At 38.0% G+C, this 144,179-nt stretch overlaps 1 protein-coding gene and 1 pseudogene across 1 annotated transcript in view; one reads left to right on the top strand and one right to left on the bottom strand.

Annotated features, from left to right (window-relative positions):
• Positions 1–4,854, bottom strand: part of LOC149251757 (uncharacterized) — a 5,528-nt gene extending 674 nt beyond the window's left edge. Inside the window, exons 1-4 of the mRNA XM_089453978.1 lie at positions 4,578–4,854; positions 4,159–4,400; positions 3,632–3,999; positions 1–3,311 (exon numbers count right to left, since the gene is read on the bottom strand). The exon at positions 1–3,311 is cut by the window's left edge and continues 674 nt beyond it. Of these exons, the coding sequence (XP_089310104.1) occupies positions 1–3,311; positions 3,632–3,999; positions 4,159–4,400; positions 4,578–4,854 (4,198 nt within the window). The remainder of the gene's footprint in view (positions 3,312–3,631; positions 4,000–4,158; positions 4,401–4,577) is intronic.
• Positions 4,855–38,160: 33,306 nt separating this feature from the next.
• Positions 38,161–142,241, top strand: LOC149251756 (uncharacterized; annotated as a pseudogene).
• Positions 142,242–144,179: the final 1,938 nt, after the last annotated feature.

The following is a 144,179-nucleotide window of genomic DNA, read 5'->3' as shown; positions in this document are numbered from 1 at the left end:
AAATTTTCCTGGTGCTGAATCCTTTCTCTTGGAAGACCTTGCCATTTCGCGCTATCCAAATGCGCCATAAAAGTGTGAACGGCATGGTGTTCCATACTCTTTGTGCCAGTTTGCTTCTCTTCTCTTTCCAAGGGCAGTTCTTCTTCCATTTATAAATCGTTTCTGCAATGGTGGTCTGAGGCTCCCAGAGTGATTCTCCTATTGAGGCCATGTTCTTCCAGCATTCACTGGCTACCGGACAATCTATAAATAAATGCTGCATTGTTTCTTCGGAGCTGCAACAGTTTGGACACCTGGATGGCCCCATTATGCCTCTCTTTCTTAGATTTTCTGCTGTTAAAGTTTTCCCCTTCAAAAGCAGCCAAATGAAGAACTTAACCTTGGGGGGTGCCTCTGCTCTCCAAACTAATTTCCAATGGTTCCAGATTTCCGGTTGAAAAATGTTGTCACAGAGATATTGATGTCCAGCTTTAACTGTGTATTGTGTTCCAGTTGGATCCCATCGATACCCATCCAGAGCACCTTCTTGAACCAGAGCTTTGCTGTGAAGGAGCTTTTTTAAGGCGTTGAGGCTGGTTTCTAACACATTGGGGGGATCTGGAAATTTCCAGCCTGTCCAGGCATGTATTTGAGTGTCCCATTTTGATATTTGGGACAAGTGTAGGAGACCTTTATCGTTGAGCCAGTTTATGACAGGGATTACCTCTGCTTTTGTTCCCATTGGTTGCTGCCCGAGGATTTTGTCCATTGAGAAATTAATACTGTCTCCCCCGCCTGGGATCTTAGAGATGTTTTGGTACATGAATGGTATTGCCTTCTTGCAAAGTTGCCAAATTTTTGTGCAATCTCTGTTAGGTATATTAGACTCCAAGAGCTGCTGCCTTGTACAGTTTAAGTATTTTGCCTCCAAAACCTTCTTCCACCACCCTGTTGGTCCTGTAATCAGTCTCCATACTATTTTTGCCCCAAGGGCCAGATTGAGAAGCTTTGGGGATCTGATGCCCAATCCTCCTTTTTCCTGAGCTTGGATTATGTTCTTCCAGCTTACTAGATTGAATTTATTTTTTACCGTTTTCCCGCCTTGCCAAAGAAAGTGTTTAAGAACTCTTTCCATTTTTTGATGGAAAGTTGCTGGAGCAAGATATAGAGAAAAACGATAAATGGGGAGAGATGCAATACCTGATTTTAGGAGAATAAGCCTTCCAGCTGGGTTCAACCACATTGTGCCCCATTGTTGCACTTTCCTCTCTATTTTGTCAAGTATCCCATTCCAAGTATCAGCTTTCAAGGGTCCCAAACTCACTGGCATTCCAAGATAGGAGAAGTGGTTCCAAATTAGACTGCAGGAAACTCCAAATATGGTTGCAATACTATGGATGGTGTGATTTGCTGTGTTCCATCCATAGATACAACTTTTTATCTGATTTATTTTCCCTCCTGAGTAGTCCATGAATTGGTCCAAGAGCTTTTTGAACCGCCTTGCAATTGTGGTAGATGCTCCTCCTATCAGCAGAGTATCATCTGCGAACTGTGAATGGTTGATGTTCTTTGTTCCATGTTCGATCTTGATGCCGGTGATTAACCCAACTCTCCTGTTATAATCCAAGACTTGACTGAATGATTCACCCATGAGGATAAACAGATAAGGGGAGAGGGCGCAACCCTGCCTGAGGCCACGCGATGATTGGAAGGCTGCACATGGTCTCCCATTTATCAGAGGGGAGATCCAAGGTCTAGTTATACATGCAGCGATCATGGTGATGAAGGTAGGATCGAAGCCAATTTTGTGAAGGACAACATACAGATAGGAGTGCCTTACTCTATCGAAAGCATTTGCAAGATCTAACTTTAGAACAAATCCTTTTTCCTTCCTGGTTAAACTCGAATGAATGGCCTCTTGCACGAGAAGGATAGAGTCAGTAATGTGCCTGTTGGGGAGAAATCCCCCTTGATTCTCAGAGATCAGGGAGGGGAGGAGAGGCTTAAGCCTGGCTGCTAATATTTTTGAGATAATTTTGTATGCTGAGTTGCATAATGAGATTGGCCGGAATCTCGAGAAGGAGGAAGGGTGATTTTCTTTCGGAATCAAAGCAAGATAGGTGGAATTGGTGTATCCCCCCATTTTACCTTTTTTCATCACCCAACGAATCATCTTTAATAGATCTTTTTTAATCATTGACCAGTATTCCCGATAGAAGCTTATGGGGAATCCGTCCGGTCTTGGTGCTTTGTCCGGATGCAGACTCCAAATAGCTGCTTTGATTTCTTCTTCTTCTACTTCTTTCGTTAGGTTGCTGTTCATTTCTTGTGTGACCCCTTTAGGCATATACTGGAGCATGTTTGAGTAATCTTCTTCACCTTTTTCTTCTGTCAGAAGCTTACTAAAATGCTTGGTGGCTGCTTCCTTTATAGACTCCTGGGTACTATATCGGTTTCCTTCATTGTCCATTATTGTACTCACTGTGTTTCTGAGTTTTCGCACAGTGGCTTGATTATGAAAGTAAGCTGTGTTTTTATCTCCTTCCTGCAACCAAAGTTGCCTTGATTTCAATCTCCACTTTATTTCTTCATCCCTGAGTATTTGGTTCAGCTGCGAGTATAATTTGCCTTCTTGTTCTTTATTCTGCTGAGATAGCCCTTGCGTTTCGATTCTCTGTTGCACATCCTCCAGATCTTGCTTGATTTTCTTTTTATTCAATTTGGGCTCTTGATAATTGCTCTTCGCCCAGTTCTTTAAGGCCTGCCTTACTCTTTTAAGCTTTGTCTCCCATATATAGCTTGGTGACCCCTCTACATGATGGATCCATGTCGATTGCACCACTTCTTTTGCCGCTGGTATCCGGTTCCATATTGAGTTATATTTGAACGGTATGGGCCCTAGAGGGTAGTGACTTTGAAGAGTTAGGGTTATCGGATAGTGATCAGAGGCCGACACATTGAGGATATTTGAATAACTTGTTGAGAAAGTGGAAAGATATGCTATGCTGATAAGGAACCTATCGAGCCGTTCCATGATGTTGCTGGCTCCGATTCTTTTGTTACTCCAGGTATATCTACGGTTTTTGGGCCTGACATCGACCAAATCATGGTCCTGAATTATGGTTTCCAGTCGATTTCTAGAAGGATCAGGAGTGAAGTTACCTCCTCTTTTTTCATTAGCATGCAGCACTAAATTAAAGTCTCCTGCCACAATAAGATTGGTATTCTGTTCCATTTCTATATTTGCTTTTAGAGTGTCCCAGCATATCTCTTTTTCTCTATATTGATTTGGAGCATACACATTGTATACCGTTACAGATTGGCCTCCTGTTCTGCTTTCAAGTGTAGTTCAGATCCAGTTTTGATGCACGATGGTAGAGCTGCACTTCCATTTGTTACTATCCCATAAAGTTGCTATACCGCCCGAGGCTCCTCTTGCCTCACTTATGCTTCCACAGAAGTGTTTCTGCTGATTAATTACTCTGTTCATTTCACATTGATCTTGCTTTGTTTCTTGTATAAGCATGATTTCAGGGTTCTCGCTATGAATTAAATCCTTGAGGGCAACCAGCTTGGAGGGGTGCCCTAATCCCCTACTGTTCCAGGATAATATTTTCATCATGAGATACTAGATATATGGAGAGGTGCTTGCCTCTCGTGTCCTTTATTACTGTTTTCTTTTTCCGGATGCCCAAGAATGAAGTTCTCTATTGGTGTTTGAGTGCCCAATGCTATGTCTTTTTGTGCACTTTCGTCCCTTTGGTGTTTAGCTGATTTTCTTCCAGGTCCTTGATTTTTTGGAGCGTCGCTAGGCACTCCATGTTCCTTTGAAGAGCTCCTGGTGATTCTCAAAGAGGGAGGATCAGGTGGGGGCTGCATGGAGGGGGGAGAAGATTGATGAGGCGGGGGTTCAATGGAGGGAATGTCAGGGCCCGTTTCCACCTCAGAGAGGATCGAAAAAGGGTTGGAGGAAGGAGGCAGAGGTGGATCGGGGGTCAGAGAGGGAGGAGAAGAAGGGCGCTGATGAGAGGTTCCAGGGATATCAGAATCCACCTGAGATTTGAGGTTGGGCATTGATTTTTTCTTTTTCACAGGTTCCCAATTGCCATCTTGCTCCTCATTTTCTACATTTACTATTTTTGTGCATCTATTTGCAAAGTGTCCATATTCGTGGCATACCTTGCATTTGAAGGGTATCTGCTCGTAGTCCAATTGCTGGATATGGCTCCAATCATCCACTTTCAACTTGATCGCCTCCGGTAGTCCTCGCCCTAGGTCAACTTCCACATAGATCCTTGCGCATGCCTGCATATTGTCTTTGGGTTCACTGCGATCTATGTATTTTCCCACCGCATTTCCTATAGCTTTAACTGAATCATCTCCCCAGCAGTGAAGTGGGAGATGGGGCAGCCGTACCCAAACTGGGACCGCATTCGGGATATCAAGTTCTGGATCAAAGTCTGGGGTCCATTTGTTGAGGTAGAGACCCCTGGAGTCCATAAAGTATGGTCCATTCCTGAATATTAGATCTTTGTCCTCCTTTGTCTCAAAATGAAATGTGAAATATCCTCTGCCACAAAATCTAATAGATATTTTACCCTGAATCTTGTCCGACCAGTTCCTTTCAATCCATTTGTGCACTGTTCTGGGCGAAGGCCAAAGTCCTGTAAACTGTCCGATTAATCCTTTCTCTGCTAGGGATAGGGCTGCCATGCGTGGGATAGCAGGCGGCAGTTGAACTTCCTGTAATACATCCAGTTTCTTTACAAACTTTGTTGCTGCTGGTCGGGGTCTCTGAGGAGGAAGAGACTTCACCAGGTTGGAGAAGGCTCGTTGCAGGTCCGGATCCCCGCGGGGTGGATCTGGAGGATCCATGCTGAGACGCTTTTGCAGTCAGTTGCAGGTTCTCGGCTGTTCGCGTGCGCTCCCGGTCGCCCTAGCCGATTAGGCCTAACTTTAATATTTTATTAATGCGAAAAGATTGAAATGCTTCAAGGGTTTAATTGGAATATTAAGTAATTGATTAAATTTAAAATTAATTATATTTACGATAATTTATATATATATATATATATATATATATATATATATATATATATTTCATATAAAAAAAAACATATATTGAAATTTCAATAATGTTGTATTCTTTTAATTGTTTACATAATGCTAAAATGCTTTATTATCAAATTTTATTGTTTTTATATATAATTAAATAGAGTATTAAGTTATTATATTAAGTTTTTTTGTATTTGCTTATTTTAAATTCCATGGATGTTATAATTGCTTATTTAGCTAGTATTCTTAGCTAGAATTGTCTTGTATTGTAATTATTATTTAGTGATGTATAGTTAGGAACATATTATTTTCATTAGTGGTTTTTGTGGATCATGATGCATTGTTTGGTATTCAATAAACATATGTTAATGGAAAAAAATAAAATAAAGATTGACTTAACAAAAAAATTATAGAGTCATGGATACAATTGCTAATATAAATGTTGGGTGTTTGTTATATTCTTTCCACGACTATCCCACATGCGGTGGGGCTATAGCCCCCCTACACAGGGTCTGGGGTAGCACCTCGGGATTTATTTCTGGACCCTATATTAAGTGGGTAGACCTACCTATGGTTTTGTGCATGGATTTTGCACATGGTTTTGGGCATGATGGTTTTTGTCCATGGTATTTTGTAGATCTGGTCAAGGGAACTACGGTTATGTTCTAATCCAAGGTCAATGGATGCTTCGACATGTATATATATGTATTGTAACATTGAAAGGAATATAATGAAAAATCACTTTGGTAGTCCCGATTTTGGGATTTAGGAGAAAATCTGTGTGTATATCTATTTCATGTTTTATACTCTCACCATTGTTTATTTTATGTTTTTTTGAATTCATATGTAGGTAATTTCGGTACGGGGTTAAAACCTACAATAAATTATTCTACCTAATTGTTTTATGCATATAGACCATGCATTTGTTTAATTCTTTCATAATGTTTGTAATGGACCTTTGAAATATATATTTTTAGGATTTGATAAAGTAATTGTCATATTAGATGAGAAATATTTGACTTTGCATGAACTTTTAATTTTATAGGTATGAGATTGTAATGATTAGGATGTTCTAGACATTTGTGCAGTTTTGAATTTTCTCTAAGTTTTAAAGTGCTAAATACTTTTATCTAGACATGGCAATATCTAAAACTTGACATATTTTTTAGAAATTTTAAATGAACTTTATTGTTGTGCATTAATTTGAGATTAAATTACACATTATTTATGGCTAGATTTCAAGTTAAACTTTTAAATAATTTTTGAGTTATGGAATAATATTAATGTTTTATGTAGCAACTATTCATTTTTTTCAAAACAATTGGAAAGCAATAAAAAGACAAATGGGAAGTAGAAGACATTAAATAATGTTACAACCTTTGTTATTTGCAATTGTGGTGTTTAATAGTATTTAATGTCTAAACACTTAAATACAATTATAAGGGTTTTCAAATACTTTTAGATACTTAGATTTTACTTTTTTTTGCCAATTGACATTTGGAATGATTTGAAGTATAATGTCTAATTTGCTTACAATTGAACATATTTGATTAATGGAATTAGTTTTTAAAACACTTATTCATAATATTGTTTATTATAGTTGATACTAACATGTGTTTAAAGCGTAGTATTATTTACATTGTAGAATCATTATTTGACTTGATGATATATTGGATTCAGGTGATGTCTGCTAGTTTGGGTGGAATCTATTATAGAACAATGCTATGCAATTGTGAATGGTGTTGAGTCATGGATTGTGTATATGTGGAATTTTCAAAGTTGTTGCAACAACTTATAAAAGAGGAGGAGACTTATAATCAAAAATTGCATTCTAAAAATAAATCAGATACGAGGAAAAACAATGAGAGATTTGAATGCAATATCACCGGTAGGTGGATTAGTTGCAGTTTTAATTGGTGCAAATGTTTGTGTTGTTGCATGCAATATCTTTTTTCAAATCCAAAGAGAAGTGGATGATTGTCAAAGGCCAGGATGCAACATTTTTTTGTGTTAATTAAATGTTAAATTTGTTGATTCATTATGTCTCAAGTGAGAAAGGATTTTTACAGATTCTAATGCTAAAATCAGGATATATTAAATGCACACTTAAATCTCGTAATCATTTTTTGTTGTTTCTATCTACTTAGAATCTGTATTCCAAGATGAGTGGCTATGGAAGCTTAAATTATTGCATTTTTAGACAATTTTGTTGCAATATGTTTTGCTCAAATTGCCACATCTACTAAAGTACATGAGCGATTTAATGTAGTTATAGAACTATTATTAATATTGAGTGATGGTTTTTATTTGCAATTGCTTTAGTGATATGTGGGTAGAATGTTATTTTTTATTTATTGCATAGTAGATAATGATTTTAATGTCTAGCAAACAATATGATACAAAGTTAGCCTGTTGAGCTTGGTTTGGAATTTAATGTAGTTGTAGTGCTATCATTACAATTGGGAAATGACATTTTATTTGTGATTTATTTAGTCACATGTCACTATAATGTTTTTTTTTATTTCTTATGACACAATAGGTAATTCTTTCAATAGCTAGTAAACAATATGATACAAATCACATTTTCCATTTTTTGTCATTGTTAGTTGTAGAAGAGATACACACACACACACACATATATATAGAGTAAACAATATGATACAAAATCACATTTTCCATTATTGGTCATTGTTAGTTGTATATATATATATATATATATATATATATATATATATATATATATATATATATATATATATATATATATATACTCTGGTAGCATTGAATGCATTGTTAATTTGTCTTTGTGCGTAGCTTGCATAAATTCATGGTTATGGTGCTTTTAATACTATTGTTCCTTGCATACATTGTTGGTGATTCTCGTGTAGTCTCATTCTAGATATGTCAATCTCTTAATGATCATTGTATGATCACAAATACATTTGAACAATGTATAGACTATGCATGAACACAAAGTATATAGAACTGATGTAATTAATTTTATTGTCTCATAAATCATAAAGAGACAATTAAGATAAAAGAATTCTAAAATCATATGTATAACAAAAATACTAGATTTTTTATTGCCAAAAAAAAAGTTGCATAGGTATTTGTCGAAAAAACAAGAATGTGTGGTGTGTTTTATTGATCAAAATGCTTACACTTTTTCTTTGGTGCTTCTTGCTACATAGAAATATCAATTATTAGTTTTTCTAGTTTTCAATTTTTCCATTAACTCCATGCATTGTTTTTTTGTCTACCAATTATGCCTGGGTTTTGTTCTTGCATATGTACACATTAGCTTTGGGACTTTGTCTAGTTGCTATGATGTGGATATGTAAAAAAAACTACAATGTTCATGTGTTGGAAATAGGTATGCTCAAACAATTGGAGCTATATCCATTTGCACCAAATCTTAAAAAACAAATATTGCATTATGCTAGGAAGCTAAATACTTTACATTTTATTTCATAGCATAATGTCTTTATAATGTAGTGATAGCTTATTAACTTAGATATGGTGAAATTCATAGATTTATAGTAATAAGCATTTGAATATGTTTATTATTTCAATAGGATTATGAATATGTAATTGTTTTAAGTAGTTTTATGCTTGTTATCTTAAATTAGAGTTGTTTATTATAGAAAGCTATATTGTAATTTGTTTTTGAAGCTAATAATTGGGTTCTCTTTGATTTATACATTTTGAAATGGATTTACAAGATTTGTCAAATATTTTTTTAATGGAATTTTGGAAATTAAATATTGTGTTTTGAAATTTGTTAAAATGATAATAATGCTTTGGCTGCAATTATTTTAAATTGCATAGATGTCCTTAGTTCTAAATTATGTTTCAATTGCAAAAAAATGCAATCTACAAGTTTCCTTATTGAAATATAATTCACTCTTTTGTCACAGTGCTAGGTACTCATTTTCGAAATATTGTACAACAAAAGAAACAGGAAGAGAAGATAGCCACAAAGACAATATAGACTAGATAATATATGAGGTATAAACATTTCCTAGTATCATATGTGCTAATTGGACATTCAATGCAATCCACACTCTTATTGATATAATTCATTGTCACATTTGGAAAATTTGTCAGTTTGTCTAAATAAACTTCATGGAAACGAAAAATAGTTTTGTGCTAAAAGGATCAAAATTGCAAGAAATTGATCATAAGTTATCTAGATTCAATCTACACAGATTAGAGCATTTATTCTATTATCCTGGTAACTATTTATTTGACTCATATTTTTTTCTTCTTCACTTTCACTATAGTTCAGTTGAAATACGACATGGGATTGTAAACCACTTTCAACATTGCCTGTCTCATGGACATGATGCTACTTTGCATTCATTGCATACAAAATTGACTCCTGAATACCTTTAGGATCTTCATCATGTTAATGATATTGAAATGTACTTGAAAGGATTGTCTACACCTTCTTTTATTTGTGCTCGAACTACAATTAGCTTATGGGGGGATGCATTTTTTATCAAATGGTTCTCCAATTGGTTTTCAGTTCCAGTCAATGTTTGGCTATTTACAAATGGCCAAGCATATCTATAGTTCAATTTGGACATTCATGGCTATCAATATAATATTTTTCTACATAATCAAAATCCTGCATGTGGACATTTTGAACCATTGTTGCTACATAGCACAATAGATAGTGTAGCTTCAATAAATAGAACAATTGGCCCATGCATTTTCCCATAATAATTCTCACATGGAGAATTTGACATATTGTAAATTGATCAAATCTTATTTGAACAAGGTTTCATGATCTGTCGAAAAAAATTCAATGACAATCATGACTCTTTGTTTGAGTTTGTTTGCACACTTTCACCATGGTTTGATATGTCTAATATCAGAAAAATAATTACACAAATTTTTTACAATTGTTTCATTTGAAATGATGATAGAACTATCAATTGCTTGCAACAACACCTAAGTGCTAAAAACATTGAACAAGAGAAATGTACCAATGATTGGAAAGATTATATTATAAATTTATTAATGCCATATTCATATGGACATATAGATGGAAAAGGTTTTGCAATACAATGGATATGTGAACTACTTGATGTTAACATATATATCTAGAATATAGAAACAAAATATATTTCCTTGAGATTCTATTCATCAAAAAATTGCTCCAAAGTCATGTACCTTATGCATGTACCAATATCTACAATGCATGCACATTTCCATGCAATTCTGGAAATTCAGAATGTTGAGAATATTAGTGACATTGACAATTCACCACAAATTCTCCAAGGAATCTCGGAAAGAGATAACTACAATCTGACTTCAAGTTTTCGTTGCAGATATCTTGTTAGCAAAGAATCTAAGTTTACTAGATGTTCTACTCAATTAAAGCATTTTTCAATTGACAACATAATATCAAAAGGAAGAAAAATTGTTGTAGTATCAGAGGATTCCACATCATCAAATGAGGAAAATAATCCTTTTTCAATGGAGATACAAAATAGAAAATTAGTTTCTGCTTCTTTTTCCAATGCCTATAGTAAGAGGTACACTCACTTACATCAATTGAAATCTATGATACGAGAAAAAGGTGCTATAATACAAGCAGCACAAAAGGAACATTTAAAGTCCAATAAATAAATTGAGGCATATTTTCAATAAATCTAAGACATGCCTACATAGGCATGTTGCATTTGTGATAGATTGTACTTTGTAAAGGACATGCAATATATTAATAAAGAAACATTATCTACTATTTGTTATCTGAATCCTGCTTCAGAGTTCAAACCCATTAAACTCAATTAACAAATATGAAACCTTGTAGCAATGCAATACTCAATGAAAAAGTCCCTTCATTTGCATCACCTCTTTATATTAGGCAAAATGAAAAATTGATATCCGTTACACAATTGACATATTTGGTAGAGAGGTTAGTGGAACCAAGGATGAATTTTGCACAAATAATACAAATTGGCTACAAAAGGTCACAAATTTTCTTAACAAGAACAATCATAAATGTTCCTTCTAGTCTAGATAGAATTCATAGAGCATTGCCTAGAGATATTGATGACAATATGACAATGGGAATTATGGTAAAAAGAAAATTGGAATACAAGAATGCCTATTTGTCTGGAAATATTTGACCCAAGAAAGTGATATGTGCATTACATGACTTATGCAACACATCTCTATACAAGAGAGAACAAATAGTAATCAACTATGAATGGAAAAAACATTTTGATCAAAGTAGGAAAGATCATCAGAAAGATAGTCCAAAAATGAAGGAACTAGACTCACCAAATGCAGATAATGATCTAGAGCAAGAAACTGAAACACTTGTACATGGTTATTCAGAGGCCCACCTTATCCATGATATTGATATAAGAATAATACAGATTTCACCTTCTGAATGGTTTCTTCCTCTAGGAATTTTTCAAGACAAATTCTCTGAAGAACTGAACTTTTTGACACTGTTCTTTGGATCAAGTCACCCTACTGATGTTATCAATCACTTTTCATATCAAAAAAATGCACAGTGGGAAATATTGCACAAGTCAGGTTACTTTTCAACACATATTACAAACATATCTTTTAAATAAATTCGTATTTTGATAAACCAGGTTTCTAATTCATCTTGGATTTCTATTCACAAAGGAGATCTAAAAGGAAAAAACTAGTTGATAAAGACGTTAAAAATAAAAGCAATCTTCAGAAATTATTAAACTCACCAATTCCATATCAATGTTTAAGAAGCATCCGCACATCGCCTGACTATTTTGAACATTTACGAAAATATATATTTGCATTGATATGAAAACTTGGTCCACCGACTTTCTTTGTGACATTCACTAGTGCTGAGCATCTTCGGGAACCATTGATAAATGCATTAAAAATACAAAGTATTGACTCCATAACAAATGAGGCAAAGAACTTTGATGATGAATGCATTGACACATTGATCAAACGTCAACCGATCATATGTAGTCGATATTATAGGCATAGAATCTCGTCACTACGTTCCTTGATAACAAAAAACAATGAATTATTTGGTAAAGTGCAAGATATGTGTTTATTACAGAATTCCAAAGTAGAGGAACAAAGCATGACCATGGATTGCTTTGGATTCAAAATGTGCCAATATATCAACAATCCCCTGATGTCGATGTCATAGGTTTCATTGATCAGTATTTGACTTGTGATTCAATGATTTTTTCAAATCAAATGATTCAATTTCAGACTCATCACCACACAAAAACTTGCAAAAAACTTAAAAATTCTAGTTGTAGATTTGGTTTCCCTATCTCACCAATTGATGAAACTTGTATCTTGCATCCTTTGTGGAATTAAAAAAATGATATGAAAGAAATGAAAAAGAAACTTTCATTTATTCTATAGGACAAATCATATTCAAAGAACATAACATTTCTCGTGTTTTTCTCTGATCTTGGAATTACAAAACAATAATACATTGCACTCTTATGATTTTGTATTACTCGACCAATTGTACTACCCAAAATAAATCCTTAGGATATGTGGATAAATGCATTTGCAAAAAAAATCCCTTCATTGTGGTAAGCAAACACAAATGCTAAATTTATTTTAGATGCCTATGTTGTGGTAGCATATTGCAGCTCTTATATGACAAAAATGGATCACTCCATGACAACTTCATTCAAACAAATTTGATAAAATTGCATATCCCATGGAGACAACAAAATCAAAACTATTTGTAAGCTTGGAAACATATTTCTAAATATGCAACAAATTTCAAGTCGACAAGCAATCCACATTGCCCTATCATTGCCTTTGTATTTAGCTCCTAGAAAAACAATTTTCATTAACACCGCTCTAGCTGAAAAAGAAACATATGTTCTAAAAGGACCTATTTTGTTAGAACAAGAACCCGATAATTCTGAAGAAATTGTTTGCATGACAACTGTTGATAGATATGTTGCATGTATAGTTTCCCTTGAGAAAGCTTGCTTGGCAGAATATGTTTCTTCTTATTTAATCATGAAAACAACGTAAAAAAGAAGAAAACGTCCATGTGTCATAAGATTCATTCTATACAATGAACACATGGACCTAGAAAACCATTATAGAGAAAAAATGATGATTAACATCCCATACAGGGAGTCTAAATAAAAATTAAAGAAAAATGAAGAAACATGGGCTCAAGCATAATTTTCTCATAAACACATTATCGATGTCACAGAAAAATAATTTTCTCGTTTAGTCGCACCATGGGGTGATATTGAAATTTCTTCCACTACAATTGCATCCCAAAGTGACGAGATATTTATGCTTCACTTGCCATTAGAAACTAAGAATAGGGCTTGTTCTAATGAAAAATATGACATTCAACAAGATTTGCAACAAAAAATGCAATTAAAAAACACTCAAACTAAGTATACAAAAAACATTGAATTGATTAAGAATCCCTTTGTTTTAGGCATTGGCATACCATGAAATTATGAGATAATTAAATCAAGAGCAACAATAAAAAGTCAATCAAATAGTTATATGAAAAAAGAATAATCCTAGTAAGTATTTCTATTTGTTTATCACTGGAGGTGCAGGTACAGGAAAAACATTCACTGCATAAGCACTTTACCATGCACTCGTACGACTTTATAACAAATATTTACAAAGTGAACCTTTGAAAAAAGGGTCTAATACTTGCATTTACTGGAAAAGTTGCATATATTTCACATGGTGTTACAGTCCATTCAACTTTGCATTTTCCACTTTCACCATGTCACATGGTGCCATTGGCTTCTAACACACTTGATGTATTGAGCAAAGAATACAAACAACTTAAATTTCTATTGATAGATGAGGCTTCATTAATTGGGTCTCGATTGCTTTATAGCATTGACAAGTGACTCCGCGAAATTATGCATACTCCAGCTTCCCTGTTTGGGAACCTTGACATAATATTTTATGGTGACCTATGTCAAGCACAACTTGTACGTGATTGTTGGATATTTGAACAACCACATCTTAAAGGAACTAGTGCTCCTTACAATTTTTGGAAAGAAAATGTGAAAACTTATGAACTAAAACAAGTAATGTGACAAGAAAATAAACAATTTGTATCCATATTAAACAAAATTAGGACATGTTCACATATTGATGATGATCTTGCATTCTTGAACAAACATTGTTATAGATCGACACCAAATGATCCAACTTTTCCATACTTGTTTTATTTAAACAAGAATGTACATGAACATAATGAAATAATTTTGTCTCTCATTGACAAAGAAGCAATTATATTAAATTCATATGATAGAACAATTGACTCAACAAATATATAAGTCACAATAAACAGATCAAATTGCAATTGCCATCTTCTATTGCATTGAAATAAAATATGATTGTTGAACTAATTGATGGAAATTACAATATTCAAGATGGCTTGGTGAATGGCGCTGAAGGAATTTTTATAGCATTAATAACATTTGAAAATGGTGCAATTTGGATTGAATTTGTTGATGCAACTGTTGGCACTATTCAATGGGAAAAATGGCACATTTGTACAAATATGTAATAGTGTATACGTGGACACCTATTACTAGAGTTTGTAGGAATAATGAATCTGTTATCACCCGGGTTGTTGGGGATTGGGTTGTGTCAACTTGTCAACCTCAGAGTAATTATTTCAAACCAGCTTTTGATTGGAAGGTATCCCTTCCAATTTGAGAGGGCTCTCTCAATATTTTTTAGAATGCAGATGGCTAACTCTATTTTTCTATTTTGATATTGCAGGTGCAAGAGTGTGAGGGTAGCCACCATTGGGCATCAAGTCAGTCAAAGAAAAAAAACAACAAACAACACACTGTTTATGGAAGCTGAGTTAATATTTGGTTTCCTAAGGTGGATAAAGGCATCACGGTAATCACAGTAAATTGAAGGAAGTTGGAGTTGTTTGGCAGATTTCCAAGTAATCATTAAACTATAACACTAATGGAAATTCACAGTAATCACAAAAAATTGAAAGAAGTTGGAGAAATACAACATTGAATTCCAAGTAATCAATAAGTTGTGAAAACTAATAACTAAGAAAGGAGCACGATAGGATGAGACTAAAAATCAAATGAATCTCAGGTCAAAACAGAGTTGTTGCATCTGTATTTATATTAATTAAAACCATGTACAACAGTGGTTCTCCCCACATCGATCCCCCTTGTGGAGAGTCAAAATTCTATATATTTATAGAGAAAGGTCTCTCATTGCATATCTGCCACTTGGGCTAGATAACTATCAAATATGTTCCTATTCGATTAATTAAATCATGAGATTTCTAAGGGATTTCTATTATAATAGAATCATATACAAATGGACGTCTGTATGAAATGAACCTATCTAAAAATAATAGTTACAATTATTAAGAAAATGGCTGTATTGTGGCTCTATATCTGTGGAAATCCATACATCTAGCCCCTTGAATCTGTTATGTTGTTCGCTGTTGAAACGTGCTGAGAGTTCCATTACTGTCCACTTTGATTTTCTGTCTCTGGGTGTTTTAATGCCTTTTGATTTCATGATCTTTTTTCTCGCACTCCTCTGTATCTTTGCCTCTTTTTTCTGCTCTGTTTGACAACCATGCCACTAAGAAAAGCTGAGAAATACTCTTGCTATCTTGTGGAATGGAAGCGGAATGGATTCTGATCTGGGCCATTGATCTGGGTAGTTGATTCAATCTGGGCTGTTAATCTGTGTTGTTTTAACATCACAATCACAACATAGTAGGAAGAACTTCAACACTTATTTTTAGTGATTTTCCAATAAGTCAGACATGACGGTTTATGGAGTGAAACACAAAAAATCGCATCTGGGGAGGGTCTTGCACATCGCAATTGATAGGTCAGAAGGACTTTGGCGTAGCAGGACTGAGACTGTATGATCACTGATTGCGATATCGCAATCGGCAGGTGAATGAGAGTCTTGTGATATCGCATTGGCGGTAGGCCTGCGATATGTGATACCGGCAGAGGTAGGGATATCGCAATCGGCATGAACAATTTTATCGCAATTGGCTATCATCTTTATCGCAATCGACATGGTAATGGGATTTGCGATAAGCAATCGATGGCGGGCTTGCGATATTGCGATCTAGAATATCACAATCGCAAATGGAGGAGGGACATGGGAAGAGATATATAGAGGAAAAGGGGAAGGGTCGATGCAATATATGAAATGTGGTCTTCGGGTCCCAACCTTTAAAAGGGTGGTGGGTTATATATATATATATATATAGATATGTATGTATGTATATATATATGTATGTATATATATATATATGTATATATATATATATATATATATATATATATATATATATATATATATAGATATATATATATATATATATATATATATATATATATATATATATATATATATATATATATATATATATATATATATATATATATATATATATATATATATATAATGGTTTTGATAGAGTTAATGGGTTGCGGTAGAGTTTTTACAAAGGGATTTGGAATATGGGTTACGGCTAGAGTTTAAATATAATACAAGAATGGAATGTGGCTAGAGTTGGGTTTTGTAACAAATGAAGGGAAATGTGGAATATTAATAATGGAGGGAAATGTGGAGAATTACTAGGGTTATGAATGGAAATGGATAGAGTTATAATGGGTGATTATGGTTAGAGTAGAAATGATAAAGGATGAAACGAGATAGGTTTTAGAGAATATAGGAATTTCTCTAAAACGATTAGAAAGGATCTGTCCTTCCTTCTTTAATTTTCAAATGTAAAGAACAACACCTCTTTCAGAAGAACAACAGATAGATGAAAAGATCAATGATGGAAAGCTTGAAATAATAAAACTAAAATTTATTTTTGTGAGTTATCATGGATAACATTGGCTCCAATGGGGATGTTGCACCCCTGTGGTGTAGAAAAGAACCATTAGACCAGTGCTAGACCATTGGGCTGATCCCATTCTGAAAACTACATTCAAACACAATGCACCAAATTGAAAAGAAAACTGCAACATGTAATCTAAAGTTGAAGGAAATACTTGCCCAACAAGCTTATCTATGTACATACTCTTATTATCTGAAATTCCACCTAATTAATTCAAGTAATATAAAATCTCTAGTATAACCAGTCAAACAACAGATTAGATGCTTGAGCTACTTGACCATGCTTGAAAAAAATCAGTAGTGGATCATATATGGGAAACTCTGAAATAAAACTGAATCCATCACCTGAGCTAATAAATGGAAGAGACTTCACCTTTGTTGATGACTAAAATAGAATTGCAGTAGAACTGATCTTGAAAATCTTCAAGCTACTAATCTGCAAGCAGTGGAGTCACCAAGAAACTTCGATATTTAGTATCCTTTAAGAGTGGAGTCATCAGAATAATATCACAACCTTCGGAACTTCTGATTTCATGTTACCCTCAGGAATCATAAAGAAGAGACTCAAAAGTAATCCCAGAAGAGGAGCTTTTCATCTCCCTGTAGACACACCAAAACATTATCACCCGGGTTGGTGGGGGTTGGGCTGTGTCACCTTGTCAACCTCAGAGTAACTATTTTAAACCAACTTTTGATTGGAAGTTAACCCTTCCAATCTGAGAGGGACCTGTCAATATTTTTTAGAATGCAGATGACCAACTCTGGTTTTCTATTTTGATATTTCAGGTGAAAGAGTGTGAGGGTAGCCACCATTGGGCATGGATTCATTCAAAGAAAAACAACAAAAAACGACACACTGTTTATGGAAGTTGAGGTAATCTTTGGTTTCCTAAGGTGGATAAAGGCATCACAGTAATCATAGTAAATTGAAGGAAGTTGGAGCCGTTTGAAAGATTCCCAAGTAAATAACACTAATGGACATTCACAATAATCACAACAAATTGAAAGAAGTTGGAGCAATACAACATTGAATTCCAAGTAATCAATAAGCTGTGAAAACTAATAACTAAGAAAGGAGCATGATAGGATGAGACTAAAACCAAATGAATCTCAGGTCAAAACAGAGTTGTTGTTGTTGTATTGCTATTAACTAAAAACATGTACAACAATGGTTCTCCCCACATCGATCCCCCCCTGTGGAGAGTCGAAAGTCTACATATTTATAGAGAAAGGTCTCTCATTACATATCTGCCACTTGGGCTAGATAACTATCAAATATGTTCCTATTCGATTAATTAAATCATGATCTTTCTAAGGGATTTCTATTACAATAGAGTCGTATACAAATGGAAGTCTGTATGAACTGAACCTATCTAACAGTAACAATTACAATTATTAAGAAAATTGTTGTAGTGTGGCACTGTATCTGTGGAAATCCATACATCTGGCCCCTTGAATCTGCTGTGTTATTCGCTGTTGAAACATGCTGAGAGTGCCATTACTTTCCTCTGTGCTTTGCTGTCTTTGGGTGTTTTACTGCCTTCTGATTTCATGGTCTATGTTCTCGTGCTCCTGTGTATCATTTCCTCTTTTCTCTGCTTTGTTTAATAACCATGCCGTTGAGAAAAGATAAGAAATACTCTTTCTATCTCGTGGAATGGAAGAGGAATGGATTCTGATCTGGGTGGTTTATTCAATCTAGGTCGTTAATCTGTTGTTTTAACATCACAATTGCAACACAGGAGGAAGAGCTTTAACACTGATTTTTAGTGATTTTCCAATAAGCCGAACATGGCGGTTTATAGAGTGAAAAACATAAAAAATCACATCTGGGGAGTGTCTCACACATCACAATCTGTAGATAGGAAGGAATTTGGTGGAGCAGGACTAAGAATGTGTGATTGTCGATTGCGATATCGCAATCGGCGGGAGGAGAGTCCTGCGATATCGCATTGGTGGCAGGTTTGTGATATGCGATATCGACGGAGGTAGGGATATCGCAATCGACGTGAATAGGTTTATCACAATTAACTATCAACTTTATCACAATCACATGCTAATGGGATTTGCGATAAGCGATCGACAATGGGCTTGCGATATTGTGATATGAAATATCGCAATCGCAAATGGAGGAGGGACATGGGCGGAGATATATAAAGGAAAAAGGGAAGGGATGATGTGATATATGAAACGTGGCCGACGGATCCCAGCCTTTAAAAGGGTGGTGGGTTATATCTATATCTATATATATATATATATATATATATATATATATATATATATATATATATATATATCTAATGGTTTTGATAGAGTTAATGGGTTATATTCGATAATATATATCAAATGGGTTGCAACTAGAGTTTTTACAAAGGGATTTGGAATATAGGTTATGGCTAGAGTTTAAATATAATACAAGAATGGAATGTGGATAGAGTTGGGTTTTGTAACAAATGAAGGGAAATGTGGAATATTATTAACGGAGGGAGATGTGGAGAATGACAAAGGTTATGAATGGAAATGGCCAAAGTTAGAATGGGTGAATGTGGTTAGAGTAGAAATGATAAAGGATGAAATGAGATGGGTTTTAGAGAATATGGGAATTTCTCCAAAACGATTAGAATGGACCCGTCCTTCCTTCTTTAATTTTCAAATGTAAAGCACAACACCTCTTTCAGAAAAACAACAGATAGATGAAAAGGTCAATGATGGAAACCTGAACTAAGAAAACTAAAAATTATTTTAGTGAGTTACCATGGATAACATAATCAAACAACAAAATTACTTTTACAAGAGAACAATTTGCCATTCAACTAGCATGTGCACGAATTATACATCGATCACAGGGATTAACAATAGAAAAATTTGATTTTGACTGAAAAGGGGTTAGGCAACATGGACTTGTTTATACTGCACTTTATCATGTCAAATATATTAAGTCCTTGTATTTATTAAACAAATTGGAACATAGTAACTTTTCTCTCAATGGCAAAGTTTCTGTTGAGCTAAATTGACTTAGACAAAATGCCTCATATGAGCTTGAATATAGCATATTTCAAATAATACAATTGATGATTTTACAATATGTACATTGAATACCTGTAGTTTGTCCTTGCATTTCAAAGATATTGTTGCCGACTATGATCTAATGAGTGTTGATACTCTTTGTTTCCAAGAAACAAAAGAAAAGTCACATCCATCGAATCCATTATTGTCTAGAAAATACGATACATACATTTATACCATTTACATGGAATTCTCACATACTATAGAAAAAATATTGTGGTTGAGAATCATTTTAGTTATACAAATGACAAAATTGAATCAATAGTTGCAACATTCCATGTTGAAAAAAAACCATTATAGTTTCAAATGTATATATTGCACCAAATGGAAACATTGAAGAAATAATTAATTTCATCAAATTCATTTTAAAGCACACTTGTAAAAAATACCCAACTGTGCTTGTTGGTGATTTCAATTTGGACATGTTGCAAACTAGCCATAAAAAAAAACTACTTTCATTTATCCAAAATAATGGCTTCAATTTCACACAAAAAACCAACAACTGACTATAGCTCAATGCTAGGTCACTTTTGGAAAAATCTTTCAACTAGTATCGTTTCTTTCCATGTCTTTGATGGTTATTGGGCATATCATCATACAATTTTTTTTGTCATATCTTTGTTGTCACCTTGAGTCATTTTTCCAATGCTCGTATTCTACAAGTTCATTGTTAGCTTGTCACAATATTTGTCACATTTGAAAATGTGCACCTTTGACATATGCCTTGATTTGCAAGTACTCAAAAACAAAATAAGAACAAGAAAACAATAGAAACATGCAAATATAAAATTCCGGTAAGTCTTTGAATCATGAACATAAATTTGTTGTGTTTGTATTGTGTAACTATAATTTTTTGTGTTATGCTTGGTATGCAATTTATGCATATTCGTTCTAACCTTTTGCATTTTTCTCCATATACTGAATAATATTATTTTCTTTTGCTTGTAGTTCATATTTCATTATTTCTTGTACACCTGCTTTTGATTAAAAAAAGGAAAAAAGAGGTGCCCATCATAATTCTTAATGGCACATTTCCAAAAGTGAACTATATGTATATTTGCCAATGAAATATATAAAACATTTTCTTTATTGTAACTTATGCATAACCACTACATAGCCACCAACAGTGGTTAATAATACCATAAAAACATAATTCGTGTATATATAATTTATCGTTATAAAGTACTGTTGATGGTGCTGGACCCACCAACATGTCAAGGGGATATCCCTAGTAAGAAGTCCCAATTAGACCTCAGACCGTTTGGTGTAGGAGTCCCAACAGTGGGTCGTAAGGTAATTCTTTGATCGCAATGTCACAAAGAGGAAAGTAAGATAACTCTGTTAGCAACAAGGCTGTGATTGATGCAGTGAGTCAAGGAATGAGTATGATAGGTTCCAACACTTCAAAGGGAGAGGAAGGTGAAGGTGAGTTCCAGGTTGAAAGGGATCAATCCCAACTTGGCTAGGAACACACAACATAAAGGATATGCACAGATTTCGACAGAGAAGTCAACACGGATGCGGAATTCACAACATACAAGGTAAGATAACATGAACAACACTCACGGATCAGTCCAAGACGAGTGTGACGGTTGATATAACAAGGTTCAGAGAAAGGCATGTCTGATGTCTGGCATAGAATTCGACACGGAAGGTGACAACATTAACAACATATGAAACACATTAACAACAAGATTCATATAATTGCATAAAAATCAGTTCATATACAAGTAAGTAAGTTAAAAAAAATATATCATTAAGGCAACCAGAGTAGTCTAACTACAATAACAACATATGCATGAAAATGTGTTGGCTTTTATTATATAAAGAAGTGTAAGTCACAATCATACAATACACCATGTAAACCTGTTAGCCCCATCAGTGGAACGTTACACCCACATCCGCATGATCCTCCAAAGATATGTACTAGCTCCGTGCAGTGGAGAAGCCAAGGCACGTTACAATACTGTCCAAGCCTTCTTCAAGATAGCCTTAGTAGAAGCTTGGTTGACCAAAAGCCTATACAATGAGTTATGAGGGACTATTTATAGAAAAGGGTGGGGTAACCCTTGACATTACCCTTTGTGACAGTTCAACTACCCTCATGAATCTTCACCTACTCTATGGCTGTTACATCTAATTGTTGACACTTGACTTACACTTGACATGACTCAACATTACAATGCACATGTGCTCATGTGAGACAACATGGCTTGAGTGAGCCTTGCAAGACATCACTGACACTCCGTCTGCTGTGGTGAGACCAACTCTTTGACATGCTTGTGATGGTGAAGCTGGTGAGCTGATGCCAAGCTTGGTAGTTTGTGATGGTGTGTATGTACCTCATGGTGACATCTTGCTAGAGCGAACTCTTTCCTCCGTTGCAACCAATGCATTGGTTCAGCCCCTTCATCCAACTCGTCTCCTAACATGCACATGGTCTTCTTGGGTGTGACTGAACTGGCAACACATTGATGCATAGTGTCCGTAATGATCTTTAAGTGTGTGATGGTGGTCATGCGCATCAACTTTGCTGAAGTACATGTTCAGCTCCAGTTGGACTTGCTTCTTGTCTTCGCCTTGGTGAGTGTGGTGAATGGTTTGGATTGGATGTGTATGTACAATGACATGCATGCTGCTGAATCCCTTGAATTCGATCACTAACGCTACTCACTATGTCTGCTCTGTGTTAGCTTCTGGGATGGATCATTAACTCATACTAGCGCAGTTTCATCTGTGAGTGAATGTTGTGCCCACTACTATTCTTGTTCCCGTTGCAACTCATTGGACTGTCTGTGTAGCTTTATGTTCTTCCTCAGTTGCCACTTCAGCACATGCAACTCCTTATTTGTTCCATCTTCTACCTTCACGCAAATTTCATATCGCGCCATCACTTCATAGCATGAGTCTCCAAAGTTACTTTCATTGTCAGTGGATCTGCTTGATCTTGCAACTTTGCTCCGCCTCTATGTTGTCAACAACATTCCTCTTGCTTTCGCTATTTTCACTTCGTTGATTTGGTATGTTGCCTTTAGCTTCTGTTCATGATGCTACTTACTGTGCTACTGCTACTTGATGTCCTTGTCCATGAAAAACTTGATGTCTTCTTGAGTAGGTAAGCCCATGGACACTTGATCGACTGAATAACCAAGCGTGCTCTGAACAATGTCTTCGTCTCCTCTCTCTTGGAAACCATTCTACCAGTACTACTGAGAGTTGATGAATACTTGTGATACTTGGAGACATGGAAACACTTATAGAAATCAATCCGTCAGTGGAAAACCAAAATGAACATGAGAACTGACTTGCAACATACCTGGGTAAATGATCATGATGGTTGTGCAATTTCGGCTGGGAGGTCGGGAGACTGACTTCCGAGACTACACAAGCCATAGTTCGGGCTGCTCAGAGACTGACTGACTACTGGAACTATGTAATGCATAGTCCAGTCTAGCTGCTGACTGTTGGGATTGCGCATTGCTCAATTCCAGCTGGGAAGGACTGTTGGCCCAGGGACAGGTTTGCGCAATTTCTTTAGCCAAGCAGCCAATGTCCTCCAGAAATGTGCAAAATAGTTCTGGAGGCCAATGTTGGGTAGGAATGCGAAAATCTAGAGAGGAAGGTGAGCCTTCCTTCGCCAGATTGTGCAATGCATCCTTGGTGAAGGTAGAGTCCAGGCCAAGGTTGGCCCGACTAGCCGACGGGCAACTGAAAGCAAGTCGTTGAAATGCACGACAACACTAAGGGTTAGAAGAAGTGATAAACAGTGCATGCAAAACATGAATGAAAGATTCGGCAAACAAATCATCATGCATGTGGGTGAGGCAGTTCATCGGTTGGGCAAACGTCCGTGCAAAATAGTTTCATGCATGTGACAGTAGTGAGATAGCAATGAAAACTAAAACAGAGCTAGAATAAGTTATTATACATGTAAACAACAACAAGTGTTCAAATAAATCAAGAAAACAATACCCATAAAAGTGAAAACCCAAAAAGCGACAGAAATGCAACAAAGGGCATGGGAAGTGGGCTTACCCCAAAACAATTGAGATGAATGTGCCGACTGCTCCTAGATGTTATGTGGGATGTCAGATATGCAAGGTTGATGTGAGGAATGATCTCTGCAGTGTTCGGTTAATGAGTTTTAATAACATCAAGGTTATGATGCGCATGCCACAAATCTAGGGGAATCGACACTTGGAGGGAGGTATTTGAACCGCTTCTTGCATGTAACCTCCAACTGCGAAACATAGATCCTTGAGACAAGTGATGCATTTTCATGCTACATTGGGAGAATCAGACTAAGCATGCAAGTTTGTTTTACTCGGTCTTGGAGGTAACTGGTCAACTCAGCTGCACATATAAGCGACTGCTCAATTGTTGGAGAAAATGCACATTTTTTACTGTAAGATGGGCTGATTTCCTAAGGGGATTACAAAATTTTTGGGCAGAGTAGCTGACTGCTGCCCAGATTTATGAAAAACCTGGGCTAAATAACTTGTTGATGGGAAAAATTGCACAAATCCTACTGGTATGATTGGCTAGCAGGATTACGTAATCCTGGAGCCTAGTAGGTTGTCAGAGGGAATTACGCAATTCCTAGAGAGAAGGCTGGTTTCCCTCCATAAACACAAAAATTTCATTGGGAATTTGCTCAGCCCGCAGCTGGACCAAGTTTGGGTAAGCAACTTGTGAGGGGAATGGATCGACTTTGATCGATAGGCTACTTTTGTGCGAGGAAAACACTGAAGCTTGAGTACTTGATGAAGCAAGATAAAGTGTTGTGTAAGGTTGGTAGGGAGGCTCGAAAACAAGCTAAGGAAAATTTTTGGAGGGTGGTTGTAGTCACTAGAACACTTGGCGACACACTTAGAGAACTCTAGCTCTCTGAATGGACCTTGTTCGTGGAAAACAAGTCTAACACCTTCGGAAGTATTGTTTAGTTCTTAGATCATCTTGGCTTCACACTAACTTGATTGAAGGATATAGTATTTGCCGAGCCCTTGGTCAATTAACAGACATTCCAAGCCAAGGAAACATAGTTGTTTCGATTGGGGTTGAGGGGTATATAGGTGCACAAGGAGTATGGTCGTTAGAGTCTTAGTTTCATCTCTGATGTTGCTCCACTGCTAGAGCCTGGTCAGTACCCCAGCAGAGTTACTTTCATCAACTCCCTGCATAGGAAGCCTTTCTCTTCTTTCACCTTATTCATTTTTCATTTTGAATTTTTTTACTTTTCGTTTTTTTTCATTTTTCATTTTCACTGTGCATAGCACTTATTCATTTGATAGGCGGAAGAGGGATCCAGACTTATTGAGAGAAGAGGAGGTTGTCCAAACGGAGAATTAATTTATTATATCTCTGACATGCATGTTAAGGTTTTTCCCCTCACCTTACTCTAGTTGACTGAGCTGACAAGGGTTAACCCAAAAGCATTTGTCTAGAGAAGGTGCCACTAGTTAGTGCGCAAGTGTTTTGTTTTCACCAAGGTTCACTTCGAACAATACATATTTTCCTTCGACGTATCTTGGAATAAAAGTAACAAGCTCATCATATAGAGGCAAGATGACAGATAACCAAGTAGTGATAGTTGTACAAGCCCTCTTGTACTTTACCCAGTTCATTTCATGAGTCACACATGGCTTCATGCAAACTAACTTATGAACGAAAGAAATAAACAACAAAGAAAGGCAAGAGCAGAAGTAGAAGTGAAAGAAAAACAAGTAAGCAATAAGCGAGAACACAAATAAGTAAGAAAAACATGTGAGAAAACAAGCATTGAAGCAAACAATTGAAAGAAAACACTACTCCTACTCCTATACTAAAAATGCATGGGCCTGATCACGTGAAGTGATACTTCCAATGCAGCCACCGGCACATTGGTAGACCCATGTGGGTGGAGGCTTGGTCCGCGAGTAACCCAATTGTGTGGACCAACATACAAGAAAGATATGATAGTGAAGACAACCACAATTCGTGTTTCAAAGTGCCCGCGAGACATAAGTGAGTGCATGTGCATGACGTACAGTCTATGGACTTATCATGGTTCTATGTGACACTACGTGCAACTTTGAAGCAAAAGCACACTCTTCACTAAGACATGCAAGCAAACTAAAGAAACAAGGATAACTTGTTTCATGAACATGTGCTTGCAATGTAAGACACCTCCAATGCATGAGAAATGGGATTGTGTAGTTCGAGTGGAGGAAGTGTGGTCTGTGCATGAGATGGATCTTCAATATATACAAATGAGTGATGAAGAGCCTTGGGTGATTTAATAGTTTTGTGATTGAAAGTGAGACTAACCCCAAGAGAGCGAGGTCCTGGCATAACCATCAGCTCGGGCTAAAGTGCCTCGACGGTCTTGGGTGTCTCAACTTCATCATTAGGTAGATCATCATAAACTAGTGGATTTGAAAGATCGATTGCAATAGATTCGTGATCGTGATCAAAATTGGAAGCAAATGGATCACAACCACCATGAGTAGAAAAATCAATGAATTCTTCAGCATCCTCATGATCAGATGAATCAAACAGAGGGGTAGATGAAAAGCGAACGAACTCATCCTCTGTATTTCCAGAAAAGAAAGATGAAGGATCAAGTGGATCTTCAATGAATAACTTATCCTCTTTGTTTTCAAATGATGGACTAGCATCCAGTGATACCTGCAAGTGATAAAAAATGGGTGCATCTATGGAAGAAGACACACATGCAAAATCATGGATGGTAGGTTCACCGAAGAAGCTAGGAAAGAACGGAGGGGGCTCAGATGGAAGGGAGTCATCCTTTGCCGAGTGTTGATGTTCAAGCTCCCACTCATACTCTTCATGAATGACATCGCATGTTGGTTGTGCAACACCAACTCCGTTAGTGGGTTGTTCCTCATTCACAACAAGTGAAGAGTCTAGAATGGATGAACATAAGACAACATCATCTAGAGGAACACCTGAGTGTGAAGATGGAGGTCGAATAAAAGAAAGCATATGGGAACTAGAAGGACTCACAACCAACTTTGTGAGAACATTGAGTGGAGTGATGTTTGGAGGGTGTGAAGGATGAATAGGTGTGCAAACATGATCCTTAACATCACTGGGCAATGGTGGAACAATTGAATGAGAGGGAGGTGGACAGTCCATTGAGACAGTGTTTCCTCCCACATGGGATTGCACAGTTCCATCAACGAAGAAGGTTGAGTGAGGCTTGACATCAAGCTTCCTATTGGGATGGGCGGTTTTCTTAAGACAATACTCGAACCAGTCCCAGATATAAGCGAACTTCATCTGCCTCCTCGCAGCTTGAAACTATAAGTCACAGAAGCGTTGCCAAAAATCAATAACAGATTCATGTGGAGCCCTTCGTTGTTGTAACAATTTCTATTCAATATGGTCTAGATCAAAATGATGGAAAGTGTTTTCAATAATATCACATAAGTGCTCACATCAGTGCACGGTGTCAACCGGTAGGCTGAGCACCCAACGAAATCGGGATTCGCGAAGTGTGAATGAAAGCAACAGACCAGCCTATTTGTCGGTAAACTCATCTTCCTCATAAATCATAGAAAGGAAGTTATGTAAGTGCTCAAGCCAGGCCACTTTTCCTTCACCATCATATGTGTGAGTGGACAAGAGATTGAAAAGCTTCCTCGAGATGGAGACATATTCACGATTCAAAAAACACCTCTGGGGAATAAGAGTGCAGGACTCCATGAAAGATATGCAAATGTTCAAAACTCGATGAGAGGACACTGCTTGTCATCGGGCCCTCCCTCTAGCACCAGAAATGTTGATGGTGTTGGACCTGCCAACATGTCAAGCGGATCTCTCCGGTAAGAAGTCCCAATTAGACCTCAGACAGTTTGGTGTAGGAGTCCTAGCAGTGGGTCGTAAGGTAATGCCTTGACAGCGATGTCGCACAAAGGCAAGTAAGATAACTTTGTCAGTAGTAAGGGTGTGATTGATGCAGTGAGTCAAGGAATGAGTATGAGAGGTTCCAAAACTTCAAAGGGAGAGGAAGGTGAAGGTGAGTTCGAGGTTGAAAGGGATCAGTCCCAACTCGGCTAGGAACACACAACACAAAGGTCATGGACAACTTCTGGTAGAGAAGTCGACACGGATGCGAAAATCACAACATACAAGGTAACATAACATGAACAACACTTGTGGATCAGTCCGAGATGAGTGTGATGGTTGATATAAAAAGGTTTAGGAAAGGTCTGTCTGATGTTCGACAGAGCAGTCGACACGGATGGTGACAACCTTAACAACATATGAAACACATTAAAAGAAAGATTCATATAATTTCATACAAATCAGTTCATATACAAGTACGTAAGTTAAACAACATATATTATTAAGGCAACCAGAGCATTCAAACTACAATAACAACATATGCATGAAAATGTGCTAGCTTTTATTATATAAAGAAGTGTAAGTCACAATCATACAATACACCATGTAAACCTGCTAGCCCCATCAGTGGAATGTTACAACCAAATCCGCCTGCTCCTCCAAAGAGATGTGCTAGCTCTGTGCAGTGGATAAGCCAAGGCGCGCTACAATACTGTCCAAGACTTCTTCAAGATAGTCTTAGTAGAAGCTTGGCTAACCAAAATCCTATACAATGAATTATGAGGAACTATTTATAGCAAAGGGTGGGGTAACCCTTGACATTCCCCTTTGTGACAGTTCAACTACCCTCATGACTCTTCACTTACTCTGTGACTGTTACATCCAACTGTTGACACTTGACTTATACTTGACATGACTCGGCATTACAATGCACATGTACTCATGTCAGACAACATGCCTTGAGTGAGCCTTACAAGACATCACTGAAACTCGGTCTGCTATGGTGAGACCAACTCTTTGACATGCTTGTGATGGTGAGATGATGCCAAGCTTGGTCATTAGTGATGGTGTTTATGCACCTCATGGTGACATCTTGCTGAAGCGAACTCTTGCCTCCATTGTAGTCGGTGCATTGGTTCAGCCCCTTCATCCAACTCATCTGCTAACATGCACATGGTATTCTTAGGTGTTGCTGAACAGGAAACACAATGATGAATAGTGTTAGTGCTAATCTTCAAGTGTGTGCTAGTGGTCATGCGCATCAACTTGCCAAAGTACATGTTCATCTCTAGGTGGACTTGATTCTTGTCTTCATCTTGGTGAGTGTGTTGAATGGGTTGGATTACATGCATGCATACAATGACATGCATGCTGCTGAATCCCTTGCATTTGATCACCAACACTGCTCACCATGTCTGCTCTATGTTAGCTGCTGGGATGGATCATTAACTCGCACTGGCGCAGTTTCATCTGCGAGTGCATGTTGTTCCCACTTCTGTTCTTGTTCCTGATGCAACTCATTGGACTGTTTGTGCAGCTTTATGTTCTTCCTGAGTTGCTGCTTCAGCACATGAAACTCCTTCTTTTTTCCATCTTCTACCTTCACATGATTTTCATGTCGCATTGTGACTTCATAGCCTGACTCTCCAAAGTTGCTTTCATTATTAGTGGATCTACTTGATCTTTCAAATTTTCTCCACCTCTATGTTGTCAACAACCTTTCTCTTGGATTCATTACGTTTGCTATGTTTCCTTCAACTATTTTTCATGATGTTGCTTGCTATGATGTTGCTGCTTGATGTCCTTGTCCATAAAAAACTTGATGTCTTCAAGAGTAGTTAAGTCCATGGACACTTGATCGACTGCATCCCCAAGCATGTTATGAAAAATGTCTTTATCTATGCTCTCTTGGAAACCATTGTACCTGTACTTCTATGAGGAAGATGAACAACTGGGACACCTAGAGACATGGAAACACTCATAGCAAGAAATCCATCAGTCGAAAACCAAAATGAACATGAGAACTGACTTGCAACATACCTGGGTAAATGATCATGAAGGTTTCAAAATTTCGACAAGGTGGTCGGGAGACCGACTACCAAAATTGCACAAGGCATAGTCCAAGCTACTAAGAGACTGACTGACTACTAGAACTACACAATACATAGTCTAGTCTAGCTATTGACTGCTGGTATTTCTCATTGCGCAGTTCTAGCTGGGAAGGATTGCTGGCCCAGGGATAGGTTTCCACAATTTCTTGAGGCAAGTAAGCACTGTCCTCCAGAAATGTGCAAAAAAGTCTTGGAGGCCAGTGTTGGGCAGGAATGAGCAAATTTGGAGAGGAAGGTGAGCCTTTCTTCCCCATATTGGGCAATGCAGCCTTGGTGAAGGTAGAGTCTGGGCCAAGGTTTCTCCGACTTGCCGATGGGGAACTGAAAGCAAGTAAGTCGATGAAATGCATGGCGACACTAAGTGATAGCAGAAGTGATAAAAAACGCATGCAAAACATGAATGAAAGATTCAGAAAAAAGATCAACATTCATGTGGGTGAGGCAGTTCATCAGTTGGGTGAACGTCATGAAAAATAGTTTCATGGATGCGGTAGTAGTGAGATAGCAACAAAAACTGAAACATAGCTAGAATAAGCAGGCTTACCTCAAAATAGTTGAGTTGAATGTGCCGACTTCTCCTAGATGTGATGTGGGATTTCAGAGCTGCAAGGTTGATGTGTGGAATGAGCTCTACAGCATTCGGTTGATGAGTTTTGATAACTTTGAGGTTGTGATGCGCATGCCATGAATCTAGGGGAAGCGAAACTTGGTGGGAGGTTTCTGTACAGCTTCTTGCATGTAACGTCCAACTGCTAAACATAGATTCCTGAGACAAGGGATGCCTTTGCATGCTGCCTTGGAAGAAGAAACCTATGCATGCAAGTTTGTTTTGCTTGATCCCAGAGGGAACTGGTCAACTCAGCTGCACATGCAAGTGACTGTTCGACTACTGGAGAAAAATGCGCATTTCTGATTGTAAGATGGGTTGACTGCCCAAGGGTGTTGGGTAGCGGAGGTCCCCCGTAACGATTTTGGGATAGAAAGCCAAGAAATTAGGATTAAATTATTGTAAAAGCTCTGAAGTATGCGGAGCGTGAAATGTAAAAGGTCGAGTCAAAGGGTTCTCCGCCTAAGAAATAATGTAAAATAATAGGAAGTAAGTCGGTCCGCGGACCATAGATAGGTATAAATAGAGCGCGGCTCTATGAGGGAAAGGCAGTTATCTTTTTTGGGTATGATTTTGGAATTTGATATGTAATGGGTGATTGAGGGAAGCAGTTTGAAAGCGTCTGTAATTCTGAGTCGAGGATTTGGGTAGAGGAAAGAGGCTCTGTAGCTGTGTGTGTAGAGGCCTGAAAGAGTCTGTAGCTATGTGTGCGGACCCCTGTAGCTGAGTGCGCAGGGTAGATCTGGATGTAGTGGTGGTAAATTGGAAATAAAGATAAGTTTCTTCTGATTTTATGTGGCAAATTTGAATTATCGTGAATTTGCTTTTGTATGGCTAATACAACTGTTTTGATTTATGCGCATTACCGAATACTTGTGAATCTGGGTTTGATCTTAACCTGTGAACTAGATAACTATGATAAATGTTTTCTTAAAGAACTCTCTAAGTAGGTCTGGGTTCTAATGCTTCATCAAATAAATTAGATTTGTAATCAGCGCGGTAAGAGAAAGCTAAGGTTATCTGGATCTGCACGAATCTAGTGCAGCGCGAGGCTGCAGGATGACGCGCGCACCTCTTAGACCACATCTAGACATCCCAAGGGTGTGGAAACCTAGTTCTAGCACCCTCCCCTGCTACCTTGGGTGAGACCTTAGTTTGCGCTTCACGGGCTGTTTCTGAAAGGGCCAGTAGTTGCGGGATTTGCTTGGTTAAATAATTCTTCCAAACCTGGGTCAGGCCCATATAAGCCAACAAATGGTTCTGTTGCTGGGACTGGGATCTGCCTAAGGGGTGTCTAGTGTCGAATGCGGAGAGAAAAACATTGAAGGATCAAAGGGATCAGGGACGGTACTAAATCAAGGGTAACTATGGAAAGCGCGATTCAACTGCCGGTATTCAAAGGAGCAGGAGGCGAAGACCCGGAGCAATTCTAGTTTGTGCTAACATCAGTATGGAATGCGCAGCAAATCACGGATGATAATATCAGGAAAGCTACCTTAGTTAGCGCACTGCAGGACCGAGCGCTGACATGGTACATGAAGTATTCAAGCAGTAACCCAATAGTGGGGGTAGTGGAAATCTAGACCGAATTAAAAAAGGAATTTAGCCAGCCGAAGTCAGGAAAACAGTCAGTCGTAGGGTTCAAAGAGATTGTAATGATGCTGGGTGAAACTCCGTGGGATTTGGATCAGAGGTTGAAAAGCGCTATCCGCGAGGCCAACATGACACTGACAGATGAGCAACACTGCGCTTGGTTCATCACATCATTAATGCCATATCTGAAGTCGGCTCTGTTACAACAAAATATCTCAACCCAAGCTGAAGCGCTGGAGGCAGCAATGTGGCTGCACGAAACCCCAATACCAGACCCAGGGTTGGGACTTTACAAAATTCAAGTGCAGGTCCAAAATTTATGCTTGGAAATGTAGAAGTCAAAACAAGAACAGACACCGCGCTTAGAAGTCTGCGAGGAAGTATGTTGTGTAAGGTGTAAGAGCTAGGGACACGATAAAGATCACTGTCCGGTCTTGATGAATTTTGTGGTAACAGGGGGACCAACACCATTGCGACCAGAGGCACAGGCAGGGCCGAGCACAACCACCCCACTCTGGTGCACAATCTGTCAGGTGGGAGGAAAGCACAACACTGATAATTTTCATCTATTACCAAAATACAACCAGACCTCCAACAACTCTTTTGCAACTTTTGTAGATTAGTGGGCCATGAAGAAAGGGATTGTCGTAGCTATCAAATGTTGATGGATCAATCATCTGCCTATAGAATGCAGACGGAGGTGTGAAGTCAGGATCCAGCCGCGACAATTACGTGTTGTGGGTTCCAAGGGTGCGGTCGAGGACAGGGTGGAATGGGACCAAGAAGGGGTCGTGGGCAGCTAATCTGTTACAACTAAGGAGACATATCTGGAAGCTTGGGAGAGCTTCGTGGAAGTCTCTACTCCAGGTAGTAAGGATCAACCTGAACGGGTCAGGGATCCCTCGATGATAACTACCCTTTTAGAGACATGTATAAAGTTTCTTCGCGTCAACAGGGCAATTAGCGGCTTACAAGAACTGATAAATAGATGTGTAGGATGGAGTGAGCCTTGCATAGTTTGAAAGCTGGGAAGACATGCATCACGAACCGGGAGGGAAATGTGACTAATTGCGGAGATTGGTGATTATGATATGGATTAGGTCATTCTGGATCTAGGCTCAGATTCCAACGCACTGCCTAAACAAACTTGGGAGCGCATGGGTAAGCCTACACTACAATGGTCCCCCATCCAACTATAGATGGCAAATCAGCAAAAGGTGCTACCTATGGGAAGGCTGCAAGGAGTTATGGTAGACCTTGATGGCACAAGTACTCAGACGGACTTTGAAGTTATTGAGCTCATGGATGAAAGTACGCCCTATCTGACATTGTTAGGAATAGACTGGGCCACCGACATGAACGGGGTTATTAACCTAAAGAAGCGGACAATGGTATTTGAAACAAAGTCACTCCGCGTAGTCATTCCGTTAGATCCGACTGAAGGACCGTGCTATTTGGAACCTGTGCGCAACAATGAAAGCAATGATGACGCAGATTGTAGCTACAGAATGACTGCACAAAGGTGAGCATGGGTCAATGCAATGGAGGACAGTAGAACCCCACAAGGCTATGAAGTATCCTGCACTTTTGATTTAGATGAGGAAGACGAGCAGTGGCGCACTAGGTTGAGCAGAGTAACCACACCGCATTGAAACATGATGATGGAATCTATGTATTGTGTAAGAGCCCAGGATCGAGAATTGTCGACATATGATGGGATGACAATGATAGATGAATTCTTGACCAAGTTTGAAATCACAGTACCAGAGCACCAACGGTTTGATACAATGAGGTGGGCGTTGCGTGCAACTCCTACACGATGGTTGGGAACACATGAAGGGACTTTCGAGGATTGGTGCGCCTATAGGCATATGATGAAGATCAGGTTTGGGAAGCCGAAAGTATGCATAATGTAGAAATACAATGGACGTGATGACCCGCACATGCACCTTACTAGATGGACCAAATCCTATGGAGAGGAACCTCAACCAAAATGGGTGCACTTATTCTATCACACCCTGGATGTCATTCCCAGAAATTGGTATACTGAAGTAGAGCTCCGGCATAACACAAGAGAGTGGGATATCTTGCGCGAAGGGTTCTTAGTGACATTCCTCTTTGAATATCAATGGATGGACCCTATAGATGAAGCACTCTAGTTGGTAAAGGCCGCCATTTTCAAGACTCCATTAGAACCAGAAGAACCTGTGCAGCCCGACTGGTCGCGCCGGCTGAGCTAGGCCCTTGCATGCTATAATGTACATGTAGAAGATGATGAGGATGATCCATGAAACGTCAATATTCCAGAATCAGAGGGAAGCCGAGAGGTGCACGGACCCAAAATCGAAGATCCTGATATTATGGCACTGTTAAAAACAAAACAAGTCAATATAGGAACCGAAGAAGAGCTGAAGTATGCAACGCTTGGGGACTATTGGGACGACACTACAGTAGAAAAGGTCGTTGAATTTCTTTGCAAATTGGAAAAATTGCTCAAGAAGGAAGCTACTTATTGCTGGAATGAGGAATGCAACAAAAGCCTGGAGATGCTTAAGGAGAAGATGGCTTTAGCCCCTATATTGGTCTTTCTGAAATAGGACATCGAGTTTCATGTGCATGTTGACGTGTCATGTATTGCGTTGGGGGCAGTACTTAATCAACTAGGAGCAGAGGGACTGGACCATCCGATTGCGTTCACAAGTCACGAATTGTCAAAAGCTAATATGAATTACTCCACCACTGAGCGTGAGGGATTAGCAATGGTATACACACTTCAAAAATTCCGCCACTATTTGCTCAGAGGCCACTTTAAGATGTATACCGATCACTCGACATTAAAATACCTAGTGAACAAGCCTGTGTTGGGGGGGAGCATTTGTCAATGGTTGTTGTTATTTCAAGAATATGACTTTGAGGTCATCGTAATGTCAAGACGCTTCAATGCAAGCCCAGATCACCTGTCCTGACTTGAGACTGGAGAGGAACCCACAAATCTAGAGGACGGACTCCCGGATGCACAAATATATGCGATACATATCGCAGATGGACATTTTGAGGATATAATCCATTTCTTAACTACAAGAACTGCGCCACAGGGATATTCTGTTCAACAAAAGAAAGAACTAGTAATACGCACCGCAGACTTCACCATGATTGCATGACATCTCTACAATATGGGCAATAATGAAATATTACATACGTATGTCCCAGAGTTCAAGCGAGGACAGATTCTGGTAGAAGCACATGTAGGGGTTGCTGGCAGACATTATGTGGGTTGCACCATAGCCCAGAATATTCTTCATAATTATGGTGGCCCACTTTGCATCAAGATTCGAAAGCTCATTGCTGGGCCTGCGACGTATGTCAACAGATGGGAAAACCATCACGGAGGGATGAAATGCTGCTCCAGCCATAGATGACACTACAGCCATTCGAGAAGTGGGCAATTGACTTCATGGGACCTATCGAACCACGAGGGAAGACGGGTGTGTGCTATATCATCACCGTGACCAAATATTTGACCCGATGGGCGGAGGCACAGCTGGTTAAGGATTGTACAGTTGTGATAGCTACAAAGTTTTTGTTTGAAAACATACTCACAAGGTTTGGATGTCCTAAAATTCTCATGAGCAATCGGGAAATGCATTTCCTGAATGAAACAATTAGCGCACTCATAGAGGAATTCCAGATCTATCACCAACAGAGTATGCCATACCACCCACAAGCAAATGGGACCATGGAAGCATTCAACAAAATCTTGGAGACCACATTGACCAAGGTTTATAATGCGTAGCGCAATGACTAGGACTTGCGCATCTCTGTTGTGCTATGGGCATACCGAATGACGTGCAAGAAGCTGACGGGCCAGACACCATTTCGGTTATTCTATGGGAAAGAGGCCGTTATGCTTATGGAATATATTGTGCCTAGTCTACGGATCGTGACAATCATAGGAATGGTAGACCGCGGGGCTTTGGAGGAAAGGCTCGTGCAGTTAGAGGAACTAGAAGAGGAACGGTTTTTGGATGGGTTCCATCAACAAGTACAAAAACAATGCGAGAAAGCATGGCATGATCGCCATATCAAAGTGCGCACTTTCAAGGAGAATGATTTAGTGCTGTTATACGATAGTAAATTTGAAAAATTCCCTGGCAAACTCCGAATGCATTGGTTGGGACCTTATGTGGTCAAGGAAGTTACTAATGGGGGTGCAGTTCAGCTGGCTAAACTTAATGGAGACCCCTTCCCGGGCCGAGTGAATGGCAGTTTCCTGAAGCTCTATGGGGGCGGGTTGACCACCTGACTAACTGTTCGGGGGATAGTCTCACTACTCCAGCCAGTTGAAAGAGCGCGGGATGGTAAAGTAGTCTGGAGGAAGATGGCGCGAGTACCAGGCTATGCGTCGAGCTCTATTATAGACATTTTTGGGCACTGCAACCCCAATCATAAATGTCCATAAACCAAGGGCTCCTAAGTCCCTAAAGGTGTTGTTCCAACCCCTAAAAGAACAAGGTCAACTGATTACAACATCTCCTAGAAGTTCTCCATGAAAAACTACTCAGAACTGGTCAAAACTGGACCATTTCACCTGCTCCATGGTCAAAGTGCGTTGCATCCCACCTGCCTACACACAGTAGGTGTGATGCATGTTGAAAAGCCCTTCTATGGGGTGCGATGGGCGAGAGTGGACAAATGGCAGGGTCGAGCTGCAAGGTGGAGGAGCATGGAATCTTTCAAAAACTTCTCCTGTGACACTTGCCTCTATGCATTTGCCCAGGGATGAGTAAGAGATCATTAGTCTCCAAGTGGAATCAAGAACTATCAGAGAGAGGACACTAATCAAATCTCAAAAGTTTACTCATCTCCCTTGCAAACATCTATATATGGATCCCTCATCCCAGAGATCCAGAGGCTGGAATTTTATATCTTGTAAGGAAGTGTTGTTGGTTTCTTGGTGCAACATCATAGTGTTGGGTGATCTAAGCTTTTCATGAGGCGAAGAAGGGCTTTCTTGCTGAGAGGATGATGTTGGGTCAGAACAATTGGTTGTAATCCTCTTTTGCTCTTTCTTGATTATCAATAAAGCTATTCAAGTTTTCCTCCACATTCTTGTATGATTGATGTTATATGCATTTGTGTGGTCAATATATATCTAGTCCTATATTGTTTATGATAATAGATCTATGTTCTTGGATAGTGTTATGCTGCTTTGATTCTACAGGTGCTCTTTGAAGTTGAGTAGACAAGGAAGCGAGTAGCAAGGATCTATCAGAAGGGAGAGGAATCGAGCAAGGAACCAAGCGCAAGACAGAGGTTGGTCTCCTTATTCCCCTCTTATCTATTTCTCATAAAGGAAAACGAAAGTAGTTTTTAGTTTGTTTGTTTCTAAGGTAGCTACCAGCCTTAGTGGGACTATCAGCTCTGCATAGACACTAGTTTTCTCGATAACAAGCTCGATCATCGATGAGTTCGCGGTTGCGTGATCAGAAGTGCGCTACTACGTGGCTATGAAGAAAGGTGACTATTTCTGTCACTATTCACGACATGATGTATACATTATGGAAAAAAGGAGAGGGTGGTGGGTAATTAAAAATGAAAGTACGAGTCAGATATGGCACGAGCTGCCACAAATTTTACACGAAGGCGCTAGAACAGGTGGGAATCAGTAAATTTGAAATTTGCATGACTTATAAATCATTGAGGGGCATCCACCGGGTGGCATACACTTCTGGAAAACATATACTGGGTATCGATATGGAGCTATTCATTCTCTTCGCACAAGGAGTAAGCTCGAGGGTGGTGATATGGCTGTTGAAGAAGCAGGACTCTCTAAGGAGTATGGTGTTGACAGCTGTGAGCATCCCACAGACTACAGCATCAACAGTAGGGGATGTACGAGAAAATGGGAGACACAAAGCAGAATTGGTCTGGATGCCATCGCCTTGCCCAGGGGCAGGCCGACGAACTACAACGGAAAAGCGAAAGGATTGACAGACGGAGACAATGAGCAGATATGCAGATAATAAGTTGACTCTGTTGTCTCTTCAAAATTGGGATCTTGTGGACAGCAGCAAGGGTCTTGTAAAATTGCAACACAAGTTGCAGCAGACAGTGCGAAGAGAAGATTCGAAGGTCGAAAGTGGCTGTGGTGGTACCAGGGGGTCCCGTCTATGGCTTCCCCGCTCATGGTAAAATCCTATGAGGGCGTGTTGTTGGGTCCCTATAATACTAGTGATTACCCCATTACTATTGTAGTTATACCCCTTATTTATATTGTTGTGCCCCTATTACCCCCATATTGTTATTTTTGTGCCCCATAGAATCCCTCTATTGTTATTTTTGTGGCTTTATATTATTATTGTTAGGTCGGCTGGATTATATTGTGACTCCTTAGACTCCTATATATAGAAAGGAGGTTTTGTCATTTGTATCATCGAATAATTGTTCATTTATGTGATGTAAAGGAGGTTTCCCCCTCGAAGAGGCTGAATTCTAAGGCGTTGATCTATCTTTTCTATCTTTTCTTGAGCTGGTTTCATAACATTTGGTATCAGAGCTTTGGATTCTAGGGTTTCGCTGCTCCAAACAGGTCATCGTGGCATTTTCGCTATAACTTTTTTTCTGTGATGTTTCAGAAGTCGCAAAAAAAACCCATTTGATAAGAAATCGCGCTGAAGCTTGGGTCCAAATTTCAGAGCTTTTCGCGTGATATTTGCGGAGATATGATCTGAGGAAGTTGGTCTTTTTGCAGACTCCTGAATTACATTCAAAACAGGTGACCTGGGAAAAATCGTCATAACTTTCTCTCTGGGGATCAGATTGAAATTTTGTAAGAAGGTATAGAAATAGGACGGACTTTAGTTTCTTGTGTGTGTGTTTTAGATTCAGAGGTTGAAATTGTGACTCGTGGCACGTCATACAAGTTTGCTCTACTGAACCAGTCTAAAAGCAAGTCAGTGTGAGAGATTTCACATAACTCTTCCTTGGAGAATCCAATTTGGCTCAGACTTGTGGCATTGGAAAGAGGACACATAAGGCTACTACAGGTAACAATTTCAAAACTGGATGATCTAAAATTATAGAGATACATCATATTCAATATCAGGCTTCTATAAAGTGAAAAAAGGTGTGTAGTTTTTTTTTAAATTTTTGTGTAAGCTTGATTTAACAGAATTCAAAGGGCATAGTAAAACATTATTATCAGTAACTGATGCCCTGAGGAAAGAAAATGCAAACACCTAGTAAGGAACCTGAAAGCTCTAGCATGACTCATGAAGAAGAGGAAGAAATGCTACATGATATATCAAAATTACAAGAACAAGTGCAACAAATGTCACGCTCACAAAAGCTAACAGAAGCTAAGATAAGTGGCATGGAATCTAAGATAAAGGGCATGGAAGCTAAGATGGATGATTCGAAGATAGATTTGAAGAGAGACATGGCAGATTTGAAGATAGATTTGAAGACAGACATGGAAGAATTGAAGAAGTTGCTACAAGAAAGGGTCACTAATGGTGAAAAGGTAGTAAAGGAAACTCATGATGAGAACAAAAGAAATGTTAATCATGATTCCATAGACGCTAATGTTGGATCGAAGAATCACCATATTCCAAAAATCGATATGAGGAAGTTTGATGGCAAGGATCCTGCCACATGGATATTACAGATGGAGCAATTCTTCGATCTCAATAATGTGCAAAACGCACAAAAGGTACGTATGGCAACTGTATATTTGGAACCAAATCAGTTTGTATGGTATCAATGGCTTTGCTCTCGTAAACAATTTATCACTTGGGCAATTTTTACGGAAGAATTGATAGCACATTATGAAGATACAAAAAGCAACACTTTTTTTAGCCAATTGATAAGTCTCAAACAAAAGGGTTCAGTAATGGAGCACATTGAGGAGTTCCAAAAATTGAACATAAGGGTAAAAGATATTCCAGAGGAGCATAGGATTGATGTGTTCATAGGGTCTTTAAAGGATAATATCCAACATGATGTTTGCCTTTGGGAACCTGATTCATTAGAGAAGGCATTCAGGTTAGCAAGAAAAATGGAAAGCAAAATTATGGCAACCAGGAAGCATACCACTCACAACTATAAAGACGGAAGTGTTGTTGCCCCTAGTCTTCCACAACCTATAAGGTTGACACCACAACAATTGGAAGAAAAAAGAGCAAAAGGGCTTTGTTACAGTTGTGATAGCGAATACACTAAAGGTCATAAGTGTGCTGAGAAGAAATTATTCTACATAGATTGTGAAGAGGAAGAAGAAAAGGAGCAAGAAAGGTCAAAAGAAGAAGATATACTCCAGGAACAAAGCCTAGATGAAGAAAATAAATCCACCCATATCTTGTAATGCATTGGCGGGAATTACCACTCCTCAAACCATCAAGATAGAAGGACAAATCAAGAAGAAAAAGGTAATAGTGTTGATTGATTCAGGAAGCACCCACAATTTTATTCATTGTAGGGTAGCAAAAGAATTGAATTGCTTCCTATATCCAGCACCAGAGTGTCAAGTGATGATTGCAAATGGAGGAACAATAAATTGCTCTGGAAAGTGCCATAATATCAAGCTATCCATGGGAGAATATGTATTGACTAGCCCAATGCTTTCCATTCCAATGGGAGGTGCGGATGTTGTACTAGGAGTCCAATGGCTACAATCCTTGGGTACAATAGCTTTTAATTTTCAAGAACTTTTCATCAAATTTTCTATGGAAGGAAAGGAAGTTGAATTAAGGGGTATTGCAGGGAAACCAAGAAAGATAATCAGCTCTCATGGTATGACAAAGCTTCTAAAAAAGGAGCAAAGAGGTGTAATTGCACAATTATGCTCGCTAGATGTTTCCACATTGGAATCATCTATTTCTCCAGATCTCCAAAAAGTCCTGGACAATCATTCCAAGGTATTTGAGACTCCCAAGGGTCTCCCACCTATGCGTGATCATGATCATGCTATTCATCTGATTCCAGGAAGTGTTCCTCCAAACATCAGGCCGTACAGATATCCCTATGTCCAAAAAAGTGAAATTGAACGTATGGTTGCAGAAATGCTAGAGGCTGGTATAATTCAACCGAGTCAAAGTTCTTTCTCAGCTCCAGTAGTATTGGTGCACAAGAAGGATGGATCATGGCGCATGTGTCCGGATTATAGGGAGCTCAACAAGCTCACTATTAAAGATAAGTTCCCCATTCCTGTTATTGATGAATTACTGGATGAATTGCATGGATCAATTTACTTCACCAAGTTGGATCTTCGTTCGGGATATCATCAAATCAGAATGAAGATTGAAGACATTCCGAAAACGGCATTTAGAACTCATGAGGGTCATTATGAATTTTTGGTCATGCCTTTTGGCCTTACCAATGCACCTTCAACATTTCAAGGTTTGATGAATTCAATTTTCAAACCATTCCTTAGAAAATTTGTGTTAGTATTTTTTGATGATATACTAATCTACAGCAAGTCTTGGAAGGATCATGTTGAACATGTTGACAGGGTGCTACAACTATTGGAGGAGAAACAATTATATGCAAAAAGATCCAAATGTTTCTTTGGAGTCCAGGAGGTGGAATATTTGGGTCATATTGTATCTCATGAAGGAGTTAAGGTAGACCCTAGCAAAATTAAAGCCATTAAGGAATGGAAAATCCCCACATCCATAAAGCATCTGCGAGGATTTCTTGGGTTGACAGGGTATTATCGCAAGTTTTTTAAGAATTATGGGAGAATAGCAGCACCTCTAACAACATTATTGAAGAAAGATTCATTTTCATGGACTCCGGAAGCAACAAAGGCCTTTGAACATCTTAAAGAGGCAATGTGCCAAGCACCAGTCTTAGCTACACCGGACTTCACAAAAACCTTTATTGTGGAATGTGATGCTTCAGGAAATGGAATTGGTGCTGTTCTAATGCAAGATGAAAGACCCATTGCTTTTGAAAGTCGTCCAATCAAGGGAAAGTTTTTAAGCAAAGCTATTTATGAGAAGGAAATGTTGGCAATACTCCATGCACTTAAGAAATGGCGACCCTACCTAATGGGAAGACACTTCAAGGTAAAAACGGATCATGATAGCCTTAAATACTTTTTAGAACAAAGATTATCCTCTGAAGAGCAACAAAAGTGGGTCACAAAGATGTTGGGTTATGACTTTGAAATCATCTACAAAAAAGGGAAGCAAAATGTGGTGGCAGATGCACTCTCAAGAAAGGATGAGGATGTGGAAGCATTGTTGTGTGCCATTTCTATTATCCAACCAGATTGGATAAACGAAGCAAGGGAGGAATGGAAGAATGACGAAGAAGTGTGGGCACTTATTCGAAAGCTACAACAAGATTCCAGTACTTCTGATACATTTAGCTGGCAAAATGATTCGTTATGGTACAAAGATCGCTTATACCTCTGTAAGAATTCCCAGCTAAAACAAAAGATTCTTATGGAATTGCACACTTCTCCCTTAGGAGGGCACTCAGGATTTTTAAAAACTTACCACAAGGTTAAGAAGGAATTTTTTTGGGATGGCCTTAAATCAGATATTCAAAAGTTTGTGGCGGAATGTTTGGTTTGCCAACAAAATAAAGTTGAAACAATTAAGACACCGGCTCTATTACAACCTTTATCCATTCCAAGCCAACGTTGGGAGGAGGTTTCAATGGATTTTATCACAGGTTTACCCAAGTCTGAGGGAAAGAGTGTCATCATGGTGGTAGTTGACAGACTTACCAAGTATGCACACTTTTGTGCATTATCACATCCATTTAAAGCCAGTACAATTTCTACTGCATTTATGGAAACAGTTCAAAAGCTACATGGAAACCCAAAGATTATTGTAAGTGACAGAGATCCCATTTTCACTGGAAATTTTTGGACAAAATTATTTTCTTGTCTTGGTACTCAGTTAGCTCATAGCTCATCTTATCATCCTCAATCTGATGGGCAAACTGAGATAGTAAACAAATGTTTGGAAGGATATCTTCGTTGCTTTGTATCTGATAAACAGACACAATGGGTCAAATGGTTGCCTCTGGCTGAATGGTGGTATAACACTTCCTTCCATACAGCAACAAAAATGACCCCATTTATGGCACTTTATGGGTATCAACCACCATCCATCACATCATATTTAAGAGAAAATTCTAAGGTTCAGGCAGTGGAACATCACATCGAACATCAACAACAAGTCCTCCAACTCTTAAAGGATAACCTCGTGTTGGCACAAAATAGAATGAAACAACAGGCAGATCAACATCGCAGTGAAAGAAGTTTTTATGTAGGTGATTGGGTATTCCTACGGCTACAACCATATAAGCAAATGTCCCTAAAGCAAGCTAAGAAGGATAATAAATTATCACCAAAGTATTATGGTCCGTACAAGGTGTTGCAAAAGATTGGTACTATGGCATACAAATTGGAGCTTCCTGCAGCTTCTCGATTGCACCCAGTTTTCCATGTTTCATGTTTAAAGAAGGTTATAGGTGACAAGCTCCCAATTCAAACAATATTTCCAGAACTTGACGAGGAAGGAAAAATTATATTGGAACCGGAAGCAGTCACAGAAACAAGAACTCGACAGCTACGAAATCAATCAATTTCAGAGTATCTTATCAAGTGGAAGAACTTATCCGCTGAAGATTCCACATGGGAGGATGAGAATTTTATGCAGAAGTATCCAGAACTACTCAAGCGTTGAGGACAACACTTTTTTGAAGGAGAGGGACATGTTGGGTCCCTATAATACTAGTGATTACCCCATTACTATTGTAGTTATACCCCTTATTTATATTGTTGTGCCCCTATTACCCCCATATTGTTATTTCTGTGCCCCATAGAATCCCTCTATTGTTATTTTTGTGGCTTTATATTATTATTGTTAGGTCGGATGGATTATATTGTGACTCCTTAGACTCCTATATATAGAAAGGAGGTTTTTTCATTTGTATCATCGAATAATTGTTCATTTATGTAATGTAAAGGAGGTTGCCCCCTCGAAGAGGCTGAATTCTAAGGCGTTGATCTATCTTTTCTTGCGCTGGTTTCATAACACGTGTTCTGTGTTAACCAAGCAGAGCATAATGAGAATTATCGGTTGCTAGAAGTGGGAGAAACAACGAAGTCGGAGCCGGACGAAGCGTTGCAGGAGACAACAAAGGAGTAGCAGGATGACGAGTGTCACTCAAAGGGAGGTGAGCCGCGAAGCCAAGGCAAAGCATCTCGCCATGCTGGCGAGTGACTTGGGACAAGTCACGATGATTGTGTTGGTGGGCTGTTGGGTAGTGGAGGTCCCACGTAACGTTTTTGGGACAGAAAGCCTTGAAATTAGGATTAAATTATTGTAAAAACTCCAAAGTATGCAGAGCGCGATACGTAAAATGTCGAGTCAAAGGGTTTTTCACCTAAGAAATAATGTAAAATAATAAGGAGTAAGTCATTTCGCGGACCATAGATAGGTATAAATAGAGCGCGGCTCTATGAGGGAAAGGCAGTTCTCTTTTTTGGGTATGATTTTGGAATCTGACATGTAATGGGTGATTGAGGGAAGCAGTCTGAAAGCGTCTGTAAGTCCGAGTCGAGGGTTTGGGTAGAGGAAAGAGGCTCTGTAGCTGTGTGTGCAGAGGCCTGAAAGAGTCTGCAGTTGTGTGCGCGGACCCCTGCAGCTGAGTGCGCAGGGCAGATCTGGATGTAGTGGTGGTAAATTGGAAATAAAGATAAGTTTCTTCTGAATTTCTGTGGCAAATTTGAATTATCGCAAATCTGCTTTTGTATGGTTAATACAACTATTTTGATTTATGCGCATTACCAAATACTTGTGAATCTGGGTTTGATCTTAACCTGCGAACTAGATAACTGTGATAAATGTTTTCTTAAAGACCTCTCTAAGTAGATCTGGGTTATAATACTTAATCAAATAAATTAGATCTGTAATCAGCGCGGTAAGAGAAAGCTAAGGTTATCTGGATCTGCGTGGATCTAGCATAGCGTGAGGCTGCAGGATGGTGCGCGAACCTCTCAGACCACATCTAGACATCCCAAGGGTGCAGAAACCTGGTTCCAGCACCCTCCCTTGCTACCTCGGGTGAGACCTCAGTCCGAGCTTTGCATGCTATTGCCGAAAGGGCCGATAGCTGTGAGATTTTTTTGGTTAAATAATTCTTCCGAACCTGCGTCAGGCCCATATAAGCCAACAAAGGGGATTATGCATTTTCTGGGCAGAGCAGCTAATTGTTGCCTAGATTTGTGAAAATATTGGGCTGAACAACTTGTTCATGGGAAAATTTGCGCAAATCCTATTGGGAGGGTTGGCTGGCAGGATTGCACAATCCTAGAGCCCAACAGCTTATCAGAGGGAAATGCGCAATTCCTAGAGGGAAGGCTGGTTTCCTTCCAGAAATGTGCAAATTTCACTGGGAAGCTGCTCAGCCTGAAGCTGGACCAAGTTAGGGTAAGAAGCCTGTGAGGGGAATGGATCGACTATGATCGACAGGCTGCCTTTGTGTGAGGAAAACACTGAAGCTTGAGTACTTGAAAAAGTAAGAAAAGGTGTCGTGTAAGGTTGGTAGGGGAGTAGGGAAAATTTTAAGAAGCACCCAAAATTTATATGTATAATAAATGGGCGAATCCCCATGATACATAGGAAAAATGGGAGGTGATTTTATCGATAATATAATATTTATATATAATTTTTTTGACGAATCTCTCACCAGATTATATCATCTTGTAAAGTCATGATGAATCTTTCACTGAATTATAAAATCTTGTAAGATCTTTGCAAATCTTTCACTGAATAATAAAACATTGTGAAGTCTTGGTGAATGTTTTGTTAAAGTATGAAACCATATATGATAATAGGAAAACATATTCATTAAACTATAATATACTAACAGACATGTTTGGAAAAAAGAAACATAACTTTCTCTTCCTACAAACAATGTTGCAAGTTTCAGTGGTCGTGTTTGTCAAGATTCTTACTGTACACTCTTTCATATCCTTCTATTAGTTTTGATAATATTCCACAACAAAGTTCTTGTAGGTGTTGATCTTGACCACCAATTTTGTCAAGGTAGGAGAGATTACTATTTTCTCTACCAATTTTGTCAAGCTATCAAATTTCATTCTCATTCCATAGACGCGAGATAAAAAAAATGCATCAAGTTTGTTTACCCCAACATGCCAACAAGCCCCAACTATATAATATAAGAAAGTAGTAGGTATCCAAAGGCATGAAGGGGATTTAATGGAAAGAAGTGACTATTGTCAAAAGCCTTCCAATAAATATATAAATATATAAATGTAGATTTATTATTAATTAATTGCAAATATTCAATTAAATAATAAAATTTAATTACGTATCTCCCAGTCTAAATTGTTTATTAGCATAATTCACTGCTTTCATCTGTCTTGCATTTTTTAACAACGTTCTAACATGTGGATTAATTTCCTTTTTGGTGCACAATCTCCACCTTTTAGGACAATATGGTGCAGTGGCCCAACCCCTATAGATCATTACAGAGAAGATGAAAGGTTGTACAAACTAGCATATTTTTCATATAACTAATCCAACATGAGTACCTTAAATTTTTAATGAAGATATCATATTGAGAACATTTGAAAAATTTATGTGAATGGGAAGGTGATGCGGAAAGAGTGATAATATTTCATTGTTTTGAATTTTTTTTTGTTAAATCAGAAAAACCAATATTAATGGAGATATTGGTATTTTTTATTAAATTTTGTGAAATGACTAAATGTAGATTTAACCATTCACCTTAAGATGTTTTTTACAATATAATTACCTAAGTCTATTTAATATCTTCATTATCATAAAAGCCAACCTATATCCATCAAGTTAACTCCACATCTACCACTCTTAGAGGGATGAAATCTATTTATCCCTCTTAGCACTTGTAGACCCGAAATTAAGATGGATCTAAGCTGATAGAATTTCCCCTTTCAATAGTCTGTGCTCACATGAATACCATGGTATTACCATGGGTCAATACCATGGGTTATCATAAACCTGGAGCTTAAAAACTACTATTAGTAATTTATAAAAATTAATAAAATTAATAATTAATAATTTACTTTTTTATTTTAACCAAGTTAAAATGTTTAAATGACATTAAATTACAAGATCCATTTTTACTCTTATCTACCAAGCCTAGAGAGGGATCAAATATTTTTTCACTCTATACTAGTTTGCATATCACAATATTTGATCCCTCTCTAGGCTTAGTAGATCCAAAGTAAATATGAATCTATGTTGGTTTAATTTCCCTCTTTAAATAGGCTACATTCCACGTGAATACCATGGGTCAATACTATGTGCAATCTTTATTTTTATTAATACTATTATTTGGGTTAATAATGTTTTTTTCATGGTATTAATTAAAATTTGGCCCATGGTATTTGACCCATAGGCTTCACCTAAATATAATGCAGTTTTTGAGTGTTCGTAAATATAAGGTGACTTATGGAGTAAATATAAAAAAAATGTTTTATTTATTTACCATACCTTTCGTTTATTTATATTTTTAGTAATTTACCATACCTTTTTTATAAATATGGTATTTGGCCCATAGGATTCACTTAAATAAAACCTTTTTTTGAGCCTTCTTAAATAGAAAGAGGGTTATGGACTAAATATAAAAAAAGGTTTTTTTATTTACCATACCTCTAGTTTATTTATACTTTTATTTATTTACCATACCTCCACTTTATTATATTTTTACTTATTTACACCCTTGTGTGTTCGTAAATATAAAAGAATGTTTTATTTATTTACCATACCTCTCGTTTATTTATATTTTTATTAATTTACCATACCTCTTTTATAAATATGGTATTTGGCCTATAGGATTCACTTAAATAAAACCTCTTTTTTGAGCCTTCCTAAATAGAAAGAGGGTTATGGACTAAATATAAAAAGAGGTTTTATTTATTTACCATACCTCTAGTTTATTTATATTTTTATTTATTACTATACCAAATAGGTTTTATTTATTTACCATACCTCCACTTTATTTATATCTTTATTTATTGGGACCAAATACAACCTCCCAAACCACCTCCCAAACGAGAAAATTAGTGATTGCAAACGAATTTAACAATGCAAAGAAAATTGGGCAATTGTAATGGAATATAACCTCCCAAACCAGGCGAATCGGGTGAAATTAGTCTTTTCATAGTTTATCCGCCCCTTTTTTTGGGATAAAATGAAAAAAATAATTATTTTTTAAATAAAAGTTGGGCTAAATATATGAAATGGGTGTTTTACAAAAAAATTGCCCCTCTAAAATGAAAAACCCCTTAAATTTTTCCCTTGGGCTAAAATTTGCCCCTAAAATTTACCATGTAGGGGAGGCTCCAAAATAGTATAAGGAAAAATTTTAGAGGGTGGTTGTAGCCACTACAAAACTTGGCGACACACTCATAGAACTCTAGCTCTTTGAATGGACCTTGTTCGTGGAAAACAATTCTAACACCTCCAGAAGTATTTTTCAGTTCTTAGCTCATCTTGGTTTCACACTAACTTGATTGTAGGATATAGTATTTGCCGAGCCATTGGTCGATTGACACACATTCCAGGCCAAGGCAACACAATTGTTTCAATTGGGGTTGAGGGGTATACAAGTGCACAAGCAATATGGCTGTCAGAGTCTTAATTTCATCTCTGGTGTTGCTCCGCTGCTAGCAAGCCTAGTTAGTACCCCGGTGGAGTTACTTGCATAAACTCCCTACACAGGAAGCCTTTCTCTTCTTTTGCCTTGTTCATTTTTCATTTTGAATTTTTTGACTTTTCATTTTTTTTCATTTTTCATTTTCACTGTGCATAACACTTATTCATTTCAGAGGCAGAAGAGGGATCCCGGCTTATTGAGAGCAGAGGAGGTTGTCCCAGCAGAGAAGTAGTTTATTACATCTCTGACGTGCCTATTAAGTTTCCCCCCTCACCTTACTTTACTTGAATGAGTTGACAAGGGTTAACCCAAAAGCAATCGACTAGAGAAGGTGCCACTAGTTAGTGCACAAGCGTTTTGTTTTCACCAAGGTTCACTTCGAACAATACGTATTTTCCTTTGACGTATCATGGACTAAAATTAACAAGCGCATCATATAGAGGCAAGCTGACAGATAACCAAGTAGTTATAGTTGTACAAGCCCTCTTATACTTTACTCATCTCATTATATGAGTCACACATTGCTTCATGCAAACTAACCTACAAACGAACAAAACAAACAACAAAGCAAAGAAAGAGCAGAAGTAGAAGCGGAAGCAAACAAGTAAGCAACAAGCAACCAAAGCATGTAAGCAAAAAAGCATGCAAGAAAAAAACTAATAGAAAACACTACTCCTAATCCTATACTAATAGTGCATGGGCTTGACTATGTGAAGTGATACTTCCAGTGAAGCCATCGTCGCATTAGTAGACCCATGTGGGTGGAGGCTTGGTCGTGAATAGCCCAATTGTGTGGACCAACATACAAGAAAGATATGATAGTGAAGACAACCACATTTCACGTTTCAAAGTGCCCATGGGACATAAGTGAGTGCATGTGCATGATGTATAGTCCATGGACTTATCATGGTGCTATGTGACACTACTTGCAACTTTCAAGCAAAAGCACACTCTTCACTGAGACATGCAAGCAAACGAAATAAACAAAGATAACTTGCGTCATGAACGCGTGCTTGCAATGTAAGATTCCTCCAATGCATGAGCAATGGGATCATGCAGTTCGAGTGGAGGAAGTGTGATCTATGTGTGAGATGGATCTTCAATGCATACAGATGAGTCATGAGGAGGCTTGGGAGATTGAATAGTTTCGTGATCAGAAGTGAGACTAACCCTAAGAGAGTGAGGGCCTGACATAACCATCAACTTGCGTTGAAGTACCTCGACGGTCTTGGGTGTCTCAACTTTATCATCATGTAGATCATCATAAACCAGTGGCTTTGAAAGATCAACTGCGATAGATTCGTGATTGTGATCAAAATTGGAAGAAAATGGATCTCAACCGCCATGATCAGAGATATCAATGAATTCTTTGGCATCCTCATGATTAGATGAATCGAATAAAGGGGTAGATGAAAAGCGAACAAAATCATCCTCTGTATTTCCTGAAAAGATAGACAAAGGATCAAGTGGATCTTCAATGAATAACTTATCCTTTTTGTTGTCGAATGATGGACTAACATCCGGTGAGTCCTACAAGTGATCAATAATGGGTGCATCTATGGATGAAGGCACACATGCAAAATCATGGATGGCAGGTTCACTTAAGAAGCTAGGAAAGAATGGAGGGGGCTCAAATGGAAGGGAGTCATCCTTTCCCGAGTGTTGATGTTCAAGCTCCCACTCATACTCTTCATGAATGACAACACATGTTGGTTGTGCAACACCAACTCTGTTAGTGGGTTGTTCCTCGTTCACAAAAAGTGAAGAGTCTAGAATGGATGAACAAAAGACAGCATCATCCGGAGGAACACCTAAGTGCGAAGATGGAGGTCGAAGAAAATAATGCATATGGGAACTCGAAGGACTCATAACCTACTCTGTGTGAAAATTGATTGGAGTGATGTTGGGAGTGTGTGAAGGATGAAAAGGTGTGCAAACATGATCCTCAACATCACTAGGTGATGGTGGAACTGTTGAATGAGAGGGAGGAAGAAATTTCATTGGGACAATGTGTGCTCCCACATTGGATTGCACAGTTCCATCAATAAAGAAGGTTGAGCAAGTCTTGACATCAAGCTTCCTCTTGGGACGGGAAAATTTCTTAAGACATTACTCGAACTAGTCCCAGGGATAAGTGAACTTCATCTGGCTCCTCGGAGCTTGAAACTGTAAGTCACGGAAGCGTTGCCAAAAATCAATAACGGATTCATGTAGAGCCCTCCATTGTTGTAACAGTTTCTGCTCAAGATGGTCTAGATCAAAATGATGGAACATGTCTGCAATAAGATCACAAAAGTGCTCACTTGAGTGCATGGTGTCAACCGGTAGACTGAGCACCCAACGAAATGGGGATTCACGAAGTGTGAATGCAAGCAGCAGACTGACTTGTTTGTCAGTAAACTCATCTTCCTCATAAATTATGGAAAGGAAGTTATATAAGTGCTCAGGCCAGGCCACTTCGCCTTCAACATCATATGTGTGAGTGGACAAGAGATTGAAAAGCTTCCTTGAGATGGAGACATCTTCACGATTCAAAAAACATCTCAGTGGAAGAAGAGTGCAAGACACCATGAAATATATGCAAAGCTTCAAAAATGGATGAGATGACACTGCTTGTCATAAGGCCCTCCTTCAAGCGCTAGAAAAATTGATGGTGCTGAACCCGCAAACATGTCAAGGGGATATCCCCGGTAAGAATTCCCAATTAAACCTCAGATTGTTTGGTGTAGGAGTCCCAACAGTGGTCGTAAGGTAATGCCTTGGCCACGATGTCACACAAAGGCAAGTAAGATAACTCCATTAGTAGCAAGGGTGTGACTGATGCAGTGAGTCAAGGAATGAGTATGAGAGGTTCCAACACTTCAAAGGGAAAGGGAGGTGAAGGTGAGTTCCAAGTTGAAAGGGATCAGTCCAACTCACCTAGGAACACACAACACAAAGGACATGCACAACTTCTGGTAGAGTAGTCGACACGCATGTGACAGTCACAACATACAAGGAAAGATAACACAAACAACCTTCACGGATCAGTTCAAGATGAGTGTGATGGTTGCTATAACAAGGTTCAAAGAAAGGTCTGTCTGATGTCCGACAAAGCAGTTGACACGAATGGTGACAACATTAACAACATATGAAACACATTAACAACAAGATTCATATAATTTCATAAAAATTAGTTCATATACAAGTACGTAAGTTAAACAACATATATCATTAAGGCAACCAAAGTAGTCCAACTACAATAACAACATATGCATGAAAATGTGATGCCTTTTATTATATAAAGAAGTGTAAGTTACAACCATAGAATACACCATGTAAACCTTCTAGCGCCATCAGTGGAACGTTATAGCCACACCCCCCTGCTCCTCTAAAGAGATGTACTAGGTATGTGCATTGGAGAAGCCAAGTTGTGTTACAATACTGTCCAAGCCTTCTTCAAGATAGTCTTAGTAGAAGATTGGCTGACCAAAATCCTATACAATGAGTTATGAGGGACTATTTATAGAAAAGGGTGGGGTAACCCTTGACATTCCCCTTTGTGGGAGTTAAACTACCCTCATGACTCTTCACCTACTCTATGACTGTTACATCCAACTTTTGACACTTGGCTTACACTTGAAATGACTAAATATTACAATTCACATGTACTCATGTGAGACAACATGGCTTGAGCGAGCTTTTCAAGACATCATTGACACTCGATCCATTGGGGTGAGACCAACTCTTTGACATGATTGTGATGGTGAAGCTGGTGAGCTGATGCTAATATTGGCCATTTGTGATGGTGTGTATGCACCTCATGGTGACATCTTGCTGAAGTGAACTCTTACCTCCGTTGCAACCGGTGCATTGGTTCGGCCCCTCCATCCAACTCATTTGCTAACATGCGCATGGTCTTCTAGGTTGCACCGAACTAAAAACACATTGATGCATAGTGTCCGTGCTAATATTGAAGTGTGTGTTGGTGGTCATGTGCATCAACTTTCTAAAGTACATGTTCAACTCTAGTTGGACTTGCTTCTTGTCTTTGCCTTGGTGAGTGTGTTGAATGGGTTGGATTGCATGTGTGTGTACAATGACATGCATGCTACTAAATCCCTTGCATTTGATCACCAACACTGCTCACCATGCCTTCTCCGTGTTCGCTGTTGGGATGGATCATTAACTCGTACTGGCGCAATTTCATTCGCAAGTGCATGTTGTACCCACTGTTGTTCTTGTTCCTGTTGCAACCCATTGGACTCCTATGCAACTTTATGTTCTTCCTGAGTTGTCGCTTCAGCACATGCAACTCCTTCTTTGTTTCTTCTACCTTTGCACGATTTTCATGTTGCACTATCACTTCATAGCTCGAGTTTCCAAAGATTCTTTCATTATCAGTGGATCTGCTTTATCTTGCAACTTTGCTCTGCCTTTATGTTGTCAACAACCTTCCTCTTACATTCGCTACATTTGTTGCATTCGTTGTGTTCACTGCATTCGGTATGCTACCTTCAGCTATTGTTCATGATGTTGCTTGTTGTGATGCTACTTCTTGATGTCCTTGTCCACGAACAACTTGATGTCTTCGTGAGTAGGTAAGCCCATGGACACTTGATCGACTGCATCTCCATGTGTGCTCTGAATGGTTTCTTCATCTCTTCTCTCTTGGAAAGTTGAAACCCATTACATGTGAGGCATGGCAACACTCATAGTACACTGGAGAGGCATGAACCTGTGATACATGGAGGCATGGCAACACTCATAGCAGGAAATCCATCAGTGGAAAACCAAAATGAACATGACAATTGAATTGCAACATACCTGGGTAAATGATCATGAAGGTTGTGCAATTTTGGCCGGGAGGTTGGGAGACCTATTACCAAGACTACACAAGGCATAGTCTAGGCTACCAAGAGACTAACTGATTGTTGGAACTACGCAATGCACAATCCAATCTGGATGTTGATTACCGGGATTGCTCATTGCGCAATTCTAGCTGGGAAGGACTGCTTGCCTAGGGATAGGTTTGCATAATTTCTTGAGCCAAGTAGCCATTGTCCTCCAGAAATGCGTAAAAAATCCTTGGAGGCCAGTGTTGGCAGGAAATTTGGAGAGGAAGGCGAGCCTTCCTTCCCTAGATTGTACAATTCGGCCTTGGTGAAGGTAGAGTCTAGGCCAAGGTTGGCCCAACTCACCGAAGGACAACTGAAAGCAAGTAAGTCGATGAAATGCATGGCAACACTAAGTGATAGAAGAAGTGATAAATAGTGCATGCAAAAAATGAATGAATGATTCATCAAAGAGATCAACATGCATGTGGGTGAGGCAGTTCACTGATTGGGCGAACGTCCGTGCAAAACAGTTTTATGCATGTGACAGTAGTGAGATAGCAATGAAAACTGAAACAAAGCTAGAATAAGCTAGTATACATGTAAATGACAACAAGCATTCTAATAAATCATGAAAACAATACTCATACAAGCGAAAACCCAAAAAGCAACCGAAATGAAACACAAGGCATGGGAAGTGGGCTTACCCAAAACAGCTGAGAAGAATGTGCCGATTGCTCCTAGATGTGATGCGGGATGTCAGATCTATGAGGTTGATGTGAGGAATGAGCTCTGCAGCGTCCGGTTGATGAGTTTTGATAACATCAAGGTTGTGACATGCATGCCACCAATCTAGCGGAAGTGACACTTGGTGGGAGGTTTCTAAACTACTTCTTGCATGTCACAACCTTGATGTTATCAAAACTCATCAACTGCTAAACATATATCCCTGAGACAAGGAATACCTTTGCATGTTGCCTTTGGAGAAGCAGCCTATGCATGCAAGTCTATTTTTCTCAGTCCCAGAGGGAACCAGTCAACTCAGTTGCACATGCAAGTGACTGCTCGACTGCTGGAGAAAAATGTGCATTTATGACTGTAAGATGGGTTGATTGCCCAAGGGGATTATGCAATTTCTAGGCAGAGCAGATGATTGTTGCCTAGATTTTCACAAAACCTCGGCTGAACAGTCTATTGATGGGAAAAATTGCGCAAATCCTGCTGGGAGGGTTGGCTGGCAGGATTGCGCAATCCTAGAGCCCAGCAGGCTTTCAGAGGTAATTGTGTAGAAAATCTGTGATAGGTTAACCTGATAATGCAATATAAATCAAAGCAGAATATTATAACTAACTTCTACTATCAATTTTCAGAAGCTTAAAGATTGAGCTGAACAATATAACCAAAAGAAGAAGAATCAATGGCACAATACACATGAAAATACTTTGGGGAAAGTCTCAAATAAAAACCCCACACTATTGTATTATCATACATGGTGGAAATACATAGGAATTATAAAAAGCCTTAGCTCTCATAGCTAGCCAGCTCTTAGTACAATCCTCACAGATGCTCACAAGAAATCTTGGCTTCTCTCCATCCTTCCACTCTGCCCTCCAAGCTCCTATTTCCTTGCATTGTTCCTTGTGGATGATTAGCCTTCAAAACTATGCAATCCTCAAGGATGAATCCTTGACTGCATGCATGAGTTTTCTCCATGAGAAAACACATGCAACTGATAGTAAACTATCCTTGAACATTAATCTCAACTAGGTCTTTCTCATAATAGACATGCATGAGTTTACGATGAGGGAATATTTAGTTAACTGGAGTAGCACTAGTTGAGTGCATTAATACATCAACTCACTGTTAACTCACTATTAGTTCCTCAAACAGTTTGGAACTAATTTAACTGGACTTAACTCAGTAAACTGAGTTAACTAATTACAACTAAAATATAACTCAATCTTATGTCCTTAATTGAAGGGATAACTCTTGCATGACTTCAGAAAGACTTCTAACTTGAATTTCTCCAACTAATTAATTTAAAATTAATTAATTAAGTATTTCCAAGTAGTTGTTAAGACTAAATTTGATTTTAATTCATAATTTAATTCAAGGAAAAATTAAATTGGAATACTCTTGTTGCCATATTTCAACACTCCCTCCCAACAAGAAAGGGATTATCTGCCACCCCGATCCTGTCTCTATGGAACTCGAATTTACACTTTGACAATGCCTTTGTCAAAATGTCAGCATCTTTCTCCTCTGTCGAAATATACTTCAACAGCATGATCCTCTCGACCTATGAAAAGCCACGGGCAACAAATCTTTCCTTATGCTTCTCCACACTACCATTAGTAGCTTACTTTACCTTGTAAAGCCAACGAGAACCACAACTAACTTGTTCTACGGTCTCGGAACCACGTCCCAAACACTATTATGAACTATGGAGTCATACTCCTCCACCATAGCATCAACCCAAATCGGTTGATGCACTACTTCCTCAAAGGAAGATGGCTCAATCTCAACTCATTCCCCAGCAAGGGCCATGTATCCAGTGTACCTCTTAGGTGACCTCCTCTATTTGCATTAAGAAGATGGTTCTCCCACATTCTCTCTCGCATCCTCCAACAATCTGTTAGTTTCTCTTGTGCACTTCCGTCCATCTCCAGAAGGCTCTGCTTGAGTGGATGCCTCCACTCTTGGAACCTCTGCATGTAGCTGCTCCACATTAGTCTGAGGCTCCTCCTCCTTAGGAACCAATAGTTCCTCCATAGCCTATAGTTGGAGCTCCCTCTCAAGGGAAACTCGCATGGTCTTCTGCTCATCCAACTTGAGATCTCTGCGAACCACTGTCCTCTGACTAGCAGGCAAGTACACCCGATAGTTGTGAGGTGTATCAATGTACCCCAATATTATCCTCAACTCTATTGTTAGCCCAAGCTTCTTCCATGCATCCTTTGTCACATGGAAATATACCAATGAGCCAAAGATCCTGAAGTGACCCATATTTGGTCTCTTACCGGAGAAAGCTTTCTTTGGTGTCTTCATCCCAAGTATGCGATGCGGGCTTCTATTCTACAAATAGACTGCTGTGTTGCATGCCTCAACCCACAAGTGAAGTGGTAGGCCTTGGTCATGCAGCATTTCCCGTGCTGCCCTTACAATAGTTCTGATCTTCCTCTCGGCTACCCCATTCTATTGTGGGTTATGAGGTGCCATCAACTCTGATTTAATTCCTTCCACTGCACAAAAGTTCTTAAACTCTTGAGAGAAATATTCTACACCATTGTCGCTTCTCAAGGCCTTGATCTTCTTCCCTAACTCTTTCTCGACCAAAGCTTTGAACTCACAAAACTTTGTGAAATTTTGGTCCTTCTTCTACATGAAATAAATCTAGCATTTACGAGAATAGTCATCAATGAAAATCACATAATACCTTTGCTTCGCTATGGATTCCATTGAGAATGGTCCACACAAATCAGTATGAACTCACTCTAAGATAGCCTCTGCTCGACTGTCTCGATTATGAAAGGAAGACTTAGTGTAATTTCCCAAGGTACAACCTTTGCATGTGTCAACTTGCTCAAGTTTACCTTTGGGAAGTCCTATAGATATCTGCTACATTATCTTCAAAGCCCCATGATGCAAATGGCTCAACTGCCTATGCCACAACTCACCAATGTCTTGGCTTTGCACCAATTATGCTTTCTTACTCAATGCTACACAATCATCTACCTCTAGTTTATAGAGATTCTTCACCCGAATCCATATCCTCTTGGTCTGACCCATGGCTTTGTCCCTTAGGAACACCTTTCCTTTATTAAAGACAACATCGTAGCCTTTGTCCTCCAACATCATGACCAATACCAAGTTCTTCTTTAGTGCAGGCACATACATCACATCTGTCAAGGTGAGAGGAGCTCCATGCTCCCTCTAAATATCAACCATGCCCACTCTTGAAGCACTATACCTTTCGTCGTCATCCATCTCTATGTGCATCTTGAGGTCTTTCTCCTCCAAGGCACTGAATAAATTTTTATCACCGGTCATGTGGAATGAGCCTCCACTGTCAAGATACCAGACACAACCCATCATCGATGACACCATGCATGTGATGAGGGTAAAGTACATTTCGAATTGAGAGGCTAATGCCTCACCTTTCGATCCTTTCGAGGATCCCTTCTTGGACTTCTTCGATGGGAAATTAGTCGCATAATGTCCTATCTTGTGACAATTAAAGCATCTTACTTTAGACATGTCACTCTTCTTCCCTCCATGAGAAGAATTCGATTTGAAATGGGAATCCTTCCCCTTCCATTTCCTTGCCTTACTTGCTAAGGCTATATTTTCTTCATCATCATTCATGGATGAAGAGCCATCTCATGTGCTCCTCCTGCATAAGATCTGACCACAGTTGTTCCCAATCCGTCAGTTTCTCCCTTCCATTCACAGAGTCTTGGTAGTTATTCTGATTCTTTGGAAGGATAAGGAGAGCAAGGCTCACCATATCATCATCGATAGTAGTTATTCCCACACTTCCAAGCTCATCTCTCCAGGTGGTAAGCTTGTTTCGATATGTGGAAATAGTATCGCCCTTCTCCATCTTGATTCTTCGAAGCTTATCCTTGAGCTCCAATTTCCTCTGGTCACTACTATTCTGGTAGAGGTCCTTCAATGTCTTCCTCATTGAAAATGGAGTATCCTTCCCATGGATGCTTGAGACAATATGATCTCAAACTCCCTCAAGGATGATCCATCTCACCTTCGCCACACACTTCTTCCACTCAACCAACTCTTGTGCATTAGTTGAAGCTAGCTTTGGGATTTCTTGATCAATGAATTCCTCCAAGCCATTTTCTTCTAATACAACCTCCATTCTATATTTGCATGCTATGTAATTCGAGCTACCTTCCAAGGCATACTCGAGTCTCAAGCCATAGAACGCAATTGGCCAACCTTGAAGTATGATATGAATTCGATTTGTGCCTGCAACCATGAACTTCAAACTTCGAATTCTCTTCTTAGTATACTGTTCACAACTCTAATACCATGTAGAAAATTTGTGATAGGTTAACCCGATAATGCAATATAAATCAAATCAGAATACTATAACCTACTTCTACTATCAATTTGCGGACGCTTAAAGATCGAGCTGAATAATATAACCAGAAGAAGAAGAATCAATGGCATAATACACATGAAAATTCTTTGGGGAAAGTTTAAGATAAAAACCCCACACTATTGTATTATCATACATAGTGGAAATACATAGGAATTATACAAAGCCTTAGCTCTCACAACTAGCCAGCTCTTAGTACAATCCTCGCATATGCTCATAGGAAATCTTGGCTTCTCTCCAGCCTTCCTCTCTGCCCTCCTAGCTCCTATTTCCTTGCGTTGTTCCTTGTGGATGATTAGCCTTCAAAACTACACAATCCTCAAGGATGAATCCTTGACTGCATTCATGATTCTTTTCCATGATAAAACACATGCAAATGATAATACATTGTCCTTGAACATTAATCTCTTTCTCAGAATAGACATGCATGAGTTTCTGATGAGGGAATCTTCAGTTAACTAGAGTAGCACTAGTTGAGTGAATTAATGCATCAACTCATTGTTAACTCACTATTAGTTCCTCAAATTGTTTGGAACTAATTTAACTAGACTTAACTCAGTAAACTGAGTTAACTAATTACAACTCAAATATAACTCAATCTTATCTCCTTAATTTAAGGGATAACTTTTGCATGACTTCAGAAAGACTTCTAACTTGAATTCCTCCAACTAATTAATTTAAAATAAATAAATAAATTATTTCCAAGTAGCTGTTAAGACTAAATTTGATTTTAATTCACAATTCAATTCAAGCAAAAATTAAATTGGAATATTCTTGTTGCCATATTTCAACAAATTGCACAATTCCTAAAGGGAAGGCTGGTTTCCCTCCATAAATGTGCAAATTTCACTGGGAAGATGCCTAGCTTGTAGTTGGACAAAGTCTGGGTAATTAGCCTGTGAGGGGAATGGATCGATTATGATCGACAGGTTGCCTTTGTGCGAGGAAAACATTGAAGCTTGAGTACTTGACGAAGTAAGACAAAGTGTTGTTTAAGTTTGGTAGGGGAGGCTCCAAAACAGGCTAAGGAAAAAATTTGTAGGGCGGTTGTAGCCGCTACAACAAGTATACATTATTTTAATCTTAATAGTCTTGTCTCTTATTTGACAGCTTGCATTTTCGTTTTCTGGCAAGGATTGGTTTGATCATTTTGAACAATATCATGGAAACATCTAGCTCTAGCAAACAGATATTGGAAGAAAAAATAGTGGAAAATGAGAACACAAAAAGGTTAGGTTTGTGCTACACTGATTGTTTGTATAGTCAAATGACATGTCTGCATTAAATCAATGTCAATGTTTTTTGAAGCACGTCATTTTGTTTTTACTTTGCATATAAATAGAGAAAAAACAATGCAACCATCATCCTTGTCGACCTTGAAATATGCTCAGGAGCATATGAATTTTTTTTTGAAGGTGACATATTGGTTATTTATGGGCCAAGACAACTAAAATATTAACTCTATTGCAAAGGGTAGGTCCTCCACACTGATTTGGTTGATAGCCATGACCAACTCACTATCATAGCGAAAATGGGAAAAAATATTATAGAGAATTTCGAACACATGTTCATTGTTGGAAATAGTGTTTGAATTACAACTTTTGTGATAGAAAAGGGTATTTATGAATGAGAAGACATAAAATTTTGCATTGTGTTATAGGACAAAACCATGGTTAAATCAATTGCACGCGTTGAATCATACTCAATTCACATCAGGTATGTATATCTATCTATATATATATATATATATATATATATATATATATATATATATATATATATATATATATATATATATATATATATATATATGCACTTATTACCTATTATTTAATGTTGTTGGAAAGTATTATGAAATACTCTGAGTACACTTATTGTCCATTTGATGTACTCAATATGGAAATATTATGCATCCACATAATCATGATATAGTTAATAATGCACTCATTTTTGGAACTGAAACTAATCTGCACGCATTGCACATTTTAATATTTTAATGTTAATATTATAATTAATCTCACAATGCGTAATTTTACCTATAGTTTTGTGCTTTTCAATCTTACTATTTGTTTTATCATGTGGTTTTGCAAATAATTCATTATGTTGCCTTTCTTATGGATTCTATATTATATTGTTCTTTTGCTTACAGGTGTAACAACCTCCTCCCAAATCTACCCAAGTAACTGACCAACCAGGGTAAATATGTGACAACAAGTTACTATGATATGATTTAACCTCCTAGGTGACCTTAAGGAAGTGGATTCAAAGAAAACACACCACACAGACTTTCCATATAAGCAACAGAACTCCTAGGAGCCATCCCAGGCAATTAGGTAAGCAACCCCTGGGTCCCACTGAGTTTTTAGACCATTAAACCCCCAAGAACTCCCTTGATATGGACAAGGGTGCATCTGGGAGGCTCCAAACGCTCCCGGAACATGGGTATGCATGCGTCTTGGGACTTTTCTCCTCAGACCTATGCTTGCGACTCTGCGATTTGTGCCACCTTTTCAGGCCTAGAGCCTAGGTGACTACCCATAACTCAATGACATGTTTAGAAATGAATTATCACCATGGAACAATGATACATTTACAAAAACATTAACAAGGACTAGCATGGATCCCTACTAGCCATGACAATAATTTCGTCAAACATGTCGCAAATATGAAATATATAGTTTAAATAATAGATCAGAGCATTGGGGTCTCATACTTATCTGAGAATCGCTAAAAAGCATTATTCCCTTATATCATTAGTTGCATTATCATCTATTAGTTCATAGATACATTTTTCATTCATTTACAAATCAAAACATGAGGAGATCCATACATCATCACTGTCATAATACATGCTTATAATCAACATAATAACCATAGAAATATCAAGGATACATTAGCCATAGGATCCACATATAAACCAATACATTTACACATAAGATATAAAGGAAAGAACCTCTTATTAATGAATGCAAAAGCCAACTTGGTATAGAAAGACCACGTTCCACCCGACCATAGATTGGCTGAACCAAATATCTCTTCAACCAATCACCCCCATGCCATATTCCAAGCATGAATCTAGGACTCAAACCAAAGGAACCAACCACAGAATCCCGAGGCTAAACCACCTCACCCTTATCAATAGAAACCAGGCTTTACTGCAATCCACACCGAATCAATAGGCCAAAACAGTAAACATGTAATAATAGGATTTACCATGATCTCCACCAGATCACTAGGCCAAAACAAGAATGGATGCCACCGGATTCGCCTCCTACATGGTTATGTATTAACCAATCTATACATGGTTATGTTTGATATGTGCTAATGTTTTCTCCATTGCCATCCTTGTAGGAAATTTCATGGTTCTCAAACCTTAGAACCAAAATGTCTTCTTGATACTCTTCTATTGTCCTCATTGTTAGCATAACAAAATTTTTATGTTTGCCTTGTTTTTCATATATCTCTTTGTATTTTCTCATCAAATTTAACTAGAGGTATAGAAATGGTATTTCATAAATGAGATACGAATAAAAAAAATCATTCATTAACATTAAGTCAATCTAAGGATTCCTGGACATACAAAGTATCTTTGTGCAATCCTAATCAAAGTGCTAATTAATAGATTTTGTTAACAAAGAACACAATTTATATCTTCCAATAAGTGAGAAATATTCCATTTTCATGCTCCTTTTCTAGGATTCTCATTGAAATAAGGACAAATGTTATCAGTGATATTACCTTTCATGTCCCTATGTAACACCCCCTTCCTAGGTCTACCCAAAGTAACCATGCCAACTAGGGTAAACATGAGAAGAGAGGATACTATGATCAAATTTGACCTCCTATGTGACCTTAAGGAAGTGGAATCAACAAAAAAAGACCTTACAGACCTCCCTCAGGTGCTTCAGGATCCCCAGGAGCAACTCTAGGTGCACATCTCCTGAGTTAATGTAGAATTTTAATGAATTAGACCTAGATTTTCTCATATGACAAGGCATGCATGTGACTGTAAAGCTATAGTCGCCACCACAGTGCTTGCAAGGGAGAGATTGCAGTCGCTCTCAGCTAGTTCTGTGCCAGAGACTACGAGTTTTAAACCACATTTTCAGGGCTAGTCTCCAAACCAATGCCTATAACTTGATGAGACTTTCCAAGACAATAAATTACACCAAGGCAAAGCCTCTAACACAAAACTTGATCAAGGGTTTGATCTAACCAAGCCTAACCATGAAAATCATTTTTTCAAACACTTAGTAAATATGCAACCTATATGTCTATGATACAAGATATAGAATAAATGACTAAAACCACTTATGAAACATAACCAGAAGGATCAACTCATTCTCCATTGAACTACTACATCATCAATTAGGTATTGAATCCATCCATTTAACAGTTACAAGTAAATATATGAAATAACCATGACATAAACCAATCATTCAACCATTCGTATAACCAACATAAAACCATATAAATATGAGAGATATGACAACCATTAAATTCACATATAAATCAATGCAAAAGTAAGAGAACTTAGATTTTATGACTCATAGGAAAATCCAACCACGTTTGGGACTTCCATGTACCACCCGACCATAGACATGGCTAAGCCAAATCTTTCTTTTAGCCAGTCACCCCTGTGCCATATTCCAAGCATGAATGTGAGATCTCATAGAATAACCAATCCAAGAACAACCAAAGGAATCCAAAGGTTAAACCACCTCCACCCTCATCAAACCGTGATCACACCAAAAGCGGTGCTTCGATCACCATCGAAACGAACTTGGACTGCCATCTGGAATCCATCACTATCCTTGAGGAATTTTCTGTCTCCTTGTCTCTCAGGATTTACCACAATCCAAACCCAGATCACTAGGCCCTAAATTGAGACTACTTCCTCAATATTTACAGTTTATCCTGCCAAAACTAGTCAAGGAAGTCCTAGGCCTTTGCGAATGAACCTTGTGACCACCTCCTCTATACATTAAAAAATCCATCTGGCAATTCCAGATCTCATAATCAAGATCAACATCCCAACACACCATGGCATTCGAAAAAAAGGAAAGGCTAGGCTGAAAACCACTCTCATAACCCAACAAAACCATGGCACCGACATCAAGAGAACTATACACCAACATGCAAAGCCATGCATGTCCAAACTAGCTAGGAAATCACACATGAAAAAGGTTACCTGCAAGTATTCCTGTTGAAGATGATTGATCCTTCTTTCCTTTCCTTTGCTTGCTTTTCCTTTCCTTGCTCCAAACTAGAGTGCTCCAAGAAAACTCTAAGTGACCAAGAGTGAGGGAGATAGAGAATAATGAGAGAGATCCAAACTTGAACTAACAAAAGGTTAACACTGAGCAAGCCTAACAGTGAGAAATCTACCAACTGATCCTCATAAGCCTTTTTATCAATGAGGCCTCTAATTTCTTCATTTTCCATTATTTTCTTTCATTTTCCTCCTCACATGCAACTTATGAACTTTTACCTTCGTTTTCTCCTAATTTCCTTTATTTTCATAAATAAATGTGCCAAAAATGTTGTTTTTCCTTTTAATGCCTTTGCCTTTGCCTTTGCCAATTTTCCTTAGCCAAAACACACACATCCAGTGATGCCCACTAGGATATCTTTGCCCAACATTCAGCTCGAAACATGTGTCCCTTACCCATGGTCTTATTTTGCATTTATTTACTTTTGTTACATGAACTTTTCACTAGGGCTATCGCAAAACCCTCACCCTTGGGAAACATTGTCCTCAGTGTTAAATTGCACCATGACCTAAGAAAACCCACTGAAAACCAAAAATACTGCCCATGGAGCTTTATAAATTAGCTCGTTGTAGTATTTACAATTAATGACGTGCTTAAAATAAAAAAATCATGACAACATGATCAAATAACAACCATACCGAATACTGGAGCTTTATAACACAACTCATTATGGTATTTATAATAACGACATATACACATATGCAAATTTTATAAACCAACGAATAAAAGGATATGATTCCTGTATCAATCAACAAGGGAATCCAGAGGATCAAATCTCCACCCTCAAAGTAGTACCAAGATTCACCTCCTTCCCAAGAAGTCCAGAATCCACTGCCACAGTCAAATTTCTATTCAATGTCTAGTTGTACAATCCTGTGCCACTTGTCCTCTTAGTGAATATTTACCGACTCATTGTTCCAGGGTGCACTCCTAATGTGCATCAGATTCCATCTGGAAATGTTCACGATGAAAATGAATATATCTATGACCTTCCCTTCTCTTCTACACAGTCCCTCGAGAAATCTAATCACCCCATTCTGTGTAGTCACTCACCTTCCAATTTCCCCAGAATCCCCTAACCTGGGCGATCCATCCCTTGGCAAGGCTTCCTCGCATTGGAAGATCAACAACCAAGGAATATACCTGCCTCAAACCATCATACAGGTCATAACATGATCATGGCAATTAATGGAAACTGTTGGGTACCAGTGTCCCATAATGGCCCTACTCCTAGAGTGTTTTACTAGCATACTGATGAATTTTCAAATCCTTTGTTGTTGCTGCCAATTCGTGCAGTCGATTTCAACCACTCAATCGGGCATGTTCATGCATTCATGTTCCAATCACATAAATCCCATTAGATTCAAATAAATTGAAATAACCTCAAATCATACCTCATTCGTAGTTTGTCAATAAGGTAAACTTGCAATCCTGATCACTTTCTACCACGACAAGTCAAACTAGCATATTTGACCAAATCAACATGTAGAAATATATCACATCAGGTTAGCTCAAAACAAAACCATCAAAATCATAAATCATTTGTGACGATCATAGACCATAATCATAAATCACATGCATAATAAAACTGAAGTAAGATACTGATACTTATCCTTTAATCAATCCTTAGCTTCCACCTTTTTCTTTCTTATGTACGCACTCCGGATCGGTTGTCACACTAGAAAACCACCCAATGCCTTCTCCTTAGCCATTTGCACATACACGTAGTGTGCATCACACACATACAACTACACACGTCATACAACACCATGCAATACATGCATCTACACCAGTGCCATATGTACCACATACATAATACCACCTGTACACTGCAACCACCTGCAAAACGTGTGCACAACATCACATGTACATGGCACCACCTGCACAACATCTACACAATGCCACATGTACACTGCACCAATGTACAACGTGTACACAATACCAAATTTACACAGTATCACATGAACGACATGTACACGACACCACATGTACATAGCATCACATGCATCACATGCACACAAAACCACATGTACAGCATGTACACGACACCACATGCTCACAACACCACTTGTACAATCATGCACACAACATCATATGTACATAGCACCATATGTACAACATGCATAGAACACCATATGTACATAGCATCATCTGTACACATCATTGCATATCCAACATGTGCACAACACCTTATGCACACAACAATGCATATCCATTATGTACATAGCACCATCTATACCCAACACTGCATATGCAATATTCGTACAACACCATCTATACCATCTTGTACTTAACATTGCATAAACAACATGTACACATGTTGTGTACACATAACACCGCCTGCGCACAACATCATAGATGAAACATGTACAAAATATACAACATATCCACAACAATAATACCTCACATTCAAAAGCACATTGTCTCTACCAAGAAACATTGCTCCTAGTGTCTTATCTATGCTTGTCCCAACATATTGCAGACCACATTGCTTTCATTTCACTGATGTATCCTTCCACATTACCTATCATAAACATAGGCATAATACAAGTATACAATATCAATTCATATCCACATGATACTGACCTCATATATTTGTCGTGACTACTCTTCCCACTTGATTCCTCATGAACTGAGAATCTCTTCATGCCATTCACCTGCATAAGAAATCATTCCTCCACAAGAATGATCCCTGATAACCATGTTAGATAGTGACAACATACATACATACATATATAATCATTAGCATAAAACAATCATCATCTTGTCAGAAAACGACATACATACATACATGCATACATATATAAACATCCTAATCATGAGCATGACATAATCACCAAATAACATAAGGTCTATATTAAGAGAACTTCCTGTATGTGTGTACAACATGTACAACATTGAGAAAAATCATTCCCAACATAGTCAAGGCATCCGACACCTCACATCCATTTAATTTACCTTTTCTAGTTACCTTTCACATGTTTGTACTGCCACCGTCCATTTACCACTATGGACCAACTAGTCCAACCAACTATCATAGTCTTACCTTCCACTATGCTTACTCATGCACATAGCTTGATCTGATTCTTACCTTACCTTTTGGGTACCATACAACTCTCCCTGAGTTCCACTAAATTTCCTCTTTCCCAACCAATTCGCAAGACTCAAAACATAAATGGAAACCCAAGAAAAAAAAAAGAGGAAGATCATGAAAACCCAAAACAATAATACGACACTGTAACAAAGTGACATAGATATGCACCAGACACACAAAAAATCACAAATCAATCACAAAAATCGCAAAATACCAAAAGAAAAAGATTAACAATAAACACCATCACTCAATCCCCATGGTTCCTAGTGCTTCCAAAGGAAAGCTCAACCTGAGCCTTCTTCAAGATTCATGGAAATCTCTCTTTCCATGCAACTCCCTACATTATACTACCATAAACACATAATGTAAATGCATAAATAAACATAACAATACATCAGTTACCTTATCCTATCATGCTAAGATTGTTTTCTTTCAATTGCACACATCCACGCAATCTCTCAAGGGACTCCAATTATCTTGACAGATCCAAATGTAACTAGAGACTAGCTAATATACCTGTCAAATACATGTTCATGAATCTAGCACATATCCACATAATGTCAGCAAAATCAAGGTTAAGATGACTCCCTGTATGGAAAGCACTCATTTGTTTGGAATTAGGGTTACCAAACCTAGCCAAATAAATTCTTGCCCAATTCCTTTCTTTTACCTTTTTCCTTGTTGCAATTGATGCTTACTATGTGATTTTTCATCACCCAACTGTTATTTATATAAACACATCAACTATTACCTTGTCACGTTAATACCAAGCATGATTCCTGCAACTGCTCACACATGTCAACCACATGTTCCACATATCAAGAAAATTATATCTATAAATTAGAAATCAACCTTTACCAAGACTAGCAATCATGTCATAATCCATAGTCAACTCATAGTCACCAGTCATAATACATAATGCTACAACTATCACCTATCATACTCAAGTACATGTCAACTATCTCAACCTATATGTATTAGCACAATCACCTTAAAATAAGATCATTTGAACACGTACTCATATTATGAAATTCATCAAAAATTCAACCAACTTACAACATATCATGTTAAATAAATCAACTAGACAACATAATCAAACAATTAAGCACCAAATATACAACATAAGGAAACTCGTACCTTACTGTGTCTCAGGGGATGCTATCATGTATGAACAATCAATCTAGTTAGCACGATATAACTTCACAACATATCAACTCAAACATAAATAAGATCATGATATCTAGAATAGTCTCTAGCTAACATGTTTACATCATAACTCATACACAATTATCGTTCACACATATGCAAAGTGAATCTAGATTAGTACAACACCATATCACAAATATGCCAGCTCATACCTGAATGTCGTAACAATAACCATCTACATAGGCCAATCCAATTTATCATGATACATATAACATCAAGGTATAAATGTTATAACCCTAATCATCAAGCTAACTATCATTCTCATCAACAACATATAACCTAATCGTCAAGCTAACTGTCATATAACAACAAAAAGTTAACCTATAACACACTCATGAGCAACATATAACATAATTGTCAGGTTATATAATATAAAACAACAATAGAAATGCATACAACTATAGGTTACTATCATTCTTGACTATTTGACACATGTGCATATAACTACACTAATCAACTAACATCTATTATCAATGTAACCATAACATCAAAAGACATGTACATAACCCTACAGTATATAAAGATAATGCATATAACAATCATTAACTTACATACCTGCATGCCAAACATACAATAATTGTATGACAATATGCTATTACCCCAAAGTCCAATGCTACAACCTCTTTATGATGCTCCTGCATCTCCCGCTCTATCTCAACCAACACATTAGCATAATAACATACCAATATCACGTAATGACCTAAATTGCATACCCTAACTTAACGAGGCATGTTTTACCTACTATTCATGCATAACTATAACCAATACCATACATGCATGAACATAACCATTACTCCATTGTACACATTGCCTCATGCAACTATTAACCTGCATAAGCAATGCGTAATCAACTACACATATGCATAATTGCATGTAGTCGAGCATAAGCGATCAATTCTTGTAATCAACCTACAAGACTAATGCATGAAATCAAATAACCAAGAATGCAACCACACATACAAGGATATAATAAAGCTGCATATACTCATGTAACCAGTCATATACTCTTGCCGATGCATTCCATCAACATCAAGTTCCTCGTGACAACCTTACTACAACCATGATCAATCATTATGCAATGCAACAAGAACACATAATTCAAATGTAAGAGACACACATGAAACTGATATGCATGCGTGGCCAATACATTCACCCAAGGAGAGCACAACCACACTTTGATATCAATCTGTAACACCTCCCTCCCAGGTTACCCAAATTAACCATGTAAACCGAGGTAAACATGAGAACAGAGGCTACTATGATCATATTCCGCCTCCTATGTGACCTTAAGGAAGTGGAATTGAAAAAAAAATACCTTACAAAACTCCCTGGGGTGGTTCAGGACACCCAGGAGCTATTCCACCATTCCAGGTGCCCATACCCTGAGTTAACCTAACATTTGAATGAATTATAGCCTAGATTCACTCCGATGATAAGGCATGCATGCGACTGTAAATATATAGTCGCTTCCACAGTGCCTGCAAGGGAGATACTACAGTCTCTCTCAACTAGTTCTGTTCCAGAGACTGCAAGATTTAAGCCACTTTTTCAGGGCTAGTCTCCAAACCAATACCTAGAACATGATGAGGCTTTCCAAGTCAATAAATTACACCAAGGCAAAGTCCCTAACACAAAAATTGATCAAGGGCTTGACCTAATCAAGCCTAACCATGACAACCATTCTGTCAAACACTTAGTAAATATGCAACCTAAAGTTCTAGGATACAAGACAGAGCACAAATGATTGAAACCATTTATGAAACATAACCAGAAGGATCACCTCCTTCTCTATTGAACTACTACATCATTAATTAGGCCTTGCATCCATCCATTTAATAGTTACAAGTAAATATATGAAATAACCCTGACATAAACCAGTCATTCAACCATGCTTATAACCAGCATAAAACCATATAAATATCATACATATGACAACCATTAAATCCAGATATGAATCAATGAAAAAGTAAGATAACATAGCTTTTATTACTCATAGGAAAATCCGACCAGGTTTGGGACTTCCACTTACCACCCAACCGTAGACATGGTTGAACCAAATCTTTCTTTCAGCCAGTTACCCCTATGCCATATTCCAAGAATGAATGTGGGGTCTCATAGAAAAACCAATCTAAGAACAAACAAGGGAATCTAGAGGTTAAACTACCTCCACCCTCATCAAACCGTGATCACACCAAAACCGGTGCTCCAATCACCACCAAATCAAACTTGGAATTCCATTCAGAATCCATCACTATCCTTGAGGAATTTTCCATCTCCTTGTTTCTCAGGCTTCACTGCAATCCAAACCCAGATCACTAGGCCCTAAACCGAGACTGATCCCTCAAGCTTTACCGTGTATCCTGCCAAAACTGGTCAATGGATTCCTAGGCCTTTGGGAATGAACCTTGAGACCACCTACGGCTCGGATTTTGAAATCCAACCAGCCATTCCGAAGTTCAAAACCGAGATCAACATCCCAACACACCATGGCATCCGAAAAAAGGCAAGGCTAGGCTAAAAACCACTATCATAACCAAGAAAAACCACGCCATCGAAAACAAGAGAACCATACACCAACATGCAAAGCCATGCATGTCCAAACCAGCTAGGAAATCACACATGAAAAAGGTTACCTACAAGTATTCCTATTGAAGGTGCTTGATCCTGCTTTCCTTTCCTTGATCCTTTCCTGATTTTCCTTTCCTTTTCTTGCTTTTCCTTTCCTTGCTCCAAACTAGAGTGTTCCAACAAAACTCTAAGTGACCAAGAGTGAGAGAGAGAGAGAGAGAATAATGAGAGAGCTCCAAACTTGAACTGACAAAAGGTTAACACTGAGTAAGCCCAACACTGAGAAACTTTCCAATTGATCTTCAAAAGCCTTTTGTTCAATGAGGCCTCTAATTTATTCATTTTCCATTATTTTCCTTCATTTTCCTTCTCATATGAAACCTGTGACCTTTTACCTTCCTTTTCTCCTAATTTCCTTTATTTTCATAAATAACTACCAAAAATGCATTTTTTCCTTTTAATGCATTTGCCAATTTTCCATAGCCAAAACACACACATACAATGATGCCCACTAGGATATCCTTGCCCAATGTTCAGCTTGGAATACATGTCCCTTACCCATGGTCTAATTTTTCCTTTATTTACTTTTTTTACATGAACTTTTCACCAGGGCTGTTACACCCTCATAAATGCTCATAGATTTTTTCTTGTTGATTTTGCAGTTATGCATTGTGCAAGATAATCATAAATCTATGCCAAAGGAGAGGAAACTAGTGGAAAACATGATAACTATGATATTTATGGTGATCTTAGGTATACTTTCCTTTATTCATACATTCATAATCCAAAAAAATTGTTACTCATTTGTCCCTGTTATTTTGATATTGTTCTTATTTATTACTTTCACTGTAATATCGCTACACATGATACAAGTGTCTTCAAAGCATTTTGTCGCAAAAATATTTTGAATGCTTTGGAAAAAAGTCAAAACAACCTTATATTTTAGTTGAAGGAATAGTTCTATGTATAGAAAGTATATAAAATGCTTTCAATTTCTTGAACAATTTGCTTCATGGTTACCAAACATAGTCTACATTAGTAACTTTAACTATGACACATGTAAACAATTATTTAGAAATTACTGAATCTAGCCTTGATCGCTAGTTTCAAGTAACTAGAATCCAAAAATTTATTTAGACATTTACTAGTCGAGTCTTTATTGATAATATTAAGTAAATAACACACAAGAACTAAAGGTAGAATTGCATATGTCAGTTATTTTTCATTCTTAATTGTAGTTAACACATGAGCATAAATTAATTGAAAACAAGAGGAATAAGAATAAGAACACTGTATATTACTGCTAATGTTATTTGTGATTTGAAATAAAAAAATAGTAATCACTCATTCCATGACACCTGTTCTATAATTTTTTGATATGCATGATATAATATAAAATTCAGGCAATAATTTGCATTCATGTTATCAGGTTTATAATAAACTTTCATTAGAGGAATTTTGAGGTCTAAAATTGACCTCCTAAGGAAATTATAAAATAATAGTGGAAATAATAAAATAAAATTAGATTACATCATCAAAGTTTAGAGGGATAAAATAAAAAACTACTTTTTCAACTCGTATGTTCAACTTATCTCCCTATGGGTTTACTCAAATGTCTAGTGGGAACACTCATTGGATGCATAATTTGATTCCTAATCAAAGGAGTACCCATGTTGCATACTTTCGACAAACCTTGATACACGAAAAATGGGAAATACATGAAAAAAGTGATAGAAATTAAGTTTTTTCATGTATTTCTCATTTTTCGCATAACATAGTCCATCGAAAGTATGCAACATGGGCACTTCTTGGACGAGGAATCAAATTTCACATACAACGAGTATTCCTGATCGAAATTTGAGTAAACCTTAGGAAGAAAAGTTGAAAATATGATTTGAAAAAGTAATTTTATTATTTTATCATTTTTTAATCTTTTACTTTTTTACTCCAAAAATGGTGAATCATCCTCCATGGTTCACATCATCATCTTGAATCCTATTGGTTCTTATAAGGTTTATTTTGGTTGTGCATTTTTCTTAGGAGCCCCATTTTAGACCGCAAAATTTCTCTAATGTTTCTTTCATTCATCACAAAAAAAACATTAAACAATTTTTGTTTTGAAGACATAAGTCGTAGAAGCAATCGAGAAACATTTTTTAAGAAAAAATTAACCTCTGGACTACCCGACCTTCCAACCACGTGACTAGAAAGTCGGGATGAATAGGAATTTTATTATAAATAATTCGAGGGACCTCTCGACCTCAACATTGCCCGATCTCCAAACTATCCAACCTAATGAAACCACTTGACTATGCTATAGTTGGGGTAACGATACAATAGGTGAATCACAAACAAAAAAATGCATGGCTGTCCAACCTCTCGACTATATGAACAACTCAATAAAGATAAATATTGACAATAGTATAGTTGGAATCTAGATATAACAAATTGATCATAAAATAAGAAAACGCCCAACTGGCTGACCGCCCAACCTCCGATCTGTCTCATCATGCGAATAAAATAATATTTTTGTTGATTTGTGTGCAATGCACTTTTTAATAAATATTTTCAAATTTCTTGTTTCACGTTCAATTGATTATTTGTTAAATCAATAATAAATTTTTAATGCTTTCTAAATTCCCAGAAACAAAAGCAGTTCACGTGTTTACATGGAATTTATGTACACGTTCATTGGCGTTTTTCGCATTTTTCAAGACAAGATTTTAGGGTATTGTGCATGCATGCTCTCTTCTAAAATATTGTTCAGAGAAAATTTGAATTAAGTAAACCGAGTACCAGTTCCAAAAAACTCTCTGTAAGCATAACCTCATTTGTTTTAGAGATTCCTCAGTGCAATTTCAAATTTTAAATTTGCAAAACTTATGTATGTTGTATTGGCATTTACAGGTCATAAAATGCCAAAAAAATGAAACTCTCTAGCAGCAAATTTAAGATTTTAAGGTATTTTTCCTGAATGTTGTTCTATTAGCTCTTGTTCGAAGAAGTATTGAATTGAGGCAACACAGTACCAGTTTCAAAAAATTATGTGCAAGTATAATTTTATTTTTTTTACAAATTGCTAAATTCAATTCCAATTTTTGAATAGTCAAAACTTATATATGCTTTCTTAATGTTTACAACTCTTAAAATGCCAAAAATTGAAAAATATCCAACTGCAAATTTAAGATTTTAGGGTGTTTTGGTTGCATGCTCATTTGTTAAGTCCTGTTGCAAGAATCAGTGAATTAAGGAAACACAATACAAATTTTAAAAAGAAAATGTGTAAGCATAATGTTATTTCTTTTACAAATTGTTGAATTCAATTTCAAATTTTAAATAAGAAAAAGTTATGTATCCTCAGTTATTGTTTACAAGTTATATGATAGGAAAAAAAGAAAATCTGTACTGGCAAAGCAACAAACAGAGAAAATTAAAGAAAATATTAAGAGCATGGATGTTGGACCAGAACAACAAGTGAACTTTAGCGCATCACTCATGTCAGATTCAACCTACAAGGTGAAAAAAGCAGGCTTGATGACCTGGCAGGATATATTTGAATTATTTGAGAAAATAGAATGGTTAAAACTCCCAAGAGCAAACAAACAACAAATGGTTCGAAGCAATAAGAGAAAGAGAGTTACATAAATTAGCAACTAGGGACATAATGTTTCCCTATTATGACATGATTTCATGGATTCTCTCTAGTGCAGATATTAAAACCCGAACAATATCTGACCATCAAGAAAATGTGATAGAGTCCTGGAAATCTAAAGTGCTATTGACCATATATAAGCTCAGTCACCCACAAATCCCACTCAATTTAGAGTTCCTTCAGAATTTGCGAAGTACCGTCTTGAAGAAATGTCAAGATAATTATGATATAGTAATTGGAGCATGGTTGAGAGAAGAAGAAGAAGGTTTCAAGATCAAAGGAAAAAATAACTATCCAATAACTATTTTTATGAAGTCTGTTAGATTTATTATTAAAATGCTAAGCAGATCATCTGGCGAACAAGATCCCGAGCACTGTAAAATTAAATGTTCCTAATAATCCATAGCATTTTGAATGAGGAGAAATGCCTAAACTGGGTTGACATGTTGTCACACAATATCACAGATTTAGTGAAGTTGTCAGTGTCATCTCGCCCCGATTTCAATTATATATTTTGTGTGTCTACGTATTTGTTGGATGTTTGGTGGGCTCCAGTATTGTAGCAATAATGCTACAACTCCTGGAACTTCCTTCTTTAATTTTATCAACCCGGTAGTTCGTAACAAACTTGGAAGCGACGGTGTTGTATGCACAAGTACTAGCTCTTGCCGCAGCTGTCACTTGGTCAGCTGGCACAAGTCCACTAGGGGCTCAAGCCAACTTCTATGAGCTCTTAGAAGAAGCTTTTTAACTGATGGACGAAAGCTAATCTCAAAAGAAGCTAATCTATTTGCAGAAAGGAACTGAAAGCCAACAGGAAACGCAAACCCTAGCAAACCCTAATTCTACCAGCTAGTCTTACTGATGCAGAGATGGGAATGCAAACTACTGAAAGAGATGCCATTACTTCTATGAAGGTGAAATGCATGTGTCTAGACTACCTCTATCTGAAGAAAACATCTTTTGTATTTTTGTCTCAATTATTAGAATTATCATGCATGTGCTTTTAACTAGCTTTTTACTGTGTAGAGGTGGATCAAGGAGGAGAAAGGCTTGAAAAAGGTTGGGAAAGTTCAGAGAGGGTCTAAGGGGTCCCTAACACCCTTCCAGAGAGTTTCACAAAGTTTGGCTACCAAGAGACCGCGTTTGTGAGCTTCTACAGGAAGTCTGCAGGGGTTCTACAGGATGTTTCAGAATTTCTACAGGATGTTCAGTAATTCCTACAGGATGTTCTACAACCGGACTTTGGGTGATGGGTGAGTGGAAGAGGCTGCATGGGTGGATAGGGAGGTAGGAGAGGGGTTTGTAATGCCTTAGTGACCGAGAGATGAGATGATGATGGGGTGTGCTAAGCTAGTGTGTCTAAAGGAGGGTAGAGGGAATGGAAGGCCGAAAAGGGAGGATAATGTGGGCAGTAGTGTAGCTGAGAGACAAGGGGTCGAATTGAGAGATGAGTAGTTGGCCTGGGCAAGGCTTAGAAGGATGAGAAGGTGAGGGAGTAGCACTGCACAATGTAAGCTGAATCAGATCATCCACGTCTTGCATACAATCAAAACATTCCTAACTGCTTAATGGAACCAATGAACAGCAACGTTATTCTTAGGGAAAACCATGTATGGTACTGAAGCAAAGAAACATTACACGAGGTCTGAATGCATGGACAACTTCTACAAACGAGAATATTGCACCACCGATTGCATGAATTCGTAAACCAATGTTTTTGGTGGGTAGCACTGTCTGCAATTCCAGCCCCTAGAAAGAGGTGAAAATGAGTGTGCAGGCAACCCTTTTCTAGAACTTTTATCAACTCCAATCTCTTCACTCTATTCTAAACAGTTGAAGCAACTCTGTCTTATAACAATGACCTACTTAACCACACCAAGAAATCTAACTCAGCAAACTACGTTTCAAATGCATGTAAAGAAAAAAAACATAATGCTGAAAGAAAAGATAACAATACAAAAGAAGGAGGCCTTAGGCTCTCAGGTTGGGCCCAACCCCGAGAGCTATGGCTCCTTTTAAAAACTCAGGACTGAGATCAAATAGGACTGCTTTCCATTAAAAAATAATAATCATAAGTCAAATAGCATGCCAATAATTGGCTACAAAAGAGCAAAACCAAACTAGCAGCTCGTAGTGCAGAATGTGCAACAATGTTTCAAAAGTCCCTTTCGAAGGCTAAATCCTTAGCATTTATACATCACGAGGCCCCAAGCTGGCCTCCTAAATTAGTGGGACTCGGCTGACCAAAGTAGGAGTGAACTGCTGCTTCCTCAAAATCCGTTTGGCTGCCTTCTAATCCGGTTGTGGTGGCTGTTAGAGCTCGGAGTTGGGGGTGAAGATCCCGAGGAAGGCCTTTTAATGCTGGACAACCCTCCTACAAATCCTCAACCCCATCTTGGCTGTCTCCTGGTCCTTATCTGCTCGGTTTTGTTCCAATCATGTGTCAAAAAACCTGAAATGAGCACGTGTTAGCCACCTAGGAATAGTGACTGCCCTTATTCGTACAAATGACATAAACATACTAAAAAATGATGCATAAGTTATGAAAAATGAAGGATTGAGCAAAGGTAGTTCGGCCAAATGAGCCCAAAATGTTACCAAATTTGGGGCTCATCATCACCCCCCAGCTAAAATGATTGCTCATCCCTGAGCAACTAATCCAGCTCCTCGTCCTTGATTGCTTTCACCACCACCCTCACATCCCAGGCTTCTGAAGTGGTCTCCTCCTCACTGGCATGGAACCCAGCCTTCCTTTCCACCTCTTCCCACTGCTTATGCTCTTCTTTTTCTGTGCTGCCTTCCATCAATCCTAACAGCAGAGGTGGGCTTAGCTTGAGGCCAATCTAGCTGGCTTGGAGGGTCTGCATGGACTTTTTGTAGAGGGGCACCCGTGCTAGAGCTTCCCTCATTCGAGTTGGAGTATGGTATTCTCTGATTTTAAGGCTGTGGGACAATGTGTTCCATCGGCGGGTGCAAGCATGAACACAGTTGTCCCCTAACAGTCGCTCCATATCCTCGAAATGTGCTATGGCCTGTGCCTGCTGATCCATGTATTTCAATAAAGTTTGAGGGTTGGTGGCTAAGTGTTGGTGGGCCGATATCAATGCAGTGGGATCCCCTTGCTTTGCTCTAATTAGCAGTGGCTCATGTAATTCTCGGTCCATGACCTCTTTGACCTCTGCTGCCCTCTTTTCTTCATGGTTCAACCATGAGGCAAATGCCATCAACTGCATATCCCCTATAACTGTGTTGGGATCCCATGTAGTCACATTTGGAAGGGCCAAATTATGGAGATAGAACTCCGAGAGTTTGGCCTTATCCTCTGATGAACTGCTATTACATAACGCTGTGAACTGCTGGGGGTCTTGGAGTTGGGAGATACCCCTCTGTGCCAATGCATTAATCTGAAATTGCAGCCAATGGTCTCGTAGGTACAGACCATAGGATTTGGCCGACTGTCTGCATTGTAGAGCCTCCATGGCCCAACTGGCCATGCAAGCCAGTTGTGCCTCTTTTTGCTGCAACTGTTGTTTGAGAGCTTGTATCTCGATTTGTGCTTGCAGTTCCCTTTCCTGTAGATGTGAGGTTGGCTCCCCAAGACCAACTTGCAGTCCTTCTCTACCTTGATGTTCTGCTGTAGTGTCCCCTGAGGATGTGCCCTTTTCCTTCTTCAGTTCTTGTAGCTGCAGTCTAAGTTTCTCGTTCTCTTCCTGTAGGAATACCCGTTGGCAGTTTGCCACGTGTTTGGCCATAACTAATTCTTTTCTCGCCTCCTTGAGTTGTTCCTCCAAGGGGCCTATATCTGCCACTCCTTTTGATTTAGCTATTTTCATCCACGTGTGGGTCCTCACTCTTTCTTCCTCCAACGCAAAGAAAAGCAGCACGGTGAATTTTTGTGGAATAATTTTCCCAACCTCCAAAAAGTTATAATACGAGCTCAAGCTTGGCTGGGGACTAGGTTCCGGAATATGCTTCTTCTCTTCTTCCCTCGGTGGCTCTACTTCATCTCCCCTAAGTGGTGATGAGGGTGCCTCTCCCTCCATCCTCTCTATCTCCTTAAGCCGGGCTAATGTTTCCTGTAGAGCGGCCTCAGCATCCTGTAGCCGGGCTTTTGAAGCCAACCTGTCCATCCTCTCCTTCCAAGTAGTTGTCTTCGGGCTCCCACACTCATAAGTTACTGATATTTTTGAGGGGGACCTCTCCCTTGGCGAGGTAGGGGTATCTTCTATAGTAATTGGGCTGCTGGATGGAGGTTGGGGCCTGCCCGTTTTGATTCTCACACTTCTCTTGGCTTTGAAATACAGAGGGGTCTCCCTCTTTCACTTTTCCTTCAGCTTAGGAGGTGTACTGAGGGTGGCCAGCACGGCTCTTGCCTCCCTTGCAAGAATTTCGGCTGTCTTCTCTTTTGGTTTTCCTTTCTCAGGGCTTCCTGTAGAAGGCCCTGTATCAGTTGATTTCTGGCTTCCTATAGAAGCCGTTTTTGGTTTTCCTGTAGAAACAGGTGGCACTGTTTTAGCCTGTTTGGCTGAGGGTGCTTTGCTTTTTAACTTGGTTGAGGCTGCCTTCGATGTGCCTTTACTGACATGGACTTGTCCCGTCCTTTCCACCCTACTCTGTAGCCTTTTCTCTCTGGGTGTCAATGTGGATTTGTCACCCTCCTTTTCGGCAACCTGAGGTTTCTCTTGCCTCCCCTTTTGTTCTTTCTTTGCTGCTTTGGCCGCGGTTTCTTGGCCTTTCCCTTTCTTCTCTGTGTGTACTGGCTCCTTCTCCTCGCTGCTGGAGGAGGTGAGCTCCTCGGTCAACATTTTGATATCGCCATCCTTAGTCAGATTTCGGAAGGCTTCCTGTTATAGACATTTTTGTGCCTTGCAGCATGAAGCATGAAATGTCTATAATCTAAGGGATCCAAAGTCCCTAAACATGTTGTTCCTACCCCTAGAGGAACAAGGTCAGCAAACCACAGCACTGAAAATAAGTTCTCCACCTGAAAACACTCAAAAACAAGCAATTTCTGGATCATGTCAACTGCTCCACTGAGCATCTGCGCTGAATGTCAACTGCCCCTCTCTATACCTGCGTTGAATGTCAAATCCAACAAAGGCTACCTGCGCTGAGCGAGATTGGACAAGTGGCACAGTCATTCCTCAAGGTGTCAATGTCCAGGAAGCTTCCAAAATGACACTTGGATCAGGGAATTCGCCTAGTGATGAGTAAGAGGTTCTTAAACTCCAAGTGGAAGCAAGGATCTCCAAGTGGACTCAAGAACTGAAGTATAACTGAAGTGGGAGAGGACACTAGTCAGCTCTCAAGCTGACTCATCCTTTCTCCAAAACTCCTATATATAGAGCTCTCTCATGAGGTCTAAGGAGGCTGGAATTTTGTGAATGTAAGGAAGTGCTGTTGGTTTGAGTTTAGAGCTATTGGGTGATTGCTTTGAAGGAGGTGAAGAGGAGATTTCTTTCTGCTGGGAGGTGTTGCTGGATTGGGCCTCTTATGGTTGTAACACTCCTTGAACTTTACTTCTTCCATTAATAAAGCATTTGAGGTTCTTCTATATGCATGTGTCTCAATGGTGTATTGTTATACTTGTGTATTTGATTTATTCTAATCCTTGAATCAATTATGAATGTATGCTTCTTGTAGTTTCCCTCTCTTGCCTTTTTGCAGGATCTTTTGTAGCTGAGCCAGTGAAAGAGCAAGGAGCTGGGAGCAAGTAGCAAGGAGAGAAGATTGGATCAATCATTAGCGAAAGACATCGGTTAGTGGATCCCTTTCTTCCCTGTTTTACTTTCATAAAGAAGAAATCTTAGATAGCTTTGCTTCGGTTGTTGCTGAGGTACTATCACCCTTAGAGTGGGATAGGGTCATTCCGTATTGGATACTTTTCCCTACAACAAATTGGCGACTTCGCTGGGGATCGTATCTTGTTGGTTGTTTGTGTTTTTTCTATTCATTTCATAAACACAGGGAGTACCGAATCGAACTGCATTTGGATCTTTCAAATGCAAAGTAGAGGGCAGCTACTCTAGCTCAGTTTCTGGGCATGTTTATGATTTGAAAAGCTGATCCACAAGGACTCTGAACAGCTCTTAGTGATATCTTTTCATCCTCCTAATTACCCTTTAGTGTGTACTTGATTGATAGCTTCTGATTTGGCCAAAAACAGTGAATTTTTGAGCAATCTGTGACCCGGAAACCAAGAGAAACGAAAGTTTCGTTCTTCAGTGCAGGCACTGTGAAGGCAGTATGAATTTCAGCACAGTTCCCGAAGGGGCTACCTGCGTTGAATGTCAAACTGACAGTGTACTACCTGCGCTGAACCAGTCTTGCCTTGTGCTACTGGGGTTCCCTGCTGTTTCTTGCCCTGTTTTCACCCTTGTTTTTGCAGCCTGTTACCAGTCAATGTACCTATCTGAAACCAACTTTCCTTGCCACTATTCCTCCTCGGTTGTATAAAGAAACTGTGTTTGTTCTTTGTGTATTTCTTACATCATTTACAGTTTCCCATAACGAAAAGCGAACTAGTCTTGCTGTGGCCTCTTAGATCCAGAACTGTGATAAGTATCGTAGTGATCTTAAGAGTTAGTTTGTTTGCTGTTCATAGCTGATTGAGCTTTTGCTTTCATCATATGGTTTGAATTTATATATTTCTAGTGTCGAAACAAGTAAATCTTAAGGTGTCTTTTGATTTTGGACAAGCTTGTTTGCTTTACTTGAAATTGAATTCAAAATTATACAACAGCTTTCTTTTTGTAATACATCAACATTAAGAAAGAGAAAAGAAATACCTGCATTGTGCATGTGCATTTTGATAGCTTGCATGTTGATTTAGGGAAAAATGCATTAGTGTGTGCTCTATGATCTGTGTGAAAAGATGATGTCTTTCTTTTCCCTCAGTAGTTAAGATTTTCAAAGTTGAAAGATTGAAAAGCTTGCTTATCATCTTAGACTGCATTTAGGAAGTTGTATATACATCTCGTGGTGATCCATAAAGGCAAACTGCTAAACAAGATCAACTTAAAATGAATTGAATTTACATAACAACGCTTTGAAACATAACGCAAACACATAGAGGTCTAAGCTAGAGACGTGTTCCGGCGTTGTTAAACGTGATATCTTAGCGTTGAGTGGTTGGGTGATTCCTCCACGGTGAAGCGATAAGTATCAATACGGACTTGTGCTCCCACGTACCGTCGCGTATATATTGGGAGACCCCTATAGGAAAAAAGCCTTTATCCTTAGGAAGCCGTGTCGGCCGCCCTACTAATCGCGATGCAGTGAACACAGCATTCACGAAGATCGACCACCCGTACCGTAAAACGTATTCTGTGGTTTCGCGAAAGGTTTGGCACACCCTCTGCCTAGATCTCCAGAGCAGTTTCTTTTGGCCTTTTTCAAACTCTATAACTGAAAAAGTCCATCCGAGCATTTGTCACTTCGGGCTCGTTAAAACATCGAAGGAGACTAGAGTCATCTTTAGCTTTTTCTCGACTCTTAAAAAGTGAAAAAGCAAGTTGTGTCTAAAGCGTCGTTATAAAATTTATTTTAAATGGAACATAATCACCTCCTATTCCTGCGTTGATCTGTAGGTTGAGAACATGGAACGCCCCAACCAAGGGATTCCCCATGATGGAAATCCTAGTCCTTTCTCTTCTTGGGGAGAAGTTGGTGCGCCTCATATGGCCACATTGTCGCTTCCAGGACTGACAATTGGCCTGCCAATTTGGCTATTCTCAACCAATGTAGTTTAGAACACCATGGTTCCTGAACAGTCGAGTCAACAGTTAGATCAGTCTAGAGCTGCCCACCAACCTTCTGCTTCCTATAACTCTTCCTCCAATCCTTCATCTTCGCAAGGTAGAGCCGGCAAAAGACAAGCTCCCATGGAGAAGAAGGAAAAGAAGAAGAGAGAGAAGAAGAAGAAGGAGCCTAAGGCGACTGGGGGCAAGCAAAGGACATCTGACAAAAATCCACACACAGCACAGACCGGGCCTAAATCGCCATGTGTCATATGTAGAGGAGACCACTTCCATAGAGATTGTCCCTGTATTCCCTGGATACTAAGGGATTGGTCCCCTCGTTTGCACAATTCGGGAGCATCAACCTCTGATAGCCATGTTGAATGCTTACCGTCAACCAGCGAAAGTGAAGGTTCAAGACAAAGAGGGGGAGTAAGATCTCCCTGCAGACTGTGTGAAGGAGATCACGCCATCCACCATTGTCCCTTCTTAGACGAAGCGAAAAGAGTTCTGGAAGATCGTCCGGTTTCATCGTTGAAACTTCCTCCTGGATACAAAAAACTCGTGCCAAGTCCTTCGTTGGTTGAAAATACAGCTGGCCCGCTCAAGTGGTCGGCTGAAGCGTCAGTCACTGAAAATGAACCTACTGAATCCAGACCAGACGAAAGTCCAAAGGTCGAAACGGCAGTTGACCCGGTTCTCCCTTCAGAAGTTTCATCTTCAGATGACACCGTCATTGAAGATTCATCTTCAAATGACACCCTCACTGAAGAGAATAACGATGACACCGTCCAGATTCTTTTCATCAACACAGACTCTGATGAGCATCAGGGCAATGCGCCCATTCCTTTATCGGAGGAAGGAACATCGTCAGGGTCATATCCGGCCGTATATTCGGTCCCACCACCAAGCAACCTGGTTGTATCCTTTGATTGGAACCAACTAGGCAGACCCCGGTTGCCAGCCGGTATACCATTCAGAATCATTGTCCAAATATACAAAATGATAATGGCTGGCACTATCATTGATGAGGGGGCATCTGTGAGTATCCTTTCCTCTATTGCTTGGAAAGCACTGGGTTCCCCGGCGCTTTTGCCTGAGATAAGAAATCTCTTGGGTTTTGATAAAGGAACCAGTCGACCATTAGGGATCCTCCCCAATGTGCCTGTTACATTGAAACGGAAGACCGTTCAAATGAACGTGATGGTCGTTCAAGGACCCTTGGATTATAACCTACTCCTTGGACGAGACTATATATATTGCATGGGGGCAATAGTCTCCTCACTCTTTAGAGTAATGTGTTTTCCACAAGAAGGAAGAGTGGTCAAGCTCGTAGACCAACTTTCATTTCCAGGATCACGCATCGCAAATAGTCAAATACCAACCCTGAATGGTCTATTCAATCAAGAAATGTCTCCACCCCCAGTCCTCCTTCCCGATGAATGCGAGTGATTCGGAAAGATGGGATTGGAACCCAGGGGGCATGCATCCTGGTCTGCTTCGGGCAGAAGAAACCCTGGGTATAAGGTAGAATTTCCGCGAAAGAATATGACTAGTCCATACCCCGTCCGTATTTGGAAGAGGGGTTGTTCTAGAATAGGATTCTTTTGTCAAAGTTACGTGTTTGACAACAATCATTCACCCTTGTCTATTTCGATAGACATTGTCGAGGAAGTGTTTTGTTTGAAAGATTAATGAGACAATCTTTGGGTAACCAGAAAGAGGTAAGCCTCACCCTTTAAAACAAATGTTTTATCGGATAAGTAGGGGCAACCTTGAAATTGTATTTTATACCTGGGGGCATGCAAACCTTTTGGAGTGCAAGCAAAGAGCGGTTATTTATCTGTTTTTTGGATTGGTCGTTTCCGAACTTGCATAAAGAAAGGATGAGATGGAGTAGAGCTCAGTGAGATGAAACTCCTTAAAAAATAGAGATCTCACAGGGGACATTTCTTATCTTATGACTGGTATATCGAGCAGTTTTAGCATAAAGTTCATGCTCATTAAAAAATAAACGCAAGATCCGAGCAGTTTTAACGCGGTCTTCATGCTCGTTAAAAAATAAATAAAAGCAGTGAGCAATGTTTCCCCCAGAGTTTAAGCTCATTTTTAAATAAAAAATGAACCTATTTCCGGTAAATAACCATTGTGATCGTAAATTCATCAACCATAAAAAGCCTTGGTCGTGTTTGCACCTGTCACCTCCACTGTCATTTGGCCGATCGTTCGCCTCCATATGATTGTTTACCCATTTTGAGGAACAACTGCGAAGAGTGATTTCACCTAGCCATCCTTGTGACACTGCCGTGATTGGAAAATTCCAACCTGTACCTGGAATCTGCTGCTATCCCTGTTTATCACTCGTTCCTCAAAAGACGAGTCTTCTTTGAGCTCTTTTCATCTGACTCGTAAAATATGAAAAGTTTACCGAGTTTTGGCCTTCCAGCTCGTTAAACAACCGGAAGAGCTATCCCTCCTCTAGATTTTAATCTTTTTTGGACCTGAGGGATTATTGCACAAAAAGATCGAGCGCTTGTTTTGTTCGGCTCGTTAAAAGTACCGAAAACTCATCCCTTCTGTATTGTTTTATACTTTTTCGGACTTAAGGGATTAGATGACGAAAAAGGAATTTTGGAGTTAACTTTCTGTACCTTTTCAGACTCTCTAAAAATGAAAAGGACCCAGTTTTCCTTGTCGTTAGACTCATTAAAATGATTAAATAGCGACAAACTTGTCTTTAGAGGAGAACGAGTTTCCCTATCGCTAGGCTCGTTAAAATATAGCGATGGGCTTGCCCGAAGGGCAGGTTATAGAACAAGCATATGTTATCCTTCTCAAGCTTGACAAAAATAAAGAGGTACTGGTCATAAATGACTGGGGAAATATTGGGAGAACCGCAAAGCTTTAATGGTAGCAAGTCACTCTTGAACATGACACTTTTCCTCCGTACCACGTCGGGTTGGGTTGTTTCATTCACCGGTCTCATCACCATGGTCTTCGCCAAACCATCCACATTTGGGGTAATGCTACCGATCCATCGCATCAGTGTCGTTATATGTTCAAGAGATGTTGTTCAGAAAGAGTCAACCGTGTCCCATCCACTACCATACATTATCCTTCATCCATTCATGATCGCCACCCTGAATCATATATCACAGATTGTATTCACCTCCACTAAAATCATTAGCTCCATTCCGTGTCACTGATGTGGGATTCATTAAGGCCCTCCTTTGACGGATTGCTTCTTGTCGACTTCAGCTCATTATCCAAGAAGTTGATCTAGGAACAACCCCCTCAGTACTTTGAAGCTTGCATGCCTCAATGGCAAGTTTCTCACTTCCGGCGACAGGTATACATCAATGACCTTCGACCAGAAGATTTTGCGTGGTGTTCGACGCCAAGTCCTTTATTCACACCACGTGAATTGTACTACAGTACCTTGAGGATCATTGTCATTATCGGTGATTCCTCTCGCGCTTGTTAACGGTTTACATCATTGACCGGTAATCAAGCGATGTCTTTCCATGTTCGACTTCAGCGCAGTTCTCACATGGATCGACTTGTACTTAGAGTGAAGATCGAACGAGTTTGAAGACCCCGGATCTAGTTTCATCCATCCGGGCTGCGATATATATTCAGGAGATATAAAGACATTTGTCGTGTACATCATTGCAGCAGATGATCATCCTACTCAAAGGATGATAATTTCAACAGAGAATTATCAGTCTACCATCAGATGATCGTCTGTTCTATGTACCAAAATGAATTTATAAAGCTGAGCATGGGAATGCCCGCCTCATCTAGATCATGAAAGCAGAATGAAAAATAATGTATTGTATTGTATTTTATTACAGGTCACCTCTCAGTGATTGAATGAACTTCGGATCCTCCTGATAAAGCATTTCACCCGATAAACGACCTCATGCTTTAGGGGGCAACTGTTATAGACATTTTTGTGCCTTGCATCATGAAGCATGAAATGTCCATAATCTAAGGGATCCAAAGTCCCTAAACATGTTGTTCCTACCCCTAGAGGAACAAGGTCAGCAAACCACAGCACTAAAAATCAGTTCTCCACCTGAAAACACTCAAAAACAAGCAATTTCTGGATCATGTCAACTGCTCCACTGAGCATCTGCGCTGAATGTCAACTGCCCCTCTCTGTACCTGCATTGAATGTCAAATCCAACAAAGGCTACCTATGCTGAGCGAGATTGGACAAGTGGCACAGTCATTCCTCAAGGTGTCAATGCCCAGGAAGCTTCCAAAATGACACTTGGATCAGGGAATTCGCCTAGTGATGAGTAAGAGGTTCTTAAACTCCAAGTGGAAGTAAGGATCTCCAAGTGGACTCAAGAACTGAAGTATAACTGAAGTGGGAGAGGACACTAGTCAGCTCTCAAGATGACTCATCCTTTCTCCAAAACTCCTATATATAGAGCTCTCTCATGAGGTCTAAGGAGGATGGAATTTTGTGAATGTAAGGAAGTGCTGTTGGTTTGAGTTTAGAGCTATTGGGTGATTGCTTTGAAGGAGGTGAAGAGGAGATTTCTTTCTGCTGGGAGGTGTTGCTGGATTGGGCCTCATATGGTTGTAACACTCCTTGAACTTTACTTCTTCCATTAATAAAGCATTTGAGGTTCTTCTATATGCATGTGTCTCAATGGTGTATTGTTATACTTGTGTATTTGATTTATTCTAATCCTTGAATCAATTATGAATGTATGCTTCTTGTAGTTTCCCTCTCTTGCCTTTTTGCAGGATCTTTTGTAGCTGGGCCAGTGAAAGAGCAAGGAGCTGGGAGCAAGCAGCAAGGAGAGAAGATTGGATCAATCATTAGTGAAAGACATCGGTTAGTGGATCCCTTTCTTCCCTGTTTTACTTTCATAAAGAAGAAATCTTAGATAGATTTTCTTCGGTTGTTGCTGAGGTACTATCACCCTTAGAGTGGGATAGGGTCATTCCGTATTGGATACTTTTCCCTACAACACTTCCCACGAGAGAGGGACTGTGTATGTGTGGAGTGCATCCTCCACGAGGAGCTTAATGAGCCCATGATGGGCTACCTGGTCTGGCGTGCCCTCTCGTAATTTGGTGGCACATTCAGTCATGGACTGCAGAAGGAAGTAAGGAATACTTAGCTTGTTTTCTGAAGGTAGGTCCATTTGGTGCCTCAATTCTGTGAGCAGCCGGAAATGGTACCCATATACGATGCTGAATCGTCCTTCGCACGTGATATACTTCATGATTTGGAGGCTGACCTCACTCCAAAGCGGCTGTAGGCTAGCTCTGCGAACCCTGTTCTTATCCTCTGAGAATTGCTCCTCCGGTGGAAAGAACTCTTTTTTAGCCTTCTGGCCTAATTTCCTTTCCTCCTTGTCCCATGGTACCCCCATTGGGAGGTCAGTGACCCTGCTGATGAATTGTGGGGTGAGTCTGAGATTCAAACCCCTGAAATTGACAATGGCCAGTGTTTTTGATTTTGGCTTCAAAGCTCGCAGGAACTCCTCTGCCACCTCATCATCATAACCTTGAAGTTTGTCGCAGAACGACATCCATCGCGCACGGGTGAACAGTTCTACCACCTCCGGGTTTTCCCGTAGTTTCTTTGAGTCTGTCGGTTCCTTTCTGATGAATCCACCCGGCATGGTGAAAGCCTGCTATGTTAGCCGGAGGTGGCGGGTGCGTATCAAAAGATGGCCTTTCGGATTTCTTTGGGACAGAGCGCAGAACTACGCCTCTGTCACGCACACAATTCGTGAATTCTTGGCTATCTACAGATGAGCCTTGACAGAGCCTTAATTACGAACCAAATCCTGTAGAAAACCCCGCATATACTACGACGACACTTTTCATGCAAAAGGAAGACGACGCTTGCAATTTTATGCTCAGACTGTAGTTTTACATTTTTGAGGACGTCGACTTCGCCACCCTTCAAACCAATTGCATGGGAGGAACAGGTTCAGGCTTAGCTTTTCCAATTCGCCACCTTTGATGTGAATAGATCAATTTCCCCCGTAGCGGCTAGCTTCCTGTAGCGCAGCTTCCTGTAGAAGACGCGTATAGGTTCCGGAGAGCACGGCAGTGGTTCTGCACCTTCTGTGCCACCATCCGATGTTTGAACGAGCTGAGGACTTGGAGTAACGAGCTTCAGAGAAATTCGGACGCTTACTCGACTGCAAAACGGCTAGTGATAAATGAGTGGAGTGACGATCTAGCCGGTGGATTTGAATCCCGGCCGAACTCGTGGCGCGGGGGTGAGTTGTCCCTGCTGGACCATTGGACGACGTCACCTACTCATTTCACTACAAGTCTCCCTTACTGCCGCATCATTCCCTGCAGATCCACCGCCGCCATTTCCGTTATATCGCCGCTTCTCCCCGACTGGACGCTTCTCACGTGTCCATTACCCGTTTTGCTTGCCACGACCAACACTTTCCAAATCTGACTAGACCATCTGACTGGTCGTGGTGGCCAGTTGAATGGCTACCCGACTGCTCAACCCATTCATTTCCACACTTGCAAACATTTCAAAGCATAGTTCATGTAATTTGACGAAAAAAGGGTGAGGCACTTACCTGTGCGGCCGCGACGTTATTTTCAGGTTTTAGGACGAGGGTGATTGGATTTTCTTGTTGTTGCTTCGTGCACAGGCATGGGGGTTCCTCCTCGCAGACTGCTGTTGGTTGCAATGCTTATTACCTGGCTACGGATGGTGCATGTGCCCGCTCTGTGTGTTGCAGGTGCCTTGATGGTGTGCACTCTAGCTTGATGAACTGCTACGGGATTCCTGTAGGATGTCCTGTAGCAGTTTCTCCTCCTCGGGTGCATGCTGAAACGGTGGAGACTGTGGCATCACGGTCACGATCGCAGGACCCTCGGACGGCTTTGAAAAGTAGTGCATGGTGTCTTTGCATCCCCTTTTCCCATTTGAGAATCGCTTCTTCTGATAATTCACTGTTCTGATTTGACTGTGCAGGTATCTCCATTTCATGGCAACTGAGGTGGTAGAAGGAGGCGAGAGCAGTACGTGATGGAAAAAACATTAGCTTGCATGCCTCCGTGTCAGACCTTGGCCGTTAGATCTCCCCACACAGTCGGTTCTGGGCCGTCTAAAGCTTCTACAGGAAGTTTCCTGTAGAAATACAGAACTTCCTGTAGAAAGTCCTGTAGCTTCCTGTAGGAGGCTAAACTGTGATCAGATCATGCCCAGACCTTGGAAGAGATGAGTGTTTTCGGAGGGAGTGCTGGTGAGGTCGCCTGGTAGCATAGTAGGGACCCTTGTCTTTGAGTTGAGGGGCCTCTTTTCCTGCATGGAATACCTGCAACCTGCATGCTTTGCCACATCTTGAACTTGTTTTCTCTGTTTTTTTTTTTTCTTTTTTTTTTTTGAAAGACAGCAGGGGTGCCTCCATGAGTTTTTCACCCTTACCATCTGCCTTGAGCGCCTCAGAGAGGTTTTCACTCAAGGGTCTTTTTCAAACATTTCCAGAAAGACAGCAGGGACGCCTCAATGAGGTTTTCACCCCTATCATCTGCCTTGGGAGCCTCAGAAAGGTTTTCACCCAAGGATCTTTATTATCTTTTTTTTTTTTTTTTTAGATCTTTAGGGTATGCCCAAAACAGAGGCAGAACCCTTCTCTGTGACCAGCACTGATTTTTCCACAGTTTGGATGAATTCTTGCCTTGAAAGAGGTTTTCTATAGATCTTTAGTCGATGCCCATTGACAAGCATAGGGATGGCCTCCTCATAAATGGTCCGAATAAGAACAGATCCATTGTCATTACATTTTTCCACTGCATATGGTCCCAGCCATCTGGTTCTCAGCTTCCCCTTGAAGTCCTTATGCCTGGAATCATACAACAGTGCCCAATCTCCCGGTTGAAATTGCTTGTCATGCAGGTGTTGGTCATGCCACACCTTCCTCTGAAGTTGAACCACTTCTGAGTGGAGAAGGGCCTGCATTCGGTGCTCATCCAATCCATTTAGCTGCAATAACCTTTCTTGTTGGGCATGGCTGAGATCCAGGTCTAGCTGAGCTGCCATCCTCAAGGTGTTGTATTCGAACTCAATTGACAGCAAAGCTCTCTTCCCATAGACCAGCTCATAAGGTGTGAAGCCGGTTGTGGTCTTCCAAGTGGTGTTGTAAGCCCACGTGGCCTCAACCAGGCGATCTGCCCAATCTTTCCTGCTGCTGCTCACCACCTTAGTCAAGATCCCTTCCAATGCTCTATTGGTGACTTCCACCTGCCCATTTGCTTGAGGATGATAGGGGGTGGAAGTCCTATGCTTGATTTTGTGATGAGCAAGTAGGTCTTCAATTAAGTTGGAGGTGAACTGGCTTCCTTGATCGGTGACTAGCTCTCTTGGGTAGCCAAATTTGTAGAAGATGTTCTCTCTTAAGAACTCGGCCACCTTTTCTTCTGTCGTTGCTTTGATTGCCTTGGTTTCTGCCCACTTTGTCAGGTAGTCTGTGCACACAATGATGTAAGACCTTTGCCTCGAAGGAGGGTTGATTGGACCCACAAAATCCATACCCCACTTCTCAAATGGCTCAAGAGTCACTTGAGGTTGGAGAGGCATCTCATCCCTTGGAGTCGGTTTCCCCATTCTTTGGCATCGGTCACATTGGCTGATATACCTTCTGACATCTTGATGAAGCGTGGGCCAATAATAGCCTGCCTGCAGGATTTTGAAGGCAGTCCTTTTGGCTGCAAAATGTCCTCCACAAGGTCCGTCATGACAGGTTAGGAGGATATCAAAGACTTCCTCCTCCCTTACACAACGCCTTAAGATCTAATCAGGGCCAAGCTTGAACAGGTTGCCCCCGATCCAAGTGAATGAGGCACTTTTCCGTATGATCCTGCTCTTCTCTCTGGAGGATAGGTGCGGAGGAAACTGTGCTGAGACAAGGTAGTTTGCTATATCAGCAAACCATGGAGAGAGTATTGAAATAGAAAACAGATGTTCATCTGGCATCTGGTCATCCACTGTTCCATCCTCTCCTACAGGTAAATCCAATCTAGACAAAAGGTCAGCAACAACATTTTCTTTACCTGGCTTGTCAACAATAGTCAAATCAAACTGCTGCAACAAAAGTAACCATCTAATAATACGAGCATTCACATCCGGTTTATTCATTAAATATCTAATTGCAGCATGATCAGTATGTACAAATGTTTGATATCCAGTGATATAATGTCGAAATTTGTTCAGTGCATGGACCACGGCCAAGAATTCTTTCTCAGTTACAGTGTAATTCAGTTCTGCCTTGGATAAGTTTTTGCTGATAAAGTAGATGGCGTATGGAAGTTTTTGTTCAACTTGTCCTAAGGCTGCCCCTATGGCTTTGTTCGAGGCATTAGTGTGGATGTGGAAAGGTAGGGCCCAGTTTGGACCTCTCAAGATTGGGGCAGACACCAACTTGTCCTTTAATTCATCTAGAGCTTTCTGACAATCGTCAGTCCATTTAAACTCAACATCTTTTGCCAAGAGGCTAAACAATGGCGAGGCTAGCTTGCTGAAGTCTTTAATGAATCTCCTATAATACCCTGCTAAACCTAAGAAACTTCGAACATCTCTTACCTTCTGAGGAGGTGGAACCTTCTCGATGAGAGCAATTTTGTTAGGATCCACCTGTAACCCTTGGCAAGAAATGGTATGGCCTAGCACGGTCCCTTCAGTCATCAAGAATTCACACTTTTCAGGACTAAGGGACAGGTTCATCTCAATGCACTTGGTTAGGACTTTTCCCAGATTGGACAATGCTTCCTGGAAGTTGGACCCATAAGGAGTGAAGTCATCCATATAGATTTCCACCGAATCATGGACCAGCTCAGAAAAGATGCTCAAGACGGCTCTCTGGAAGGTGGCAGGAGCATTGCATAGTCCAAAGGGAAGAACTCGGTAAGCAAAGGTACCCCAAGGACAAGTGAAGGTGGTCTTATCTTGGTCTTCTGGGCTGATTTGGATCTGGTTATACCCGCTAAACCCATCTAGGAAAGAGAAAAACTTCTTCCCTGCCAGGCCATCCAACACTTGATCTATGAAGGGTAGAGGAAAATGGTCTTTCTTGGTGGCCTTGTTTAGTTCTCGGTAGTACACACAGATCCTCCACTTCCCGTTTTTCTTGGGAACCAACACCAAAGGGGACACCCATTCGCTATCCGAGATGGGGTAAATGAATCCGGCATCCAACAGTTTTTGTAATTCCTCCTTGACGATGTCCTTAAGGGCTGGATTCATTCTCCTTTGGGGTTGCCTAACCGGTTTACAGTCTTCTTTGATGTAGATGTGATGGGTACAGACCGAACGATGGACTCCTTTCATCTCCTTATAGCTCCAAGCAAAAGCATCTAGATGACTGGCCAACAGACTACACAACTCCTTTTCCTGGGAAGGAGATAAGGAGGAGCTGATCTTTAACGTTCTCTCAGGGCCAAACTCCACATTTTTGACTCTGGGAGTGACATGGTTGGTCACACAAAGGTCCACTAAGGTGCTAGCTTGGGCATCCTCCACCAATTCCTCTAAGGACAATGCACTGGGAGGTGGAGTCTGGATCAAGGTCTCAATCAAATCATCCTCGGTTGGGAGGCCTTCCCTAGTGGTGTCTAGGGTGCACAAAGGTGCTGAGTACACCTCATCCTCTTCTCCTTCCTCCAACCAAAGTGGTAAGTCATGCTCTAATAAGGGTTGGGCAGGAGGGTACAGGACTAGCTGCTTGGACATAGGACCATTTTTGATGGTCATGTTTCCTGCACGGCAGCTTATGTAAGCATCTGCAGTGGCTAACCAAGGCCTTCCCAAAATAAGGGGGTATCCAGTAAGCTTTGCCTTTGGTTGCAACACCAGGAAGTCTGCAGGGTACTCCCAAGAGTCGACAGAGACCAAGACATCCTCTACAATCCCTTCGGGAGTCACGGTGGAGTGATCTGCTAGTTGCAGGACTGTCGAGGTCTTTCTCAAGGAACCCTGAAGGTTGAGTTTGAGCATGGTATCTCTGGTCATCACATTAATGGCAGCACCCAGATCAATCAATGTGTGAGGTATGATGGTGCCATTGATGTGGACATCCACTACAGGACTCCCAGGATCCAGATACTTTGGGCAGATGGCCTGCCCCAACATAAGATCAGACAGTTGTCCTATGACATTGATGGTTGAAGCATCTCTCTTTCGCCTATCTGGGTGTCTGAAACACTTTTCCTTAACCAGTTTGTTGTATATCGGTACATCTTTGATGGCTTGGAGAAGTGGTATTCTCACACACAACTGTTTGAGTTCTCCCAGAAGCTCATCCTCTTCTGGGTTGGGTTGCGTGGTGGCTGTTAGTTTCTCAAGAAAGGGTGGAATGGCCTTTGTTTCACTTTCCTGTTTATCTTCCTCGTCCTCTGGGGGAGGAGGTTGGCGATCCGGAAGAGTCTTTCCAGATTGCAGATTGATCTCCTGGATCTCCACAACATAGGTAGGGCATGATGTTTCCCCAGTATATACCTGCTGGGCCTGTCTGTTGTTGGGGTTTGGGTTCGGTTGAGCAGGCATTTGGGGTTGCCTTGGAGGAGAAAGAGGTAATGGTTGTGGTTGAGCTGGTGGTGGAGGAAAAATGACAGGAGGAGTATTGTACTGGGGCCTCCACCCCGATTGAGGTGCATTCCACTGAGGCTGTGGCTGGGCATGTGAATGAAATGAAGGAGTAGTGGGCTGAGTATGGTACTGAGGCGGGTAAGACCATGGAGGAGGTATAGACCAGGAAGGATGAACAGGGGGTCCCCAGGAAGGCATAGGAGCAGATTGGTTGGGGCTGTAATAAGCTTGGGGTGTCCCTTGCATCCCCTGTTGGTAAGGTCTGGGTCCATGTGGCCTCCTTTGGTTGAGGAAATAGAGAGGTTCAGTGGGTGCTTCTATCCCTTGATACATGGCTTTAAGCCCAGGTAAGGTTGGACATTGGTTTGTGGGGTGGTCCTCCTCACAGACAAAACATACCTCAAGCGAATGTAATGGGCACTCATTCTTAGGGTGTTTCCCGGTACACCTAGGGCAGAAGATAGCCAAAGCCCTCTCAGCTTCCTCTTTCTTCTGCTGGATTCGGAATGTATCAAGTTGCATGGCGATGGTCTGTCTCACCTCACTCTTGAGGTCCTCTAATTGATTTGCAAACTCATGTTTGGAGAAAGGAATACCAGCTGAGAGGAGGTTTCCTCTACCTCTTTTCCGGGCTGCCCTAGAGTGGTTTCTAAACACAGTCTTTATGTCCTCGTAAGGTAGTTGGTAAATATCTCCTCCAGCTAGCATGTGAAGGGTATCTAAGAGGTCTTCAGGGACTCCTTGGAGCAGGACCAACTTGAGGGATTCAGGGTCAAGTGTGCACCTGGCCCGTTTATAGCTGAGTTGAAACCTTTCCTTGTAATCTTCTAAAGACTCATCATTCCCCATGGTCATCCGAAAGATTTCTCCCTTGGTTTCGTTGGACCTACAATAGTCCCAGTATTTGGTATTGAAAGCTTGTTGCATCTGGGCCCAAGTGGTGATACTGTTCCCAGGTAAGCCCATGAACTAGCGTAGTGCTGCATCCTTAAGGGTAGAGGGGAAGAGTTTTAGTTTTTGCTCATCCTCGGTATAGTCATAGGTTCGACAAAGGATGGCAAACTCAAACAGGAAGGTATCAGGGTCTTCAGTAGTCAGTCCATGGAAGTGAGGTAAAGTGGAGGGGCTGATGTTCTTCATTTTCATGTCTCCATTGGTCTTTCGGATGGGGAAGGCAGCTTCAATTCTCTCATCTTCTCCCCTATTGTCAGCCATAGCTTCAGATGGAGTGTTCTCTAACTCTTCTTCTGCTATAGGATCTTCGTATATCTCAGGAGGTTCACCTATAGGTTCTTCTGGATCACTGTCACCAAAGAAGAGAGAAGGGTGACTCAGTGATGTGGTGGGGGTGTTGGGTAAGAATTTTCCTGTTTTATCTCGATTTCTACGAGGCATGAAATGAAAAGACTTCTAATTGCTTTTGTTTTTCTGGTACCTGCAAAACTAAAACAGATTGAACTGCAACTAACTATCTTGCTGAAATGGAAATGCGGAATTGAAATGAAAGCATGAAAGAACTAATCTATTTTACTCAAATGAAACTGCAGGAATGAAATGCTAGGCTACGCTTGCGGAATTGAAATGCTAATCTACGCTTGCAGAAATGAAATTGCGGAATTGAAATGTTAATCTATGAAAGTAGGAAATGTCTATGCTACTTTTGCAGAAAGGAAATTGCAGAATGGAAATGAAATACTACTTAGCAGAAGGCGAGAGTAGGAAAGTAGAAGAAAAGCAACCATCACTAATACTCTGACGCTTCCCCAGCAATGGCGCCAAAAAGATGGTGGGCTCCAGTATTGTAGCAATAATGCTACAACTCCTGGAACTTCCTTCTTTAATTTTATCAACCCGGTAGTTCGTAACAAACTTGGAAGCGACGGTGCTGTATGCACAAGTACTAGCTCTTGCTGCAGCTGTCACTTGGTCAGCTGGCACAAGTCCGCTAGGGGCTCAAGCCAACTTCTATGAGCTCTTAGAAGAAGCTTTTTAACTGATGGATGAAAGCTAATCTCAAAAGAAGCTAATCTATTTGTAGAAAGGAACTGAAAGCTAACAGGAAACACAAACCCTAGCAAACCCTAATTCTACCAGCTAGTCTTACTGATGCAGAGATGGGAATGCAAACTACTGAAAGAGATGCCATTACTTCTATGAAGGTGAAATGCATGTGTCTAGACTACCTCTATCTGAAGAAAACATCTTTTGTATTTTTGTCTCAATTATTAGAATTATCATGCATGTGCTTTTAACTAGCGTTTTACTGTGCAGAGGTGGATCAAGGAGGAGAAAGGCTTGAAAAAGGTTGGGAAAGTTCAGAGAGGGTCTAAGGGGTCCCTAACACCCTTCCAGAGAGTTTCACAAAGTTTGGTTGCCAAGAGACCGCGTTTGTGAGCTTCTACAGGAAGTCTGCAGGGGTTCTACAGGATGTTTCAGAATTTCTACAGGATGTTCAGTAATTCCTATAGGATGTTCTACAATCGGACTTTGGGTGATGGGTGAGTGGAAGAGGCTGCATGGGTGGATAGGGAGGTAGGAGAGGGGTTTGTAATGCCTTAGTGACCGAGAGATGAGATGATGAGGGGGTGTGCTAAGCTAGTGTGTCTAAAGGAGGGTAGAGGGAATGGAAGGCCGAAAAGGGAGGATAATGTGGGCAGTAGTGTAGTTGAGAGACAAGGGGTCGAATTGAGAGATGAGTAGTTGGCCTGGGAAAGGCTTAGAAGGATGAGAAGGTGAGGGAGTAGCACTACACAGTGTAAGCTGAATCAGATCATCCACGTCTTGCATATAATCAAAACATTCCTAACTGCTTAATGGAACCAATGAACAACAACGTTATTCTTAAGGAAAACCATGTATGGTACTGAAGCAAAGAAACATTCCACGAGGTCTAAACGCATGGAAAACTTCTACAAACGAGAATATTGCACCACCGATTGCATGAATTCGTAAACCAATGTTTTTGGTGGGTAGCACTGTCTGCAATTCCAGCCCCTAGAAAGAGGTGAAAATGAGTGTGCAGGCAACCCTTTTCTAGAACTTTTATCAACTCCAATCTCTTCACTCTATTCTAAACAACTGAAGCAACTCTGTCTTATAACAATGACCTACTTAACCACACCAAGAAATCTAACTCAGCAAACTACGTTTCAAATGCATGTAAAGAAAAAAAAACATAATGCTGAAAGAAAAGATAACAATACAAAAGAAGGAGGCCTTAGGCTCTCAGGTTGGGCCCAACCCCGAGAGCTATGGCTCCTTTTAAAAACTCAGGACTGAGATCAAATAGGACTGCTTTCCATTAAAAAATAATAATCATAAGTCAAATAGCATGCCAATAATTGGCTACAAAAGAGCAAAACCAAACTAGCAGCTCGTAGTGTAGAATGTGCAACAATGTTTCAAAAGTCCCTTTCGAAGGCTAAAGCCTTAGCATTTATACATCACGAGGCCCCAAGCTGGCCTCCTAAATTAGTGGGACTCGGCTGACCAAACTAGGAGTGAACTGCTGCTTCCTCAAAATCTGTTTGGCTGCCTTCTAATCTGGTTGTGGTGGCTGTTAGAGCTCGGAGTTGGGGGTGAAGATCCCGAGGAAGGCCTTTTAATGTTGGACAACCCTCCTACGAATCCTCAACCCCATCTTGGCTGTCTCCTGGTCCTTATCTGCTCGGTTTTGTTCCAATCATGTGTCAAAAAACCTGAAATGAGCACGTGTTAGCCACCTAGGAATAGTGACTGCCCTTATTCATACAAATGACATAAACATACTAAAAAATGATGCATAAGTTATGAAAAATGAAGGATTGAGCAAAGGTAGTTAGGCCAAATGAGCCCAAAATGTTACCAAATTTGGGGCTCATCAATGTTGTTATTGCCTTGGTCCATTTTCTAGTCATGAAATAGAATTACACGTCTAACCAACAACTACCGATTCAAAATTATGCTCCTATTATATGGGAATTTATAATTTTAAAATGTTTTGATTCCTTTACATCAAGTCTTGTTTGGAACAATACCTCCTAGAATATGTGATAATCTGAAAGAAGGCCTAGAATCAATAGGTTGATCATTTGTTGGAGAATTATTTTCCTACATTAGAGATTTTGGCAACGAAGTTGGTTCCCATTTTCTCCCCTGATATATTCCGGAAAGACTTGCATTGAGAGAAGTGGCTAATCAAATTGTTTTGTATGGAAAAGCCAAAAAGTTGAGTAAGTTGCAAATGAAAATATAGCCTAATTTCCCAATAAAGCTTGGTGACATTAATATCCAAGGCAAAGGGCACAAAGTCATAGAAGCCAAAGATCTTGAGGAAATTTGGTTATTTACTCTACCCCATTATAACTATGATCCTCAGGGTTTCATTGGCAATCATTATAAAATAGTGAGTTATATTAAAATTTTCTTCATTGGGAACCACCTTTCAATGAGTTGTTTATATGAATTAGTGATTTTCGGCAAGCTATCCAAAGAAGCAAAGTCCTACATAGTGAATCAAGATGAAAATTGTGAGAATTTAGAGAGGAAATGTATGAAAATTTTCTAAAGGAAAAGGCTCTACACCTCAACATTTCATTCGAAGAGTAAAAGTCTACTGAATTTTTGCAATTTAATATCAATGAACTCACTTTAGAGGCTTCTATTGTTTCTCAGAAGGGAAAAGTAGTAGAATTGAAAAATTAGAAGGTTTTGTTATCACTGGTGAAGAAGTTGAATCCTCATCAGTACAAAATATGAAAGAGGAGTAGGAAACTATAGGAAGATCAAAGACTCTAGAAAAATAAGAAACTGTTAAACAAGAGATTATTGTCATTAATTCTTTTGAGAAAAAAGAGAAATCCTAAACCAGAAAGTGAAGAAGACAAACAAATTGAACCTAAGGAGAAAGCAAAACAGGTATCTATTGAAACCAGTACCAAGGAAAGTGAGCAAAACATGAAATCATATAACATAATAGATATTATATCTATTGTATCTCCTTAAACATCAATACCATTGATTTCTAGTAAGATTCCTTGGGAATCATTCTTGGTTAAACTAGTTTCTCAATTAGAGAAAATTGCAGATACTATTCCATCTTTGACAAATTATTATTTTAATAGTAAGAAAAAATTAGTTGTCTGAAGAACAAAGAAGAGAAAACATGATACTCTGGAAATTGTATCTGAATTCAGCTAGCAGACTCAATGTGACGTAAAATAAAAAAACTCAAGAATTTTCCCAATATTTAGGAGCTTTGTCAATTACAGTATCATCTGAATGAGCTCGCAACTTCATATGAAAACACTTTACAGAAAATTAAAGTTTTGGAGGAAAAGTTGAAGAAAAATCAATTGTTCAGTGAGGAAAATTTGCATCGACATTCTATTAATTTAAGTCAAGGATTTACTGTAGAAAAAAGAAAACCTGAAAAAATATTTTCAAAAGCAATTGGAACAAGTGAATGCAAAACATGGACAAGAGATTCATGATTGACAAAATTACATGATGATCGAACTGGTATTTGGAAGAAAAAGGCATAAAACAAATTTTCCATTAATGTCATAACTTTGCAACATGAAATGGAATCTCTTAAATATCAAGTGAATGAGAATCAAGATGCAACACAGAGTCTCGATATTTTCAAAGATCAAGCTTTACAAATTTGTCTAATTTTAAGGAAGAATCAATCAAATTTCTATAAATAAAATGGATAAAATATCAATGGTTAATCAAGAAATTAAATATTTAAGTGAAATAATTGATTCATTGGTAGAAGAAGACAAATCAATTGAAAGCAAGTTTCTCTCTATACTTGACTAGGAAAACAAATTTCAGTCTACTGAAATTCCAAGAGTTTCTAAGAGAGACAAAATATTGATACTTAATTCACTAAGTTGAAGAGGGAGAGAGCAAAAAGAAATCAGAGCATTCATACAGATCGCATATGTTAAATGTTTATCAATTTGGGAGAAAGGAACATACTTCATAGAAGAATTTGACCAATCAGGCAAAAAGTCATTAAAGGAAGAAGTTCTAGGAGAATTAAAATAGCCAAAAGAAGATCTTGTTGCCAAGGACCAGGTAGAAATAAAAAAAATTACAGTTTGGACAAAACAAAGTTTCCAAAAAATTCTGCAACTACCTTTTGAGAAAATTAGACTTATTGCCAAGTTTGAGGTCAAATATAAGAGGAGGAATAAAGAGGCATAAGGATTAATTTCCATATCTCATATGAACATCAATCGGTTTCTTCCCATTTGTTTCTATGCATTGTACGAATTATATTCACAATGGAAACTTATATCGAAGTACATGCACTTGACCTGTTACTTAGTATCAATCACAAAGACTTTGAAGACGAGGAGTAGATCCCTGCTTTTCTGCTAGATTTCAATTGAAAATACAACATTTTAGAATTTAGTATTTAGTTTCACAAAAACTATTGGTTTTGATGCTCTAAGACCTATTTTATTTTATTATATTTTAGTATTTATAGGCCTTTATGTGTTCGTGCAAAGGGTCCAAAATTAGTGAACACTGGAGAGTTGAATGTTTTTAATCAATTTTGAAATGCCATCTTTTTTCAATACCATTTTCAGTGCTCATGTGTAATGAATTGTGGCATTTATGTTAGTACATGATTTTAATTACTTAATAAATGCCCTTGATTTTACTCTATGACTTGTGTTGTTTGATTCCGAGAGCGTTTGATAATTGTATTTAAGATTCCTTGTGAAAATTTGCAATTTACATTTTTTATAATAAAAAATTAAAGAATTGTAGATTCACTTATTCCTAGTTGATCATTGTAATACAATAGTCAAATGTAGGCAAATTTTATCTTCTCTATGACATAGAAATTGTTATTGATTTACTTTAAATCATGCATGTGTAAATATTCTAGAAAATACAAAAAATAATTGGCTGGGTAGTATCGAAATTAAAAAATATTTGTGAATTTTTTATTTAAATCTTCAGTGAAAACTTTTATGTTCAAACTTGTGAATTCAATTCCAATTAGGAATTTAAATTTCATGATATTATGTGTAGTGTTATGCTCATTTAAACCCTTTAATTGCTGGTATTTAGATTGATTAAATCATTAGTTAAATGAGCATTTGTAATTGATATTGGTACATGCATAATGTACAGGACTTTGGAACAATATGTCAAAGTGTCCAAGTGAGAATTGGTATGCACATTTGCATGGGCCAGTTGCTTTAGTTATTGAAGCTAGAATATCTATTGTGCTATGTAACATAAGTGGGCCAAATTTTCCAGATACAAAATTTTGATTATCTTGCAAAATATTATATTCATGGCCATCAATGGCTCGATTGAATTATAGATATTAGTTTAATTTTAGTTTTAGATAAACAACGAGACCTTTGTTACAAGTGCTATAAAGGAATATGAAACATATTAAAAAAATGGAACTTTGATCGAGCACATACTGACTTCTTCCAAGAGGATTTTTTGCCATCTGTCAACAATTTCTTATTTAAATTGAATGCAAGGAAATCAATTGTTGCAGTCATAATTGTGCCTTGATCCCTGTTCACATTCATAATACATATAATATAGCAAACTCATCTATTTCTTGTTAAAATATTTATCATTGTATATGGCACATTAAACTTACTATTCTTTTGAGCATTGTTGTACAGGTTTGCTCAACAAAGATACATTGTACTAGTTCTCATTGCACTGTTGTATCTTGTTATGTATGTGTGTCATTATGTCCATGAAAACTGATATGCCTATTATATGAAGTACAATGTGACAACGAATTCTATGTTGAACCTCGGTTGCACAATGAGTATGCCCAAGGTCCTAGAAAAAAAATTATTATATACAAAGCTAGCACAAGGAGTTGGCAAAATACTTGCACATTTTCTCAAAAACTTCTCTGCCAATTACTATGTTCTTGTATTCATTTGTGTCAAGTATTTAGCACTGAATACAATTGTAACTAGAGAAATCAGAGTTATCAGATTGTTGTTCTGACAAAGTAGATATTTTCATAACATATGTTTTCTCGAGCTCAATTAGTTGTCACGAAAAGTATTCTTCTAGCAACTAAATACAGAGACAAAAAAAATGTGGATTGATTGTCCACTTGACATTTGTTGTATACTTAGCAATGTGTTTCCAAGTCTATGAATAGCTTCAATTTTGTTGTCTCAAAAAGACATACAATTTTTCCCCAATTTTCTTAAATGCAGTTGTAATGGGGCAATCCATTTTTGTCATAGAAGAGCTGCAATATGTTTATGCATTATAGGCATCTAAAATAGATAGAAAATCTATGTTTCCTTGCTAAACTATTTTCTTGTATTCAATCGTCTCAAGTGTTTTTCTTTGAATACAATTGTAACTAGATATAAATCTAAAGACAAACAAACAGGGAATATAGGCTTTGAGAATCAGTTACTGAAATTCTAGGAAAACTTTGTAATGTCATATAACATATAGACTTATGATATTAATAACTCAACTAAGAGTTAAGAAAATAATTGCCACTGTGCAGACAGTAAACTCTTTCCACAACTTGTTGGACAAAGGCAAATCCAATCTTTTATATTTCTTTGTTCCATAATTATTTGGTATGAAAATTATAATATAAATATTCACCGAATAATTTTGCATTCTTGTTCTCATGTTTACAACAAACCTTTTTTCCCTTTGTGTGTCACAAAATTAATAAAAAAAAAATCCTTAAATAAAAACTATATATATATTAACACTTAAGTCACGGGTTGGTTTCAAAAAAAAAATTGTAAACAAAATACAAGCTTTCGACCACACAACTAGGAACTCAAACTAACCACGAATTTTTTGATAAATAATCGGGTCGACCTACAGAGCTCCGCATTGTCGGACTGTGAAACTACTTGACCAAATGAGCTCACCCGACTATGGTCTACTCTAGGTAATGCCAGAAAAAACGAATCATAACATAAAACAAAAATCTCCAATTGTTTGGTCTCCAAACTGTACGTTCGATTCTAAAAAAAAAACCCATGACAATCCTAACAATAATCTTGTGTTTTTCATACTTTCAGAGCCAGTTACTAAAAGTCAAGTCTCCTTTATTTTTTTGTTCTGCAATTTTTTCTTTTGTTCATCACAAAATGCATAAAACAAAAGCCTTAAACAATATATATATATATATATATATATATATATATTTAATTAAGTTAGAAGTCTGATCCTGAAAAAAATTGTAGAAAAGAAAGATGACCTTCCGATTACTCGACCTTTTGACTTCCTGACTACAACCACAGAGTGACTACGATTTCTTTTTATAAATAATCGGCCGAACCTCCAACTTCGACATTTCCGACTCTCAAACTAACCTACTTCCCAACTTCAACAATGCTTGACTGTAAAACTACTGACCTGATGATACCACCATCCTATCAAACAACTTGACCTTCCAAAAAGCCTACCTAGAACACTGAGTGACTATGGTTTGTATAAATACTCTCCAAAACTCCCAACCTCAGCATTACTCTATTTTCAAACTTACTTACCTCTAGAACTCAACATTTCTCGACTATCAAGCTACCAAACTTTCCGACCTCAGCATTTTCCAACTGTTAAATAACCCGACCTAATGAAACTGCATAATTATGCTATAGTCAGGCTCACAATAGAATAAATGTCATAAAACAAAAAAACAATTGATTGTTCGACCACCCACCCGTATGACCTCCCAGATACGCAATCATCCCAATACTAAGTCGGACATCGAATCCAAAAATATTTTGAAAAAAATATAACCTCCCAACCACTGGAACTCCTGACCACATGACTAGCAACTTGAAGTGATTACAAACAAATATAAACCGACCTCCTAACCTTGAACTATATGGCTTTTGACATTACATTTCTTATGTTGTTATGAAATTATTACTCCATATTTCCAACTCTCTATTACCCACCTCGTTTCTTGAACCGTACAGATAATCCATGTGTGATATGCAATTGTACAACAGGAGAATCATGCAAGACTAATCACAAGTTTTCCTTCCCACAGTCCTAACTGCAATAGGATAAGCCTTATTCAATTCCTTCTATAAATTCATAATTTTTCCCCTTTTCTCCACAATGAACATCCTTTCTTATTTTTAAAGAAGGTTGTGCCATGGCCCTTTGGCTCTGAACCACGCATAGTCTTTAATCGACATTTCTGCACTATCCTCAAAGACCAAGTCTAATGTTGCATGAACTACCTTAAGCTAATGCTCTCGATTGGGGGCTACTCCTAGGAATTCATGCTACCTGTAGATCTAAATGAGCACCTCACCACTCTGTCTAAGCCATACTAAGATGTTCCATGGCATGGGCCCCTTATGAGCTTGGGTGATAGCTACATCAATGGATTACTATCTAGTGGCGCTTCTTTGCCTTTAGCTAGTGAATTACTCACATGGTGACACGAGCACTTTTATAGTTCTTATTTAATAGAAGCTTGGATGTACCTTACATTGGGATTCTATATCACTTGCTACAAACTAATTATTCTATAATTCTCGCAGTCTCTTTCAACAGCTCCTCGACACTACTCATGAGTTACCGAGGCATTTGGCTATTGGCAGGGACTTGTGATCCTCATTGCTAGGAACTTTGTGGTGGGAATGGATGCTCGTGCACAATAAAGGCTAAATCCTATAGAATCACTATGACAAGACATAATTGGCTTGAGTACATTCATTTGATCATTTTCAATAGTGTTTTGTAAAAATATATCTTAATGTACACATTGAGCACCTCTGTCAAATAGAGCATCTTTGGTATATCTTTATACATTAATACAAAGAATCTCAGAACCCAATTGTTCTAACTAAACTTGTTTTTCAATTTGAATAGATCATTGAGGTCCTTAACTTCATTTATTGAATTTTTTATGATATCATTAAGCATTTACGAAAAATTGTTATGGGATTCTTCTTCAATCTAAACTTCAGACACTCTACAATTACTATTTTTTACTATATTAACTTATTTAATTTTTCATGAAACCATAGGACACATGTGCCCATGCATAATCATAACCACAATCAATATACAAATTAGGAAAATATTGGTTCACAGTTGCATTGCAGATATATTCAAATCAACACATATTCCACTTGTTATTTATCCATATCTATCACAATGACAATGCAACATAACCCATTAATTGCAAATTGTAATCATACAATATTTATCTTTTTTGTCTGCAGTAAAACTGAATATTTCCCTCTATCAACATTGTCTCTTCCAAATGTTTGTTTTTCTTTTGGAGCAAGTTTCATGTCCCTCCCTTACAACTGCATCCTTGGTCTTGCAATCAGTCCATAAATTTTGTTACCTTTTTCTCCTTGTATTATTTCAGACAAGAATGAGCATGAATATTTTACTAAGGCAATTTTATTTCGTGAACCGTCTTCTTTACCTCATGGGGCACTAAGCCTTTAATTCCTATCATCAAGTTTAGGTTTCTTCATTGCATAATAATCTGTATCATCCCTACCAGAAATTATTCATTCTTAGCTCTGCAATCCATGTCATCAAACTTAGTCACCTCTTTCTTTTGTTATTCAAAATATTACAACATATGTACATTCTTTTTACAATGCAGCTCATACTAGAACCTTTAGTGAGATTATGATAGAGACAATAAAAATTCTGAAAGCTAATAACTAGGAAATATCCTTTTCTACTGTCTATTCTTGTTTGCTGATATTATGCAAAGTGAAGCAAATGTCAAACTATTGTAGTTGTTTACTTATTTGTTTTAGCAAATTAGAAAATGTCAAATGTCAAACTAATAATTGTAAATATCAGTACACAATTAAACCAAAAAACAAACAACACAAATGTAATTTTGCAAAAAGATAGCTAAAAGTAATTCTTGCAAAAAAAATTATTTTCTCATTCCATGTAAATATACACCAATAAAAATAGAATGAGCTAAAAAAAAAATGATATTATCAAAACGCCATGTTTTTCTTCAATTAACAACAATTAATAAAAGTACACTTAGAAATTAAGATTCAATACTTTGAGATTAGAAACTAAAATGGAATAGTTTGGTTTTAGTTTCATTTTTTTTGTTTTTTGTTTTTAGCAATTACTTAGGTCTAAACATTCCTTGTATATATGAACTAGAGCTATAAGTTCATCTTCTCCTTCAAACATAACATCATAACTAAATGAACTAAAAACTACATGCACATGAATCATGTATACAAAAGTAGTGGCATGCTACCACGTGGCTCTTGTTAACAATATGCAAGAGATTTGTGTTTAGGAAATACTTTTCTAATATTTTTAAAAGCTTATAATATTATGAAAATGTTGGATTATTTTCGCATATTTTTATCAAAGTATTTTACAATTCAATATATAGGAAATATTATGTAATGTTAAATAATATTATATTAAAAAATAATTAAACAACACTGAGAAAAAATAAAATTAAAAAACTAAAAATAAAAGTAAAAAAATAATAAATTTATTATATGACCATGATATATATATATATATATATATATATATATATATATATATAAACAAATGAAATAAACTAATTTTATGGAATGGCATTGGTACTTAAATGAAGAGATATAAATAGTTTTGGTTTTTTTTTTTTTTTTTTTGAATATGTTTATATTAAAATAAATATAACTTTTCTTCTCTCTTTAATTTTTATTTATATTTATTATATATATTTTTATAATTTTAATTTAGAATGAAAGTTTTTTTGAGATTTTATATATATATGGGGTTTGTTGTTGTAGTATATTTATAAAGTAGTGGAGGGAGAATGAACAAATCTAAAACCAATTTATAATCTACAACCTCAAAATCAAAGGAAACTCTCCCTACCCTATTCTCATGATTCAAGCATAACTATGACTAGGTATTTTGCATATAAGAAGAAGTTATACAACATGGACACCAAAATATTTCCTAAAATTACTTATAATTCTAGTGAAAACACCCACCTTCTACTAAAGTGAGAATAGCATAACAATGCATAGTTTTGTAGCATAAGGATGCATATTCTTGGCTAGACTATTGGGGAATAAAGAAGGACATCATCTTGCAAAGTCTAGATATATTAAACATATTATTACTTCCAATTTAAGGATAAATTGTGGGGAAATAAAGAGCTAAGGGAAAAACAAAACTAAGGATATTATGACATGATCAACCCCAATCTCAAAAACCAAAATTATCCTTCTCTTGACTAGAGTTAAGAATAAAATAAACATTTTCAAGATAAGAACTAATTCTCCTGAGCTCCTTAGTGAAATTGGGCATGGGTAAATTCCCAAACACCATGGCATGAATGATTTTGCCACTTGTGTGATCTTAGGAGGATTGAAGATGAAAAACACTTTCTCTTAGATTGTCTATATTATACTTACATTTAATCTAATTTTAAAAATATTTTTCACATTAACAACCTTATTTGTCAGATTATCAACCTTCTTGACCTTTTAAGTCAACAAAACTATGGGGATCTAGGAACACTTCCCTCACTTATTTTTTGGCATATAAATAAATGTTAAAGAATTCTAATTAATCTCTTACCTTCTCAAGGTTTGATAGACAATATACTTCTTAATGGACATTAATTATCATCATCATCATATATAATATTTGCATCTATAATTAATATTTGTATTTGTATTTTTTTTTTTTGTATACATACATATATATGCACTCAAGATTGTACTCCAACTGGTATATTTCCTTCATATATCTCATATTTATATATATATGGGGAATCTTTAAATGGTGTTTAAATGTGACCAACAAAATCATACCCTCCTGCCTTTTTTCCAAAATATCTCTAATAAGGTCAACAATTTCTCACATATATTTTTCTCTCATGTATATAGGGAAGGAAATGAAGAAGTCAATATCCTTTTAAAAAGAGGATCGTCTTTGGATAAGGACTGGTGGATAATTGAAGAAGAAAAAGAATGTGTACTCCACCTTCTCTGGTTGTGCCCATGGGAATAACTAAATTTCATTTATCTTTACATGATTTTTCAACTATATGAGATGGGTGGTCTACTTTTATACATGATACTTATCAGTCAACAATTATATATATGCCCAATGTGATGTACATCATAAATTTAGTATATAAGGCGTCTTTCTTATTATAAACAATAACCATGTTTTGCCCGCGGGCCTCGGTCGAGCTTGGCTCTATTAACAACTTTTGTTTTGACTACATACAACTTTTATTTTGGTGAAGGAACTATCTTCTCTAGTCAATTTATCATGATATGAAGGATAAGGGAAAATGGGTTTATGATTTCTTATTTCTTCGGCTGTAAAGCCATCCTTTCACACAAACCATCCTTTTTATAGAAAAACAAGGTAAAAAACTATGTTGGCAATCTCTTGATTATGTATTAAATCAGACAAAGACTCGTGAGAGTAGGCCTCATATCGAATGTATGATTTCTATATGCATCTACAATATTGTATTTTATTTTGTCTATAAATGAAATACATATTTTCTCTCTCTCTCTCTCTCTCGCTATATATATATATATATATATATATATATATATATATATATATCTTATGAGGAAAGAAATCAACCCCACTCTTAGAGAGTGCTAGAGTGAGGTAGCTAGTAGTAGGCCAACCCATAGATATACTCAATTAAGACTTCACAAGGCTCAAAGACAATACAACAACATTCATAGGCATGAAGCCATTACAACAATATTTAAAAAGAAATTATATCTCATCATGTTACTAATGGGGATTTGAACCTGGGTTGGCAAGATAATTGTCATTCTACCCAATCATGTAATGTAACCCTAATTGACTACAATTTTGGGTTTTGGGGACCAAATGGGGAAACAAATCAGTCCCCCTCATAGCCCAAAGGTAAGAGAGACATTGCTAGTACTTGGTCACCCCATAGACTCACTTGAAAGCACAACATAGTTACTCTATTCTAGAGTTACAACATGTCAAACTATGAGACTTGAACCTAGGTGGGGAGTATCACAAATATTTCATCCAACCACCCAAGCTAAACTCAGTTGATGTATATGCATGTGTGTATGTACTAATTTGAATTTTTATAAAATTAATATTATGTTTTAATTGAAAAATAATATTTTTAAATTTAGATTAAATACAAAGTTTAAATTATGTTATATACACATATTTTTTAAATTTTAATATCACATTTAATATATTAATATATTTTTAAGTTTATAATATTTATATTTTTTTTTACTGAAATCGAATTTTTATTAATTAAAATGGTTGAACCGAAGCTATCAATGATGCATCCTTTTTGCATAAAGTTGGCATGAAATTCACAATTGTAAACACAAACCTAATGACTGAGATATCATCTATGCTTATAAAGCTACTAAACAACAATGTTTTCCATATTTGTTTGCAAGTCACAACTTTTACAAAAGTGCCCAAAATATAAGCAATAACAACATGAAAATTTTCAATATTGTGATGGACTTCCAATCCCAATAGAGTGAGGAGATACTTGGTCCTCATTTTCCATTGGGTCATTCGACTGATGCATTGAGTCATCTTCTTGTCCTACATTTATTTTATGACCTTCCTTTGCATTGTTGGAGCCTAGCATTAAGGCTTCCATCCTCTAAGCCAATAGAAATGATCTCAGTATTTCACATTTTACTTTAATGTTATCCACCCTTTGACTTCGCATTTGCAAAATGTTCATGGTTGCAACACCTCCCACCCCATTATGTCATATATGGTTGTGGGAGTGCTACCCTTTTGACCTGATCTCTAAGGTATGTTATGAAGATTGGGTTACAACAACTTATTTTTCTCAAAGTTTTCAAATTTTAAAACTAATGTCGACACTAGTAAAAAATGATGAAATTACTGACTAGGTGACTAAAAAATTTAGTCACTACAATTATTTCAAGTGAATTACTACTAAATTTGAGAAATTTTAAGTGACTAAACTAAAAATTACTAACTTAAATGACTAATTTAGTCTAGGGATAAAATATACAACTAGATAATAAGTGACTAAACTATAAGTGGCTAACTTAAATGACTAATTTAGTCTCGGATTAAAAAACATGACTAGATAATAAGTGACAAAATTATTTCATGACGAGACTACCCTATAAGCCACAAAATTTCTATCATATCCATGAGGCCAACAACAATTTGTGGTTCAATATATAGCTAATTTGGAACAAACTTAGCTATAGAGCCTAGGATTTGTTTCCACCTCTAATGTTTATGGACCACAGGGGTTTCACTGGGGCGAAGAAATATCATACCACGTGGGTTCATATTGGGGGACATATATTGAGGAAAAAATGACATAATATATTGGGGTATATATAGGGGGTAAAGGGTTTTTATATTGGAAAATATAAAAAATGGAGCTTAAAGTTAATGAAAAAATATAAAGGGGCATAACAAATGTTAATGAAAAAATAGATACCTACAATATATAGTGAAAATAGGTTTTTTTTAAAATTGGGAAGTTGTATTGGGTTCATATTGGTAGGGGGTTAAATAATGTGATTTTTAGAGGGATTTTCGAATATGTAGTCAGATTAAGGGTATTGTTTAATATTCCCAAATGCACGTGATATGTCAGAGGTTCACTAAGTGAATCCCCCATATTATGGACAAAGAGATCAATTTCTAAAGCATGTGGGAGCCAAACTATCACCTTTCCCATGTTGAATCCCTCTATTGAACATCATGGAAATCTCGATAGATTAATTATCCTTACTAAAACAAACATTTCATTGGAAATGATCATTAATCCTATGAAATTACTACTTCACTATAATTTTTTACCACACAGAGTTTATTTTGATGTCTACCCTTCTTATTTCATGACAAGATTACCCTACAAGCCACCAAATTTCTATCATATCCATGAGGTCAACACCAATTTTTGGTTCAAGATATAAGTAAGTTGGAACAAACTTAGCTCTAGAACCTACATTATGTTTCCACCCCTAATGTTTATGGACAAAGAGATATCAATTTTCTAAAACATGTTAGAGCCAAAGTATTATCTTTCTCATGCTGACTCCCTTTATTAAACATCATAAAAAATCTCCATAAATTAGTTAGCCTTATTAAACCAAAAATTTAATTGGAAATGATGATTGATCATTACCATGATATTACTAATTTTCTGCACTTTTTAACCACACAAATCTTGTTTTGATATCACAATAATTCACTTTTGATAAATCAATGAAAATCTCCTCAAATAATATTTGGTAACACAAAGACCTAAAAATTTTCATACAATTAATAATTATTTATAATCAGAAATATCTCCCATTAAATAAAAGAAAAGACACAACATTTTATTTTCCCCTTCACATTCTCCACAGTCACATCTTTTTCCCTCTTGTGGTATCTTCTTTCATTTTTGTGTCTTTTTTTTAGTGGTTTGTTTTTCCTTGTATTGAATTATGGGGTCTCCATATTATTATTGCATTTCAGTCTCTTGTTCAACACATTTAAGTGAGCCTGTCATCCCTCACATTCTTAAACCCGACATTCCCATTCAGCTTTGAGGAAGGAAGAAAACACCCTCACCTTTCACACCTTCAGGAAATATCCTTAGTCTCATATTTTTGGGCGTGGGATAGGGAATAAGGCTAAAGCTAGCTAAATGGAAGCTGAAATTGAGGGTTCTTATAATGGTGGCCTGTTCTATCGGGTGCTATGGGTGGTGGCACCCTTGTTTTCACTCGCTCAACTGAAACTCTTTTCTATGGCTATCAAACTAGAATCAAAACCAGGCCATAGTTGGCAAGATCTCTACTTCCAGGGGATTGAGGGACTATATGACCTCTACAAATCCCAAACTCAATCATTTCACCTATATATCATGCAGGGCTACTTGGATTTGGATATGCTATCTTTGTTTTTGAGTAAGTCATTAGATCATTCACTGGCTCCAGATAAATTGCACCTGGAACTGTACCTACTACTTAAGCTACTGCAGAGTCTACTAATTCCAGGTAAACTTGATTTCGAATTGTTACCAAAATGAATTCTCGAATTTGCGCCAATTACTTATTTTAACCAATTGGTCCAAACTGAACTATCCCACCCAGGTCGAATAGTGTGGCATGAAACTCTATATTGGGACCAATTAGCATAAAATATATTATTACTTTTTTATTGGATATTGATAGATGGGTGAGGATTCTATGCAATTATACTAGTTTTGAGCAAAAACTCAGTTTAGATGTACTAGGTTGTGGACGCTTATCAACAATTTCTTGTTAGAAACGTTTTATGACATATGCCTTAAATGATTGCAAAAGTCATTCATTTATCCTTATTGTCTAAGTCACACAGTACTCATGAAAATTTTCTTTGTTTGAGGTTCAAGCATTGAAATCAATATGTTACGAGATACTTAGATATCAGTAACGGGGTCTTACAACCATTCATGAATGTCCTTTGCTAGAGCCTTGCCAATTTATAAATTGGCTTCAGGGTGCATAACCCCAGGAGGATGTGATCGTATCTTTCCTCAGTCTAGAATTAACATCCTTAGCGGCTTCAGTTCCATACCTTGTGTTGTGCCTTGTGGCCCTCTTTGGCTCACAGTTGTCATCTTTGTGATGTCCAGGATAATTGCAACTATTACCACAGTGGCATATCCACTTTGACAAATCTGTGAAATGTGTTAAGACATTTAACCCCTCAAAATCATGTGATGCTACCTCCCAATTAACTTAAGTACTCTTTGGGATAAAGATAACAAAATCTACAACAAAAAATACTTACATATCAAATAATCAAAACAAGAAAAATACATACAAGATATACACGTGTCTCTTACCTACAAATATTTTCAGATTTTGTTTGCCCCTCCAACCTCGTTAAAGGGGCAAAGCAACATGAAAATGCGGAATGATTGACTAGATAAAATCATAGAAGTAATATTTTTTCACAGGCACTTCACCAAGCCACCAAAATTATCTACAAGGGCATAGAATTATCTTGTAATTTAGAAAATACAACTAAAGAAAAGCTTTCATGAACTGCAAACAAGGATATGCACTACAAAAAATTTAGCCATATAAATTGAAAGAAGATGTTAGGTCCCTATAATACTAGTGATTACCCCATTACTATTGTAGTTTTATCCCTTATTAATATTATTGTGCCCCTATTGTCCCCATTTTTTAATTACTGTGCCCCATAGAATCCCTCTATTGTTATTTTTGTGGCTTTATATTATTATTGTTAGGTCGGCTGGGTTATATTGTGACTCCTTAGACTCCTATATATAGAAAGGAGGTTTTTTCATTTGAATCATCCAAGAATTGTTCATTTGTGTAATGTAAAGGAGGTTTCCCCCCTGAAGAGGCTGAATTCTAAGGCATTGATCTCTCTTTTCTATCTTTTTGTGAGCTAGTTTCATAACATTTGGTATCAGAGCTTTGGATTCTAGGCTTTTGCTGCTCCAAATAGGTCATCGTGGCATTTTTTCTATAACTTTTTTTCTACGATGTTTCAGAGGTGGAAAAAAAAAACCCATTTGAGAATAAATCACACTAAACCTAAGGTCAGAATTTCATAGCTTTTCACACTACATTTGCGGAGATATGATCTGAGGAAGTTGGCCTTTTTGTAGACTCCTGAATTACATTCCAAACAGGTGACCTGGGTAAAATTGTCGTAACTTTCTCTCTGAGCATCAGATTGAAGTTTTGTAAGAAGGTATAGAAAGAGGATGGACTATAGATTCCTCTATATATTTTTCAGTGCCAAAGGTTGAAACAGCGACACGTGGCACTTCATACAAGTTTGCTCTTCTGGAAACGTCTATAATCAGGTCATCTTGGGAGATTGTGCATAACTCTTTCTTGGAGAATCCAATTTGGATCAGACTGGTGGAATTGGAAAGAGGACGTAGAGGGCTACTGCAGATCACAATTTCAAAATTGGATGATCCAAAATTACAGAGATACATTAGATTCAATATCAAGCTCCTACAAAGTGAAAAAAGGTGTGTAGTTTTTTTAAATTTTTGCATAAGCTTGGTTTGAAAAATTAGTTTGAAGGAATTCAAAGGGCATAGTAAAGCATTATTATCGGTAATTGATGCCCTGAGGAAAGAAAATGCAAACACCTAGTAAGCAACCTGAAAGCTCTAGCATGACTCATGAAGAAGAGGAATAAATGCAACATGATATATCAAAATTACGAGACCAAGTGCAAAAAGTGTCACTTTCACAAAAAGTAACAGAGTCTAAGATGAAAGATGTAGAAGCTAAGATGGATGGTTTAAAGAAAGGTGTAGAAGCTAAGATGGATTATTTAAAGAAAGGCGTAGATGCTAAGATGGATGGCATGGAAGCTAAGATGAATGGCATGGATGCTAAAATGGATGGCATGGATGATAAGATGGAAGAATTGAAGATAAATATGAATAAGTTGCTACAAGAAATGGTCACTAATGGTGAAAGGGTAGTAAAGGAAACTCATGATGAGAACAAAAGAAATGTTAATCATGATTCCATAGACTCTAATGTTGGATCGAAGACCCACCATATTCCAAAAATCGATATGAGTAAGTTTGATGGCAAGGATCCCGCAACATGGATATTACAGATGGAGCAATTTTTCGATCTCAATAATGTGCAAAACACACAAAAGGTACGTATTGCAACTTTATATTTGGAACCAAATCAGTTTGTATGGTATCAATGGCTTTGCTCTCATAAACAAATTATCACTTGGGCAATTTTTACGGAAGAATTGACAACACATTATGAGGATACCAAAACCAACACTTTTTTTAGCCAATTGATAAGTCTCAAACAAAAGGGTTCAATAATGGAGCACATTGAGGAGTTCCAAAAACTGAACATAAGGGTAAAAAATATTCCAGAGGAGCATAGGATTGATGTGTTCATAGGGACTTTAAAGGATAATATCCAACATGATGTTCGCCTTTGGGAACCTGATTCATTAGAGAAGGCATTCAAGTTAGCAAGAGAAATGGAAAGAAAAATTATGGCAACCAGTAAGCATACCAGTCACAACTATAAAGATGGAAATGTTGTTACCCCTAGCCTTCCAAAACCTATAAGGTTTACACCACAGAAATTGGAAGAAAAAAGAGAAAAAGTTCTTTGTTACAGTTGTGATAGCAAATACACTAAAGGTCATAAGTGTGCTGAGAAGAAATTATTAATCTACATAGATTGTGAAGAGGAAGAAGAAAAGGAGCAAGAAAGGTCAAAGGAAGAGGATATACTCCAGGAACAAAGCCTAGATAAAGAAGAAATGAATCTGACCATATCTTGTAGTGCATTGGCTAGAATTACCACTCCTCAAACCATCAAGATAGACGGAAAAATCAAGAAGAAGAAGGTAATAGTGTTGATTGATTCAGGAAGTACCCACAATTTTATTCATTGTAAGGTAGCAAAAGAATTGAATTTCTTCCTATATCCAGCACCAGAGTGTCAAGTGATGGCTGCAAATGGAGGAACGATAAATTTCTCTGGAAAGTGCCATAATATCAAGCTATCCATGGGATAATATGTATTGACTAGCCCAATGCTTTCCATTCCAATGGGAGGTGCTGATGTTGTACTAGGAGTCCAATGGCTACAAAACTTGGGTACAATAGCTTTTAATTTTCAAGAACTTTTCATGAAATTTTCTACGGAAGTAAAGGAAGTTGAATTAAGGGGTCTTGCAGGGAAATTGGGAAAGATAATCAGCTCTAATGGTATGACAAAGCTTCTAAAAAAGGAACAAAGAGGTGTTATTGCTCAATTATGTTCGCTAGATGTTTCCACATCGGAATCATCTATTTCTCTAGATCTCCAAAAAGTATTAGACAATCATCCAAGGTATTTGAGACTCCCAAAGGTCTCCCACCTATTCATGATCATGATCATGCTATTCATCTGATTCTAGGAAGTGTTCCTCCAAACATCAGGCCGTATAGATATCCCTATGCCCAAAAGAGTGAAATTGAACATATGGTTGTAGAAATGCTAGAGGCTGGTATAATTCAACCTAGTCAAAGTTCATTCTCTGCTCCAGTAGTATTGGTGCACAAGAAGGATGGATCATGGCGCATGCGTCCGGATTATAGGGAGCTCAACAAGCTCACTATTAAAGATAAGTTTCCCATTCCTGTCATTGATGAATTATTGGATGAATTACATGGATCAATTTACTTCACCAAGTTGGATCTTCATTCAGGATATCATAAAATCAGAATGAAGACTGAAGACATTCTGGAAAACAATGTTTAAAACTCATGAGGGGCATTATGAATTTTTGGTCATGCCTTTTGGCCTTACCAATGCACCTTCTACATTTCAAGGTTTGATGAATTCCATTTTCAAACCCTTCCCTGGAAAATTTGTGTTAGTATTTTTTGATGATATACTAATCTACAGCAAGACTTGGAAGGATCATGTTGAACATGTTGACAGGGTGCTACAACTATTGGAGGAGAAACAATTATATGCAAAAAGATCCAAAAGTTCCTTTGGAGTATAAGAGGTGGAATATCTGGGTCATATTATATCTCATGAAGGAGTTAAGGTAGACCCTAGCAAAATTAAAGCCATTAAGGAATGGAAAGTCCCCACATCCATAAAACATTTGTGAGGATTTCTCGGGTTGACAGGGTATTATCACAAGTCTGTTAAGAATTATGGGAGAATAGCGGCACCTCCAACAACATTATTGAAGAAAGTTGCATTTTCATGGACTCCAGAAGCAACGAAGCCTTCGAACATCTTAAAGAGGCAATGTGCCAAGCACCGGTCTTAGCTACACTAGACTTCACAAAAACCTTTATTATGGAATGTGATGCTTCAGGAAATGGAATTGGTTTTGTTTTAATGCAAGATGAAAGACCCGTTTCTTTTGAAAGTTGTCCAATCAAGGGAAAGTTTTTACACAAAGCTATTTATGAGAAAGAAATGTTGGCAATACTACATGCACTTAAGAAATGGAAACCCTACCTAATGGGAAGACACTTCAAGGTAAAAAAAGATCATGATAGCCTTAAATACTTTTTAGAACAAAGATTATCCTCTGAAGAGCAACAAAAGTGGGTCACAAAGATGTTGGGTTATGACTTTGAAATCATCTACAAAAAAGGTAAGCAAAATGTGGTGGCAGATGCACTATCAAGAAAGGATGAGGATGTGGAAGCATTTTTGTGCACCATTTCTATTATCCAACCAGATTGGATAAACGAAGCAAGGGAGGAATGGAAGAATGATGAAGAAGTATGGGCACTTATTTGAAAGTTACAACAAGATTCCATTACATCTGATACATTTAGCTGGAAAAATGATTCGTTATGATGCAAAGATCACTTATACCTCTATAAGAATTCACAACTCAAACAAAATATTCTTATGGAATTGCACACTTCTCCCTTAGGAGGGCAGTTAGGATTTTAAAAAACTTACCACAGGGTTAAGAAGGAATTTTTTTGGGAGGGCCTTAAATTAGATATTCAAAAGTTTGTGGTGGAATGTTTGGTTTGCCAACAAAATAAAGTTGAAACAATTAAGACCCCTGGTCTATTATAACATTTATCCATTCCAAGCCAACATTGGGAGGAGGTTTCAATGGATTTTATCACAGGTTTATCGAAGTCTGAGGGAAAGAGTGTCATCATGGTGGTAGTTGATAGACTTACCAAGTATGCACACTTTTGTGCATCATTTAAAGCCAGTATAGTTTCTACTGCATTTATGGAAACAATTCAAAAGCTGCATGGAAACCCAAAGATTATTGTAAGTGACAGAGATCCCATTTTCACTGGAAATTTTTGGACAGAATTATTTTCTTGTCTTGGTACTTAGTTAGCTCATAGCTCATCTTATCATCCTCAATCTGATGGGAAAACTGAGATAGTAAACAAATGTTTGGAAGGATATCTTCGTTGCTTTGTATCTGATAAACAGACACAATGGGTCAAATGATTTCCTCTGGCTGAATGGTGGTATAACACTTCCTTCCATACAACAACAAAAATGACCCAATTTATGGCACTTTATGGATATCAGCCACCATCCATCACATCATATTTAAGAGAAAATTCTAAGGTTCAAACAGTGGAACATCACATCGAACATCAACAACAAGTCCTCCAACTCTTAAAGGATAACCTCGTGTTGGCAGAGAAAATAATGAAACAACAGGCAGATCAACATCGTAGTGAAAGAATTTTTGATGTAGGTGATTGGGTATTCCTACGGCTACAACCATATAAAAAAATGTCCCTCACGCAAGCTAAGAAGGATAATAAATTATCACCAAAGTATTATGGTCTGTACAAGGTGTTGCAAAAGATTGGTACTATGGCATACAAGTTGGAGCTTCTTGTAGCGTCTCGAGTGCACCCAGTTTTCCATGTTTCATGTTTAAAGGTTATAGGCGACAAGCTCCCAGTTCAAATAATATTGCCAGAACTTGACGAGGAAGGAAAAATTATATTGGAACCGGAAGCAGTCACATAAACAAGAACTCGATAGTTACGAAATCAATCAATTTGGGAGTATCTCATCAAGTGGAAGAACTTATCCGTTGAAGATTCCACATGGGAGGATGAGAATTTTATACAGAAGCATCCAGAACTACTCAAGCGTTGAGGACAACACTTTTTTTGAAGGAGAGGGGCATGTTAGGTCCCTATAATACTAGAGATTACCCCATTACTATTGTAGTTGTATCCCTTATTAATATTGTTGTTCCCCTATTGTCCCCATATTTTTATTACTGTGCCCCATAGAATCCCTCTATTGTTATTTTTGTGGCTTTATATTATTGTTGTTAGGTCGGCTGGGTTATATTGTGACTCCTTAGACTCCTATATAGAAAGGAGGTTTTGTCATTTGAATCATCCAAGAACTATTCATTTGTGTAATGTAAAGGAGGTTGCCCCCTCGAAGAGGCTAAATTCTAAGGCGTTGATCTCTCTTTTGTATCTTTTTGTGAGCTGGTTTCATAACGGAAGACAAAAAATAGTCTCTATCATTTCCTTCATAATACAAATTCCTGAACTACCACAAGTAGCATGATATCTTTTCTTTGGTTCATTTCATTTATAGAGAGCTACATCTGTGCATTCATAATTATAGAGGTATTAGTATTCCATTTTCAAGGGACTACATTCTAAGATTCCTATAGTTAATTTTACATATTGTACATATATGACTAACATTGATGTGCATAGCTACAAGTCTACCCTAATCATATTATGTAGTGCTCTTGAGAATTCAATATGAATGAAATCTTCAGCAACCATCATTGGCAGGCTAAATGGAACTAAGCTATTTCCTTGAAGTTGTGTACAATGTTCTTCAGCATCAACTTGCGCACAAATAATTATGAATGCGAGGCCATTGTAGTGGGTTTTTTGCGGGATATTAACAACAGTTTCAAGGGTCTTTCTTGGCATAACCTCCATCAAAACTTGCACATCATACTCCCATTTGTTATAATTGTCATTGTGAAATAATACACGATATGGTGGAGATGTATTCCTTGATTTTATGTTATTGTAGTGACAAAAAAATAGAAAGATATTTAGAAGATGCATAAAAGGAAGTGGAAATTCTAAAGACATCATATATATTTCATTGACAATGAAAATAAAATTCAAGTAATATTCTAGTCACATACACTCTACTAACCATGTCCTTTGGAGTAGATATATTTATTTGACAAAAGTTCTACATAAGAAAATACAATGAAACAAGAATCTATTCATAAGTCATCATTCTATTTACTATAGATCAAACTCTGATTCTCAACCAAGTGTAGTTTTCTGAATTGTTAGTGTCTCTATCAACACACTACCTTTTTCCCATGGTGAGGTTGATCTGATTGCATAAAACACCTAGGTCATGCATGTCCCTTTTGAATGCGATATTTTGTCACCTTTGAGACTTTGTAACATTGTTTTCTTGTGATTGTTCTCCTCACATTTCCCTCTTTGTACATGTAGTAGCTCACACATTCTTAATTTCTAATCTATCCATAAGGGAAAGATGATTTATGTTGATATTATTGTGGATGGGAAATAATTAATCTTGAAGATATCAAACTGGCCATCAATTTGACCCTACTTGAGATTACAAGCTCATGTTGTACATATCGAGAGGACAACTGTAGAATCATGGGCCTCTTTCCATTATTCCTCTTTCATTGTTATTTATTTCCAAGAACTTTTTTTTCATTTCTTGCTTTCCATTTATTTTTAGTTGGAGAACACTTTGTGCATACCAAGTGATTGAAGGACTAACCGGTAGTAAACTGTGGTTGAAATTTCAACCTTTGTGATGGACTAAGCTCTAGCTAGTGAAGAATAATATCCTCAAGGTTTTGATGCATGGGAGGAATTTGTTGGGGCTATAGTTTTCATTTTGAAGGCATTAGAAAAAGAGATATTTCTCTACCACATTTTAAACAAACCAAAAAGGGAAAGATATCCAATGATTTTTCCATTCTTTTCTTTTAGTTGCAGATCCTTCGATAATGATATCAACAGTTATTTATGTTTTTGGCTGATATGATGATAATCAATGAGATATTTCATGTATAGCTATTTTCGGGTTCTTACACACTAAGTTTTTTTATGTTATTATCATGTAAGTAGATATTTAATAAGGCCTCTAAAATAATAGGAGTTGATGGACAACTACAATTTTAACCATATGCATTAAATATTTATATCTATAAAGTTCTTATTTATTTATATGTGTCTTTATCCTTCATATTTAACTCTTTCATATTTAACCAGAAGAAAATTAGAGTTTGAGTTAGTAGGGCTTAATCAACTAAAGTGTGTAAACCGCCCCTCAAAGACTCTGTTACTAGTAAAATATATCATATGGAATTGCAGAATATATCGGTGAATTCCATCTTCTAGTTTTAAAATAACCTTTACTCCCTGTGATGTGGCTGGGATGGTGACTCTCCAACCATGGTGATAGCTACACCCATCAAGGTGTTGGAAATAATACTGAGAGGGGGGGTGAATCAGTATTATCAGATCAATCAAACTTTTTCAATTTCATGCTCAGAAACATATACGCTACTTCAATTAAGTGAACCCGCGTGTACACGCTACTGTGTCTAATGAAACTCGCGTATATCCAGAGATCTTATAATTCAGTTAGCTTAATCTTCAGTAAATGCATCAGATCATTATTAAGCATATTAACAGTAAACAGGTGCAGAATAACAGAACAGAACATCACACAAGAGCCACACACATGAACACCATGATATAAGGTGGAAACCCAATGTGGGTGAAAACCACCTGCTGCAATTCGTCTCTTTCTTCTTTAATAAGAAACTTCTTTTACAATGCACTGGTGCAGTCATTTACCAGCACGCAGGCTGCAACCTACAGAGGGCTACAACCCTCATAGCTCTTGTACTAGCCGATCCATTTACAAGTACGTAGGTACCAACCCTACAGAAGGCTACAACCTTCATAGCTCTTGTACTAGCCGATCCATTTACTAGTACGTAGGTGCCAACCCTACAGAAGGCTACAACCTTCACTCGTTTTCCAGCTGCTCCTGGAAGGGAGCTACAACCCCCTTGGCTCTTGTACTGGCTGATATGTTTACCAGTACGTAGGTGCCGGCCTACGATCTTCCCGGGACCACGTTTCATACATTTTCATACTGGATCCATGAAACAATCATCATTGTAGAACAACCTGCATCATCAAACACTGAAACACCCAATTCTGAATCACTGTAACCCTGTCAACAACAACCAGACAACATAACAACAACCAGATCCAACTTCATCTTCAAATATCATACTTCACATTGTATACGCTACTTGGATGAACCCAACCTGCGTGTATACGCGCTTTTACCAAAGCCAACCCGCGTACAGATCTGCAAATTCTAACTTATAACTTTGCAGCTATATCAGACATCAAAACATACCCAGATCATAATAATAAACATGCGTCAGTAGATCTGATCTATCCACAGGCAAACCATATGAAGATAATCATTCCAAGCCTTGAGATCTCGTTCCATCATTCATCATCCTCCACATGAGTGAAACCTTGGTTCAGATCACCAACCCATAACCAGCACTTGGATCTCACACTTCCTCAGATCTTCATCACTCACACACTCTTGCACCTTGCTTGCCTTCATTTGCCTAATGATCTTCTCCTTATATAGCCTTAGGCCCTTTACAATACCACGGTCCAAAACCATAGTAACACAATACCATCAACTTCAAAACTAGGGATCAACACGTCCGTCGAGACGCCATGGTCCAAAACCATAGGCACAACTTCCAAGGACTAACCGCCATGGACCAAAGGTACGTTTTCACATGTACGCGCTTTTACTGAAGCCAACCTGCGTGTACACGCGGATTCTCCTTGCTGAACCTGCGTATATCTCTTTCTTGTCCTGCTGTACTGAGATCTGTCCTCTGATCAAGTTGCCATCACCTGTACCAACCTCTGAGCACCTGTACCAACCTCTGAGTGAGTTGCCATCAAGGACAACACTTGAAACATAATGCCAACAATCTCCCCCTTTGGACTTGATGGCAACCACCACACCAAGTCACTCTCCCCCTTTGACATCAAGGGCAAAGGGCGTACCAAGATATGCTCTTCTTTGGTATACCTTCTACTGTCCATACTGCTGTCCATACTCCCCCTGAGTACATGCTGCAATCTCCAAATGTGCTCCCCCTTTGTGTATGCCAAAGTGTACCAATCTATCCATCCTGCTCTTGCTGAATTGTGTTGTTCATGCTCGCCTTGACTGTAGGTAAGATCTGCAAAAGATGTTCTTCAAGAAGAACAAAGACTTATACACCATAAAAGACCTTCCTATCACCAAAGACTCATACATACATCCATCACCCAACCTAGTGGGGATATACCAATATTGACTCATCTACCTAACCATGTGGAGATACATTAAGAGTTTACTCATGATAAGACATGAACATTACATCATTCATCCCAGGCATAGTGGGGAAACCAACATAGGCCGTTACATGACCTTGACATCATAAAAGAGATACATGACATAGAGATGAAATATCTAGACCAGGACTTATGAAGGCCACCAGCAGCATCACGATCTGTACCATAAGCATCAGCCTGCAATACCATTCCTTTGATCAAACAGCAAGATGTATCATAGACTTTATCAACAGCTTCTAACCATAATGTCAACAATGCATTATTTGAAGTATATGCTCCCCCTGAGCCTGTGCCATAAGTATCAAGACATTTCCAGACATCCTCAGCAGACTGTAACTGTTAACCAATAGAACATATACTGGACTGGATCATATCAGACCCCTTTTCTGAGTCTGTCCCCACTGCTTTTTCACAAACTGACATATACGCGACTTTGTAGTGTGAAACTCGCGTATATACGCGGATTTGCTTCATGAAACTTGCGTATTAGAATTAGAACACTGAAGTTCTATGCCTTCAGCTCCCCCTGAGTCTGTTATGTCTGTGCTGTGCTGAGTACCCTGTGCTGTGCCACATCTTTCTGGCTGAACTTCCTTCTTCTTCCATATCTTCAAGCATGTTGATGATTTCTTCTTATCATGAGCTTTGTTCCTGCAATCTCTTGCTTTATGTCCAAACTTGTTACATGCATAGCATCTTACATGTTTCATATTCCTCTTATAGCAATCAGCAGCTTTGTGGCCAAATATATTGCAAGAAAAGCAATATCCATTAAAGTACCTTGAATGTGATGATCTTTCTGCATGATGGTCTTGAAACCTTCTTTTTCTACATATGGCTGCAACATGTCCAAGATTATGACATGCATAACATTCAACATTATTCATGGGAGGAGTAAAAGATTTTCTTTGAGGAGTCTCTTTCCTTGATTGTTGATGAGGTTGACCTTTCATCTCCTTGTAGAGCCTTTCAGATTTTGCATGAGAGATTCTTGTCTTACTTTGTGAACCAGATTCACCTTCAATAGACTTATGAAAACCAAGACCAGTTTTGATAGCAGGGGACCTTTGACTACTAAGAATATCATCCAAGATCTTAGTACTATCTTGAAATCGTAATAGTTTATCCTTTTCTTCTAATTTACTTTTCAAGATATTTACCTCAACTTGATGTTGTTCTTCTTTGTCTAGACATTGCTTCTTCAAGGTCTCTTCAGCTTTCCTTCCTTCATCCAACTGATGCCTTAGTTTGAGGATCTCGTTTTCTTGCTCTTTATTCAGTGCTAGCAGCATTTGTCGAGTTCTGGAGGCACATTCCAACAGATCTTCTAATTTGATGATTTCTTCTTTGAGGGCATTCTCCTTTTTGCTAGGTAGATCTTGCTGATCTATGGTTTGATCTGATACTTCATTTGTTTGTCCATCTTCATTCTGAGGTGATTCAGGATCTGAATTCTTACTTCCACTCAACGGCAGGTTGTCATTGTTCCTTTGAGCTGTCTTCTTCTTCTGACGTGCTTTCTTCCCCATTGTTCTACGAATCTCCTTCAAGCGATCAAGCTTCTCTGAAGGACCTGCTCTGATACCAATTGTTGGAAATAATACTGACAGGGGGGTTGAATCAGTATTATTAAATCAATCAAACTTTTTCAATTTCATGCTCAGAAACATATACGCTACTTCAATTAAGTGAACCCGCGTGTACACGCTACTGTGTCTAATGAAACTCGCGTATATCCAGAGATCTTATAATTCAGTTAGCTTAATCTTCAGTAAATGCATCAGATCATTATTAAGCATATTAACAGTAAACAGGTGCAGAATAACAGAACAGAACATCACACAAGAGCCACACACATGAACACCATGATATAAGGTGGAAACCCAATGTGGGTGAAAACCACCTGCTGCAATTCGTCTCTTTCTTCTTTAATAAGAAACTTCTTTTACAATGCACTGGTGCAGTCATTTACCAGCACGCAGGCTGCAACCTGTAGAGGGCTACAACCCTCATAGCTCTTGTACTAGCCGATCCATTTACAAGTATGTAGGTACCAACCCTACAGAAGGCTACAACCTTCATAGCTCTTGTACTAGCCGATCCATTTACTAGTACGTAGGTGCCAACCCTACAGAAGGCTACAACCTTCACTCGTTTTCCAGCTACTCCTGGAAGGGAGCTACAACCCCCTTGGCTCTTGTACTGGCTGATATGTTTACCAGTACGTAGGTGCCGGCCTACGATCTTCCCGGGACCACGTTTCATACATTTTCATACTGGATCCATGAAACAATCATCATTGTAGAACAACCTGCATCATCAAACACTGAAACACCCAATTCTGAATCACTGTAACCCTGTCAACAACAACCAAACAACATAACAACAACCAGATCCAACTTCATCTTCAAATATCATACTTCACATTGTATACGCTACTTGGATGAACCCAACCTGTGTGTATACGCGCTTTTACCAAAGCCAACCCGCGTACAGATCTGCAAATTCTAACTTATAACTCTGCAGCTATATCAGACATCAAAACATACCCAGATCATAATAATAAACATGCGTCAGTAGATCTGATCTATCCACAGGAAAACCATATGAAGATAATCATTCCAAGCCTTGAGATCTCGTTCCATCATTCATCATCCTCCACATGAGTGAAACCTTGGTTCAGATCACCAACCCATAACCAGCACTTGGATCTCACACTTCCTCAGATCTTCATCACTCACACACTCTTGCACCTTGCTTGCCTTCATTTGCCTAATGATCTTCTCCTTATATAGCCTTAGGCCCTTTACAATACCACGGTCCAAAACCATAGTAACACAATACCATCAACTTCAAAACTAGGGATCAACACGTCCGTCGAGACGCCATGGTCCAAAACCATAGGCACAACTTCCAAGGACTAACCGCCATGGACCAAAGGTACGTTTTCACATGTACGCGCTTTTACTGAAGCCAACCTGCGTGTACACGCGGATTCTCCTTGCTGAACCTGCGTATATCTCTTTCTTGTCCTGCTGTACTGAGATCTGTCCTCTGATCAAGTTGCCATCACCTGTACCAACCTCTGAGCACCTGTACCAACCTCTGAGTGAGTTGCCATCAAGGACAACACTTGAAACATAATGCCAACACAAGGTTTATCCCTTAAGCCATCACATGTTCCTCAAATATTATGAGCTACTATATTCATGCACGTGAGCTCATGCACAGAACATGGTTTCAAGGTTTCTTCTAGAAGGATTTACATGCCTGCTGATGTGAAATTAGGAAAAGGCTTCTCAACTGATGCCCTACCTCCCAACAAGGTATTTTATTCATTCCACTAGGATGAGATATCGAGATATTGCTACTTCATCCCTATAAAGTCATGTCCCTTAGTAAGGGTGTTCAACTTCCCTTGGGGGTTTCGATATTTGTCTGTAGAATTTTCTATGATGTTACCAGTAAATGCTTGTGGTGGCTCACCAAACGAGATTACACTAATGTAATATTACGACATTGCTTTCTTTGCATTATTATTGAATATCATAATGGTTTTTTTTTAATATGATTACTATTTTTATTAGTTTTTTGGGTTGTACGGTTTCTTAGAGTCTCTCATCCTTAGAATGTGTGTAATATTTTATTGAGATAAACAAGAAACCACATATATGGGTTTCACAATAATTTGTTTGGCTAAGAGTCCTTTGTACAAGTTTTTTTCTCATTTAATTTTTTTGGTTGATAACTATTATTATTTTAAAGATAAAATCTATTCTAATTTCCTCCAATCTTTTTGTTTCTTTTATCTATCTCGAGCTTTAATGATTTATGGCTTGTTCTAATTCTTTGATGTTTTACTGGATAAGGCACTTCTATTGAATACTCTTTTTTTTTTTTTCTCAAAAGAAAAAAATAGAACATATCTTCATTAAAATTAGAAAATGTTTTACATTGACATGGATCTATTTCATATCAACATTCTAGGTTGCTGCCAGCGCTTATGTAGTACAAAATAGTACCAAATAATAGCACAAAACGCCCAATAGATATATAATAACAAACATAAGGAGCCGACACAGAGGCATAGCCACAAAAACAAGTTTTCTCTGGTACGCAGGGAGGCAGAAAAGAGGAGTAGGAAACAAAATTGCATTGGGTAGAGACAAAAAGGTTGTCAGGGAAGGAATCGATCATGTCCCAAATTTCCCTAACCACAAATCTTACCATATAATAGAAATTAAAAAGGCATGTTCCAAAGAGAGAGGGACAAGCCTCATTTGGAGAGAGCGTCAAAATCGATATTTTGTTATCGATAAACATGCTGAAAAGAGACATTAGAGATGGAGGCCTTTGAGTCCCAAATCTGCTTCATCCAATTACATTGAGTAGGGACCTCCAACACAATTATCCCTTGAATCCAATGAATCATAGATAGAGAATCCCCAATTATTGTGATCATCTCAATTTCGGGCCATGATACACATTGAAAGGCTCCCCATAATGCAATTATTTCAACCCTGCAGTTATCCCCAAAACCTCCAAACCAACAAAAATGATATTGAGAGGAGGGTTCGATCAGTAAAAAAACACCACAACCACATCAGCCACCTGAGGATGCCCCATAAAAGTAACAAATAGGGAAGATGACCCATACATAATATTCTATCAGAGCCTACCTTCGTTGAAAACCATACATAGTTTGGTGGCCAAGAGAACAATATTCAACCTACTGTTATAGAAAATGCCCCGTTCACCTATCTGAATGAACCTTGAGATTGTGTTTAAGTGAATGAGATGTATCTTTCTATTGGATACAACTCTAGACCATAGAAATTGTGAGATGAGAGCATTAATCTTGTGGATAATAGATTGGGGGATATGGAAAAGGTGCATCCAAAAAACTAGAATTCCTTGCAATACAACCTTAATCAAAATAACCCTTCTGCCAAGTGAGATCCATTTACGGTCCCAACAGGTCATATTTTTTTCAAATTTAGTTACAAGCCATGCCCAATCTTGGGTTTTATATTTGCATGGTTTTAGCAAGCATCCCAAGTACTTGAAGCCGACAGATATAAGACAGATTTTCACCCCAAATAATGAAGCATTCTCAAAAATTGCCTCCGTGTATGCTTCATCCAAAGTAATCTCATTCTTCTTTTGGTTGATGAACAAACCAGAATTTTTTCCAAATTTCTCAAAAATCTTGTGCAAGGACACCCATTCAGAATATCCCCCCCCCCCCACCCCCCCACGAATGTAGAGGACATCGTCCACAAACAAGATGTGAGACAATATGCAATTTCTAGAGATATTACAACCACAAATTGAGCCCACCTCCATCATGGATTTGATCCCTCTACTGAAAGCATCCATTACAAGGATAAAAAGCAGGGGTGACAACGCATAGTCTTGTCTAAGCCCTTAGTGTATCTTGAAGAATTGTGTGGGTTCACCATTGATAAGTACCACCATATATGTTTTAGAGATGTGGGATTTAATCCATTGGACATGTCTATGTGCAAACCCAACTTTGTATAAAATCATGATGAGAAACTCCCAATCCACACAACCATATGCTCGATTGAGATCAATTTTCATAAGGCATGATTTTAAATTTTTGGTATTGATAGTGTATGCACTCTTGGACTATGGCTACATCATCCTGTATTATCCTATTAGACAAAAAGCAAAATTTCTCTAACGTAATGTGTGGAGATAATATCTTTTTGATTATGTTAGAAAGGAGCTTGGACATCATTTTATAAACCAAAATACATAAGGATATGGGTATATAGTCTGCAAAAGAAAGAGATTTTTCTTTATTAGGAATTAATGTGAGAAAACTGGTGTTTATTACGCTTGGAAAATGCCCAAAAATTCTAGTAGCTTATGCCATGCTAACAAGCTCATGACCCATCAGTTCAAAGAAGAACATGAATAGATCAACAGGCCAGCCATTGGGCCCTGGATTCTTGTCCTTGGCCATTTCTTTAATTTTTTGTAGCAAATCCTCATCCAATATTGGAGCATCCATTAATGCAACACCCTCTTTATTGACCATTTGAGGAAAAAAATTGACAATCTCCAATTTTTCTGCCATATTACCACCTTCCATTTCCTTGAACTAATTTCTGAAATATCTAAGAGCCTCCTTTTTAAAATCTTTGATAGAGATGTGGATGTTCCCAACTTCGTCTTTTATAGCGCATATGGAGTTATGATGTTTCCTGTTTGATGCAACCCTGTGAAAACAATTTGTGTTCCTATCTGCACTTTTGATCCAAGACAACTAACTTTTCTGATTCCATTCCTCTTCCTGTAGCTTGATTATTTTTTCCTTCCTCATCACTAGATTTAAAATGGTCTTATGTTGATGCTCAGAAAATTAGCCTAAGGCAATTGGGTCAAATAATAGAGCAATTTCATTCTTAACAGATAGCAGTTCCCATATGATCTCATTTTTGTGATTGTATAACCAAGCTTTAACCTCTTTTCTTAGTCTCTTGAGTTTTAACCGAACCTGCAATAATGGATTTACAATGGTCAAAGAGATCATGGAGTTCCAAGAGTGATGTACCAACTCCTAGAAATCTGGGTCGCTTAACCATATAGGGTTGAATTTGAAAGGTGTTTTATGTTGCTCCAACTCATCATGCCATTCTAGAATTATGGCATCATGATCCGAAACATTTGAAAAGAGGGTCCAGGACTGTATTTTATTCATCTTATGATACCATATTGAATCCACTAAAAATATGTCAATCCTCTTTGCTATACCCTCCTCCCCAGTACACCCATTACACCAAGTAAGGCATAGAGGTACAAGAGCTATATATTTGAGTGCCTTTCATTCAAAGAGATCCTTAAAAGAAATCATGAGAGGATCCAAGACTACTCTATGACCCCAATACTCCCCAACACCAAAAGAGAAATTTATGTCCCCAACAATAATCATTGGATGGATGTCCAGGATCCCAATTGAATCCATTAATTACCAAAATGTTTTTCGCTTGTTGTAATGAGCATATATGCTCATGATACCGAATCTATGGACTGTTCTTAAACCGTAACTGGTCAATATAATACCTACATAGTACTGGAATGCATGGAAGGTGTAAACTGTTAGATCCCATATTGTAGTGAACCCACCAAAGTTCCTTGCATTTGAACTTATGGAACATCCACACCAAGAAGGACAAATTTTAAGTAGTGTCTCGAGGGCCTTCTCTTTAGATATCATTATTTCCTGCAGCAAGACTATGGATGGGTTTTTTGATTTTATACAGTGTTTCAGAGATCCGATTATTTGTGAAGATCCCAAACCTCTAATATTCAAGGACATAATCCTCATGGAGAAGAGTTTGAAGCAGGAAACAATGCTCTAAGGTCCCAGAGAGATGTGTTATCAAGTGATCAATTTGATACGTTGGAGGGGCATGGATCAAATGGTAGGTACAATGTCTCTTCCATAACTTCAGAGAATCATGAATTTAAATTTGCCTCAATCTCACCTCTAAGCATTAGTTTCTTATATTTGGTCGTTTTTTTCTTCCTTCAACTTGGATAAACTTTGTTCATTCCCCTACCATCTGATGAATCCGCATTTTGGAATAATTTTTTCTTAATTGATATAGGTTCTAGTCCAAGTGTAGGATTTTTAGCTAAATCCATTAATTCCACATCTACATAAATTGGTGATATATTTATTTCATGGTCTTTCATGTTGCAAATTAGAGATAGTAAAAAGAGTCTGCTGGACTTGTTTTCCAATTTTTCAATATCTTTGTCCTTCCTCTTTATGGGAGTACAATTTGGAAGGGTATAGGATTTTCCATCAGCCTGATTGGTTCTGTTACTAGTCTTTGTCTCCAAATATGCTTCAAGGGTTGCCCCTATACTTGGACCAAAATGATTCTCATCAGATGGGTTGAATTCCATTTTCGACTCCACCATAGTTTGAGGGGATCCACCTTGTGATCTTTTAGTATTTTGTCTAATAGGAAGCCTTTATTCCAGATTAACCCTATTTTTCATCCATCTTCTCCCTCCATAGTGGTTGTGATAGTTAGCCAAAAAATGCCTAGTTTTATGACATTCCAGGCACCTAAAGTGGATTCCCTAGTAATAAACTTGTTGATCGGTGGAGAATGTAGCCCACTCGATAGGTCCACCTCCACAAGAAACCATGTAGCATTTTTGTAGAGCAGACCCATACATCCTTTATCTACGTAATATAATTTTCTAGTTTTACTAGCAATTTCTCTGATCTTTCCCTTTATCCATAGTTCTATAGGGAGTCCACGTAATTTTCCCAAATTTTTTTTTCTCTTGGGGACCTACATCACAAGATCAAAACCTACTTTCCAATTCTATAGTACCAGAAAGCCACACCCTTTAACCCATGGCAATGCCACAATTTTAATTGCATCTTCCTCCTTTAGGAAATGAAACCCAAACCAGTCATTTTCCATTACACTAACCTTTGGTATGTATCCAAGAGGTGAAGACCAACTCTTTTGAATCCATTCTTTTATCTGAACCCTATTCATTTTGATAAGCTCCCATCATCCCGCTAACAACCTTTTCCTTAGTCTGCCCATGGCTTCTTAGTATAAATAAACCCCTAATACAATTTTTGTACCTCTTCCACAACTTTGATATGATTATTGCCTTTGTCGCTAATTTTTCTCTTTTCCATATGTTGATTATGTTTTGGAAACTCTGACCCAACCGGTACATTTTTGAAGCAAGGGATTTCCAACTCCAGTGTGATTCCAGTGGTAGGATTGACGTTTCATGGCCTGTTATCACCTGTTATGTCCAGGTCTCGAGTGTTCACCATCTTTTACTTCTTATTCCAACTTCTAAAGTCTGATTCATTCTTTGTTGCCATTGTAACCTCGATCAGTCTATCAATGTCCAAATCTAGATCATCGAAAGGCAACTGGCTCTCCATGCGGATAAATACATGCCAAACTTGTTCAACAACTATGTTTGTCAGTTTTGAAGGAAAAATGTTATCTGATTAGCGTTTTACATGGGGATATCCAATTAACTACACCAAAATATAGTAATCACCTACTATCAAAGAGAAATTAGACTAAAAAGTACACAAAATAGACCCTTTAGGACCGTCAATGTCAACCAAGTGGGAGGAAAAAAGTTGGGAGAATAATATTCACCAGCCAATTGGTATGATTGGTACTCGAGGTGGATTAAGACTAATATCTCACAGGCCCCTCGAAAATCCTAACATACTCCAATCAGGGACTTGGGATGTAATCATCTTATTATGATTGGTCGATTATGTATTATTCCCCACCAACATAAATCCTTAAATGCAGTCCATTTGGAAAGATATCACCTAATATAAATATTCCATAAAAAACCAACCCTCCAACTAACAATTGCATACCATCCTTGCTAATAATATGGTAGGATTTAGGAAAGTAGAGGAAAAAATGGGATTAAGATCCAACACAGATATTCTTTTATGTTTTATCTTGACGAGGTGCAAGGGAAAGTAGGAAGGCCAATCCAGACTTTAATATTGTCTTATTCTCCCAATTTGTGCATATCTGTATGCCATGTCAACAACAATTAAATATCTATTGATGGCGCCAAATTCAATGATCAGACTTAAAATACCTCTACTTCATGAGTTCAAATTTATATACCACGAACCACCCACTTAAATCTTGATAGAAGCCATCGAACCTACAACAATTTTGTTTCAAGCTTTAACAATTGTGGCCATAGTTTCAAAATAGCTTTTAGGGTTCAAATTATAGTGATTACTCCAGTGAGAATCCTCTAATAAAATATAACTAGAGAGAACTTTTTATTTAAGAACATAAATCCTATAGCCAACAACACCAAATGTTACACCACCAAAGACCTCATTTAAACCACTTATCTGCAATTCTATATTTGAAGTAACGAAACCTCGACTCTTCAACCTTCTCAATCTTGGGGTTTTCTTCCAAAAATGTTTTAATGTTTGGTATGTCGTATGCCTTAGTGATCTATGAATGATAAAACACACTGAGACCCTTTATGTTTTCCTTGTTAAACTATGCACTTTTGTATAGGCCTTAATAAGTTATTTGGAAACTGCCCACAATATCAAGCTTAATTCCACCAAAGGTCAGATTATATCTCCTATCAAAACCATCACCATTGCAAGACCCGAACCTACAATTTAATGACCTTTGTGACTAGATAACAACTTGGATTTTCCACTTATACAACTCGATTTTTCATAGATTTATATAAATCTCTAATCATGAGGTGTAAGATTAGAATACTGCCACAAACCAAAACCACCAACAAAATACATTCTAATATATCATTTCTATCCATTTGATCTTGGTTAATGGTGTACCTCATACCAAGAACTTCCATAAGAATACCATCCTTCGATTATTGCCTAGCACAGAGAAAGAAACCGTCCATCGAATTGAAACTTGACAAAGAGATTGCAGCGGTTAGGCTTTTAATTCCTCTTTTTATCCAATGACCTTGTAGGATTGTCCTTACTTACAGCTCAAAAAATAAAATGAAGTTTCTATATTTCGATTTCAGGCAAGTGCCAGAGAAAACTAGTATTCAATTCTCCACTTCTATTGAATACTCTATTATAGTTATCGATTGAATTTAAATTCAATATATAAATTGAATAAAATTATGATATGAATTAAATGAAGAAGGAAAAATATTATATGCTTCTGACCTTATTTTGGTTTCCTGTTATTAGATTTTAGTTCTGCAATCTTTATCAAGATTTAAATTATGGATTTTCTGAAATTGTTATTTCTAATGAAAAAGTTGGGACTGAACACCCTATAATACTCCCAGGACAACCAAATTGTGCAATATTAACGTCAAATACCAGTGAATCCATTAACCTAACATCAATTTTCTGGATTTCGAGCCAAAAATATTGATTTCCATTCCATCTTGATTAACCTAAAAAGGACCAAGTCATAACATGTTCAGACAAGGGAAAACTAAATTTAACTCTTTTAACATATGATTCTTCTTAATTTTTCCATTTCTTCAGACTATATGATCTCTTTGAAAATTAAGGAAATTAATGTGACCCTTGGGTGCCACATTTCACAAGATTATTTGGAAAAAATTGGATTATGTCTAATCTCAAGTAGTGACTAATTTAATGGCACAATTAATTGGCGTCGTGGATTTTTCTTGGGTAAGACTTGTTAAAAAATGAGATTAGTTTTTAATTTTTATAATGAAAAATGTAATGATGTTTTTTGTGTCAACATTTAAATTGGCATATTTTTGGGTCAATTTTTGAAGTGAAAAAAGTTATTTATACCTGGTTTTGTTGATATTTGAAATTATACCTAATTTTGACTATCCTTGCTTAACATAATGGTGAATTTGTTCACTAGTAAACTATTTTTAAATTTATTTTCCCTTAAATTTTAACACAAACATGAACATGGTGACCTAGATGTTACCACTATTTTAGAATAATAATTTCACTCCTATTTTCAGTTTTGGTTTATCAATGAAGATTGCAAGCCAAAATACAAGATTTTCTTATTTGTGGTTTGCTTACAACCATAGTATATATTTAGTAGCATTATAGGAGGGTCTCATCACCTGCTTCAATCAAGGTTGTGCTTCTCAAAATGGTCAACATTTGATTAAAATGATGCTTCTATAAACTAAGCTATAGAAAATGGAATCTCCTCTTGGAAGTAAGTGCAGGAATAAAAACTAATATTTATCCCCTGGTGGGATGGGAGTGTTGTGAATTTTTCTATTGCATAGGAAGCCTTGTTCACTTGCATAATTTAATTGGCTAGGGAAATATAAATCTTAGTTTGAGGTTCCTAAAACTCTAGCTAAGTGTTTGTTTTCATTGAAAGTAAACTTCATAAGCCTAATTAGAGTAAATCATGACAGTTCATTTATACTCAAAGTTAAATATGCAAGTTGTGAAAATAAAGAATCACCCTCACCCTTAAAGATGATAGCATGTATCTTGCCTTATGATGAGCACCAATATTATAGCAAGGATGATGCGACTCCCGGGGCTACCAACTTTACTTCATCAACCCGGGGTTCATACAAACTTGGAGGTGACAGTGTTGTATACACAAATAGATGTAATGGGTCCACTCTTTGTCACTGATGAGCTGGGGCGATAGACCACTGGGGTTTCTCAAACCAACCTTCTATTGATTAGAAGAAGTCTTATTACCAAATTAGAGAGGATATTTCTACCCTAGAAACAACCCCGAAAAGTGATGAGCACCAGTGTTGCAGCAAGGATGTTGCAACTCCTAGGGCTACCAAATTTACTTCACGAAACCAGGGTTCGTACAAACTTCGATGTGATAGTGTTGTATTCACAAATAAACGTAATGGGTCCACTCTTTGTCACTGCTGAGCTGGGGCAATAGACCACTAGGGTTTCTCAAACCAACCTTCTATTGATTAGAAGAAGTCTAGTTACCAAATTCGAGAGGAGAATTTTACCCTAATTGAGCAAATTGAAATGCTACTTACTACAGTAATGAAAGACTGAAAGAAATTCCTACAAAACAACATAACCCATCTAGATATTTGTTAACATACCTTGCTTGCAAAAGAACTCTAATTTAACACATGTGAAGTCTTAACTAGTCTAAGCATGAATTATGATCTAAACAAGCACTTTAAATGTTGTGTGAATGAATAAATATAAAGACCATTTTTATCTTTATCTTTTTGTAAAAATGTAAATGCTAATCCTTCTTGGTTGCATGGCAGGTGAGAAATGTGTGGAGGGAGATGGATGCAATGGTTCATATGGATTGGAAGGAAAGTAGGGGTCTACTCCTAGCTTTAGTGATGCTTTTTTCACAATTCGTGCTCAAAACAGGACACTACAGGTTTTGCTATAGGATGTCTACAGGATGTCCTAGTTCACCTACATGGTCCCCTGTTTTCCTATAGGAATAGGATGAAAGCATAGGGAGTGGTTTGAAAGGTGGGATGGAGCTTGGAAAAGGTGAGTGAGGAGGTAATAAGGCAATGGAGTGGTAGGCAGTCACTCAGAACTCAAACCAAAGCTTTACGATTGTTGGACTTGCTCAATAAGTATGGTAAGATTTCCTTGTAAAACAATAATTTGAATTGAGACCTTAGAAGCTTTTGGCGATCATGGTTGGATATGATTTGGCTAAGGCTGATGATATGAGGTCTTCTTCCAATGTAGAAACTCCTACAACATATACAACATTGTTAGCATTAATCCATAAATTCATCTCAATACAAGAAGGGTTTACTTAAATAGAAGACAATAGAATTTCCATCATTCATTTGCCAAGTTCATGCATGGGAATGCTTGAAACCATTATGAAAGCAACATGAAATCAATGCAAGACCTAAGATATCATAAATTTCAATTGCAAAATATGTTCTAAAACTGAAAGATGGTGACCTAATTAGCAGAAAAACCCTAAATTTCATAAGAACCCAGAATTCTGTCTTTCTTGGGTTGAATGGGAAATGTTCCTCAAGCTGTTGTCCCTAGAAGGGAGAAATGAAGTAATATCCACTTGTTGTCAATTTTTTTTGAATATTTTCTTATCTCTGTAATGCTATTGTTAGAACTGTCCACAAATGGAAGCAAACTAATAAAACATATAAGTACTTGCAAATTAATAACACATAAATCAGTGTAGCAACTAACTATGAGTACACGCCTAAACATACATTTACAACAAGAGGAACCTCTTATTCTAGGGTTGGTCCCTAACCCAAGAGCTTCAACCCTGTAATTCAACTCAAGGCTAGATCAAAGGAATTCTACTCATTTTCATTAACATATCAAAAATGCATAAAAGTGTTTGGTCACAATCCTTCAACTCGAAAACTTCTCAGCTATCTTGCACAAAAAAATCTAAATCCTAATGAGGCTCTACTCATATTTATTTATAAAACTAAAGTTTCCAACAACTTCCTTAGATTTAGGGAGGCTTGGCTCTCAATATTGAGATTAACTGGTTCTTAACTGTCACTGGCTTGGTTGCCAATGATCCTCATGACTCGGCTTCTTGCAACTCTGAGCTAGTGTGATTTGATTGAGGGATCTTCGAGTGTGTGAGGATTTAAGGAGGGATATCCTATCTCCTATAATCTCTCTTTCTTGTCTCATTCGAGTTCCTTCACCCTAATTAGCCACAATTTTCTCCCAAAACCTGTAATCAATGCACATCAGACCACTAGACATGACATCTTACTTTTACTCATCTCATTAAGCAAAATATAATTAAAAACATGTAAATAATTATGAGAAGAGTTGATTTTAGTAATCTGGAGGTGCATTAAGGTCCATATATTTTACCCATTGATGAGCCGCATCACCTTAATGATTCCCGAACCAATTTTTATGTCTTTCCAACAAAACTAGATGAAATCAGATGCAATATTATGTGCATTATTGAAAATGATTTGATTAGGTTATTTGAACATGACAATTTAATGCATTTAAACAATTACCCTTCATTACTATGTTGAGTTAGTCATGTGAAGTTTTATCTCATGTACACAATTTAAAGGAAAATAGCTTGTATGATGATAGGAGTATTAAGAGGAAGTTGATCAGTTGTTGAAAAAGATAAAAAATGAAATGCAGGAAACCATGCACTTATGGGGGTTGTCCCCTAGAACTATGAACAATCCAACACAACTCACATTTGGTTCAGACACTATTCAGAATGACTTATTTGCATCTCAAGATAAGAAAAATAAAAGGGACTTCTTGGATCAAAACAATAATGAAATGGTTAAATGTAGTCGTTTCTCGAAGGGAGATGATAGTGAAGCTGGGCAGCTTAAGTGGCAATGTTGTTCAAGGCAAACATAAATTATGAACATAACAGACATGGAAGGAAGTATTTTTAGTTCAGCAAGTGTTGAGTAGCTTGTACATCTTATGTGGTAGGAGAGTCATGTTAACATAAAGAAGGAAAAATATTTGGTCTTGCATCTTATTATGCTTGTAGGAATGGTTACTACTATTGATAACAGGGATTGTCTCAAGTCAATTTTTGTTGTTGGGATGTATGTATATTTTAGATGGATGGCTTGAAGAACTGCAGAGAGGGAAATCTAGGTATAGTGGTAGTTTGAAGGAAGCTCAGAAAGCCTACGAATATTTTCCTTTTGTGTTATTAGAGGCCCTTGTTAAATTACATGTGGATCTTGAAGTTCTCAAGACATGTAATGTTGGAAAGTTTGTGAATCAGTCGTGCACCCATAGGAACTTAGAGATTCAAAATAAAGTAAGGTATTTTGTTGATGCATGGAAGAAACGTGTTGATTAGCGCATGAAGAATAGAGATTCAAAATATTTTCTAAGACATGCTTCTGAAATTACGTCAAAAGGCTTGGTTCCATTGATTCATGCTTCGAAAGCATTTTCAAATAGGATATGCCAACAGGATATAGAAAATCAATTTCAGTTTCTCTTGGGTATACTAAGGTGTCATTATCACTCTTCCCAACAAATAGTTCCAAGGAGTCCCATTATCATATGTCAAGTTTTAGTGGCACCGCTTATCTTACAGTGCTTGCAAGTAAGGAAGAGAAAAGTAACAACTCTAGTCAATTACATAATAACAGTCAAACGTGTTTGAGCAGGCATGCAAAAGTTTCTAGTCCAGTTCAAAAAGAAGATACTCAAAGTTTTGTGGTATGCTTAGTTAGTAATAAGTCATCTTTTATAGTTCACCATGTAATATTTCAATCAAAAGTGTCTAAATTTTACTTCTATCAGGGAGCCACAAAGAATCCATGGTTGGGAGAACATAGTTATGTAGTAGAAATACATTAGGTGAGAAAGACTCACACTCTAGAAAATTATCTAACAAGGGAACAAATATTGCTTGGGGGATAACATTCAGAGGTTGATACTTGATAGTAATACATCCTAACCCATTGTGAAGCCCTACTAGAAGTGTAAATTGTGGATCGAATGAAAATAAAACAATTCCTGGGAACCATAGGCTTTCTCCTAAAAATAAATAATAAAAAAAATGTGGAATATGGGAAGATAAAATAATGGAATATTATTTTTTATGGTAGTTCCTCTCTAGAGGTTAATACAGAGGCTTGCTAGGGAAATAAAACCAAATTCATAAGTGTTATACCTATTGAGGAGTGCATAATTATTGGTGAAGATAATGAAAAATGTTGGAAATGTGCAATACAACTCAGATTTTATTTTCAAACCTTGGTGAAAAGGAAGAGCGAAAGGAAGACATGACAGAGGGGGCCATTGAGATAGAAAGAAGAAAATGTTGTGAACCTAGTGAGAACTTAGAAGGTGCCAGTGAAGGATTCTCTATCCATTCTCAAGCAACAATAGTAAGCATCGATGAATGTGGGATGAATTTTCTGGCAAACATAGTTGTGATTGAAATCTCAAAAGATGAGAATGCAAATGTCGTAGGCAATTTTGTAACCAAATTCATGAGAACATGAGATAATTTAGGCCAGGATGGTTTATTAGGTTATGACTCCAAACTCAATTCACCTCAGAGTGATGATGTAGTAGGTCAAAATGTGTTGAATATGAAGAAAGACAAGAATGATCGCTATTCCACGGATCATCAAGATGCTTCTAGAACTAACTTGGATACATTTCAAAATGAGGAGTTTACCGAGGATGCTTTGAATTCCTCTATGAGGGCTTTGGAAACTAGAAATGTTGCTATGGTAGAGGCTAGTATAAAGGGCCTTATTGAAGACAAAATACAAGAGAACTCATGTTCAAACAGGGGTGGGGAAAAACCAAGGGATAAGTTATGTTATGATTTTGAAGAACTGCACATTAGAGGAAAATATGGATTTGCTTTAGACTGTGAGAAACAATCTGAAAGAGAGAGAAGAGACAAACAAGAGGGACTTTGTGGACACTAAATATAGGATGTAGTTAATTTATAATAAGAAAAGGGACGGGACATTAGTGTATAAGGAGACAACCAAGGAAGTAGTGAACACTACTTGGAAAAGGAAAAAGAGTTTGGAAATGAAAACCAATAAAATCCAAGTGAAGGATATGTTCCATGCGCAGGGGTTTCTAATTCTGATATTAGGGAGCCAAATATTGTCATGCAAGTATTTTTGACAAAGATTTTGTGCAAATTTCAGGTCAACTGGCAACAAGGTTGGAAAAAGAAGAGGGCCATGACAAGAAGTATGTCTATAATAATTTTTCTGATAAATATGTAGAGGATATAAGTTTGTATTATGAACAAAATAAAAGTACTGATGTGTTTGATGCCTGGGAACATCATTCTACCTATGGAATTTAACATGAAGACCAAGGGAAGGGTGAACACAAAGGTAATTATCATCTTCCTATTTCCAAGAGCATCACATATTAGGATGATATTCAGGAAACTATGATCGGAAAAAGAGAGTGCATAGAACCAAAGCAGACTGTGACATCTGGAGAAGTAACAAATCAACAAATCGGTGTGATTACTAGTTCTAACAAGAAAAACATTACTACAGAGATGGGATCTTGTATCATTCTTGATATTTTTGACATTGAAAGGAAAGTTCAAATCAAACATAATGAGATTTCAGAGGTATCTTCTAATATTGGTTACGAAGGTCCACAAAGCATTACATTTGTATCTTCAACATTTGTAGAAAATCAAGAATTTTGTTTGAAAATAGAAGCAATACAGAGTGCATGATCATATGAATGTCATTCTTTTGAACAAATTATGGAAACGACCATCCCTCCAAAAAATTATGATGGAATCAATGATTCAACATAAATAATTTCTTTCGACCTAAATGAATCTATTGAACTGGATGAAGCATGTTAATATGACACAACACTATCCACATCGACATATTTTTAATTAACTGTTCCTTGCACAAGTGGTTCTGTTCCACTTAATGTATCATTGACTAGCTTAGCAACACCAATTGTAGTGGTTTCTAGGTCAAAGGGACATTTCATTCCCCCAATAAATCCAATGCAAATCATAGGAGAACTAGGTTGGAAGGGATTTAGGGAAACAAGTGTTTTTCAATTAGCAGAACCTAGAGAAATAATTGCTCTGCAACATCCTGTCTCCAAAATACAGTTTCATATTCTGATGCATTTATTTCAATTTGAAAATGAAATAGAGCTTCATTATATATTTATATTAATGTGAGTTATGAGAAAACATCTGAATATGGGGTGATAATAGTGCATTTATCTTCTCAAATATGTAAACCATCAACAAGCTTTGGATGCAGAGATATGAGAGTAAAATATTTTATATCTTGAATCACTAAACATTTTTCTCCTACCAGGCCTTGTAGTATTGTGAAGTCTTATTTAGAATTGTATCACATTGATGATAATGGGGAGAATGAACTAATCAAAATGCCTCTTGGTACTAGTGCTGAAAATTTTGGATTGACTTTGAAGACTGACACTAGTGCATTGTTCATTGGAGATTCATGTGTTCTGAGAGATTTTGACTTGAATTATGGGCCCACTTTTGATGATGGTGGAGATGAGTTGTTGCCTCAAAATTTAGATCATCTTCCCATCTTGTAGCTAACCTGATAATGAAGGGCGAGCTATTCAATTCATCATCTAGTTTTTCTGTTGGAGATGCCTTTCAGTCATTTACAATACCTTTTCATTTTAATAACATGACAAATCATCAAGTTATCACTATAGTTACATCTTCATCTCAGTCTAATTAGAGTTCATTACAACCTACTTTGTGCAGTGGTGATATATATAAAGGGCATACATCATTCTCTTCAAGTCGTATTATTTCCTTTTCAAATGTTGCTAGTAAATCATACCCATTTACTGGATTTCGTTTTGGGTCAAGTTTTCATATTAACTCAGCTTCTTTTTCTTGTGACTCACCTTCCTATCCAGAATCATTAATACCAGGATGTTTTCCTACTGTTTCCTCTCACGTAGTCCCTACAAGGCCACTCTCATCACCAAATGTGAAGCCATACTTAATAAGCCCCATGGTGGCATCTAGGATAGCGAGAAGTAGCACATGCACATGGCCTACACCAAATATTGATGATTTAAATACACGTCCTAAAATGCGTGACATCTCTTACAAGGAAGAGAGGTTAGTCACTAGGGAAACTTCAGTGAATTGCCTTGTTTATTTGAAGTAGATGAAAGAATTATGTCATGGATCAACTTCGCATATATCTTCAAATAGAAAAGAACCTCAAGAAGGTTCAGATGTGCATGGATCTGGATATATGCCATCTATTTGGCAATACAATTATTTTTGGCTTATGAGGTATTACATGAAATCAAATGTCAATTGATTTCTCAGACAATAATTTTTTTGTAAATAATGTTCTTGCAAGCTATCAACTTCACTACCATCCACATAATTGACTGATCATTTCCTTTAATAAATCTATTCATTTCCTTCATAATTCTCAGATATTTTCTAGCAAGGATTGTAATTACTAATATCCTTATAATTTTTAATGTCTCTTCTTTGAGGTATGGACATGTTGGTAATTCTTGCTCATGTAATTCCTTTAAAATAACCTATGAAGTTTTTTTGGTTGTTCTAACTTTCTCTATCTGTTTTTCTTGTTTCTTTTTCCTTCTAAAACTCATAATTGTCTTAAAATTGGCTTTCTTAGGATGGTTCCAATTATCTTAGAACCATCCTCCCACATCTACCCAAACAAATGACCAGCCAGGGTAAATGTGTGGTGAGAGGCCACTATGATATGATTCGACCTCCTAAGTCACGTTAAGGAATTGGAACTGATGGAAAAACAATGTACATACATTAATTATTAGCCGCAAGACCCTCATTAATCAATCCTATACTTTAGGAAGCTTGCATTGGGGTTCCACAGATATTTTGGATGAATTAAGCCTTAGTCACTCCCATGCTATAATCATGTGGGTGACCAAAAAACAAAGTCACTCTCACAGGCTTGCCTCCTAATGACCAGAGACCAAAATTATCAATGTTATGCCAGTGACTCTGGGATTTGAGCCACTTTTTCAGGCCTAGAGCCCAAATCACTGCCCAGAATTGAAACATCTCTTCAAATTAGTAAAATAACATGGAAATGACAATACTAAATTAAATACTTGTTCAAGACCTTGGCTAGACCCCTACTAGCCATGATAGGCATTTTTTCAAACATATTGCAAATGTGTAATCTACAAGTGTAATTAATAGTTCTGAGCATAGGGGTCTCATACTTAGCTAAGAATCCCTAATAACCATTGATGCCTCAACATATCAACTAGAATTCCATCCATTAGGTCATAGATACATTGATCTTTCAATTACAATTAAAAACATGATGAGATCCATGCATGGTTGTTGTCATAAAACACATACATAACCAACATAATAGAAAAATAAATACTCATGAAAGTATAATCATATAGACCACATATAATCCATTAAAATTCTCATATAAATACAAGGAAATATACCCTTTTATTAATGATGCAAAATCCAAATCTGGGATGGGACTTCCATGCTCCACCCGACCATAGAATGGCTGAGAAAAATTTCTCTTCATCCATTCACCTTTGTGCCATATTCCAAGCAAGAATGCAGGATCTCATAGAACACATCAATGAAAACTCATCCAGGGCTTCCAAAGGCCATCCACCTCAACCCATCAAATAGTGACTCGACCTCACAATTGGACATCACAAAACCATGACTAGATTGGTCTCCATCCAAGCCTTCCAGGGCTTCCAAAGCATTTTTTCCAACAAAGGATTCCAGGACTAGTAACTCAACCCATAGTTTTCGTTGGGCTTCTAGATAGTTTGTCCAACTAAGGCTTCTAGGACTAGTAATTTAACCTACCAAGGGATTCCAAAAGCATTTTTCCAACCAAGCCTTCGAGGACTAGTAACTCAACCCAAGTTGTTACAGGGCTTCTAGAGCGTTTGTCCAACCAGGGCTTCCAGAAACTAATAAGTCAACCCAACCTAAGGAAACATGAGAACCAACCAAAAAAAATAATGAAAGTAAACCCACAATCACCATGGTTATCCAAGAAATGTCAAGGGTAGGCAATCCATTGTCAATCCAGGAAATTGTCCATGCCAATGACAAATCATGGCCAAGAATCCACATGCATATGCCATGCATGCCAAAAATAGTGAATGAAACATACATGCAACTCGATACCTACAAGAAACTATGATCTAGTTGCTGATTCTGATTCCTTCTTTCACTTTCTTGTTCTTCTTCTTCCTTCTTGCTCCAA

This window comes from Pinus tabuliformis, chromosome 7, assembly GCF_031772625.1.
Source record: "Pinus tabuliformis cultivar Carrire ecotype Pingquan chromosome 7, CPIR1, whole genome shotgun sequence".
NCBI lineage: Eukaryota > Viridiplantae > Streptophyta > Pinopsida > Pinales > Pinaceae > Pinus > Pinus tabuliformis.
The sequence above is the reverse complement of the archived record's forward strand: the minus strand, read 5'-3'. Positions and strand labels throughout refer to the sequence as shown.